The sequence below is a fragment of the Portunus trituberculatus genome, chromosome 44 (assembly GCF_017591435.1).
Source record: "Portunus trituberculatus isolate SZX2019 chromosome 44, ASM1759143v1, whole genome shotgun sequence".
Lineage (NCBI taxonomy): Eukaryota > Metazoa > Arthropoda > Malacostraca > Decapoda > Portunidae > Portunus > Portunus trituberculatus.
The window spans coordinates 24,867,136-24,989,322 of NC_059298.1; the positions used below are offsets into that span (position 1 = coordinate 24,867,136).

Sequence of the window (122,187 nt, forward strand, 5' to 3'; positions counted from 1 at the left end):
TGAGGAAGGACAATAATTACCCTCTACTGATTGAAGCCTTGTATTGCAGGGTGAAAACCTCAACCTAATAAGTGATAGACAGACTTACCATTGTGTGTGAGGGGCCGTAGAGATATGAACCTTTAAGACAGGCAATCAATGCAGTTTGGTGCCCATGGCCACGCTCATGTAAGATTTTCACGGGAACTACGCGCTGAGAGGTGGTATTTTGGGTAGGTTACCTCATATTTGAAAGCCCACCCGTTAGTGAACCTTTACTCCGAGTGTAAGCCCTTCCTACACTCTGACCGTGGTCAGGATTCGAACTCGTGCGCTTGGTGACCCCACAGCCCCCAAAGGGCGCACGCATGATTATAATGTATCACACACACACACACACACACACACACACACACACACACACACACACACACACACACACACACCTGGTTGCAGTCTGCGTGGTGGCTGTGGTGTGTTTGGAAAGCATGTCTTTCCATGATGATTGTGCGGGTCGCTGCTGCCTGCAACACCTTTCTGTTAGCTATGCATGGTGGTGAAGGGTTGATGGTTGTGATTTTTTCTTTGGCCAATTAGGCATATATATATATATATATATATATATATATATATATATATATATATATATATATATATATATATATATATTTCTGATGCAATTTTGCGTTTGGGGGTTTAAATGGTCTTCTTTAATAACTTAGATTAACTCTGTGGGACGTGGGAGTCTCAAGTTCTCCAGTACTATCCGATCATTCTAAATTAAATAATAAATAGTGGGACAACTGGAACCAACTGCCAAGCAAAAATTTTAATTTTATGATAATTTCTTTGATAATAGAGGGTTTATTTTTCTTATGATTTTGTATTATAGACTACATTTTTCTGTATTCTAAGAAAACTGTTGTTGGTTTTAACTCGGCCCATCATTCTACACACCCCATGTGCGGCATTCTGTTACATACCATTCTTACCAGTGGTCCTTAAAATTAAAAGGTTGCACACCCCTGGTTAGATTTTCGGTCCTCGTCGACCGTCAAAGCCTTAAAATATATCATTACCTAGAGCCGTCCGATGCAAACGTTATCGAATATATCCTTGATAAATGGCACGTGGGCGTTCAGAGGCCACGCGGCGTAAGCATAAAAAATTACTTTGTACATTTCCGGCAGCACTCGAACTGGGATCATCGAATTTGAAGTGCTTGGCCACTAACTCGTCATGCTGTTGCTACTGCTGATGCTGCTGCTGCTGCTGCTGCTGCTGCTGCTAATGATGATGATGATGATGATGATGCCTCTCAGTATTCACCTAATGAGCAGTCTGTAATCACCCTGAAGTCCTGCACTTATGTCCCTATCTTTAAGAAGAAAGCTATGTCAGATCACCTCACCGTAGTTAGATTACTCTGAGTGCAGTTTTCTCGTGGTTGTCTCTTAAAAAAGAGAGGAGAAAAACATCTGAGCAGCACGGATTATAGGGAAGCAAGATACTCAGCTGGTGCTAGGCTCACGAATACGCACAAGAGAAACTATGTAATATCAGAATGATTAAATTTATAGACATAGTTATTCGGTAAAATGTCAAGGTGGCCTTTATGTATCAATTTTTATGTTGACTTTTTTTTGTTTCCAATATTCTAGACGGAGGAAATGACATAAAAGATCTTTCTATTTGTAAAACTGCACTAAGATGCTACGAGCATATTTCTTGACTAATGATTTATCTGGCGCGACTTGAGATGAACCTGCAATAATTCAGAGGGAAGACCCACGCAGGCACTTGTTTTACTGAACTTGTTACTCACACGTACTAAAAACTATATCGGCATTGTGATGAGGAATGTTTTCGTGAAAGGACAGAAAGTACGTTAGGGGAAAGCAACGTGACCCAACAGCAATGTCTTGGCCATTATGATTATTAAGAGTACTGGTAGTATGTAGTTCATCCAACTACTGACCTTGAGGTCTATCAGCATATAACAAAGACAGGTGAATATCGTGCTCAGGTAAAATATGATGATCCCCAAGAGACCTATAGACTGCGAGTACACCAATTTCTTGTACAGCTTTCGGACATCCACAAAAATGTTATAGATTTTTAAAAGTTTTTTTTCAGTGACAATTTCTAGACCGGAAATCGTTAGCCTCGAATCATTATCAAGAAGTTTTCGTAGTATGTTATAATTTATTACTAGCTGATAGTGATGGATGAGGCCGAAGGTGAGGTAAGCTACGGAAGGGTAGGCAGTCAAAAGGGCACAGTTGAACAATGCATATTTGAACAGCCACCCCTGCCACCTGGTGGCGTGTTCCTCAGTTATAAAATCTCCATAAGCTGATAATATGCTAGGAAACATTAAAGAGAGGGTAAGTAATGACTGTAGGACGGCAGCGAGTGGCATGATGGGAGAAGGTCTTGGATAAGTGAATGAGGCAAGGCGAGCGGTGCATACGAAAAGAGTTTTCCGTCTAGTCCAGCTGCCCAGTATGATAAGAATCATACTGACAATCGTAACAGTGACGTTGATACTCTCTATACTTCTTATCGGCCAAGACATCTTCATCATGGTGCTGCTTCCAAACACGTACACTGAAACAGAAGGGAACACTGTAACAAGACTACAATGTGTGCCTGCTTTACGAAGCCTTCCAACAGCCAAAAAATAATTATTAGTGAGAAAATATTTAGTAATTTAATTTTTACCATTGAATTATGACATCAAGCGCAAAGAAATGAGTTCAGCTCATGAACTACCTTTTGTTTCTACTTACTACACATAAAGACGAATATGGAGGGAGGGCTAATGGCGCAGATGCAAGCCATGGTGAAAGCGATAAGGTCCCTAGGGGTGTGACATCTACATCTCAGGACGCCAGAATGGGGAAGGAGACCTAACAGGACTCCCATCCATACCACAACCTTCACCAACACTTCCACCTTCTCCTCGTTAGCACTGCCACTTATGCCGCCATCATCCAACCAAGCTTCTTTCATATTCCTTAGAGGTTTGATAATTATTGTAAAATAAAAAAAAGAAAAAAGACAAAGAATTACCGTGAACTGAATAATTATTATTGAAAAATCCTGAGTAAACTCGAGTTAAATACGATAGATAAGATGAATATCAATTGAGAGAAAATAAAACAAGTCTGAATAGATTACCTTCTCAAGGTGATAACAAGCAACGAATCTATTAATTTTTCGATGACTCATTCACGGTAAGAGAACTCTGTCTGCTGCTACCTTGGACGCTTAAATTTTGCTGGTTATACGCACTTCCTTGCCGGTCAATAACTGCCCCACCTTCTGCAAGCTCGACTATCAAACTTCATAGTAGGAAGCGTCATTTAGCTGCCAATAAAGTAATGCACTCGCGAACGCACACAGGTATACACACACACACACACACACACACACACACACACACACACACACACACACACACACACAGCTTTTAGTGGAGAGGTAATGGTATGGCTGTTGGGTAAGTCGAAATATATGACTACGAATATCATATTTCTGTTGGCATCACCATATCCATTGTCCCCCAATCTCTCTCTCTCTCTCTCTCTCTCTCTCTCTCTCTCTCTCTCTCTCTCTCTCTCTCTCTCTCTCTCCCTCTCTTGCGGCGCCTTAAGTAAAATCCATCCATCCTCTCTCTCTCTCTCTCTCTCTCTCTCTCTCTCTCTCTCTCTCTCTCTCTCTCTCTCTCTCTCTCTCTCTCTCTCTCCCTGTTTGTTTGATTGTGTGTGTGTGTGTGTGTGTGTGTTGTCTGAGTGAAGAAAACGGACAAAGAGCACACTTGTTATCCTACTAATCCATGATGAGCTATCTATCAGTGCCGTGGCCTCTGTACAGTGCATGTAGCTTTGCCATTATTCCTCTCATAGATTTTTTTTCTTCCAATTAGAACTAAAAGAGTGTAAACAACAGATGCAATGTAATAGCACAAGAATGAGAGTATGGAGATGAACAAGTACCAAAAGCAACTGAGAAGCGGAGAATAATAATTCTTTATAACGCTTGTCTACCTAGTGTGTAGTTCCCATTCTCCGAGAGCGGTTGCACAGGAAAATGCTATATGTCTCAAGAATTCATTGTGTTTTGTATGCAATCTGATAGCACCATCGTCTGTAGGAAACTTCTTAAGGAATGAAATGGTTTATATCTTCATTGACTAAGCAACATTAGCAAATAAGCAAGTTAGACTCGGCGTGCTTTAAATGACATACATAAATTGCTTGTCATGCTGATATCTCCTGTTATTTTGTTACTTATTGAACATTCGTCAAGTAGCACGAGATGCTTTTGTTTGTATGTGCTTTCTTTTCTTTCCACGTACAGTAGGTGAAACTGTGAGTGTGTAATGTCACATTATTTACTATCATGAAAACACACAAATAAAGATTTTTTTGGGGGGTATATATGGGTATGTAGTATATAAAAAAAATGAACTGAACAAATAATGAGAGGCTCCCTTACAATGTGCAGGATACCACACCTTAATAAAACTTCCAAGACAATACACTAATACATTGAGGCACTTGAAACAATAGTTAAAGTTTGTTGGTAGCTTTGGCACGAGGACTTCCACCCTCTGTTGCGTTCTTGGTTGAACTGCAGCGTTGTTCCCAATAATCATGATGATTTCATAGGGTGATGGAATCATATCCTGTGGCTTCGTTAGTATATTTTGGAATAGAATAAAGTTCGTGCGTAAACTAACAGTCATAGACATATACTACCACCACGTGTATGTATCTCTTGCTTACTGTTTGCTTATTCATGTTACTGTGCTTGTTTTCAGTCTTAATATGTGTAGTGAATGTCAATTATTTCAATTTTCTTTTCTTTTTATTCATTCATCTATCTATGTTATTTACGATTTTTTTAGTATTTATTTATTTATCTATTTGTGTGTGTGTGTGTGTGTGTGTGTGTGTGTGTGTGTGTGTGTGTAGATAACTACAGAACATTTGCTTTTGAAATTCTAAGTAAAACTTTAAGCTCTATGATAAAAATGTTTAATGGGAAGAGGAGTTCAGTAGAGAGAGAGAGAGAGAGAGAGAGAGAGAGAGAGAGAGAGAGAGAGAGAGAGAGAGAGAGAGAGAGAGAGAGAGAGAGAGAGAGAGAGAGAGAGAGAGAGAGAGAGAGAGAGAGAGAGAGAGAGAGAGAGAGAGAGAGAGAGAGAGAGAGAGAGAGAGAGAGAGAGAGAGAGAGAGAGAGAGAGAGAGAGAGAGAGAGAGAGAGAGAGAGAGAGAGAGAGAGAGGGGGGGGGATGATCATAGTGCTGGTAGCGTCTTTCTGCGGCCTGCTTGTTGGTCACTTATGATATGTGGTGCTGATGATGCTTAGAGGACGATGATGTAGGTTGCGGCTGTGCTCATCATCTAAAGACGAGGTCAGCATGGTGTCTCATCGATCACTCTTTGATCAAGTGTGTTCGTGAAATAGTTTTGTGGTTGGCAAATTCCGAAAGTTTCAAAGAAAAAATCGTGCGGAAGAGCGGACTAAGATCAGAAATATTCAATTTTGGTGAAAATTAAGTATGAATTGCGCTGACGATCTAGAAACAACCTGCGTGCAGAGAGTAATCTAAAATAGACGTGTTGAGTTTCCACGAATGCACGATTCACTAATACTCTTCTCATACTGAAAGAGATGACTGGGTTAATTACATTTTTTTGGCATCGTGAAATCTCTTCCTCATAAATTACTTCATAGATTGTTAACGAACGTGGTATACACCGGAAGACTCGATGTACCACTGCCTGAACGAAAGAGTAATACAATTGATATGTTTAGAAATGGTAATTTTATAACGATATTCCAAATGGAAAGGGACGGCGATTCATAGACGATCGACCGCTATGTAACTGACAGATAATCGAATAGGTGTTAATCAGGTAATGTATTCAGAGCGAGGTGTGTTCGGAGCCATACGACTACGCGCATTAATTATTTACTTGAAGGTAAACGTGTGGAATTCCGTTCTGGCCGATGTGAGGTAATGGGTGCAGGGTAGGAGGAGATCAATAAGGGAAGATTATTGATTTGTTGGAAAGGTTTTAAGGTACAGAGATCCCAGAAGCGCGACAGAGAACTGAGCGATCCACGCGAGCCCCAGAGCGGGACGATGAATGTTTGATAGAAGAAAGAGAACAGCAAAGAGGCAAAGAGAGTAGAGAGAAGTACAGGTGACTGGAAAAACCAGACTTGGTATGGACGAAGAATCCGAATATAGTGAAGAGCTGAAAGAATGTAATGGATAATAAAATAAATGGGATACTGACGAGATCCTGTAACGGGTCAGGAGGGTGGAGAGGACAGCGTATCAAACAGTATGACAGAGGGAAAAAGCGGATATGATACCGAGAAGGATCTTGTAATAGACGAAAAGAAAAAGGTGTAGATACAACAGATTAAAGAAATAAGAAAAGGAAAGCGCTACGAAGCTGTAGACCGCGACAGGTCAAGTAAGGAATGGAGACGTGAGGTGGTGGTGGCAACAAGGCACAGACGGCTTAGTCATACATAAGCGGCAGCCTGCTGGCCGTGGTGGTGGTTGCTGTGATCAGGATCATCATTGAACCTAGACGAGAAGTGAGGCGGTGGGGAGGGACGAGTGTGGAGATTCATCCCCTAGGACCGAGGGTGATTCGTCCGCAGGTGAAAGGTCCCTGTTGATTCTTCCCCGGACCATTCGGCGATGGAGGATTCGTCCCCTAGGTTAATTGTCCCCTAGGGTAGTGTTGTCCAAACTGGGGTTGGATTACCATTAGGGGTATACAATAGAGATCATTATTGCACGTGAAAAGTTGAGAAAAAAACACATACACCGACATACACACACACACACACACACACACACACACACACACACACACACACACACACACACACACACACACACACACACACACACACACACACACACACACACACAGCAGCAGCAGCAGCAGCAGCAGCCACAGCCGCAGCAACTTCCTATTTTTTTACGAGGGCAAACAGATGTGGGGACCGAGAGGGACGGGTACCGGCGAAGGACACAGTCTTATTGGTGCAGTTGGTCGTTAACAGTAGCAATGGATATAATCAATCCATCGCTACTGTTAACGACCAATTGTGTCTGTAAGCTTGTATGTTGATCAAAAAAAGAAAAAATGACACGCACTTTAACGCCGGTGGACTGACCAACAGCACCACTGCTCTCGTACATGTACCTACCTGTATATTTTTTTAGATTTCACATTAAGTTACTCTACTGTATCAGACTTATGACGGTACTTCGTAATGAAGAACTTTAGGAACCGTTGCAACGAGTGGCTGCCCTTCCTAGACTGTGACAAGGATTGCAATCAGTGCGCCTTTGGACTCCCTCGGCTTCAAAAGCTAGCGCGGTTTCACTTTTCTACGGAGGACCCTTTATGTAATATTTGAACATTAATACTAGTTTTTCATTTGTCTTTCCTTCAAGCTACTGGAATTGTGTTTCCATTTCTCTGCCTTATCCTTTTTAATATATATATATATATATATATATATATATATATATATATATATATATATATATATATATATATATATATATATATATATATATATATATATATATATATATATATATATATATATATATATATATATATATATATATATATATATATATATATATATATATATATATATATATATATATATATATATATATATATATATATATATATATATATATATATATATATATATATATATATATATATATATATATATATATATATATATATATATATATATATATATATATATATATGTACACACACACACACACACACACACACACACACACACACACACACACACACACACAGAGAGAGAGAGAGAGAGAGAGAGAGAGAGAGAGAGAGAGAGAGAGAGAGAGAGAGAGAGAGAGAGAGAGAGAGAGAGAGAGAACATACGAGACTATAATGTTTTATGCACATTATTAGCAGATGGCATGGAAGAAGCAGCGGCTTGCACATATTGAGAAATGAGGAAACATAGCATAGTAGATGTTAAGGAGGACGGTGGACGTTAAGGAAAGGCGTTAAGAGGAACATGAATGCTGGAAAAATGAGTTGGAAGGCTGGACGTTGAGAGACAAAGTTTGGAAGAAGCAATGAGAAAAGGGAAGGAGAAAGAAAAAAAGAGGGATGTAAACAAGAGATAGCCCACACGCTGGGAGAGGCTTCACGTTGTCTAAGTGAAATGTCACACACGCATCTCATTTCAAGAAGATAAATACGTAGAGAGATCTTTTCTTCTTGTTCATGTTGTTATTCTTCTTACCATTACAATTATAAGTATTATTATTTCATTATTATTATTTTTTTTATTATTACGATTATTAGCATTATCATTGTTATTATCATTGTTATCATTATTTTATTATTATTATTATTATTATTATTATTATTATTATTATTATTATTATTATTATTATTATTATTATTATTATTATTATTATTATTATTATTATTATTATTATTATTATTATTATTATTATTATTACTGTTATTATTATTATTGTTATTATTATTATTATTATCATGTATTATGAAGATGGTGACTTTTCTGTTTGGATAGTAATCACAAGTCATTTTAACGCCTTCTTTCGTCTATGCTTTCGTCTCCACTTCCTCATTGAAGAATATCAATTTAGATACTCACGTCTTGGCTGCCGACTTTTCATTACGCATGGCGTCATAATCTTGATGGGTAAACTTCATGCCTCCCTGGTGACCATTTTGGAGCCACTCATGCTTATTACAAGAGCTGACATGTTGACTGTCGATTCTTGACATTCGTTATTGGATTTGGGTGTCGGAGACTGATCATCAGTCCGGCATAGTCACTACACCTGCCTTGTTCTTGTTCGCATCGGGGAAGCTAGAGAAAAACCAGATACCTTCTGAGATCCTTCAGGAGAGCGGTTGACAGTCGTGTGTGTGGCGCCGCGAAGCGCGATCCTTACTCGGCAAGATGAGTCGCGAAGATAGGAAGTACGCCAGTCGGGATTAGTAGAGAATTCTAGCTTTGTTAAAGCTGCTATGGTGGTACAGGGAAGAATTTAAAAATTGACAGTGACGTATTGTCTGTGTGGCAGTCAGTAAGAATTTTTCGTTTTTTTCAAGTTGAAGTCGCAACATGTTTCCTCGCCACCTTACGGTAGGACTACCTTATCCAGCCGCGGGCAGAACAGGATATTCATGGAGTCCTGTCTTCTTCAGGAGGCTTGGAAGGTCTGCGTGGGGTGATGACCGCCGGCTGCAGTGTGGGACGCATCTGTTGATGGTAGTAATGGAGTGGGTGGCGCTGCTGCTTGGGTTGCTGCCCTTGGGTGGACGTGTGGGATGCTGGTCGCCGAAAAGAACGGTTTTAGCAGTCGTTATTGCTGGACTCACACTTCTTATGAGTGTTACTTTCTTCATAGGTAATGAAACAAAAATTACGCCAGATGTCAGTTTATCTCAAAGTAAACTTATAATTAATCTAATCCAATATTTTACCATGGTATATATCAACTCTAAGCTGAGGGATTAGGTGAATAATCTATGCTGAAACCCTGACTCAATTTACTTTATTATTTGCTATGACTGTACTCATTTTCAGTTTCTACCTTGTGCCTCAGAGAAATTAAGACGCCTCGATTGGACATGATCCTGGGCATTGTCATTGTGGAATATGCCTTGGCAAAGTCCGTGGTAGTGTTGGTAATGCTATGGATCAAGGGCGACGTCCTCAGTTCACTTCTCCTCGAATTAAGAAAAGCCGCACAGTTCCAGACTGGAGATCCAGCACGCACCTTGAAGTTAATATTTTTCTTGTCCTGCAGTTTACTAGAATGTGGTTTATCTGTGATGACACATGTGTTTTGGTTGGTATCATTGTCCATATCTAGTCAACCTTCTGTAATAAAAGTAATCTTCCCTATTGTTAGATCGTTTGCAATGTTTTCATTGCCTTTGATCGACATGTTCCCATTAGTGATGGTGGTGACCGCTGGCCACGTGCTCCATACTATTTTAGCTGATACCAATGTGTCACTCAAACTTGAAATAGAGCGCCAAGACTTCGTGAATCCCAAAGAAAGCTTGAGGCTTCGCACCCTATGTGTTCGTTATATCCACTTGCGTGGCCTCCACCAACAGTTGTCCGATTCTCTTGCTATTCCAATTATGAGCTGGAGCTTGGAAAAGCTGTTATTACTTATCTTCACCACTTATTCGTTCATAAGCTATGGTAAATATGTAGTGGGAACTTTCACATCTTACTTCTACGTGATGATAATCTTAATGGGCTCTGTCTCGCTCTTTGTGCTGTGCCTTGTGGCTGACTCCATAGCTGACGAGGTAAGATTTTGTTGTTTTATATTAAAATAAACATGAAGTGCATATTTCTCAAGATTCTTTGTATCATACGACAATGCATGATTGTAAGGTGTTGATTCACTGGATTTCGGTTTTGCCCTCTACAGGCTGCTGCGCCGCTGAGGATCATCTCCGAGGCGGACCTGAACTTCGCTGGCCAAGTTATTTGTCCTGAGGTGGTGATCGAGGTAAGTACAGTAAGTCAGGTATTGGTAAAGGATTTTTACTGCATTGGGAAGGCTTATGAATTTGGAAAGGAGTGAAAGGGCAGAATGATTACAAAGGAATAATGTGACTGGAAGTAGAGGACGAGAAAGGCATGTGTGTAAAGTGGCGTCTAAGACACAGTTCATACAATCACGATAAGATAGGCAATTACAAACATTCTCATTCGTGTGATTGGTCTGTAATATCCAGAATACGATGTAAATGAGTTTGCTTGAAGTGTATGCAGATACATCAAAGTACGAGCACTATATAATGCAATGTTCGGTCCAACACATTAGAATACGATGTCGTTATTGACACAGTACTCTGGTGGCATGACCTCTATCATATGAACCTGCTGACCGCAAGATAACTGCTGGCTGAATCATGAGTGGAAGGGTTGCTCTGATAAAGAAGAGATACACTAAATCGGAGGCACTTCGAAGGTCAATAGTAAACTACAGTGCACCAACAAAACACTTGTAGGGGAAGGTGGGGTAAAACGGACCACTTTAACAAAATATTGAGTGTAGAAACCAGATTTATATGATTTCTGGGGGGGTTTGTGGGTTTGTGGTGGTGCTTTGGGATGTTATCTTCGAAGTCCACATCCGGGTCACGGTTTTTAAAGGAAGACAATGAAGCACAAGAATTAACAAAACAATAATTTTTACTGGGCTTTAAATATAATGATGGGGTAAGACGGACCCCCAGGGGTCAATCTTATCCCGCAAACTGAATATGAAAAAACAAATCCTTATTGGCATAAAGCACAGATGAAAAACTCTTCCTCGCCATCATCATATCCTTTCACTTTGCTTATGAGCCAAATTTATTGCTAAAAAATCAAACGAAAAAAAGAAAAAAAAAATCTCCCTAATTATCATCTCTCCCTGTACAACTTAATGATATAAATCACACACAATAACCTCTTCCTCAGCATCACCACCATCTATCCCTGCACAATGCTCATGAGCCCAGCTTCATGGGGTCCATCGATCTTACCTCATTAGTAAATATTCAAATATCGAAACGTTTACCAAAGTATCTATGTTTACTATGGCAATTTATGGCATCTATATATCATGTATACACTCATGGGAATGTATAACATAACTACTAAATAATCATAATAACTATTTCAGTATAAAACAAGCAGTGTCTTACCTTGTGTATATAACATTAGCACTGCATAAAATGACAAATTTTTCCCTGTGAAGCGCAAGGGAAACTTAGCGTGCCTATTGGCAGTGATGACGTTATTGTTGGGTGACGTAAAGGACATCTAGGAGTTAAATTTTGAAACTTGCTCTTTATGCTTGGATTTAAAAGGGGAGTTCAGTCCTACCCTGTCTGTCTTTTACCCTTCCTTCCCCTATTATGTTTCCGTGGAGTGCAGTTTTATGTGACTACACTGACACTGCACACTGACTGAATCACATTGATTATATGATAACACTCAGCTTGTTTCTGATCATCACGAACTCATTAATGCAACATTTAATCAAGTTTCATACGATGGTCTCCGCTAGAAGACTTACTATAACTACCTACTTTATAGTGAGTTAAATGGAATTAAAAATAGGAGAGGCGATCAGGGTGTTAATGGATAGATAAGCTATATTGAGGAAGACGAGGACAGTGGGTAAGGCGAGACGTGAAGTGTGACTGCAGGTATGTCCGCAGTTATCGAGACTCCTGAAGGTGTGCGAGAGGCCGTTGGTCATCCGTCCCTGTGGCATGTACACGATCTCCCGCTCCAACATGCTGGCGGTGAGTTAACAGTTCCTCTTATTCAAGACTTAATGCAGTATAGATATTGAACACTAACAATGAAGACTTCTATGCTTCTTTTCATGGAGGCTGTTCATGGTGGAGAAATGGATGTTTCCACGTACTAAGTTACGCATATTATGACATAAGAATTATATTTTCCTTGTTTATGTTAAATTGTGAAATGTGAACTAGAATGGATGGAAGGATGGAGGGCTATTAATTGCTTCAGGTGGATTTATTATAATACTCCTTCCCTTTCTTTCCTTCCCAGATGCTCTCTGCCATATCAACTTACTTAGTGGTGTTGCTGCAGTTTCAGTCTCCGAGGGATATATCTTTCCCGCACCCTCAGCAAGGGAATGATTCCGTGTCACTTTAATCGCACTCCGCATTGCTGTGCCGCACTACGCCACCCACAATTTTTCTTCTTTCCAGTTTCTACCGTCAGCATGATCACAGCAACAGATAGCTGAACGCCACATTTTCCAAATTTCAGAGTTTCCGATGTTCCCTTGAGAGTGCACAAGAGGTCACGTATACCAGAAATACCAGTGACATGGAAAATTAAGCCTAATAACTTTATTTAAAGCAGAGGAGAAAGGCATGAAGGGGAAGGCATTCGTGTGTCCTGTATAACACTCACTCACATACACACACACACACACACACACACACACACACACACACACACACACATAGGTCGTAATACATTATGTATATCATTACACACACAGAACGGACAAAAATCTTCCGTGAAGTTGTGCTTAATTTCGTCCACTACTGCATAGGAAAGAAAAGAAATAAAGGTATCAGAAAACAAAGTACTTTATTTGTGGTCATTGTGCATCAGTTTTGTTAATTCAGATGTTTTTTTGTTTTTTTTGTCTATCAGTATTCGTGAAAATAGGCAGAAAAAAAACAAATCAATAGATAATACTGATTTTTCGGCAAGCAAAGGACGGAAACGTTAATTGCAGTTTCTCACTTATGTAATGCTGGTCGAGTGAATATTACACACACACACACACACACACACACACACACACGCCCGGTAGCTCAGTGGTTAAAGCGCTGGCTTCACAAGCCAAAGGACCGGGGTTCGATTCCCCGGCCGGGTGGAGATATTTGGGTGCGTCTCCTTTCACGTGTAGCCCCTGTTCACCTAGCAGTGAGTAGGTACGGGATGTAAATCGAGGAGTTGTGACCTTGTTGTCCCGGTGTGTGGTGTGTGCCTGGTCTCAGGCCTATCCGAAGATCAGAAATAATGAGCTCTGAGCTCGTTCCGTAGGGTAACGTCTGGCTGTCTCGTCAGAGACTGCAGCAGATCAAACAGGGAAACACACACACACACACTGAGACTAAAGGCTATATGGATCTTCCAACATTGGAGCAGAGAAAGGAGAGAGGGGATCTCATACAAGTTTATAAATTGATAAACGGAATGGACCAAGTGGACAATGAGTATCTGATCCCGAGAGAAGAATATGCCAGTCGAAGCACAAGATCACATAATAAGCTGAGGAAGGGAAGATGTGTAAGAGATATTAAAAAGTATAGTTTCCCGGAAAGATGTGTTGAGACCTGGAACAGTTTGAATGAAGAAGTAGTGTCTGCAACGAGTGTGCAGTTTTAAAGTAAGATTGGATAAGTGTAGATATGGAGAAGGGGCCACACGAGCATAAAGCCCAGGCCCTTATGTAAAACTACAACTAGGTAAAACAAGGTAAATACATACACACCACGTAATGTAGTGGTTAGCACGCTCAACTCACAATCGAGAGGGCCGAGTTCGAGTCCCGGGAGCTGCGAGGCAAATGGGCAAGCCTCTTAATGTGTGATCCCTGTTTACCTAGCAGTAAATAGGTACGGGATGTAACTCGAGGGGTTGTGGCCTCGCTTTCCCGATGTGTGGAGTGTGTTGTGGTCTCAGTCCTACCCGAAGATCGGTCTATGAGCTCTGAGGTGGCTCCGTAATGGGGAAGACTGGCGGGGTGACCAGCAGACGACCGAGGTGAATTACACACACACACACACACACACACACACACACACACACACACACACACACACACACAGAGAGAGAGAGAGAGAGAGAGAGAGAGAGAGAGAGAGAGAGAGAGATGTGTGTGTGTGTGTGTGTGTGTGTGTGTGTAGACAAGATCAATAGTTACTGTGTGCAAGATAAATAACGCAATTATTTATTGATGGGCTTGGTTGTACTTTGGTCTCTCTAAGTGAGGAGTCAGGCAGCAGAATTGGAGGGCAAGACGGGAGAGGAAGGTTTGGTGTTCTCAGCCAGTGACACCAGTGACGGTTGGAAGGTTGAAGTATTGTCATTGTTATTGTTACTATTTTTTTTTTTGTTGTTGTTGTTATTATTATCATTATTATTATTATTATTATTATTATTATTATTATTATTATTATTATTATTATCATTATCATCATCATTATTATTATTATTATTATTATTATTATTGTTGTTGTAGTTATTTCATTTCATTTTTGTTTATTTTTCATGTAAGGGGAAAGCTGGTCAAGGACAACATAAAACAAACAACAACAAAAAAGGCCCACTTAGTTGCCAATTCCCTCGCAGGTCCGAGAGAATTAACCCAAAAAAAAGGATAAATGTCTTGAAACCTCCCTTTTATGTTTTTTTTTTTTTTTTACGTAGGGAAGAGGGCAAAAAAAAAAAAAAAAAAAAAAAAGAAAAAAGAAAGTTAGAAAAAGGCCCACTTGAGCACTGGCTCTCCAAAGACTTCAAAAAGTGCCAAAACCGTCAGCCAGAATTAGGGGAGCAAATGCCTCGATACCTCCCTCTTAAAAGAAGACAAGTTGTAGGAATTCGGAAATACAGATGAAGGGAGGGAGTTCCAGAGTTTACCAGTGAAAGGGATGAATGATTGAGAGTACTGGTTAACTCTTGCATTTGAGAGTTGGACAGAATAGGGATGAGAGGAAGAAGAAAGCCTTGTGCAGCGTGGCCGCAAGAAGAGGGGAGGCATGCAGTTAGCAAGATCAGTAGAACAGTTACCATGAAAATAGCGATAAAATATAGAAAGGGATGCAACATTTCGGCGGTGAGAAAGAGACTGAAGACAGTTAGTCAGAGGAGGGAGTTGATGAGACGAAGAGCTTTCGATTCCACCCTATCAAGCAAAGCTGTGTGACTGGAACCCCCAAACATGCGAAGAGTACTCCATACAGGGACGGATAAGGCCCTTATACAGAGTAAGCAGTTGGAGGGCGAGAAAAACTGTCGGAGACGCCTCAGAACACCTAATTTCATAGAAGCTGTTTTAGCAAGAGATGAGATGTGAAGTTTCCAGTTAAGATTATGAGCAAAGGACAGACCGAGGATATTCATTGTGGAAGAGGGAGACAGTTGAGTGTCATTGAAGAAGAGGGATAGTTGTCTGGAAGGTTGTGTCGAGTTGATAGATGGAGGAATTGAGTTTTGAGGCATTGAAAACTACTAGATTTTCTCTGCCCCAATCGGAAATCTTAGAAAGATCGGAAGTCAGGCGTTCCGTGGCGTCCCCGCGTGATCTGTTGATTTCCTGAAGGGTTGGACGTCTCTGAAAGAACGTGGAAAGATGTAGGGTGGTATCATCAGCGTAGGAGTGGATAGGGCAAGAAGTTTGGTTAAGAAGGTCATTAATGAATAATAGAAAGAGAGTGGGTGACAGGACAGAACCCTGAGGAACACCACTATTAATAGGTTTAGGAGAAGAACAGTAGCCGTCTACCACAGCAGCAATAGAGCGGTCGGAAAGGAAACTTGAGATAAAGTTGCAGAGAGAAGGATAGAAGCCGTAGGAGGGCAGTTTTGAAATCAAAGCTTTATGCCAGACTCTATCAAAAGCTTTTGATATGTCTAACGCAACAGCAAAAGTTTCACCGAAATCTCTAAAAGAGGATGACCAAGACTCAGTAAGGAAAGCCAGAAGATCACCAGTAGAGCGACCTTGACGGAAGCCATACTGGCGATCAGACAGAAGATTGTGAAGTGACAGATGTTTGAGAATCTTCCTATTCAGGATAGATTCAAAAACTTTAGACAAGCAAGAGATTAAAGCTATAGGACGGTAGTTTGAGGGGTTAGAACGGTCACCCTTTTTAGGAACAGGCTGAATGTAGGCGAACTTCCAGCAGGAAGGAAAGGTAGAAGTCGATAGACAAAGTTGGAAGAGTTTGGCCAGGCAAGGTGCAAGCACAGAAGCACAGTTTTTGAGAACAATAGGAGGGACCCCATCAGGTCCATAAGCCTTCCGAGGGTTTAGGCCAGCAAGGGCATGGAAAACATCATTACGAAGAATTTTGATTGTAGACATGAAATAGTCAGAGGGAGGAGGAGAGGGAGGACAAGCCCAGAATCGTCCAAGGTGGAGTTGTGAGCAAAGGTTTGAGAAAAGAGTTCAGCTTTAGAGACAGAAGAGATGGCAGTGGTGCCATCAGGATGAAATAAAGGAGGAAAGATGAAGAAGTGAAGTTATTTGAGATGTTTTTGGCTAGATGCCAGAAGTCACGAGGAGAGTTTGAGTTTGAAAGATTGTGACATTTCCTATTTATGAAAGAGTGTTTGGCAAGTTGAAGAACAGACTTGGCATGATTCCGGGCAGAGATATAAAGTGCATGAGATTCAGGAGATGGAAGGCTCAAGTACCTTTTGTGGGCAACCTCTCTATCATGTATAGCACGAGAACAGGCTGAGTTAAACCAAGGTTTAGAAGGTTTAGGTTAAGAAAAAGAATGAGGAATGTACGCCTCCATGCCAGATACTAACACCTCTGTTATGCGTTCAAGTCATAAGGAGTTGGAAACACAGAAGCAGGTAGAGTTCCAGAGTTTACCAGAGAACACATGAATGATTGAGAGTACTGGTTAAGTCTTGCATTACAGAGTTGGACAGAATAGGGGTGAGAGGAAGAAGAAAGCCTTGTGCAGCGAGGAAGATCAAAAGAGCAGTTAGTGGTAGAGTGGAACCATTCGTGCTTTGGTGTCCGAGGGGTCTCCAAACGCACGGGTTCGAATCCTGTCCACGGTCCGAGTGTAGGTTGGGCTTCCTCACTCGGGACAACGGTTTCATAGCGGGTGGGCTCTTAGATAGGAGGTACCCCAAAAAGTATCCTCTTTAGCCCATAAATTCCCGTGAAAAGCCCGCATGGAATGAAAAAAAAAAAAAAATATATATATATATATATATATATATATATATATATATATATATATATATATATATATATATATATATATATATATATATATATATATATATATATATGTATATTTTTTTTTTTTACATTCCATGTGGGATATATATATATATATATATATATATATATATATATATATATATATATATATATATATATATATATATATATATATATATATATATATATATATATATATATATATTTTTTTTTTTTTTTTTTTTACATTCCATGTGGGATATATATATATATATATATATATATATATATATATATATATATATATATATATATATATATATATATATATATATATATATATATATATATATATATATATATATATATATATATATATATATATATATATATATATATATATATATATACGAGTATATAGCGGTTGAATGTCCTGGTACCGCTGACACCATCAATATGTTCTGGTGTGGTTGGAGAAACACCGGGGCCTTTTCTTGTGTTTATTGTAAGATACAAAGCGTATTGAAGCTTGGTAGACTTGGTAGCGAGTAGCTGTGGAGGCTTGAGAAGTAGCCGGCGGCCAGAGCGAGACTTGTAGTCGGTAGCGGCTAGATGAAGCTTGTAGTAAGCGTGATGATGTAGAATTACAGTCTACACAACTGGAGTGTGACTGTAGACTGTAGACTAGAACTAGACTGGCTGTGCAGGACAGTATAACCAGTCAAAGAAAAGGCAAGCGGATTGCCAGGCGGAGAGTGAGTCTATTCCCAAAGCTGTGTTGGGAGCGACTGAGCAGTGCTGCCAGATCAATTGAGGCGCGTTTTTGATAGTCCACGCTTAAGGCAGCCTTAAGCCTGGCTTAAGGCTGACGTCATTTTGTGTTCTTTCATGTCCCCAAACTTGAGCCAGAGTGTAGCCCGCCTTAAGGAAGGGCCGGCCAAACTCAAGCCAGCTGCAGAGCAGGCTCGACTTTCCGCTAGCCAGTTGTGACGTCACATGTAAATAAACAAATGATAAGACATGACGAATGAATGCTACATTAGCTGCTGTTGATAGTTCTGCACCAAACTGAATGCTGTTTCAGTATCTTCTGGTATCTCTGGCAAGTCTGGAAACATGATGGACTGGACTGTTGATGCAGGGAGGAAAGATAAGTTACAAAGCTGCAGCATATCTTGCACTTCCTGTTCGTCCGCCATCTTTATTGTTGTCATCTGTCAGCTGGTGACTGGTCACGTGATCGAAGGTCTAGCAGGCCCGTTTTCCATTGTCCCAGGTTCTGCTTAAGCCAAGCCTGCCTTAAGGCGAGGTCTAGCCGTAGGGGCATTAAAAAACGCAGCTCAAGTTGTCAAAAGTTCCCTGTATTGCTTAAAAATATTTCCCTATTTAGCGCAGCATTTCCCTGTCGTAATTTTTAAATTCTTACATACGTACATACACACATTCGTGTGTGTGTGTGTATATATATATATATATATATATATATATATATATATATATATATATATATATATATATATATACACACACACACACACACACACACACACACACACACACACACACACACACGAATATATAATGAGTACTATAATGTAAACATAGTTAACCTTCATTGTTACCTACCTAGAATGATTGCTATTCCTGTAGATCTGAAGTTTTGTAGATGTCAGCTGTCATAAGTTCCAAGGTGCCCCGGTGTAACTTTGAAACTGTGAGCTAATGAATTTTCAAAAATTTTCCTTGCATGAAGCATTCCATTTAGCGATTCTGTGTTCAGTGAATTACGAACTTTGGTCTTCATTAAATTCACTTGAGAAAACACCCTTTCAACACTTGCACTAGAGTGAGGAAGACACAACAGTTTTTTCATGAAATTTCCTAGTAGTGGAAATAATGGGGAATCATCACCTTTTTTCAAGTCTCCAACCTTTTGCCAGAACTTGTATACATTAATATCAGGTTCTACATTCAGTTCAGTGTTTTTCAGTAAACGCCATTCACCGTCTATCTCATTTAAGTCATTTTCAGACACCAAGTTAGGAAACTGAGCAGCTAGGGGGGCAACAGAGGGAATTGTCTTCATCAGTACACTTTGTGGATCTAGAGCCTTGAGATTTGTAAATACAGAATCACTGAGATTAAACCTTTGCAAAATTTGAGAGGCTCCTTCTATGTAAAAGTCCAGACATCTCAACTTGAACGTGTCCAGTTGCTGCTTGTCAAGGTTTTGGTATTTCTGAAGGGATGCAGTTACTCGTCCTCCAAGATATAGCTCTTCCAATTTAACGAAATTGTTTGGGTCTTTTACCCTGACAGCTGATAATGGTGTTGATTCTAAGACACTTGGCTTCATGTACAACTCAAGAATGGTATGCAAGACAGCAGAGACTCTAGTGTGCAATGCATAAATCTTTGGATTCTCACTTTGCATCTCTTTGTTTAGGTCATTAAAGAAGGTAAGACAAAATCAAGAAATTCTAAGTAAAGCTTACTGAATGAGTCACGAAGTCTCTGAAGAATGGTGTCAGCTGCTATGACCCGATCTTCCAAGGCTGCTTGTGTGAAAAATAGCTGAAGTGCTGGAAGCTGTTCAAGTAACCGTTTTACAGCGCTATGCAATGATAACCATCTAGTTTGACAGGGATGTAATAGCTTGTGAGGCTTCACATTAGCAAATTCTTGGAAATCCTTAAAGGCTGCTGTCTGCTTTGGTGACAAGAAGTAGTTGTAGACATCACGGATCATATCCTCAAGCCAGCTTGGCAACTTGTTGCAGGCTTTAGATGCACACAAATGAAAGGAGTGGCATACACATTTCATTATAAATAAATTGGGTATATCATCCTTTAGCAATTTTGAGAGTGAATGGCGAGCTCCCATCATCACACTGGCCCCATCCGCAGCAAATCCTATAATGTTTTGTTTGTAAGGGATATTTGCACCATTAAACACACTCTTGACACATTCATAGAGGCTTTCAGCACTGGCACTTTCTAAGGGAACTAAGGCTAAAAATGAATCCTTAATGCTTTCCTGAGTGGCAACTCGTACAACAAGTGCAAGATGTTTTACGCAGCCCGTCTGTTGACTCATCCACCATTAGAGAGAAACAATTTTCTCTAAGATGTACTAATAACTCGTCACATTCCTTTCGACCAAGGACATTTTCACGATGGCTGCACATTTAGTTTTACCGCACTTCAATTTTTGCGACATCTGAGTCTGGACATATCGCTTGGATAGTGGGAACAAGTTTATCTGCAGATGAGAATGGAAGATTTAGCTCGCTCACTACTGCAGCCAACTGTATCTCTGCTTCTTTCACTTGTTTTTCAGCATGCCTTTTTCTACTAACACTAGGCATATCAAGTACACTAACTGTGCGCTTTGCACTTTCAACTATCTTAATATGTTTTGCTCCAGCAGCATGCTTTCCTATTTCTGACTTGCCCGCCTTTCCGTCAGAGTTACACAATTTACAGTGGTAATACAAAGGTCCCTTGTCACTCTTTGTCAGCCAACTTTGAAACAATGGGTCATTTTCCCATTTTTCTGTGTATTTCTGCGAATATGGCTGCCTTTTGCGTTTGGCTGGAGGAGTAGACATGACTGTTGTACGCGTTCCAGTAATAGAATCCTTCGAGACTTCCAGACCTAACTGAACTGAGCGACAGTGTATGAAAGACTGAGGGAGGCAGATTCGTATACTGGACTCGTAGGAAGCGGACAGGGTGAATACGCGTCTCTGTCTCGTAGAAATACACGTTCAGCTATCAAGCAGGGGCGAGGGAAGGAAGGGGAGGGACGATATACGGATCTCATACGTGTCATGACACTGTTTGGGTGAATACGGGTCTCTATCGGTCTCGTAGAATACAGGTTCAGCTAGCTAGCAAGGGTGAGGGAGGAAAGGGATGGGACGGTATACGGGTCTCGTACAAGTCATGACGCTGTTTGGGGATGAAGGAAGGAAGAGTGAACGGTAGAGGAAGGATATAGTGATCGAGAGAGACCTCAGAAGTAGATTGAAATTCAATTGAGAGGGAAAGGAAACAATAAATAATTGATAAAAATCAATACAAATAATTATTGTACGGATGACGGGTGAAGAGGATGGGAGGAGGACAAGGGTGGGGACTGCGGATGAAGGGTGTGAGTCCGTTGGTCAAAATTTCCCTAGATTTTGGAACATTTTGAATTTTCTTCCCTGTTTCCCTGTTGAGACCTAAATTTCCCTAAAACGGAAATTTCCTTACATCTGGCAGCTCTGCGACTGAGTGCGGCGTCCCGTGGGGTGGCTGAGTAATACTCACGGTCGCAGTACATCATACGGTAGAACATTACATTACATTACTCCGCGTTAACAAGGTAGTGCCCATCAAAAGAAGGTAGCAAGGGATGCAACATTCCGGAGGTGAGAAAGAGGCTGAAGACAATCAGTCAGAGGAGAAGAGCTGATAAAACAAAAATGCTGTGTGAGTGGAGCCTCCCTCCCCCCAAACATGCGAAGAGTACTCCATACATGGGCGGATGAGGCTGTTGTTAGAGTTAGCAGTTGGGGGTGAGAAAAAATAGCGGAGACGCCTCAGAACACCTAACTTCATAGGACACACACACACGTTGCTCCCCTCCACGGAAATCCACAACAACAGTCCAACACACTCACCACAGATGCAACCGACAACTCCACGAGACACCATGGCAAGCCCTGCACACCACACTGGGCTTGTTAAATGGTACAACGTGAAGGCAGGTTACGGGTTTATCGAAGACCTCCGTACAGGGAAAGACATCTTTTGCCATGCCTCAGGCCTCACCCGGGCTCTTAAGGATCGGCCGCCCAGGGAAGGAGACGAAGTCCTTCTCGCCATCCACGAAGGGTCAAAGGGACCTGAGGCAAGGGATGTGACACCTGCCGGACCATCCTCTGCCCCAACTACGACCAGCCGGCACACACCACGGATAAAAAGCACAGAGGAGAAGATACAAGAAAAAGTAATGGCCTGTATATTTACGGCCAAGGCATTGGCAGGAAGGAACCATCGTCGCCTGCAGGAACTTGTACCTGCCATCCTGCAGCACAACGGCCTGCCAGCCATCCAAATTCCTCTGTGTGCCCTTGCCAAGGCCAACCCCACCCGCACCCTCAGGAGCCGTTCCCGTCGAGGCAAGTCAGGAGATGCTTCAGTTGATACCGTGGCTGCTCCTAACCACCATCACCAACAAGAGTAAGCAGCGCTAGCGGGAGACGAACCCAAGATCCGGGAAAAGACGGAGTCGGAGACGCAGGACGACGTGGCAGGAGGACAAGAAGTAGAAGAAGTAGACGACGAGGAAGAAGATGATGTTGTTGAGGAGGACGTGGAAGTGGACGTCCTGGGAAGCGGAAGTGAGGGAGAGACACCATCGCCTCCGCCCAGGAAATCAAACTCACCTTCACCTCACCCACCCAACCCACCGCAGCCCACCCCACTGACACGGCAGACCAGAGCAACGACAGCCGCAGTAAAAAGAACAACCCAGCCAATCACTGCAGACCGGGAGAAAGCCGCAAGTGAAGACCAAAAAACGATGCGAGCGGCCATGGCAATGTTGGAACGTCTCAAAACAGCCAATCCAAATATCGTACTTTCCCCCATAAACATCAAAATAACCGAAGACGACACGGCTCTGCCAACACAAGAAGAAGAATGGACGCCAGTCAAAAGACGAAAACACAAAACAAATAAATGACCAGCATGGGGGTCTGCCCCCCACCCTTCTACCTCACTCTGTACTTCATCCTTTCACCCAAACTATCTCTTCCCCAGCAAGCTAGCTAAACTCTTTTTTCACCGATCTTTCTATCCCCCCTGAAAATAAAAAAAAATGAGAAAAAAAAAATAACTTCATAGAAGCTGGTTAAGCAAGAGGTGAGATATGAAGTTTCCAGTTTAGATTATAAGTAAAGGATAGACCAAGGATATTCAGTGTAGAAGAGGGGGACAGTTGAGTGTCACTGAAGAAGAGGGGATAGTTGTCTGGAAGGTTGTGTCGAGTTGATAGAAGGAGGAATTGAGTTTTTGAGGCATTGAACACTACTAAGTTTTCTTTGCCCCAATCAAAAATCACAGACAGATCAGAAGTCAGGAGTTCTGTGATATGCCTGCGTGATCTGTTAACTTCCTGAAGTGTTGGTCGTCTCTAAAAGGACGTGGAAAAGTGTAGGGTGGTATCATCAGAGTAGGAATGGATAGGGCAAGAAGTTTGGTTTAGAAGACCATTAATAAATAATAAGAAGAGAGTGGGTGACAGGACAGAACCCTGAGGAACACTACTGTTAATAAATTTAGGAGAACAGTCTCCGTTTACCACAGAAGCAATATAATGGTCGGAGAGGAAATAAAGTTGCAATAAGGATAGAAGCAGTAGGAGGGTAATTTTGAGATCAAACCTTTGTGCCAGACTCTATCATTATCATTATCATCAATAATGTTATGTATTAATAATGGCAGCAGCAGCAGCAGCAGTAGTAGTAGTAGTAGTAGTAGTAGTAGTAGTAGTACAAGTAGCATTAACATCTATTGGTAATTGTGATGATGATGATAATAATAATAATAACAGTAATGAATAATTATATTGATAATAACAATAATAATAATAATAATAATAATAATAATAATAATAATAATAATAATAATAATAATAATAACAATAATGATAATAATAATGATAATAATGATGACGATGAGCATAATAACAATAATAAGTTGAAATAATAATGATGATAGTAATGATAGAAATAATAATAGTAACAATAACAACAATAACAACAACAACAATAATAATAATTATTATTATTATTATTATTATAATAATAATAATGATAATAATAATAATAATAATAATAATAATAATAATAATAATAATAATAATAATAATAATAATAATAATAATAATAATAATAATAATAATAATAATAATGATAATAATAATGATAATAATAATAATAATAATAATAATAATAATAATAATAAGAAGAAGAAGAAGAAGAAGAAAAGAACAACAACAACAACAACATCAACAACAACAACAATAATAATAGTAATAATAATAATAATAACAACAACAATAACAATAACAATAATAATGATAACAACAACAACAACAACAATAATAATAATAATAATAATAATAATAATAATAATAATAATAATAATAATAATAATAATAATAATAATGATAATAATGATTATTATTATAAAAAATACAACAACAACAACAACAACAACAACAATAATAATAATAATAATAATAATAATAATAATAATGACTCAAACTATCTTTACTAACAAATGTCACTTATGTAATCGCTATAACACCTCCATACCTCTGGAACTTGATCCCCTGAGCGTCATAACATCTCATCTCCACAACATACTCTTCCTTACCAGTTTTATGATTTATATGTATACGATATAATTATCTCGATATATTATGCAGATTCTAAATTTGGTTCTTCGCTTCTTATTAGATACACGTGGATTGCCATAGGAGTACGTTAGTGAGTTGCAGATTATTATCTCTACCTCAGGGACACTCCACATTGCTGCCAAGGACTAAAGATTGTGTAACTTTTTCGTTCAAAGCATCTAAGATTTCCTCCTGTGATGGCAATAATTCCCATTGCTGGCAAGAAGTGAGTATTTTTCGTGTGTGTGTGTGTGTGTGTGTGTGTGTGTGTGTGTGTGTGTGTGTGTGTGCCACTGAGTCACTGATTCAGCAGATAGATTTTGCACGCATGATGCTTCACTATTTCAAAGGCAAAGATTTTCCGTGCCCTCCATTCCATTCTCCGGTATTGTAGCTGATCCTCTTCCTTAGCTATGATCGGGAAGTGGCTTGGGACGGTGAGAAGCATGGGCGGCATCAGGTCAGACACCTGGCAGAGGTTGTATGGGCAGTGGAATGGGCAGCGGTGCTTCTGGGGTTGCTGCCTTTCGGTTGGCTGGGGACCCACTGGTCACACCCCAGGAAGATAGTTGCCCTTATCACCTCGGTCATCGCATTCGTCATCAATCTCGTCTTCATTTCTCTTTATTTAGGCAAGTTTATCTTTGGTCTCTATCTTCACAAGAATGTTTGAATCTAGGTAAAGAATACACACTCACATACGGTATGCCATTTGTGCTAATTAACATCCTCCTCTTTGTTTTCAGGATTATATCTAAAAGCGACTGAGGAAAGTGTGACCCTCATGTTGTACATCCTGTGTATGATTATGTACGGATTGATCTTGTTTATGCCCTTTACCACACTCTTTTGCCTGTGGGTGAAGTGTTCCAGTATCACACAATTCCTCGCTGTTATCAGAGAGGACGTGCTGTCAGAGGCTAGGAAGAAGCGTTCATTGCATCTGATTTTTATAGTTTTATACATTTTTTTTGAGTATTCGATATGTTTTTTCTATCGATATCTATGGCTGGAAAATTCAGGATCTCTATCTGTTGTAAATGAGGTATTATTCTTGTACACAATGTTCTCTCTATCTTTCATCTCCACCTTTCCTTCTTTTTTGGTGACGATCGGCGGCTACTTTCTCCTCACCGGCCTTGCACACACCAACGAAGAGCTGCAGCAACTCATTTCCCAGTCTGATGACCGAGTGAAGCCTCCAGTTGCATCCCTACAACATGCATTTCGAGTTCTCCGTGGTCGCTACGTCTGTCTGCGTTGCTTCCACAAAAAGATGTCAGACATTCTTTCCTTTCCGATAATAATGTGGTCTTTCGAAAAACTTATTGTGATAATGTTCAATGTTTTTTATGTTATCGATTTCCATAAGAAAATGAGTCTTTATATGATCATTGCAATAACCAGCTTGACTCTGGGATATATGGTGTCCTTGTCTTTACACACTTACTTTGCTGATCATATCACTCATCAGGTAATGGATGCCACGTCTTAGAGTTAGTGTGCATGTGCTGTGCATTTATATATGAAATACAGTTAAACATGTCTTTACTTTCTGTCCTTCACGTCGCTTGCGTTGTATTCCAGGCCGCGGCGCCGCAAAACATTCTTCTAAATGTAGACTTGGCCACCGAACCTGAGAAGACTGATCCTGACGTAGAGGTGCAGGTATGGTATGGCTTTTCCTCAAGTCACTAACGTATTGTACATAAATTTAATTTCAATATTCGTTTCCTATAGCTTCTGCTACAGCTGATTTTATAACTAACGCTACTGTTGCTGCTGCTGTTGCTATGTATCGCTGTGTATTCACCACTTTTGTCATACAGTTCAAGAAATTTGATAAAAGATTGAATAACAAACGCGTTATTCGTAAATACACTTCATGGCCATTGTGATAATGGAGCTACATAAGAGAATGAATGAAATGTAAAACTCTTATGTAATTCCTGCTAAGCTTTCTATATATACAAACATTAAGGAATATAAACCTAACGTACGCCTTGCCCAGGCATCCTTATTGGTGAGATAAAACTGTCCTGCACCTCGCCAGGAAAGATGGAAACACGAGAAGGGATGATAACAAATAACAAAAAATAGTGGTAGGACATATGTACCTTTTCTTAAGAAGCTCTTTGAGTCCATGTATCATGCTGATACTTTTTAATGTAGGTTGGTGTGAGCCCCGGAGAATGGTGAAGGCTGATGCAAATCTCGGCATTCTTTGAAGCGTCAGAGTAGACGTCAATGTATGGCAGTGGACGTTGGTAGCGATGGCTGTGTACTATAATGCGAATACTGTCTCTATGAGGACTAATATGATTATACAAATATTCTTACAGTAAGCCACCGCACTTGGCGAATCTCAGCTTGGCGAAATTCAGTTTTGGTGGTAGGGTGGCCACAGACCACCGAGTACACGCTTGGCGATTTGAATTCCAACTTGGCGGTCTCCTAGCGTCCGCACGGCGAACCACGCGGCTCCCCGGTGACGTTAGACCTCTCTCTAAACCTATCAGAACGCAGTGTGAGAGTCCCCTTCAACCATTTTGTTTGTGGTACCTTCTGTTCTGCTAGCGTGGGAATGAATTCTGGCGATTTACCGCCAACGTGGCTTCTACCAGCGCAACAGGGGTACCGGTGGGGGTAAGGATAATGATGGTGGCGGCAAGGATGAAAGTGGGCGAGGGAAACGGGTGGAAAAACGGGAGTTACAGCCTTTATATCATATCTTATTAGTTTTATTTATTGTTTATTGGTCTGTTTTGTACATGTCTTAAAGCAAACGATTCTATTTCGGTTCGAAAGATGGTATTTCAGGGGTCAAAAGAGAGACTTTGGCAATGACCAAAGACTGATTGAGGCATTTTTAGGCAATTTATATGGTATAAAGAACTCGTGCTTGGCGAATTTCGTATTTGACGGTAGTTTTGCCAGACTAATTAATTCGCCAAGTGCAGGGGCTTACTGTATATTAAATTTACAATTCAGATTTGGGCTAAAAAACACTTTTGGGTAAATCAAATACCTATGAAAGGAAAAAAAATATTAAAGTAACTCATTTAGCTTTCAGTGTTGAAAACAACTGAATGACTTGAAGTTCACATAAGAAAATGTTTCCCATGGAAGAAAGTTGGTTGCGGTCATCACACAAACAAACTCGAGTACTCGTTGATGTATGTAGGTATTCCACGATCACTCTGATGCTGACCGTGGTTGTGTCTGCAGGTGGCAAGACTCCTGAAGGTGTGCGAGAGACCGCTGGTCATCCGCCCCTGTGGCCTGTATACTGTCTCCCGCTCCAATCTGCTGGCGGTGAGTGCCGGATGTGATGGTGGAGCTACCTGCCTCCTTCACAGCGTTGGTCGTGTGCACTCTATTGCCGTCTTTCACTTAGCCAAACACTACTTTAACATGTTGCCTGTCAACTATACCGTTTTAATTTGTCATTACTTCATGAGACATCAATGGACTTCTGAAATTGTGGCTTTTCGTTTATGGAGTTGATTAGTGCTACTCAGCATGGAAGAGTTCATTAGATGATGCCGGTTTTTTTTTCATCTTTCCTTCTCAGTGATACTTTCTTCATGTGTATACATCCTTGAATATGATAGCAATAAATATAGGAATAGCTTTACCCTCTATGTTCTACAGACTGTATGAATACTCTTTCTTTGTGATTTGTACAAATCAAGCTACGCTGAAACTAATGACTAATGATTTTTCCTAGTTAATGCTGTGCCTCAGATGGCCTCAGTGAGACATAATTTTTCTTGATATTTCTTATTATTTCATAATATGCACAATTTCATCGAAACTCCATTACCAGGATATGATTTTTTTTTATGGTCGAGTATAAACTTGTCGGCTTGGTCGTCTGGTTACAAGCCTTGTCCTGGCTAATGCTTGACGTCATGTGTTCATGATTCCTCTTCACGCGGCAGATCGTCTTAACAGTCTCCACCTACGCGGTGATACTGCTGCAGTTCAGTGCAGATAACCGTGCCTCTGGAACGCTGGCACCGCCTGGAAATTGCAGCTGCCCTGGTCCTGATGATGCTTCTCTACAAGTACATTGATGGAGCCGTGGCCGCTGCTTTCCTACCATGGTGGTCCTTAACTCATAGTCACTTATAGTTTTAGGTGAATAATGTGAAAATAAGTAGTCTGATCTATAGAATATGAATTAATATACTGATCTGTTAAGTAAAAAAATTGAGTGGAATGTATGATGTTACTGAATTACAATTACAAGTTCTGATCCTTCTGGAGTACACAATTGATACTGATGTTAGCAGAACACATTCAATTTCTAAGTGACTAACGTTTAGTAAGAAAAAATATCTTTAGTGGTACAAGAAAAATGGTTTTAATTTAATTTGCAGCATAAGTAATGTAATTTAATGAATGTAGTGATGTAATCTAACGAAGTTTCTGGAGAAAATGAAGTGTGCATTCTTTGATTATGAAATGAACAATAAGTAACACAGATCATGGAGGTCAGTGGTGAATCCTGCTCACCCAAAATGTCACAACTGACTGCTTTGTTTATATCTTACGTTGTTAAATGTTTGTTGGGAGGTCCACTTCTCTCAACGTTTGCCAGGTCTGTAAGCAATCGGAGATACCACGAACTGTCAAATGTTCAGTGTTCACCGGCTGGTTTAATTCAGAAGTTGGTCAGCATCGCCTCGCGATAGGACCAGTCGTCTCCAAACACTGTATTATGATGTACTGATTGATTTCTCGTGGTTTCATTCCTTTCAATATTTTTCTATTGTTGTTTTACAATGTTCTTTTGTTGATAGTTACTTGAGTTTGTACGGTTAACATAATTCTAAAAAAAGCAAAGTTAAGTCGCCTATATAGAAAGCTCTATAATTCTTAAAAACTTTGATATAGTACAAAACCTTAACACACATATCAGCTCTCTTTTACAGAGGTTAATGTTTCACAATCAAAGTGCAGAACCATTACAGTTGAATTTTCTTTGTTAAAGAAAAAGGAAAATGTTCTGCTGAAACCGAAATAAATTGAGTGTTTCTGTACTTTTATCACTATTTCCCTAAGCTGTGTCTTGCCTTAACCTGATCCATGGTATGCCTTTAGAATTAGACTTAAAAAACCCTCCTCAGGGTAGCCATTGCCCATGTGCTAACATTGACAGGTCTCCATAACTCCGAAAACATGTACGTCAGTCAGCACCGAGGACTGGTTTGTTGTTGTTTAGATGTCAAGAAACAATCTCAGTGTCTGACTTTGATATCTAAGTAATGGATAATAAACTCTTTTTGGGGCATCATGTTTCTATGGTTTCTTGTAGTCTATTAACTGAAACAAAATAATCATTCTGATTTTTTTTTTCAATCACAAAACAGAGTATTCCCCATCCCTGGAACGCAGACGCACAGTCACACACTGCATAACTTTAATAACGCATAGGAGGCTAGTGTACAAATTGAGACTACATGGGATAGGGGTAGGTTAGTTGATTGGATTAGTGAATGGCTTTCTGATAGGAAACAGAGAGTAGTATTAAATGGGGCAATGTCTGAGTGGAAGGAAGTGGTTAGTGGGGTACCCCAAGGATCAGTGCTAGGACCTCTTCTTTTCTTGGTGTACATTAACGATTTAGATATAGGAATTAGTAGCAAAGTATCAAAGTTTGCAGATGATACTAAGATAGCATGTGCAGTACAGGGTGAAAAGGACAATTACAGAATACAACGAGACCTGGACAGGCTGATAGCATGGGCAGACAGGTGGCAGATGGAGTTTAATTCTAAAAGTGTCAGGTTATGCATTTAGGTAAAGACAACACAAACTTTAACTATGAGATGGAGGGATGTTGGCTAGAGGCAGTAGAGGAAGGAAAGGATTTAGGAGTAGTGATAGACAGGACTATGAAATTTTCAAAGCAATGTTTAGAAGCAAGAAATAGGGCAAATAGGATCCTGGGTTTTATAAATAGAAATGTTAGTTATAAAAGTAAGGAAGTGGTGCGTAGCTTATATAATTCCTATGTTAGGCCCCATTTAGAGTATTGCATACAGGCCTGGTCACCCCACTATAGGCAGGATATCAACATGTTAGAAGCAGTTCAGAGAAGAGCAACTAGGATGATACCAGCATTAAAGCGCCTGGAGTATAGAGATAGATTAAAGGAATTAAACATGTTTTCATTTGAGAGGAGATGTATAAGAGGGATATGATAGAGTTATTTAAAATGTTCTCAGATACAAACTACATAGATGTGAGATCTTTCTTTACCTTAGAGGAGGAAGTAGGACTAGAAATCATGGCAGGAAGATTAGAAAGCAAGGCTGCAGGTTAGATATAAGAAAATATTTCTTTAGTCATAGGGTGGTAGACTTCTGGAATGCATTGCCAGAGACGGTTGTAAATAGCACTAGTTTGACAATGTTTAAAAACAGATTAGATAAGCACTTAAATTTATTAGATTTATAATTATGTATAGCACTGCATGATAGTTTTTATAAGAAATTTACTATAGTTAAACAAGACATGATCCCCATGTATGGGGATCACAGATTGTAGAGGAATTCGCTGCAGGACTTAGCCCTGTTAATGGGCCAAATATTTAGAATTAGTATATAATGTATTGTGTACTTGTAAGTGTATCTTTAAGTACTGATGACGAGGTCGCTGTGCGACTGATACAGGATAACCTAGATGGGCCCTGGTGGCCCTTTGTTATCCTATTATTTATGTTATGTTATGTTATGTTATCTGGACTCTGCTTTTTGTGCTAAGGACAAGAAGAGGAGGACGAGGGTGTGTCTACCTGGTGCTGGAATCGAGAAGATAAGTGCTCAGCTAGACATGTGCTTGAAAGTGGACAGGACCAAACCCATTGTTTTCCTCAGCACGGGAGGAAATGACATTTGTAAGGTAAGGAGTGAGGAGCTGCAAGGAGATTTAAGGAGACTTTGGCTAAGTTTAGAAATAAGAGTGCAACACCTGTGGTATGCAGTGTGTTGCCAAGGAGGGGACTAGGAGGTGAATGGCTGTCCAGGACTATTGCAGGGTTGCGGATCACTGTAGGAGCAATGGATGGGCGTTCATCAATAATTGGGACCTCTTGTATGGCAAAGACACCTTGTATGCCAGAGATGATGTGCATTTATCGCGCAAAGGTGTTCGTGTTTTGGCTGAAACACTTGAAAGCGAGTTAAATACACTCCAGCGTTTTTTTCGTTAGTCAGGAGAGAGAAAGGACTTTGGGGATCCATAGGGAGGAAAGAATAGTTAAATCTAGAAAAATAACCAGCTTAGTAAATGCAAAGTTTAAGTGTGTATTACACGAACTGTAGGAGTATTCTAAATAAGATATAGTTGCTTAGAGGAGCAGCTTGTGTTGAAAATTTTTATATAATTGCGTTAACAGAAACCTGGTTAGATATGTCAGGGAAGGTATTTGATCAGGTGAAAATTGATGGTTATACACTTTTTCATATGGATAGGGAAAACAGAAGAGGGGGAGGAGTGGCCTTGTATGTTAAGGACACACTACAATGTTGTATAAACAGCAGAATTAAGACAGATAACAAAACAGTCTCTATGGATAGATATCAAGGATGGGTCACAATCAGTAGTAATGGGTTTAGTGTACAGGCTACCTAATGCTTCAAACCAAGTAAACTTTTCACTATGGGAGGAAATATATGGGGCAGCCAGATACAGTAAGGTATATGTGGTAGGGGATTTCAACTATAGAAATATTGATTGCAGCTTGATGGTGGGTAACAGGAAAGCAGATTTTCTCAGGGTCATTCAGGATCATTTTTTAAAGCAGGTCATTTTAGAATCCACATGGGGAAATGATATTCTAGATTTGATTCTGGCAAACAGGGAGGAGGCATTTATGCAGATGGAGTTTGGTGCCCAGCTAGGTAACAGTGATCACAACGAAATACGGTATATGGTATTGAAATGGAATGAAACTTTTAGAAAAAAGAACAATAGGAAAGTACCTGACTTCAGGAAGGCTAATTTTGAAAGCTTAAGAGGGTACTTACAAGGAGTCGACTGGCCAGGGACAGGTAGCGAAAGTCAGATAGGATAAGGAAGGCATGAACAGGGAGGGGTGGATGAGGTGTGAAGGTGGAGGTAGGGTGAGAGAGAGGAATCGGGTCGTGGGATCTGGATTAGGACAAGGTGAGAGGAATCCAGGGCAGCTGAAGGTTGGTGGGATGTTAACCTTATCACTCTCACAGAGGCCTTCATATAGCTCAAGAGGCGTGTTGTTGCCAATGAACCTCGTCCCCAACTCTTGGGCCTGCTTGAGGGGGATGTGCCCAACAAGGTTCACCTCCTGGGTTTGACGCCTATTTCAGAGCAGGCCCCAGCTCCTGTCCCAGTCCACATGTCCCAGCTGACCCCACATGGGCAACCCCAGCATGTGCCGACAAGCTCTCAGCTCAAGCCAGTGTCTGTCCCAGCACAGCCTTCACTCCAACCAGCTCATGACCCTGCTACTGCCCCAGTCCAGGCCCTGACCCCACCAGCCTTGGCCCAGCCCCTGCCCCTGCTCATGCCTGTGCCAGGCCACTCTCCTCCGCAGTCTGCGTCCCCCTCCGAGGAGGCAGCCCTGGAATTGGTCTCTGAAGCCATGGACACAGATGTGGAGGACAAGTAGGCCGCTGGTGTTGTGTCAGCCCCTGCTGCAGGTGTTGTGGCTTCGCAGGATGAGACACATTGTCTCCCTCCTGCTGTTTCGCTGGCTGCCCAGTTTACAACGCCTGAGGAGATGCAGGCTTGTTTCAACATAGTGCTTAAGAGGATGGAGGACAATGAGTGTCTGCTTGAGAGAATAATAGAGGCACATGGCCTGCTGCTGCCTGGTCCCGGTGGTGAAGGTGGTGGTAAACCATTGAGCTAGGACCACTGGTGCCAGATGTGTGGCAGGCTGCACTCCACCTCCTGGCTGACTGACACCTAACAAGTATTAATTGGTCCCATGCTTAGGGGAAGGCAGGCATGCCCCGACCTCCTCCCTCGCTGTGTAAATTTTACTACAACAATAAAATTATCAATCTCTCTCTCTCTCTCTCTCTCTCTCTCTCTCTCTCTCTCTCTCTCTCTCTCTCTCTCTCTCTCTCTCTCTCTCACTGACGCACCTTTAAAACTATGTACCTTGTATAATTGTATACACATACTGTCTAAAAATGTTATATAAAGGAAACTTTTCAACACACACACAAAAAAGGAAAAAGTAGATACTGATACTACCAGTATTTTAGGAAACACCAGTACATCAGTATTATGCTTTCATATCGAACCGAGCCAAATTGGTATGTTTCAGAACATTGGTAGGGACAGAGAGAAAATAATATTAATTGTGTGCTACATGACTGTTGAAAGCGCAGAAGCGAGAGCTGCTAATGAAAGAAAATATAGGATTGTTGAAAGGCTGGTACAAGAGAATAAGAATGAAAGAGTAATTGTGATGGGGGACATGAATGGTCATATAGGAGTATTTGGTGAGGAAGTAAATGGGAATGGACAATTGCTATTAGAGTTTGTGGAGATGAATGAGCTTGAGATTTTGAATGTGACCATGGCAGAGTGTAGAGTGACATGGTGTGGAAAGGAAAGTGAATCTGTCATTGACTACATGGTGGTTAACGACAAAGCAAGGGAATGAGTGAAAGGCATGTGGGTGGATGAGGAGAGAAAGATTGATGTAGCTAGTGACCATAATGTTATGGTATTGGAGTATGAGTGTGTGAAGGAGAAGGTGAAAGTGACTACACAGGAGAAGGGAAGGTGGAAAGTTATAGAGGCAGACTGGGATGGTTTTAGAGAAGCAATAGAGAAGATGGAATGGAAGACTGGTGAGAATGGGCCACAGACAGAGAGAGGAGTGGTGGAGTGTAATAGGGGTTTAGTTAGGAAACTAACCATAGCTGCAGAGGAGAGTATTGGTAGGACAGAACCAAGAGGTAAAGGGAGGAAAAGGAAAAGGAAGAGGTGGTGGAACAAAGAGACAGACAGGGCGAGGAAGGAAAGAAGGCAACTGAATAGGAGATGTAGGAGCCTTAGAAGGTACAGACAGAACAGTGAGGTAGAGAGAATAGAGTATGATAGAATGTGGGAAGAGTATAGGAGTGTACCGAGTAGCAGTACTGGAGTGGGATTATTATCCACTATTGGGTATGTATTTAGTCCAAATCCTCATCTTCCCTTTCATATGTGTAGCTAGGAATTCTTATATAGGGAGTCCCTGTAGGGGGAGAAGGGAGATGACGTATGGCTGCGTGCGCAGTCATCATGGCTGCCACCTTATAAGGTGAGGAGCGTGGTGGCTTCACCCTCAGAACATCACCCTGCTCTCGTCTCGAGGTACACTCTCCAACATTCTCCAGGAAGAGCTGAAATATGCCACGTGGTCTGATAAGAGCAACTCATGAGATAATCACTATGTTTACAGCACCGTTCCTGTGGAACCTTCTGCCACTTCCAGCCCAACAGGCCCAACCAGGCAGTGAGACAGAGAGAGAGAGAAGCAGGACGCCGCGAGGGACGGGCCGCCATTTTTACCTCTCGGGACGCCACCACACGCACCCTCACGCCCTCTCATCTACAGCTGAGTTACCCACGGTTTCCCCCCCACCATAGGTCTCCCATCTTATAGGTAGGCTAGGTAGGAAGTTACATGACTGTGATGAGTTGTTATTGAATTAAAGGGTCTATTCTGTTAAGCTTGGTGTGTTCATCCTTCCCCCCTTGGATTCGTTACATCTTTCTTTTCTCCCCTTACTCAGCCTAAGCTTCACTTAGGCCCAGTACAAGAGACTGAGCCTCATGAAGGTTCAGTATAGGAGTAAGCAGCAAGAGGTGAAGGCATTAATCAGGAGGGCCAGAGGGAATGAGGAGAGGAAAATTATTGAGGAACTTAGGAGAAAGGGTGAAGAAGGAGGTAGGGAATGGTATAAATTTATTTGAGGAGAGGAAGGTAATAAAGTAGACCATGTAGAAGAGTTAGTAGTGAATGGAAGGAGAATTAGGGAAAGGGAGGAAATGATTAGAGAGATAGAAGAGTACTGGAAAGCTATTGGAGGAGTGAATGAGCCAGCTAGGAACTTAGGAAACATCACCCTAGGTAGGAAAATAGAGGAAGGAATGAATGAAGAGATCAGTATGGATGACACTGAGAGGTATGTAAAGAAACTAAAGAGAGGTAAGGCTCCGGGTATCGATGGGATTCTGAATGAATTTTATAGAGAGGGTGGTCGAGGAGTGATTGAGGGGCTGCATGAGTTGTTTTTGGAAGGATTTGGAGGGATGAAAGAATGCCTGCAACCTGGAATGAAAGTAAAATGACACATATATAAAGGAGGTAGTAAAAGTAGGAAGGAAATTAGGAACTATAGACCAATAGCAGTGTGTGATTCAGTGTGTAAGATATTCTGTGGTGTGTTGAATGAAAGACTGAGTGAAGTGATAGAAAGAAATAGGGTAATGGGTGAGGAACAGAATGGGTTTAGGAAGGATAGAAGAGGTGAGGATAACATGTATGTAGTAAATGAAGTGATAGGGAGAGCGAGAAAGGACGGTAGGAAGAAGTATTTAGCTTTTCTAGACATAGAGAAGGCCTATGATAGAGTAGATAGGAGAATGCTGTGCAAGGTATTAGAAAAGTTGGGGTGAGTGAGAAGATAGTGAGAATCATTAGGAGTATGTATGAGAATACAAGAGCGGTGTTTAGTATGGGGGATCTGGTGACTGGATGGGTGAGTAATGAGAGAGGAGTGAGACAAGGCTGTGTTCTTTCCCCTTTACTATTTGGCCTATATGTGGAGGAGATGGCAGCGAGAGTGAGGCGAACAGGATTAGGAGTGAAAGTGGGGAATGATGTGCTGAGCATTCTCCTGTATGCAGATGATGTGGTGGTCCTTAGTGAGCACCATGCAGAGCTGCAGGAAATGCTGAATGCTGTGAGTGAGTATGGAAGGGATTTTGACGTTAGATTCAGCAGGGAGAAGAGTAAAGTATTAGTAGTAAATGGGGATGCATTAGACAGGAACAGGACATGGATGCTGGGTGGGAGGAAATAGGAAGAACAAAGGAGTACAAGTATCTGGGTATTTGGGTGGATGAAAGAGGGTGTGAAAGGACCAAGCAGGAAAGAATAGCACGGACTAACCAATGGGTGGGGAGGCTAGGTAGTGTAGCACGGTGCAGGGCAAATAAGTATGAGGTAGTTAGAGGACTATGGAAGGGAGTAGCTATCCCCAGCATCATGTATGGTTTAGAAACAACAGTGTGGACTAGGAAAGACCTGAATAGGCTAGAGGTTCTGCAGAACATGACAGGCAGGATAGCGTTAGGTGCCAACAGGTATGTGGCAGTGGAGGCGATCAGAGGAGATATGGGATGGAGTACATTTAGGAAAGGTTAGCTAAGGCAGTGTTGAGGTATAGGGTTAGACTGCAGAGGATGGATGGGAGTAAATGGGCAAAAAAGGTGTACGAATGGAACGTGTATGGACAGTGGGCACAGGAGTCGTTTAATATAGAAATTTGGGTGGGTGAAATAGGAATGCTTGTTAGAAGAGCCATAGGACATGGAAGTGTAGATGCGAGTAAGAGAGAAATCAATAGGCGTGTGGAAGAGAAAGGAAAAGCAGAGTGGAGGAGGGGGATGAGTGAGAAGACAACGCTAGAATGGTATCGGAGAAAGGACCGGCCTAGGTGTGAAAGTTTTTATGATGGGAGCCGGGGGAACTGCTGTTCAGAGCCAGGACCAAGTCCCTGGAGGTGAACAGCAGGGTGTATAGGTGGAAGAATGGAGGAAGCAAGGTGTGTGAGGTATGCGAGAGGGGTGTGGATGAGACAGTAGAACATTTGATGCTGGAGTGTGAGGGGTATGGGTGTGCAAGAGACAGGATGTTAGGTGTAGTGACAGAAGAGATAGGAGTAGAAGCATGTAGTGAGATGAGAGAGAGGAATGCTAGGGAATGGATGGAGTACCTGCTGGGGCTGTGTGTTGAGAGACAGGTAAATGATTGAGGGTGTGAAAGATTTCTTAGAGAGTGCCTGGAGGGAACGTATGAGAGTGATTGAAAGGCAGGGACCCCTCAGGGACAGGGATAGGGATGGGGAACAGGTGTGAATGTGATGAATGATGAGGGAGGGGAGAGAGAGGGAAAGCTTTAATGCTTCAGACTTCCTGCCCCGCTCTTCCATTTCCAGGTGTGTATGGGAGAACGCTGATCCAAAGGCTACACCGACAGCAAGTGCTGGGTGACTCCCAACTCAAGCTCAAGCTCAAGCTCAAGGTAATATCGATACCTAGTTTTTTGTCGATAAAGCACATCCCTATGTACCATCCTACCCTAGTCATAGCAACCGACATCTATCAGTATCAAACCTGTCTGATCCACACAGTTCTAATAAAAATCAATTCTAGTTCCCTAGTCATTCATACAAAGTAAAAACAAAAAGTTTATTTACAAAAGCTAATAGAAACTATAGAAAACAATAAAAAATGTTAGGTATAAGAAATTAAACCAGAAACTAAAAGAAAAAAAGAGGGAAGTGACATAGATATTAAATTATGGAACTACAGTTAAATGAATGAATGTTTCTTGACTATTAGGACTAGGCATAGATATATGAATACAAAGTGATTCAACAAATCTCCATTCAGATAATGTTTTAGCTTCATACAAAATTTTGAAATCCTGTTCCCAATAGGCATGTGCCAATTTGCGACTGATATTTAACATACGTAGAGTTTACAACTCACAATTAGGGCCTAGCAACTGCAGAATGCAGTCACAAAACAAGACCAACATGTTGGTCTTGCTAGTTGATTTGTGAATTTAATTATATTGTGGTCTCCAAGGCGACTCTAGTGGGTGAGACCACGCTAATGAACTGTTGACGTCACGAGCAAGCAGGATTGTAGCAGATTGTGTTCTTAACAATGGGGTTGGCCGAAATATCTGCGCTGTCAGAAATTGCACAGCCCTGAGAGGTGGTACACCTACCCCTGCAGGAGATGAAATTTTATTGTCAAATCAAACCTATTCTTAATATAGGAATTCCTGAATCTCACAGGATTCTGTGGCCTCTCTTTTACTCTCTCCTCCTCTCACCTCCTTAAAGCTTCATTTCTTCTATTATTAATGTCTATAGCATCTATGATACGATCATAAAAAGAACTCCTCTGTAATGCACAGGCCACATCTGACAGTTTTTTCAGGACAGCAGTTTTGACTGGTGCCGCACGCTACTGGCTAGTGACTCTTGCTGTACAAACTTGAGGGTAATTCAGTCCCAGACAGTGAGGGGTAAGAAGGAGACAGACCGGCCACTGAACAGGCCCCAGATATAGGGAAGATGTTAGAGTTGAGGGAAAAAGAACACATCTGGGATCCCAGAAATTAATTATACTGCAAAAAATTTTAAAAAACCTTGCGCAAATTGTCGTTTAATGAAATAGGTGCCACTCTGTAAGAACTGTTTCCCTCAATGCAGGGTGTTGTTGGAGGTGAGGATAGAAGACTTGTCAGGATTTAATTTGATCAAAATTGTGCATAGTCTTCTTAAGATAAACAATTTTCTTATGAGAAATGTAGGCTAATTTAGAGTGTGACAGACACTCCCACAGTCCAGATATACAAGGTCTTCCATCCACGCATCCACAGTCACGTGTCTATAACTCATGTGGGCCCCGGGTTGGTGTGATGCAAGGAATATACAGAGAGGAAGTTGTGGTGTGGGTTAAAGTTTGGAGGACAGCGACTGTACTGCCATCTGTTAGAAGCGAGTACTTTCATAGAAAACGTTTTCAAGAGTAACTTAAGATTTCTCCCATGATTCCTCCCCATCCCCTATTTTTCCCTGCATTTTCTCGTGGTTATGAACTTATAAGGCAAATAAATATATATATATATATATATATATATATATATATATATATATATATATATATATATATATATATATATATATATATATTTAGTGTGCATTTTCTGTCCGCCTCCGCCTGGGCCATACCATACTCCTCAGTTGCACTGCCTACGTCTGTCTCCTGACCCCTTCTGCCCTTAGTGTAGGACTACCCCTGAGGCCATGGAACATTTCCTGCTTCAATGCCCACGCTTCCACTCTCAACATACTGCACTACGCTCCCGCTCCCGGCTCTCCGCCCTGGCCATCACAACACTGGACATGCCCACCCACCCTCCTGGCGGCCTCAGGCGTCCACTCCTCTTGGTAACCTGCTGTCCTTCACCTTACTTGTGCCTTCCTGAGGAAGACTGGCCAGCTACCATGCCTGTGATACCCACACAGGAGTACCCCAAGGCTCATAAGGATCCATAGATCTTCGTGGCCACTTTTGGATCCTTATGAGCCCTGGGGTAGTCCTGTAAAAATATCACAGGCGTGGTAGCTGGCTGGTCTCCATCAAGAAGGCGCAAGTAAGGCGAAGGACAGCAGGTTGCCAGGAGGGGCAGACGCCTGAGGCCGCCAGGAGTGTGGACAGGTCGAGTGTTGTGATGGCCAGGGTGGAGAGCCGAGAGCGTAGTGCAGTATGTTGAGAGTGGAAGCGTAGGCATTGAAGCAGAAAATGTTCTATGGCCTCAGGGGTAGTCCTACACCAAGGGCAGAAGTGGTCACGAGACAGACATAGCCGGTGCAAGTGAGCACTGAGCGTGGTGTGGCCCAGGCAGAGGTGGGCGATGGCTGATGTGCCTTGCGCTCCTTCCCGTGACTGACTGACTGTTTGAATCTTGTAACAGTGCTCATCCTCCCCCGCTGATGGACCCCCAATCCCTCACCCCCTTACAACCTGTGACCCGAATGCCATCTGTTAGAAGCTAAGCTCCCTAATCACTTCCTCCAGCCCGCTCATTGAACCCATATATCCATATAGAATCCTTGGTGTGATGCAGGGGCCCAGCTAGCCAGTCAGACCCTGACCTCTGCCTGTGTCACAGGCACCCAAGCAACCATGTGCCAAGCCATAATCTGACCTTGCCTTCTTGAGACCAATTTTTATTTTCTCTTTATAATGCCCAATACTTGTGCTGTGCATTGCTGCCATAATACAAAAAGAAAGACAAAATGATATCTACTCGTACATTGCACTTTTCCATACACTCATCTAACTCATCCAAAATTAGCTCAAAGTAGATATTTTGGTTCTTAGGAAAAAACACTAATTTTCCAATACCATAGTAAGAAAAACAACCCCACACCATCAAAGAATCTGGGTGTGTGTTGTGTAGCATGGATCATAGCAGTTACTACCGGATCTGTGGCAACTTCTAGATTTGACTTATTCTCCCTCACACAGGCACAAATAACTAAGATTTGGGCCTTATTAATTAGTTTTCTAGGTTCCATAATAGGTAGTAACAGGGCAGAATGGTAAGCTCACGCATCCACAAAAAGTGGCCGTGACAGGGGGGAGTGAAAGAAGATTCAAATTCAAGTACACGAACCACAGGCGAACATTGACTGGGGCTCATGTGGCATATATGCGCGGCTGAGACCAAGATAAGCCAACCGGATGGAAGACCTTGTATATCTGGACTGTGGGCACTCCTTCTACTTAGCCAGGGACGTATCCACAGGCATTAAGTTTCTTTTCTGTTGACTTCTGGTACACCAAAAGAGCAACCACAGCTTCAGCATCGTCAGTGGAGGAAGACATCTTGGCGGGTAGCTACTAGCTGTTTTTTTTACATTCATGTCCCGCCAAGGTGCCAACTAATCGATACTTTCCAGGCGCTATGTCTGACACTTTCTGACTAGAAGGGATGAGTTGGAAACTCTACGTACGTATTATATCAGTCGCAAATTGGTATGTGTGAACCCGCCTTCAAAGCATGATTTAACTCTCTTGAATGGTTTCTTATGACAGAGAAACCTGGATTTGAGATCTGTTTGCCTGACTGTCCTGAAGGAGATAGATACCCTTGTGCTCTCACATCCATAATTTTAAGTTTCTGCTTGTTGAACCGATATACCGTTTTACAACTGGGACAACAAAATTTGTAGACTATGTTTGAGCTCAAAGGATCGAATAGCCTATTCTTCTGTCTAAACAAAGAACCGATAGTATTTGTATTAACAAAAATAAATCTAAAGGTTAAATCTAGAGCATATTTACATAACAAAGTTGTTAATACTTTCCTAACCTGATAGCTGATATGATCTTGGAAAGGTAGTTTAAGATATGTGACAAGCTTACGCTGAGTTCTCTTATCCTTATTGCTAAATTCATTGCATATAAACTGTTTCACATGCTTCTCAAATAATGCTAGTGGATATCCATTTGATGTAAAATATTCTTTTAGTCTATTAATCTCTTTGTCAAAACTGATCTAAGTACTACATATACAAAAGGCCTTATATAAAAAAGTTTTAATAAAGGAACAAAAGATGTAAAATTAAGTCCTAAGCCAGTAAAAGATTTTTCCTGTATACATGTGTGACTGGACTATAGTTACTCTTTTTAACTAACACATCTTAAAAAAGATAAACAATTGCTTTCTTCCAACTCTTAGTGTAAAGTTAATATTCCTATTTTATGAATTAAAAACTGCTGATTTTTTTGTGTGTGATTTATCTTTGAAAATAAAAAAATAAATAAAAAATAAAAAAAAACTCATCTGCATACCTTTTATAAACACTAGATTTAAATACTTTTGGGCAATTATTTAGCCAGATTCATTAACAAATAGAAAGCAATTTGCAAAGGTAGGACTGAGGGGGTACCCCATTGCCACCCCATCAACTTATCATTAAAAATAAATACTGATTCTTTTACAGCAAAGTCCAATAATTATCTGAATTGCAAAACAGTAAGATTATGAAGTAAGGAATTTTTGCATTTCTCTATGCAGATGTTAATGACCTCTGTTAAGGGTATATTAGTAAAAAGTGATTTGATGTCAAAACTGGCCACATAAAAGGTTAGCGGTAATTCAAGTTAATAATTTCTTTAATTCTCTACCTGCTGCTGTAGTGCTGGGGACACTTAGTATTAAGTTATTAATTATTAACTTATATGTAACTACAACGCACATGGGATATTACAGGCATACGTACAGATAGAGACAGAACGGAAGCCTGACAGTCTAATGAGAGAGAGAGAGAGAGAGAGAGAGAGAGAGAGAGAGAGAGAGAGAGAGTTGTCAAGGTGTGAATGAAAAATATTAAATTCAATTGCTACGTAATTAGAAATTTAACACGAATTTCTCACTCCAAGCGGCAGAGGGAGAACTGAGCTGTTCTTTCATCCGAGCAAGTAAAATTAAAGTAGCTTTATATAAAACATAGTGCTTATACACATTTATCATTAAATTACTTATACAGTACCATCTCCATCTTCATCTGAGCAGATAGCGACGACTCTCTCTCTCTCTCTCTCTCTCTCTCTCATATCCTGTGTGTGTGTTTTCTTAGGCAATGTTTTTAGTAGAATTAGGAAAACTGTGATGTTATTGTGTTGGCTGTGGTGTTGAAAGAAAAAAGGGAAGGGGGGAAGTGGCACCACTCGGTACATATCTCCTATAAACTGTGTATTGCTGCCCCAAAGACAAGTTAAGTGAGTTTTCTTGAGAAGACAAGACACTATAAAGAGATTGAGCCATGCGTGTTGGTGCAAGAACCAAGCAGGTGAAAGAGTAAAGTGTAATGAGGTTGTGTGAAGTAGAGGATAATACTATATAATTATTTTCTAGTAGTATTTTCTTTTTCTTTTATGTAAGAAGGAAAACTGCCAAGGGCAAAAACATTATATCAGAAAAAAAAAGTCCACGGGAATTGCATTCTCCCTAAAAGATATGAAAGACTTAGTCAAAAGAGAGGAACAAATGGCTTGACACACCTCTCTTAAAAGAAGTTAAGTTGTAGGAAGATAGAATTACAGAAGCAGGTAGGGAGTTCCAGAGTTTACCACCGTGTTACAGTGGAGCCATGCATGCTTTGGGGTCCGAGGGGTCTCCAAGTGCACGGGTTCAAATCCTGTCTACGGTCCGAGTGTAGGTTGGCCTTCCTCACTCAGGGCAACAGTTTCCTAGTGGGTGGGCTTTGCCAAAAAAGTACCCCCTTTAGCCCATAAATTCCCATGAAAAGCCCACATGATTAAAAAAAAAAAAAAAAAAAAAATATGAATAATTGAGAGTACTGGTTAAGTCTTGTATTAGAGGGTTGGACAGAACAGGGATGAGAGGAAGAAAGCCTTGGCCTGCAAAGCTGCAGAAGGAGGGGAGGCATGCAATTATCAAGATCTGTAGAGCAGTTAGCATGAAAATAGCGATAAAAGATAAAGAGATGCAACCTTTTGGCAGTGAGAAAGAGGCTGAAGACAGTCAGTCAGAGGACAGGAGTTGATGAGATGAAAAGCTTTTGATTCCACCCTATCTAATAAAGCTGTATGAGTGGAATCCCCCCAAACATGCGAAGAGTACTCCATACAAGGACGGATAAGGCCCTTGTACAGTTAGCAGTTGAAGGGGTGACAAAAACTTGCAGAGATGCTGCAGAAGGCCTAACTTCATAGAAGTTGTTTTACCAAAAGATGAGATGTGAAGTTTCCAGTTAAGATTATAAGTAAAGGACAGACCAAGGATATTTAGTATGGGAGAGGGAGAAAACCGAGTGTCATTGAAGACAAGGGGATAGTTGTCTGGAAGGTTGTGTCAAGTTGATAGATGGAGGAATTGAGTTTTTGAGGCATTGTAAACTACTAAGTTTTCTCTACCCCAATCAGAAATCTTAGAGAGTTCAGAAGTCAGGCGTTCTGTGGCGTCTCTGCTTGATCTGTTGACTTCCTGAAGGGTTGGTGGTCTTTGAAAGGATGTGGAAAGATGTAGGGTGGTATCATCAGCGTAGGAGTGGATATGGCAAGAAGTATTGAGAAATAATAGAGAGTGAGTGATAGGACAGAACCCTGAAAAATACGTACCACTTTTAATAGACTTAGAAGAACAGTGGCCGTCTACCACAGCTGCAATAGAACGGTTGGAAAGGAAACTTGAGATAAAGTTGAAGAGAGAAGGATAGAAATCGTAGGAGGGCAGTTTAGAAATCAAAGCTTTGTGCCATATGCTATCAAAAGCTTTTGATATATCTAACATGACAGCAGAAGTACGGGATGCCAGAAGATCACCAGTAGAGCGACCTTGACGGAAGCCATACTGGCAATCAGATAGAAGATTGTGAATTGACAAATGTTTAAGAATCTTCCTATTGAGGATACATTAAAAATTTTTAGACAAGCAAGAGATTAAAGCTATAGGGCGGTAGTTTGAGGGATTAGAACGGTCACCTTTTTTAGGAACAGGATGAATGTAGGCAAACTTCTAGCAGAAAGGAAAGATAGAAGTTGATAGGCATAATTGAAAGAGTTTGGACATGCAAGGTGCAAGCACAGAAGCACAGTTTTTGAGAACAATAGGAGGGACCCCATAAGGATTCTGAGGGTATGGAAAACACCATTATGAAGAATTCTGATTGAACACATGAAATAGTCAGAGGGAGGAGGAGAGAGAGGGACAAGCCCAGAATCATCCAAGGGGTGGAGTTTTTAGCAAAGATTTGAGAGAAGAGTTTAGCTTCAGAGACAGAAGAGATGGCAGTGGTGCCATCAGAATGAAATAAAGGAGAGAAAGATGAAGAAGTAAAGTTACTGGAGATGTTTTTGGCCAGATGATAGAAGGCACAAAGGGAGTTAGAATTTGAAAGATTTTGACATTTTCTATTTATGAAGCAATGTTTGGCAAGTTTAAGAACAGACTTGGCATGATTCCGGGCAGAAATATAAAGTGCGTGAGATTCAGGAGATGGAAGGCTCAAGTACCTTTTGTGGGCAACTTCTCTATCATGTACAGCACGAGAACAGGCTCTGTTAAACCAAGGTTTAGAAGGTTTAGGTTGAGAAAAAGAATGAGCAATATACGCCTCCATGCCAGACACTATCACCTCCATTATGCGTTCAGCACATAGAGATGCATCTGACACGGAAACAGTAATCATTCCAGGGAAAATCAGCATAATACCTCCTCAGATCCCCCCATCTGGCAGAGGTAAAACGCCATAGACACCTCCGCTTTGGGACATCCTGAGGAGGGATTGGAGAGATAGGACAAGATACAGAAATGAGATTGTGATAGGAGGAGCCAAACAGAGAAGGTAGGATGACAGCATAAGCTGAAGGATTAGAGGTGAGAAAAAGATCAAGAATATTGGGTGTATCTCCAAGACAGTCAGGAATACAAGTAGGGTGTTGAACCAGTTGCTGTAGGTCATGGAGGATAGCAAAGTTGAAGGCTAGTTCATCAGGATGGTCAGTGAAAGGAGAGGAAAGCCGCAAAAGGGTACAGGGACAGAATGTGCTCCATTTCGTAAGTTAAATAGTCAAAAAATATGCTAGTCAGAGGAATTGTGGTGAGTGGTATGTCCTCTTCCAGTGGACTGGGCTGTAAGTTGAACAAACGAACATGATTGCGGGGAGGAAAAATTCTCTTGGTCTCATTCAATCAGTTTATTTCCTCTAATTAAATTTTTTGAAAAACATTGTGAACTTGTATCCTTGTGTTAACCATTTAAATTATAACCAGTGCCTTAAGCTCAGCTACTGCAGCCATTTGTCAAAATTAAGTTTCAAAATTTCTTTTAGTGTTTTATTTTCATTTTCTCTAAAAAAATGATGAGATGAGAAGGTAAATGTAAAAGAAGCAGGTAAGTGAAAAATAATTCTAAAGGATAAATATAAAAGAAGTAGGAAAATGAAAAATAATTATATTTCTGTAAATGGTATTTGTTTCACATGCAACCTGCTTCTTATATTAGCAGATTCCCACATCATAGGAGGTGGATTATGCCATAGGAATGGAATACGAGAAGGGTGAATGATCCAAATTATAATTCTATAAAGTCTCACCTAGTGGTAATCCTGAGATGTAAGAGAATACAAGGAGGCTGCAGCATGGCAGAAGGGATGAACTGCCATCTTCTTCCATGATGATTGAGAGGAACCAATGGTAATCTGAGGCACTACTGTCCTTTGGTCACTACTCGGCTCTAACTTAAGGTATGGTAGGTGAAAGGGAAGCAAGAAAGGTACAAGGAAGTGCTCCAAGAACAGCCCTTCATTGTACCATTGTAAAAGGGTAGCATCCTTTGGTAGAGTGCTAAGCCACAGTCCATAACACCAACCAAGTAGACCCTGAGATTTAAGGCAACTGCTGCCCAGAAAGATGGATATATTGCAGAGGGAGATAAGCCACCAAGTCCCCAGCAGTAATCACTGGCCTCAATGTGATGACATCTCCCTCTTTCGTCTAATATCCCATGTAATAATCCAAAACACAGAACGGTTCTTCCAACACGATGCTTCTATATAGAATGGACAGACCTGTTCTTTCAGAAAAGCAAAGATGTGGCAAGGCCCCAAATGTCATAGGCCCAGACTTTAAACAATAGGCAAAAGGCTTCAGGAAAAGACCTGTGTCATCTTAACAGCATCCCAAAGAAAGAAGGAGATTGCTGCTTTAGACATTGCTCACTGGTGATCCCATATCAACCCAAAAAGATTCCTGGAGCAGAGCAATGCAGAGATCATCTGACAATATTTGTTAAATGTCCTTAAGGGATAAGGCAGACATTCTTTGCTTTCCAGTCCCACAAACAAGGAAAGACTGTGCAGCCAAAATTCCCTAAGAAAAAAGGTTAAGGGCTGTTTCTATCTTTGCACTCAGGAAGGTAAGACCAAATAGCATCCTCTCCCTGCATGGCTGTGACCCTTGACTAGGCATGAAAATCACCAATTCTCTTGGCTGTTGCTAGAGATATAAGAAAGTGTTTTCATGTCAAATCATATAAAATTGGCTGGTGTAAAGGATCAATGTGGGGACGAGTTAAAGCCATGAAGAAATCTTGCATGGTGAGCAATGAACTCATGCCAAACAAGCATTCCTGGTCTGCGTCTCAGTAGAGATTGCAGGCCATGTAGGATCGAGATCCCGTTCTAGTGTAGCCAAGAATCTCGTTGCTGCAGACAAAGGTTTTTGGTCTGACAAAGTGACTTTGGTGCTGATGGTAAAAGGCACTGCAGGAGATGGTTGTTTGTCCTCATATTCATGTGTGCTTTATGGACTGAAGGGAGGGGGATTGAGACATAAGTATTTCATCCCCCATCCCCCATGCCCCCTCTCTGCAGCCTGTGTGGGCATGATATTGTAATAGACTACACCTGCAGTTTTTATATATATATATATATATATATATATATATATATATATATATATATATATATATATATATATATATATATATATATATATATGTGTGTGTGTGTGTGTGTGTATTTACCTATTTGTGTATTACAGACAGACTTGGCAAGATTGGGTCTTCCTGTGTTCTGTTTCTAGCAAGTTTCATTCACCTTCATAATGATAGCCACATGTAGCTTTTTTTTGTGTTCCAGTGAAAGAGTCAAGCACTTCAGGCTACATCTTTCTCCATAATATTGACTGTGAGGAAGGAAATTCTTGCCATCAGTTCAGCTGGGCTTCCTGTGTTGGACTTAGGGGTCATCCTCTCCTTTATACTAAAGAAAAATGGAAGGAAAGGTTCCACTACAAAGTGGGAAGAGTAGGGCAGAGCTGTCTCAAGGACATATACACTGAGACAAAATACACACATCTTGTACTTGGTGCAATTTGCTTATACCTATACACAGATCTATGCACTCATATCCTTATAAAAATCTATGATAAATTATTATTTTCTGTTACTTCATCTAAAAAAATGTAAAAAAATTGCACTATTAATTCTAAATTGAGAATTACACAATTTTACTAGCTGAATAATAATAGAGAAGCATGCAGCTCTATTAATATTTTCAGCTCTTATCCCTAGCAAACTTGGGGACCTGGTGAGAAAGTGAGGTTTTGGGTAAGGAGAGCTAAAATAGTCAAATGTCACCTCCTACTACAAAAAATAAGTGGGAGGTACTGCTGCTGCTGCTATGGTATTTGACCATATTCTAGTTTTCCCCCCATCTAAAAACCCCGCTTTCCCACAAGATCCCCAAGTTTGCTAGTGGTAAGAGCCAAAAACATTAGTAATAGAGCTGGATGCATTTTCTTAATATTTATCAAGAGTTATACTTTTAGACAAAGAAAATGTGAATAAAGGCTTGATCCCTTGAAAACTTTGGTGCCACTTATAATAGTACCATTATAAGAATGCGTTGAAGTATCTGAAATTAACAAGTTCTCACTGGCATCAATCAATCACCAGATACAAGTCATTATTATATATGGAGATAGATATCTATTAAGCACAAAATCCTTATTACAGATGGCAAAACTTCTTCCAAAATATATTCTCACATCACTGGCTACAATATAACTTAACCTTCAAACTAATAAAGATTCAAGTTCTGTCCAACACAATCTGTGGTGCATAGAGCAAAGCCTTCATCAATACCTCAAAATGTTTAGCAATCTATGGCATGTTAAAAGTTTTGATAATTTCAACTAAATTTCTATCATATAAAAAAACACTGCAAGACATCACCTCAAGAAAATCTTATGTTGATGAGGCTGCTGATTAAACTCTCCAGATTATCATCACTCTCAATAATCTCCTCCAAAGCCTCTTCTAAAAGTTTTTCCATTACTTCAAGTTGTGTTAGGATTGTTATTCCTTCCAAGAAGTGTTCCTCTTCAGCTCTGACCAGCTGCACATCTCTGATGTAAACAACAGAAAAATACAATGAGGCATAATAGACATAATTATTGAAGAAACTGAAATGTACAAATACTGTTTCATACTAAAAGTATAAGAGTGGCAGTTATCTAAGATACCTAGATATGATGAGTGTGAAGAGGAGATATCCTGTATGAGTAGAATCTAGAACATTATAGAAAGGAGGTAGATTGCAGAATGAAGCATAACTGAAAATGTATGGCTAAACAAAGTTGGTATGTGATACGAGAGACATGAATAGAAAAGGAATTTTCTCCAAAGGGTTGTCAGTGATGCAAAAGTAGATACAATCAAACCTTGCTTAACAAACACTTCACATATGGAGCAAATTAAATTTGATTTGCTTAATGAGTGACGTTTCATGATTTGTATGCCCATCACAAAGGTTCCTTTCGATCTTTAGTAAAGTCATCGGCTGTACCTGTCATACATTTATGTTAAATTTACACTCAACATGCACATGGTGATCTCTCTCTCACTCATACATTCCTCCTTTGCTTTAATTTATCTAAAATTATAATATCTTGTAAATGATTGCATGGTTTAATCAAAATGTTTTCAATTTAGGGAGATAGAAAAATGACACCGCATATCTTCAGTTACCCAACTGTTCTTGGCATGTGTGGTAAAGTATCTAGAGTACTAGAAGATAAGAATATATTTTGGGCACTCATATATTTAAAGAAAGTATAGGACAAGATAGACAGGGAGAGGTTGTGGACTTTTGAAACTGTGGGTAAATGATACATTTCAAGTTGGTGGGGAATGATGTTATCAAAATGACTGTTAGCTTTCCTCTTCAGGTAAGGACATATGAAGGGTGAGTGACATCCCTTTTACACTGTAAAGAAAGAATATACATATAGGACATATCATTATTCAAATGCTTAACTAAAACATAAACTAGTTACCTTATAAGGGTGACTTTCTCCTCAGACAACTGAGTTACATAGGTGTTATTCATGCTTCCCATACGAGACTTTAGGTTCTGACGAGTTTTCTGCAGCACATTCTTGATGGGCATAATATGACCATACTCCTGCAGAGCCTGGCACAGGTCTGTGATGTACCATGAACCTGTGCAAACACATACACAAAATTTTAGTTGCACATCTTTAAAATTTCACCTTGGAGCAGCCATAGAAATAAGCTGTAAATTTATTTCATACAAAATATAAACTTGTGAATTATGTCATGCATTTTAACAACTATTTAATCTTTAGAAATGTAAGACATTGATGACAGCTATTTGAATTGCTCCTCACCTTCAGTCTGACTCCTGACAGCAGTATACCCTTGCACTGTGGCAGCAGAGATGAGGCAGTCACTCTCAGAATGCGTGACTATGGTGTTATCTTGCTGTAGTAAGATTGCTAATGTAAAAAAATATACAAACAAATACATAATTAGACAAAGATGTAAGGATTGTTCTAGGATGGTATCTATTTACTATGTGTATGCATATGGTGCCTTGTCTAAGCTAATCTCTTCATGAAAGTGTGTATATATATATATATATATATATATATATATATATATATATATATATATATATATATATATATATATATATATATATAGATATAGATATATATATATATATATATATATATATATAGATATAGATAGATAGATAGATAGATAGATAGATAGATATAGATATATACAGTAAACACCCAATTATCCGAAAACGGGATTATCCGAAATCAATTTGGATAATAATGCATATTTTTTTCGATACTAAAACGTTCTGAAACATTAAAAACATGAAAATAAATAAAAATAACTACATATGTACTATTAACACATTATTAAAACTATCCCATGAACTTTGTTTTGTTTCTCCATATTTGGCGTTTGTAATTTGGCGAATATGCATTATGACTGATTGTAGTTTAAAATGATACCAAACAGAAGTCAATCAAAGTTTATACTGATTTTGTGAAAATTTTTGAAGAGTAAAAAAAAACACTTTGAGATCTTGGCTCCTGAAGATTTTTCATAATTTCGACCTTGTTTTGCTATTTGCATTGATCTAAATCATATGAAATTTTCACACATGATTGCGTATACAATAGTGACTTCCTGGAGCATGATAGGATGATAACACATTAGATCCCCGCTTCTTTAGATAATATTATTCATTCATAAATCGCAAAAAGTTTAGGGTAATCATTTCTCTAAATAGGCTGCAGTACACATTCATTGGTCACTTCTGCAGCTAGGTTTGAAAAGTGGCCTGTGACTGAGTAGTGGCTGTCAACCCCCACCATAAAGCGAAGGGATTCAAGGGAGGGAAAATGCCACGGAGGGATTAGCACCAGCCCCAATGGCAGACTTACCATTAGGCAACACTAGGTGGTTGTCTAAGGCCCTGAGTTTCTGAGGCTCCCATGAAACACCTCATACACTTATAGTTAGTAGAGGTTTCATTATTTGCAAACATTATTTATGTTTTTTATTAAAATCCATGTTAAGATGCTAGCAGAATGATTATCCTATTAAGTGTGTCTCGGGCCCTCTATAGATGTATAAAGAAAACAGGATCCCTCTTCAGTCCCCACTATACTGGATTAGGTGCATGGGGACCCAATGCCTACCTTTGCCTAGGGCCTCAAAATTCCTAAATCCGTCCCTGACCAGCCCCACGCTAGGAATTTACCCACAACTCTCTCTCTCTCTCTCTCTCTCTCTCTCTCTCTCTCTCTCTCTCTCTCTCTCTCTCTCTCTCTCTCTCTCTCTCTCTCTATTATTATTATTTATTATTATTATTATTATTATTATTATTATTATTATTACTATCTTTATTATTATCAGTAAACACACACACACACACACACACACACACACACACACACACACACAGAGAGAGAGAGAGAGAGAGAGAGAGAGAGAGAGAGAGAGTGTTAATCCCTACTGCCTACTGGGTAGCAGGTCATGGATACAAACAAATTAGGGCTCGTTTTACAGAAGAGGTCGACAGACGTGTCCAACCGTGTAGAAGATGAAACATAAAAAATCGTTAATTCATTTTGGTCGATTCCCTTGAACTTTTTTACTTTTTGCAATGAGGGTTTGGATGGAGCCATCAGCAGCGTCACGGCAATCTCCCGTTTTACAACTGAACTGGACACTCAGAGTCATGTGTTGAAGTGAGACAATGATACTGTGAAGTAATTATTACTCATCTTGTCCAGCTTTATACATTTGTCTTAAAATAATCTTTTGTAATAGTGTTATTGTGAGAGTTATGTGATGTACAGTTGTGATGATGAAGATAGTGAGGAAAAAAAAGTTTGAAAAGATCATAGACAGAGGGTGGAGAAGCATGGCAGTGAGGCATGAGGTGAGGCAAGGGTTTTGGAAGGAGATAAACACACGTGACGGAGGGGAGGCGAGGGTTCAAGGTCAAGCTGTCAGCCACAATCATCCACAATTATACATTTGCTTCTTGTTATCTTCTAATTCTAATTATAATTCTAATTCTAATTCCAATTCTCATCAAATTCATGCCTGCAAGGACGTAATTATTTATGAAAAATTAGAGAGCTAAATGACGCATGACCTCTCTTGACGCCTGGCCACGTACCAAGTCCCTGAGTAAGACACACAAAAGGTTTAAACTCAAGAGAAAAAATATTCATATATATATATATATATATATATATATATATATATATATATATATATATATATATATATATATATATATATTTAGATACAAGCATTAAGTGATACATCACTTTTTAGGGTGTGAGTCATGCTATGACACAACCGCACAATATTTAAAAATGGGAAGGGTATTTCATTATAAAAAAAATAATAATAATAAACTACACCATGTGGTAATTTAGGGTCTGAAGGTTTCAGAGAGACAGTAATCCCAAAATAAATCCTGTACCACCCACCTACAGCCCGAGTTCAACTGCCCGCTGTTTTTTTTTTTTTTTTTTTTTTTTTTTTGGTGAGGGGGAGGGAGGGGGATGAAAATCATATATCTTGGACAATCACATTTGTTGGACTATCCTTTTCCCTCCCTATTGGTCCAAGTTAGCGAGAATCAACAGTAATGAAGGAATAATGAGACCTGTGCCAATCAAGAAAATAGACAAGCCTAAACACAAGGAGTGGTTTAACAGAAGATGTGAGTTAGCAAGGATGGAAAGAGAAAAAGCCTGGAATAGATGGAGGAGAAATAGAAGACCTAATCATTGGTTAGACTACGCCCAGAAAAGAAACGAATACATCAAGATTCGGAGAATGGAACAGAAAAACTACGAGAAGTGGATAACTGTAAGAACCAGCCAAAATTGTTTTACAGATATGCAAACAGCAAGCTGAAAAACAAAGGAGAAATAAGCAAACTAAAATACAATAATGAAAGGTATGAAGACCCAGAAGATATGGCAGGAGTGATGAACAACTGCTTCCAGTCAGTCTTCACCAGGGAAAGTGACTTATAATGGCAAACCACATTGGAATTAATTGATGGTGTTCATGAAATATAAGTGTCAGTAGAAGAAGTAAGGAAAATAATGGAAGAACAAGATGTAAGGAAAGCCTCAGGTCCTAATGGAGTGTCAAACTGGATTGTACAGAAATGCAATCACCAGTTAGATGGCTGACCTTCTTAAAGACAGAAATGAGAACAGTTATAAGAGATAAAAATTAGCCTGGAAGAGAGTCTTAAGAGGAGTTCCGCAAGGATTGGTATTAGCACCAATAATGTTTGCGGTATGTGTGAACAATATACCAGAAAATATAGACAGTTACATAAGTCTGTTTGCAGATGGCGCTAAATTAATGAGGTGGGTGAATAGAAAAGAATATTGTGAGGCACTACATCAAGACTTGGAATGGAATGGAATTTAATTCAAAAAGTACAGTACTGTATATTACAATTTAGAGTGAGCAAAAGAAGGCCAAAGAGAATTTACTCAATGGGGAATGAAGAGATTAAGAAAAAGTCTGAAGAAAAAGACCGAGTAACTATTGTGGATAACTTGTCACCAGAAAAGCACATGAATTATAGGAAATGCCTATGAACTTTTGAGAAATACAGGCAACCCCTGCTTAACGAACGGGTTACGTTTCTAAAAAATCCTTCGTTAAGCAAATTTTTGTTAAGCAAACTGATTATAACAAGTTTAACCCCTGACTTGAGCTTCTATTGAGAGTAAACAAAGCAAGAGTGCATCATAGTACAGTGAAAAGTTTAATGAAAGTAAAAATTATGAAGTTAAACATTTAAGCAGTTTAATTTAAGACTAAGTCATTATAATAGTTTAATTTAAGACTAAGTCATTATAATGTACACTAATGTATGTATGTAAGTAACTTTGTAATGTTGATGATCTTAAATTTATAAAGGGAGGGAGAGTGGAGCAGGAAATACGCTACCTGGCAACCTGTGGAATGTAAACAAAGGGCGCATCATTGTATCACATACAAAACTTATGTACCACATTTCCACATGGCTTTCCATTTTATCCATTGTAGAGTCACGAGTTCAGGTGGTTCATTTAGCTTGCAAGGAAGATATGATCTCACCAGTCTTCTTAATAGAGTCTGCTGACTTGAAAATGCTGGACAGTAGATGGAGTGAAACAATGCTATTAGTTTTCTCGCCTCTCTCGTGTCCATGAATAATATCCAGCTTCACTTCAAGAGTAAGAGACTTCCTGGTCTTTTTAGCAACGCTAGGCGGCATTGCAGGGCGTTTTGGTGGCATGTTGAGCGAGGGAAGATGAGCTGCTGCTGACGCTGTTATTGTTTTGAACTAGGGGGAGTGAGTGGTGCGCGTGTTCTCCACGAGAGGCGCTGGTGTATTCAAAAGCCTGTCAGTTTGCGTGATTCGGCGGGGCTTTCAAACTTGGAAAAAGTTGCCTTAATAAAACTTCGTTAAAGCGAGTTTGGTGTTCGTTAAACGAGCAGATGGTAGTAAAAGGAAACCTTCATTGTAGCGAAATTTCATTGTGTGAACCTTCATTAAGCGGGGGTTGCCTGTATAAAGGTAGCATTCACTTACACAGACGAAAGTATGATAAAAAAAACTGTTAATGACTCTAATGCACCCAAAATTAGAATATGCAGCTACAGTATGGTCACCAAACAAAAAGAAACACTTACGGAAACTAGAAAGAATACAGAGGGTAGCAACAAAGCTTCCCCCAAGTTTAAGTGAATGGTCATATGAAGAAAAACTATGAATACTAGGTCTTATAACCTTTGAACAAAGAAGGGAAAAAGGAGATCTAATAGCAGTATACAGAGCAATGAATGGACTGGAAAATTAGATAGAGAAGACTTACTAATCTGGGACAATAGTAACACAAGAGGACATGGAAAGAAATTAAGGACAACTACAGGAGAGATATCAAGAAGTTCAGCTTTTCGCAAAGATGTGTGGAGCTGTGGAACAGTTTAGATAAGAGAGTTGTTGAAGCAAAAACAATCAATAAGTTAAAAAAATTTTGGATTTGCATAGATATCAAGATGGGACAGCACGAGAATAGTTCTTTTCCTGTATGTTACAACTAGGTAAACACAAGGTAAATACACACAGACACACACACAAAAGTGCTAATACAGAGTCACAGTTTAAGAAAACAATAGGAGAAACACCATCAGGCCCATAAGCCTTATAAAGATTATTAGATTTGAATTGACAGTAATTATACCATTAATGTTTCAATCAGGAATTAATATATGTCTGACAACCAGATGGATAAAATGAAAGCTAAATCTACATTAAATGAATCAGTTATAGAATACACAATAAATACTCTATAAGATGTTAATTACTCACGCCGGAGTCCCTCATTCCCACGGCATGCCTGGATAAAGTACAGGCGTGGCTTGTTGAGCAGTGCCTGACTGAAGCACAGCTTCCTCAGGTCAGTAGTGGAAATGCAGGTGCGATCATGCAGGTAAATATTATCTGAAAAATAAATAAAGGGAAATATTATGTACAATGTTATCTCAGTATATATCCTTAATCCATACCAGATACTTGGACTTATATCATGCAGGAAGAATACTAAACAAATTTTTCCAATAAGAAATAAGGGGAAAATAATAATTTATTCCTATGAAAAAAATCTTGTTATTATTGACATATTATACAATACCTGTAGAAAATTTTTAATTTAGAATTACTTGAACTATCAAATCCTGAAGTATGTAGAGTAATTGGAAAGTATATTTTCGTGTGTTTGAATTAAGGAGTGAATTTATGCTAAATTAAAACACTTGTGCTCGATGCAAAGCAAAGCATCCTGTGCAGATGAATTCATCCTCACCACCACCATCTCTACATTGTTGTTCTACCTCACACCACTCACCCCACTTGTATTGCTGTAATTTATCATCATTAATCCTGCCAAGTCCTCATACAGGCAAACCCCGCTTAACGAAGGTTCACACAATGAAATTTCGCTACAACGAAGGTTTTCTTTTACTACCGTCTGCTCATTTAACGAACACCAAATTCGCTTTAACGAAGTTTTATCCAGGTAATTTTTTCCAAGTTTGAAAGCACCACCGTATCACGCAAGCCGACAGGCTTTTCAATACACAAGCGCCTCTCATGGACAACACGCGCACCACTTACTCCCCATGCTCAAAACAATAACAGCGTCAGCAGCAGCTCGTCTTCCCTCGCTCAACTTACACCAAGATGCCCTGCAATGTCGCCTAGCATTGCTAAGAAGACCAGGAAGTCTCTTACTCTTGAAGTGAAGCTGGATATTATTCACAGATACGAGAGGCGAGAATACTAATAGCATTGCTTGTCACCATCTTGACTCCATCTACTGTCTCTACTATTTTCAAGACAGCAGACTCTATTAAAGTCAGTTTTTCTCGTTTTCCTTTTCTATTCAAATTTTTCAGTCGGTCTTCCTTTACTCTTTAGCTTCTCTCTCTCTCTCTCTCTCTCTCTCTCTCTCTCTCTCTCTCTCTCTCTCTCTAAGAAGGCTGGTGGGACCGTATCTTCTTTGCAAGCTAAAAAAACCACCTGAACTCGTGACTCTACAATGGATAAAATGGAAAGCCTTGTGCAAATGTGGTACATAAGTTTTGTATGTGATACAATGATGCGCCCTTTGTTTACATTCCACAGGTTGCCATAAAGCAAATCCATCCATCCATCCACAGGTTGCCGGTTAGTGTCTTTCCCATTTCACTCTCCCTCCCTTCATAAATTTAAGATCATCAACATTATAAAGTTACGTACATACATACATTAGTGTACATTAAAATGACTTAAATTAAACTGCCAAAATGTTTTAACTTCATAATTTTTACTTTCATTAAACCTTTCACTGTACTATGATGCACTCTCATTTTGTTTACTCTCAATGGAAGTTCAAGTCAGGGGTTAAACTTGTTATAATCGGTTTGCTTAACGAAGTTTCGCTTAACAAAGGTTTTTTAGGAACGTAACCCCTTCGTTACGCAGGGGTTGCCTGTAGTTAATAAGTGCACTGTTTTGTATATATATAAAGCAATACAATTCTACTTTGTCCTTCCTTTGAGGGGCTTTTGATAAATAAACACATCACAGTTAACATATACAGCATTGTCCTCAACTATAACCAACATCACATCTGTCCAATGAGAGCCTGCTGATGAATATTATGTGACACTGACTTCTCCCTTTATTTACGTGATCTGTATGGCAGATTTTTAAGAGAGAGAGAGAGAGAGAGAGAGAGAGAGAGAGAGAGAGAGAGAGAGAGAGAGAGAGAGAGAGAGAGAGAGCATCATCTGACTTATACCACACAGAGAGCAGTCATAGATTACTAAGCAAACAAGATAGCTCCAAAGCACGTTACACACAGATATATTCCTCCTGTCACCATGGCCAAACTTTTCACTCTATGAATTTTAGGTCTATTGCATATTCAAGGAAGGAAGGTGCATGTAGAGTTGAACATTAAATAAAAATTAATAATTTAGGGCAAAAATGAGAGATAGCAACTCATCCACTCTATCCTACTGGCACAGTGATGGAATCATTGTCACTAGTCAGGAATGTTTATGCTATGTCTGACTGCCAAAGCTCCACTCTGAATAAGCCTCTGGGCTCACATCATGAGTTCAGCGAGTCAAAGTCATTAAGTCATTTAGGAATGAGTATGATTCAAACCCTCATCATGCCTAAAGTGATATGGACAGCCACACCAGTGGATTTGTGGAATTACTGTTGTCACACTACACTATATTTGGTATAAATCTACATACAGAAATAGTATATACTCAATTAATTAAATCTTACACAGTTGTACATGCACATAGCAAGAGACAAGCATACTGCTTACAAACAATACTAAAGCAAAAATAATGCAGCATCAAAATGAAGTACAAGATAAGGGAGTCTGGCAGCCAAGCTTGGGAATGCATCATTGTTTACTCCAAAGCCATCCCCCACAGAGGCAAAAATAAGCTAAGATGAGTGTTATTGTACATTTTCCTTTTTAGTTTTAGATAATTTCAGATTGATTTTACAATAAAAAAAAAAATTTAATTGAGGTGCAGGATTGAGATGAAAAAGCTCTAAATAATGTGGAGCTGTACAGGTTAAGTCACAGGGATGGAGGCAGATCTCAGAGTGCAACTATTCTATTCAGAGTCAACTTGATTAAGTAAGACTCAATAAGCTGTAAACTGAATATGTGATCACATGTAATTCCTCACTGACTGGTGTTAATAAACTTTTAAGTAACTCATTAGTAGCTGGTCAAAAATATTGTACACAGTTGAAGTAGTGATAAATGAGTAAGTAAACATTTTTCAACATAAGAAACTTTATGAAAGTCCATTTCAAAACATGAGACTAAATTAAAGTCATTTGCTAATCATCTTAAAAATCAACAAAATCATAGTCATTATCATATTGCTGGTGACTGCCATTCATGTGCTGCCTCTTTCTATTATCAAAATAAATATTGCACTGAACGTCAGTGAAGTTTGATTAGACGATAAGTACTGATGGGTTAACACACCAGAACAACCACAGGACCTTGAATTCAGTATATGTACATACAATCAACCATTGCCTTGTTTCAAGTTTCATGTTCACATCATCACACACTGTATCCTTATCATTAAGGATATTCAAAACAAACCTTCACAAACCATGCCATCCAACAGTACATCAAACAAATTCCATAACTTTACTCACTGATAGACTGAACAAGAATGTACTCCCTCGATGCTGTTGTTCCCTTGAAAGAAACCTTGTGTGGCAAACAGTATCAATTTTGACCACCTTCAATCAGGTCAATCATACGTTACTGGAGTATCTAACAACTTTAGAAACCAACCTTAAACAGCTAGCGTTGGGTTTGGTTTATCCAACATTAAAGATAGTCTTACGTAATATAAGCTTTCACTGATTACCTAATCATCTCTTAATGAGGTGCACCATTACCCCCACAAAGTACACCCAGATGAGTAATTCCGGAATTTCATATCATATATTTCAAAGTTGTAGAAAATACTCATGTAAGATATAAAATATGCATAAGAGTACTCATTACAGACTTTTAACTGCCTCTCATATTATATTTCCTTCCTGCCTCCTTTCTTTTAGCTAAATAATTTAACTCTTACCTCCCAATTCTCACAACATTAAAAGCTCATACCACAAAAAAATTATTTCATACATTGCATATAGATGTCCACTAACCATTCTCATCACCATGAGTCATGACACACACTGCCAGACAAGCCACCACTGCCAGGCGGGGATCCATGCGCAAGCGCCGGAAAAACTGTTGCAGCTGTTGATAGTCTGGATTGTCAAAATGCATGACATGAAATCCAAAGAGTTTGAAGGTTCCTGTGAGCCGCTCTTTGTCAATCTGTGAGCCATGACGCTCCACAAGAGGAAACTGTTCACAAAAATTAAGACAGTACAATTTAGATTCAGCAAAAATATCTCTACTTCTGAAATTACTATTACAGAAATTTAGTTCCTATTTTACACTCCAAAGCTGGAGGGTAAAGTATTGTACCATACAAGCATGGTAAAGCCTCATATATAAAGACTTCACTATTTGGGAATTCACATTTATCAAACTATACCTTCAACTAGACTAAATTAGCCGCGGTCACATGGACGAGTAGCCTATTGCCTATTGAGGAGTTTCAAAAGAAAAAACTATTTCTAAATCAATTTTGCATGCTATGTGGGATGACCATGACTGCTTGTCAACAAAAGAGGTAGTCTAAAGAAAACTTATTAAACTTACTGGTGCATGAGAGGATCAAGTTCATCATGTCTGATCACAGTGGAGTAAAAAGTGTTAATAGTAAGATTTTTTTTTTTTTTTTTTTTTTTTTTTTTACGTTAAGGCCTATAGCGCCTGTAGGCACACGTGAAGAGTGTATGGGAGGCGCTGTTCAGCTTCCACCCATTAGTGGCGCAGGCAATTTTATTTATAGTGGTACTCATATTAGGGCCTATATCACCACCCAAGCTCATCTTGGGTGTAACCACCTAGAACCTGGGTATCATGGTGACATGATACCCAGGTAATTTTAAACCACTTGACAAATGGCAAAGTGTTTAAGGCTGTACGTGGTGGGATTCGAATCTACGCGTGGACGTCTGCCCGATCCCACGCTCACCACCTTATCCACTATACCACCGCCTCTTCGATATAAACTCTACAGAGAACTACACAGGAAAATTAAGCCAGCTATTTCTAATTTATAGACAGCAATGATGATAACAGTGCTTGTAGATGATAACTCACATTATCTTCCACTCCCCTGGGTTTCATGAAGGTCTTGATGTTAATGATAACACAGAGGCCATGTGGGTAACCAGTGGGCAGTGGGTATACATCACGTTCATAAGGTGACAAATCCTCAGAGAATGATCTTGAAGTACGGGGGGGACTGGGAGGACCTATCAGAGGGAGAATGAGAGTAGATTTGTCTTGCAAATCCATTTCCTCACATTTATTGATATTCATGTTATGCACCAACTATGATGCACTGAAAATCAAATATTCAGATTCAGATTACTGTTTTCTCTGATAAGTTCTTTAATAATCTTAATTTTGTTCAAGAGAAGAACAGCAACACATCTTGAAAAAATTCTTTTAAAACCTACTCTGCAAGCTGTCTTCATTTATGTTAGAATCACAATCTCAAAGAAGAGCATTCTTCTGCTATGCATAATTTTGGGAATCCTTGGCAAGGCAATAGTGTCAGCCTCCCATGTCAATAATTTACAAGATCACTGCCTTGCACATTTGACATCAAACTAAAAATTGTGGAGTGTATACATCACAAAAATTAAAGGTAAGAACAGCAAACTTTGAGTGAGACATCTTAAAAGAGCCTGAGCATTGTTAACTGGCAAGCAAATGGAAGGACTGAAAGTAACTTTCATTGTTTGAATGTCTGATTAATGTGAAATATTCCATAAAAAAAGTTAGGAGTGTTTGTTTGAGTCGCTGCAAGACTAGCTGTACTAAGAGGATGATAGCTGCATATACTTCCTGTCAGTACAAGATAATCCATGTGTACACCTGAAAAATAAAGAGAGAAAGAGGGAGTAGATATCAATGCATTCACAGTTTATATATGTGTGGATTACCTTGGTATTCACCATATTCTTCCTCAGTCTCCCAACCACAACTTCATTGTCAACCAGGCTCTTCTCTTCACCACTTTCATTCCTCTTCTCTGTCTACCTGTGGATCACTTTATGATGGAAAAAGGTGTTTATAAGGAGCAACCTTTTTCCATTCATAGATCAACTGGTACTCCCCATTCTCACTAACTCCATCAATTTCTTACTACATTTGATAACTCACTACTCCCAACCCTTCCTTTTATACTTCCAAATAGCAGTACCCTTCTCCCTCTCCTTTTCCCTTAGATATTCATTTGCATAATTCCTAAGTTTCTTTCCCTTACCCTTTCTCAGTTCTCTTTTAGGACACATAATAAATGTACAACCTTCTTTTCCTCTCCTTCCTTCTCTCATACATGCCAAATCAGACAAAGAAAACCAACGAAACCTGGTGGACACTAGAGGAAGATAAGTCAGGAACTTCAAAGACTTCAGTCATGAGCAGCATAATAGCTGTTACATCACTGTGTCAGTCTAAAGAAGAGGAAACAAAGAGAGCCTACAGCTGGCAAAATGTGGTCAATGTGGAGGGATGCTTATGAGTGATTGAGTGAAATGAGAAATTTAAATGCAGATCAGAACTTTTTGAAGACAACTGAAAAAAAAAAAAAAACTGGAGTAAAGAGATACAGGAAGATCTTGAGATCTGAAGCTGTAAAAAAAAAGGTTGCTAGAAATTGCCATAAGCTGAGTAAGGCATGTATAGAGCCTTTCAAAATTATGATAAAAAAGGAAGGGATCTTGGTGATACAAACTCACGCATAATAAAGGGCTGTAGGCAGGAAGCCAGGGAGTTTCGCTGCTCTGCTAAGAGAGCTTGATACAGCTGATTGAGGAGCACATGGTAATTAATTCCAGTGAGGTTCCTCACAAAGGTCTCTTCAAGGGGTCGACCAGGACCTGAACAGCACCAGTCTTCTAGTCTGGTGGAAAAAATAATTAAATGGAATATGTATAATTCTTTCCACAAAAACATCAGGTATATTATACATATACCATCTCTTACAGCCAGAACAATGCATACAATTTGTGTATAAAGTGCTGGGATACTTTTATTGATTGAAAATCTTAGGTGTTAAGTCTAATTTGTCTGTGGCTTTACCAAGTCAATTTCTTTGTTGCACAGTTTATTGCTTTTTTACTAACATATTTTTTATGGTAAAGTACTTAAGAGCTCAGCTCATGTAATCAGGTGTAAAATTGTTATTAATAGCAAGTTAAGCCCTTTCTTTCACAATCCCTGTTCTGCATACTAACTAATCTTTTCTTTGACACTTTTGTAGACATTATAACAAACATGAAATTTGCTTTAACACAAATTAATTGAATTAATTCCTCCTCTACCATAATCATCATTAATGTTCTGAGAGATAGATTTCATGTTACCTGCTAACAAATTGCTAATATTTAAGGTCAAAAACATCAAATTTTTCTCCTGATATCTTTGTTTCCCAAACCTTACTCAAAATTTCATCCCAAGTCTTCTTTGATATATCTACTGATATTTTCCCATATATTTCAAGATTTTTAACACAATTTAAGAATCTCTCTCTCTCTCTCTCTCTCTCTCTCTCTCTCTCTCTCTCTCTCTTGTTGAAAAATTCCTCTAGATGAAATATATAAAGAGAATTAAGGAAACAAAATCATAATTATTTTACATAGAAAAATAACAGATTACTATATTACAATACCATCCTTCAAGTCAATACCATGATACCTTGTTTTTCTTTTTTTATAATGACAGGCTGGAGCATACAAGTGGAATGGAAAAAAAAATATACTATATATATATATATATATATATATATATATATATATATATATATATATATATATATATATATATATATATATATATATATATATATATATATATATATATATATATAAACTGTAGTGGATCACTTACAAAATGTAACAGGGAAGGAACCATCAAGAAAGTAACATGTAATGGTATCTTGACACTTTGCCAGGCATGTTGACAACAGATCAAATCTATTATATTACAATTTCAAGTATAAACAAGATGACAATGACAAGGAAGCAGAGAAGCAGAGGCAGTATTACAATCATAGACATACCGAGTGGCTAAAAGATGATCAGTTTGTTCCTGGGCCATACCAGCACAAACACAGTACATAGCCTTTCTATCAGGCTCTACTCCTCCAATTTCTCTCTTGAAGAACTGAAATATGATCGCATATTTTAATTTGCTGTTGTCCAATAAAACAACCATATCAATGGTAACTAAAATACTAGGGAAAATCTTTAGTCACCTGATGAAGAGTAAAGTTGACTGGCAATCCAAGCTGATCTTCCAGTAAATCATAGCGGCCAATGATATACAGTGCCTCCACCAACACACCTCCACCTCCTCCCTCCTCTGCCAACTCCACCAACTGCTCAAAAGTCTCCTGAATTTAATAAATAATAAGATGAGGTGAAAACTATACAATTAGTTTTAAATTAACAATTTTAAATAAAATTAATTTCAAAACAAAATAATATTTTGACATAGCTGACATAGTAGAAAATTATTTATATATACATTGACTGTTCAGAGGACATGGTCACCTTTGCCTGGCCACGACAGAGATACTGGGAAAGCCTGTAGCCATGACGAGCGAGCAAATTTCCTTGCAGTGCCAGGAACACCACACTCATAGCCTCACAGTCATCCAGCTCCAGCAAAATTGATGTACCTTCACACCTATTGAACATAAATCAGCAAAGTACTTACAGAACATGCAGTAGTGGGTGCATGCATGCCACACTCAAAGCGAGATGGATGAACATGAGAGCATATAGAAAATAAAACTGAGGCAATGCTGAGACACTTAGTTACAAAGAAATGAAGATGGATTTAGTGCATGCAAAAGGACATACAAAAATTTGATTAAATAAAGGCAGGTGCAGAAACAGAATAACATGATCACACACTGTTACTACAAATGAACACAACCACATAAATACATGCACATGAAAAATGCAAGAGAACTCAAAAGAAAGCATAGCATTTCTACATGACAAAAAACTAACAAAATAAAATAAATTTCTTTGATACGATGCATTATCTTCAAATCATTTAGTTACCAAAACTGTTGCAGGGATCATGGTGGTCAACAATCTTACTGGCAAAGTTTATTGAATAGGTAAAGATCTAATCAATGATCCTCACCTGAGCTTAATCTGTGCTTTCATTACATCCCTGGGTGTGCCATCAGGTACCTCAATGGCTGCTGCATCAAGCATCACTGCCATGATGAACCAGAAGCAGAAACTCCAACACACTATATATACTGCAAGTTCAATAAAAATGCATTTATGTATTTCAAGACTATTCTCAAAGAGTTTCAGCTGTCCATAAACAAACAAGTAAAACAAAAGTACAATGTCAGGATACAAAATGGTCAAATGGCTTCCAAAATACATTTAACACATTAAAATGGGTTTGAGAAAAAGTAAGTAGCTAAATCAGGATCACAAAGATGTGAGGTCACAACTGCTTCTCAAAGCTATGGTGTAAAGCTATGCTCTGGAAAGCTCTGCAAGATCACTGATATAAAAACACAATGATGTTAACCAAACATCACTTATACCAATCCCTCTAATGGCTAGACCAACACATCAGTTTGTCAGGCAGCAATGAAGACTCACATGTAATATAAGAATGCCTCTTACTTGGTACTCTAATCTGGTAGACCACTCCTTGTGATTTATAGTAACCATAGATGGAAGAATGGTCTTGCAAAATGTTGGGTAGCCAACTCTGCAGGTATGCCAGTCCCATAATGTTAGGTTGATTTTGATGACACTGCAGTTTTCTAAGGGACTGAGTTGTGTGCCTTATGCAGCAAGTGGCAGTGCAATATCTCATGGGTGCCATTATTCAATAAAATCAAATAACAAAGGACTAAGTGCAGAATACAAAGCCACCCTAAAGGCACCCAGAGTCCAAAACAAACTACACTATCAGATAATGAATTCCACACAAAAACACACCTCAAACTGAAAAAGTGTTTACATCATTCAAGAGAAGAGTATGAGTTAGGCAATATGACCTGTGTCCCTGAGTGTTAACTGCTGGAACCAAAACAGATAAGTCCTCAGGATGAATACAAGAGCATATTGCCCAACATTTAATCGTGTCTGCTTGGAGTAAACAAACCTGAACAGAATACAAGTCCAGAGCGGCCAGTCGTTCACTATAGGGCAACTCAGACATCCCCTCAATCTGCTTTGTCCATTTCCTTTGAACTGACTCTAGAAAACAGAGGTTCAATATGTAACCTGAATTCTAATGGGGAGAGCCAAATTCAAATAAAGATCGAATGTGAGATTTATACAAGATCAACATACTCTAAAAATTAAGGGGATTGACAAAGAGTAGCTTTAAGGATATTTACAGACACTGCAGCTGCCTTACTAACTATAAATCTGATGTACTTATGAAAATGAAGAGAACCATCAGCTATAACACTTAGGTCATTGTGGGCATCAGCAAATTTTAGGTCAGAGAGGTGCATAGTATAGGACTGTAGGGGACCCATGTAATTCCACACTATTGATCCATGCTGAAACTTCAGAACTACATACTTTTCAGGATTCATCGCAAGACCTGCAAAAGCTTGATATAACAATATAGTGACTATGTTTCTCTGACAGCTAGATGCATCCATTGCCATGCTCAAACAGGAATCATGTCAAATATTGAAGTAAAGCTTTAAGTCATCTATGCAAAAAGTTTACATTCACTAATAACAGAAGGAGGCAAGTGATTAACATACACCAGAAATAACAGGGGAGACAGAATGGAACCCTGGAGTACACCACTGAGAACTGGCTTACACTTACTAGATGAACCTACCACTGAAACACTCATTGTTCTATTGCTTAGGAAGTCAGTATTCCAATTTAATAAAGGTCCACTAACAACAAGTAACTTAAACAGTATCAAAAGCTTTAACGAGATTGAATATGATATATTCACTGTTAGTCCAATGTCAAGCCAGCAAGTCACATTATAAGTGAGTAAAACTTGGTAGTCAACTGTCCTGCAAGATCCTAAACCAAATTGGTGAGGAGAGAAGAGTTTATTAACTTCAAAATAGTTGAGATGTTGAGTAATTAATCCTAGAGTCTAGATGTTAAGCTTATAGATCTGTAATCTAGAGCAGTGAAACAAGAACCTTTCTTGAATATTGGGATTATATTAGAATGTTTCAAAGTGGTTAGTAAAATTCCCTGAGAGAGACTTCTGAAAAATAGGGTACAGGGGTAAGGCAAGAGAAGAACAGGAATGGAGGAGCAGAGGAAATATTTCATCAGGTTCCATGGTAGTGTTAACACTGATACTTAGAAGTCACTATAACATCAATGAAGAATTAAACTTGGTATGCTGCAGAACACAACTGATATTTGTGAAAGGAGGAACATTTATTGGCAACAGCTTCAGCCATTTTTACTGTAGTACATGTCCTGCACAGAGAACCATCAGAAAGACGTACTGGGCAGATAGCTGGAGCTCCTTTTTTTAGAATATTGGAATGATGATCCAATAGCTTGAATAATGAGAGGGAACCATTGGGGATTAAAATCCCCAAGCAGAACATCGTCACCATACATATCAATCAAACTATAATTATGATTTGATTTCAAGTGGAGGTTAGTTTAAGTCAACTAATAATGTCTCGTCACTATAAGTACCTTTCTCTACTTGCTTCCTTTACATTCTATTACTAATTCTTGGAATAATGAATGTTATCTTTTAACTAGATTTTACACCACTAAATCTCGTATTCATGTCACCAAACAATGTAACAGGTTAGGAAGGAAGTCAACACCAGGTATTCAATGTGATTTGGCCATGTATTTCACTAACACGTTTCCAGTGTGCGTCCCACCCAAAGACTGACAAGTTGACAACTATACAAACTCTTAATTTTAAAAGGGAAACTGCCCAAAAACTCTGTAGGTAATTTCTTCCCAGTGAGATAATCCAAATGACAATAGCACCCATGATACGAACCGGCAATAACAAACTTTACTCAGTAGTGAGCTCACCGAGGGAGTGAAGGTGAGCTGCGGATGACGAGTAACACTAGCTAGTTAGGTGACACTTCCCCGGGACTGTGTGAGACGTCTGTTTCTGTCACTCTAGGAAATAGTTTGGTAAAACACCTGTTGCTCAAGGTTGTCCACGTCGTTCTCATTGAAATTCCTCTTTGATAGCACTAATGTTGTGTGTGCATAACTTCACTGACCATCATAAACAAGATGATAGCTTGGTGAGAAAATGTGCGTCGAACAAAAAAACATCAATAAATGACGAACGATGTTTATACCAGTACACCGTCATAATTTAGGGGATTTCCCCGCACGCGTTTTCTTTTAGACTGGTGAAAGGGACACTACAAAAGAATGGACATTAATACGTGCTAATATTGTGTGGATCCAGCGACAGGAACCCACACTCAGGGAATTGAGCGATCGTGGTTGGATGTTAAAATGATTATTCTCAAGAAAATGCCAGGTTTTGGTAGTCAGTTGTTCCCGTCACATCTTGATTATTTTTACTGAAATATGATGAGGAAAACTTCCAATGATCTATTCGTGTCATTTCTATAGAAGATATACGAAGAATTTATCGCTAAAATAAATATATGTATTGTATTTGATAGCGTGTTCATTTTTACCTCTGTCTTTAATATAAACATAAATACTATATAAATATATACATGATAATATAAGGTTCAAATAAATAGAATACACATACAATATTATATCATAATTCGATGCTGCGGTAGACCTTACGCTATAGTCGAAACGGGAGGCAGACCCCACACTATATTGAGGTAGACCTCACGCTATGGTAGCACCCTTTAACTGATCGATGTCATAAATCCATTAGAAAGTATTCTTAAATACACGAACCAGTCACCCTGTCAGTGAGATACTGTTGACAAAGGTAGACACTCGATCGAGTGACTCACAGGAGGACTTGCAATCGCACGGACAGGGTACGTACGACTCTTCTGTGGTGACTGCCTGGGAGCTTAAAACTTGTGTGTACGAAGACTGTCTTGGTGTATATTTCAACCAATATAATGCAAGTTTACGTGTGTGTTTATGTTAACGTCCCTGGGAAAACAGTGAGAGAGTGAATGATTAATTGACACTTAATTATGACTCCACGCTACAGATCATCACAAACATTACAGTGACCATTACAATTGCTCCTGAAGGCTGAAGCCTTCTTGCGCGGGATACCGATCACAAGCTTTAAATTTATGTCTAACAGGTACTCGACAATAGCAGATGATATATGCTTTCCAATCCCAGTAATGCAAGTCATTGACATGGTCGGTAATTCAGAGGATCTAGCCTGCCTTTTTCGAAGCTGGGGGAAGACATTAATTTTGCCTTTCTCAAATAACCAGATATCGAGGCGAGGGATAACTGGAATATATTGAGCAACGTTTTACCGATATATTAATTTTTTGTTCAACAATCATACCTAGACATTATACTGGTTAGAGTACACATTGGAACATTTATTAAATCAATTCCTTTTCTTAGGTGAGTTTACACGGGGCTACACCAACTACCCGGAGCAACCAGCAGGTTTCACCCGAAAGTATTCGTTCACATGAGCGAGAGCAGGGTGCTGACTTGCTTGCCGCTGCATGCACCAAAACTTAAACAATGAAGATGGATTCCATAGATACCTCTTCTCCTGCAGTAACTCTAAAAAGTGATATTTCATACGAATGTATTCAAACAATGTGAATGTTGTTTTAGGAATTGGAGATCCTGCAGGCCGTACGTGGTGCTCCCTGATGTCATAATTTCACTGCATGTGACGCGGCAACAGCGCTGCAGCATGCTGGATTCCTCAATGACGATATAAATAAACCAATTCTGCGTATTTATTTATTTATTTATTTTTCTATACATATACCATATGTAAAGATTATCTATTTATTGTATATAATAGTACAGTCAATGTTAATTTATTTATAAAAAGGCTTTCTAACAACATTCCTCCTATTTTTGGTTTAATTGATGACTTTTCTTATTTGACCATAGAAAAATGCGTGTCCTGCCAAATAAGTTGAAATATCTGCCCGGTTCAAATTTCTCCCGGATGACACCACACCAGTGGCAGTTATCTTAGCTAAAACTCGCGTATAGAAGGATCTATTGGGATGATATCCCAATATCAGAGCAAGTAGTATATACTCTCTATCATTCATACCTTTCTCTGGTAAACTCTGCACTTCCTACCTGTGTTTTTATTTCCAACTTCCTATGGCTTGACTTTCTTTAAGAGCGGGGCCTCAAGACATTTATCCCTTTCTTTTGGCTAACTATAATCGAACCTTTATGGGGACTGGCAACGATCGTTTTTTTTTTTTTTTCTTTTTGCCGTTGACCAGTTGTCACCTCTTTCATAAAAAAAAAGTCATTTTAAGTGTATATAACGTATTATCAATAGTCATATAATCTATTATTTATCGAATAGCATTTAAAATCTCAGAGTACCCCTGCCTCGATGCTGCTCGCACACTCGCACACGCACAGCAGTTCTACACGATAAGGACATGGTATATCATCATGCATTCACTTTATATATATATATATATATATATATATATATATATATATATATATATATATATATATATATATATATATGTATTACAAATACCACGTTTCTCTCGGCTGATTAAGGAAAGGTAATATTTCAGCAAAAAATGTTCACTCTTGACTAATTGGACTGTCTGCAGGGCCTTCCAAAATAAGTCGGCCCTTTACCTCCGATGTGACGATGTTCATGTCCACTCTGAAAATCTTAATAAACTACCGTCTTTCTTGAATATTTAATAACACATGGTGATATTGGTAACATATCAATAAAATATTTTCTCCTACTATTTTGGCTGAGCGGAAAATATGCCCAAAATAATCTTTTAATAATGCGAAATATGATAGATGGCGCGTGCAGTTGATCGGAGCAAAGCGGACTAAAGAATTCGTGTCACGAATTCTTTAGTCCGCTTTGCTCCGAATTTCGTGAATCACAACACAGGTCATACTCATAATGACAATTGGTGACTGATATGGTGATCGTGCTTACGCTGGTCAGCATATCAGCCTCACAGATCCTTCCATACAAGAGTTTCAGCAAAGATAGTTGAGGGGTGTAGAGCGCATCTGTTGTGCACATGTGAATGACAACGGAGAAATTTTGACACGGGGGTTATTTGGCACAACAGCGGTTCCACGAGGAAACGATAGAGGGTAGCTGGTGAATACCACATATATTGGGATGGAGTTTTCAAAGTTAAAGGCGACACAGTAGCGACCTGTCATAAAAATGCTAACCGCCGCTCTACTAAACTGGCTGGGGACCCTTAGGCTGGTTCTACTTTTAGTGAATCCTGGCTGAACTGGTTCCCATCCAACTCCATCAAGAAGGAAGCCGACAGACCGACAGAGGATTTCCTGGCTGGTCTAGCCAGAAAATTAAACAAATCCCAGATGTAAGCAGCTGTGTGTTAACTCCCATTGAGAGTGTAAGTAAAACTTTTGCTAGCGAGGGTCTCCACTGATTGGTAGTACTGGTTAACTCCTGTGTTAGAGAGATGGGCAAAATAGGGATGAGAGAATGAAGAAAGTCTTGTGCAGCAAAGCTACAGAAGGAAGAGAGACATGCAGCTATCAAGATCAGAATAGCAGTTGACATGAAAATAACAGTTTAAGATAGCAAGAAATGTAAGAGTGGGGTAGTAAGAAAAAGGCTAAAGACAGAGGAGAGGAGTTGATAAGATGAAAAACTTTTAATACCACCTTATCTAATAAAATTGTGTGGGTGCAACTCCCCATACATACAAAGAATACCTCATACATGGGAAGATAAGGCACCTGTATATATTTAGCAGTTGATGGGGTTTGAGAAAAACAGGCAGAAACGATTCAGAATGCCTAACTTCATAAAAACTGTTTCAGCAAGAGAAGAGATTATAAGTAAAAGACAGACCAAGGATGTTCAGAGTAGAAGAGGGAAACAGTTGAGTATCATTAAAGAGGCAATAGTTGTCTGGAAGGTTGTATCAAATTGATAAATATAGGAATTGAGTTTTGAGGCATTCAACAATACTTAGTTTGCTCTAACCTAATCAGAAATTTTACAGAAATCAGAAGTCAGGGGGTTTCAGGCTTTCTTACATGATTTTTTTACTTTCTGAGGGGTTGGTCATCTCTAAAAAAGAGATGGAAAAGTATAGGATAGTATCACCAAGTGTAAGAGTAGATAAGAAGCTTGGTTTAGAAGATATTGATAATAGAAAGAGTGGGTGACAGGACAGAACCCTGAGCAACACCATTGTAATAGATTTTCGAAAACAGTGACCATTTACCACAGCAGCAATTGAATGGTCAGAAAGGAAACATGAAGTTACAGAAAAGGGTAGTTTGGAGATCAAATGTTTGTGCCATACTCTATCAAGAGCTTTTTAAATGCCTAACAAGTGAAAGTTTCACCAAAATCTCCAAAAGGGAATGACCAAGAGTCAGAGCTAGATCACCTGTAAAGTGGCTTTGACAGAAGCTATAATGGCAACGAGATAGAAGATTGTGAAGTCATAGATATTTAAGAATCTTCCTATTGAGATTAAAAACTTTGGACAAACAAATTAAAGCAATGGGACAGTAGTTTGAGAGATTAGAGCAGTTATCCTTTTTAGGAACTGGCTGAATATAGGTAAACTTCAAGTAAGAAAGCAAGATTTTGACCAGGTAAGATGCAAGCACAGACGCAGATTCTGAGAGCAATAGGAGGGACCCTACCAAATCCATAGGCCTCAGTTTTGAAGATTCATTTACCTGATTCATATTATAGCTATGCTGATGATGATGACATGCTTGATGGTTCTAGTATGTCTGACATTATCAGGAGCTAAATCCCTAAAGGGTTGCTCTAACCTTCCATCCTATGTGATGTTCATTTCCTCTCAAATGCAGTACTATTTACAATACCTTGTTCACCTGTCATATGATTTTTGAAGTTTCTGAATCTTTGAGTCTGACACATCTATGTTCAAACTTGAGGGCTATGATACCAGGAGTTCATAAAAATGTCTTTAACATACACCAAGCTAACAAATTAATCAAGGTTTCTACTTGTTTCTACCACTCACACATGAGTCTTGTACTTTCCTTCTGTTTTACATGAATAATTCAGGAACTTTTCCTGCAGCTGTATGCATATGCACTGCCTCAAGCCTTAAATTTCAAACAAGGAATGTCAATTTAAATATGTATTCTATGAACCTTTTAATTTCTTACAACTCAAAAAAATTCATATACAGAAGCATGAAAATAGCAAACTTCCAATGCTCCTCAGACATCTTTCACACTATATTTGAGAAATGGACCTAGTTATTATTACAGCAACTTTTCTTTAAAATTGATGGTGTTCAAGAAATATTACAATGTTCCTCTTGTGCTTCAATAATAAGTGCAGAATGCAAAACTGCAGAACTTATCTCTTTTTCTCCCTCATTCTCAAATCACTAGAAGGTCTTCATAATTTTTACATTTCTTGATTTTAAGGCTCATACAGGCCAGCCTGTCTGAGCTATTCTCTATTCCACACATCAGGCCAGCCAGCCTGAGTCACATTTCACTCCATCCTACAGGCTAGCCATTCTCAGCCATATTCCACATCCCAAATAAAAGATTCAGTTCAGCAAGCTTCAGCCACACTGCTTTCATATAGCATGCCAATCAACCTGCAGTGTTTTATGCAGGTCTGTCAACCAATTACACTCCATGGTACAGGCTGGCCAAGCACTCTCCACCTCACACCACAGGCCAGCCAACTTGAGTCACATATCACTCTGCTCATTAACACACCATTTCAATAATGACCATCAGGATCACCTATAAATTTACACTTCTGTTTTCCAGTGTAACACAATTGCACCACAAAATTATCCATAATAATAAAAAAAAAAAAGTACTACAAAAATAGCAGTCTAATCCACATTTTCATGACACCACAAAAATGGAATAATGAATATGTAATGAAGCAATCTTCTAATACTGGGAAAAAAAAAAAAAGCAGACAAAACATCATAAATATTATCTTCACCTGGATAAAAAGTTGAAATATAAAAATATAATTAATTCAGTCTTTTTCTGAGGTGATGTTTTTTCCTTGTATGAAAACATGGGATGACTTCCTATCAAGTTGCTGCAAGGAAAAAACTCAGATCCTACTGCACATCCCTACCAGAGCAAATATGTTGAGAATTCGATAAAACTGACAAAATAAATAAACCAATTTTTCTGTAACATCCAAAGAATACTTGACAAACTTTCAATTAGAAAAGATAGCATTACAATTTAATTACCAATGATATAAGCTGATAACATGGGGAGAAAGAGGAAAAAACTTAAATGCTGAATTGTGCTCCAGCCATCACAACCTGCCCAGGAGGAAGGGCAGCAATGGTGTTCAGGAAACTGGCCTGTTCACCTCACTTGTCCTTTTTTCCTGTTTTCTTGTCTTCTGCTTCTTTCTCCTCTCCTTCCTCATCACTGGGATGGTCCTCATACCTGATACACACACAGGTAAATGAAAACAAAATTAATGCCATATTTCAGCATACTCTTGCCCTAAGCTTTAAACGTACCACTTATGCTGTCATGAAAATCAATAAAGAAATGTCAGGCTATTTATCTTTCTCTTACAACAATTAGATACTAGTTAAGGCTAAAAAAAATTATAAAAGCCCACTCAATTACTATCAAGCAATCCAAGCAAAGCACAACACCCTCAAAACTCCATTACTACTCTTAGCCTTGTCTATCCCTCATGAGAAAAGACCAATCTTCATCTCCATGATAAAAAACTTGGTGACCACTTTAGTTCTGGAGGTTTGTAATTCCTCCTCTCTTAGAACTTGAGATGCTGACATAAAATTCTTGGTTCTTTCCTTGGGCAATGAGTTGCCATCTTAAATTCAAGGAATCTACATCTACAAATTTTGCAAATCTATAGATGTTAATTTGTTCTTTCATTATAAACTCAGTTTAAGGTCTGTGCGAATACAGGCTATTTTCAACATTATGTACTGGATAGCCGGTCCTAACAAGACAAAAATCACCACCACTGCCAGTCTTTTCAGGGGTTAATCTGAAATGCTTTTCCATTCAAGAGCTATCACCTATCTGTGTATACAAAAAAATATAAATATCTCTCAGAGAATGCAATTTGAACTCACTGTAAGAGAGCCTTGAAGTCTCCCTTGACTAAGGACAGAAGGACGGGAGCAGAGAGGCAGGCAGGTACCAGGTACAGAAGTGCAGGCTGGGCATGTTTAAACACATGCATCACGAAGATGGTCAACAATAACCCAGCAAAGTAGGCAGCAAAAGTTACATTGAAATAGGTGTTGGACCCACGTTTCAGGCTGTGGATGTAACACAAGTAAAGATTAGGACAAGAGGGCTTAGATTAAGAAATGAGTAGACAAGACTGAACTAAGTCGAACAGTACAGTGTATGATGTAGACTTTTTTTTTAAATACAAAGATTATAAATACTATAACCAAGAACATGGAAATTCTGAAAGATTTTATCTATAGTTACTTGTTTTGAGTTTAAGAGACACTCATCTACATTATCTAAATGACCGTAGTGGCTGACCGTTCAGCGACATGAAGTGGTTTTGATCATGATGAGACTGAGGCACCTGTGTTCTCCTTATGGGAAAGTTGGCATTTGTGTAAAATCATCACTACTCCTGTGATTATGAATGCTCCTATGATCTCATATGTTCCTTCAGTTGTATTCCTATCAGGCCTACAAGCTCATCTAAAAAGCTTGGTGTATATTGCACTTACTCTTATAATGAAATAACAATACATATTAATGCATAATACTGTACCCAAAAAAACATCCCTGAACCTTTTATTATGGTGATATTCTAAATAGTGAATTGGTGAATATGACCCTGCCAACAAATCAATATGTAACAATCAACAAATAGTATTCATTCCAGAATCAACAAGCAATGTCTGTCTCCCTTCAATCAACAAGTTACAAGAGAGAGAGAGAGAGAGAGAGAGAGAGAGAGAGAGAGAGAGAGAGAGAGAGAGAGAGAGAGAGAGAGAGAGAGAGAGAGAGAGAGAGAGAGAGAGAGAGAGAGAGAGAGAGAGAGAGTTTTGCCTGTCATGTGTAACTAAAATACATAGTTTCCAAGAGATCAATAGTTTTCTCTATATGATACACTTGCCTGTGATCAAAACGTAGGAGAAGGGCAATGAAGATGCCAGGAATAACTATATCTCCCAGGCCTAACATGGCAAAGTTGTCAGCCTCCAGGCCTTTTTCCAGCAGATCTTGAGGAAACACCACTGTCACAGAGAAAACAACATCAACAAATCTACTTTGATATTTAAGTTAGATTTTTATTGAGCAGCTGAACTTATTCTACTTGGAAAATTTTATCATTTCCCAGAGACAAAAGAACAAACAAATCAAGTACTAGCATTACTTACATTTGATGGGAGCCTCAAAAGACTTGGCAACAGTAACCATGACATTAGTGCCAAACACCCAGAAGATGTCATAAATGAAGAGACCAACGAGTAGCAGTGCTCCAGTCTGGATGTTGTTTAGGTGTAGCAACTCCACACCATTAACAGCAAAGGCTAGCCCCAGCAGGTTGTTGGCAATCCAGTGCTGAAATATCCTAGCATTAGCTTATTGCAGATAGATCCTCTCTATAATATACACCAGTCCACTATCATCCTCTTGAGCCATTTCTCCTGCAATTCTATATGTTATTCCAGGATAGTTTCTCTAGTGGTTCAAGGCTGATATGAAAATATACTCATTTTCATGGTTATGTATTCATTATTTTCTCCTCATAACAAACTAAGCTCTAAGAGCCTGTCAGGTATGATGGTATGACATAAAATCTACTGTTGTACAATTTCCTCAAATATTATATGGCATTAATTACCCCCAAGCAAGTTTGTAAAGAAAAACATGTGTGCAACATGATTTAGGTTGGAGTGAATCACTATAATGTGATTAGAATATTGAATGCTGTATGAAGACTGATAAAATACATGAGATTTATGGTACTGCAATTCATGGAGTACTGATACAAAGATAGAGGCACATGGACATCAAAACAGACTATGCAAAGAAGAAACCTAAAAGGTTCTTAAGAATGTATAATGAAAGAAGAGTAAAAATGAATGGAATAGAAAAAGGCACTACATGATAATATATAAATATCAATATATATACATATATATATATATATATATATATATATATATATATATATATATATATATATATATATATATATATATATATATATATATAGTGTCGACTGGGGTAATTTGGACCAGGTTTTGACAAACTTTGATACTGTTCCCACATTTATTAAGATAAACTTACAAAAATTTTATGAAAACATACATAAGTTATTGCCTTTAAATCACTAAAAAAAAAAAAAAAAAAACATTCATAGCAGATTCTTCAGCTTTGAAGTGATGTGTTGTTCACAGTTATAAAAAAAAATTGGGGTAATGTGAACCCCCCCGGGGTAAACTGAACCACCCATGGGGTAATTTGAACCACCCTTTATAAATGTAAAAAAAAAAAAAAAATATATATATATATATATATATATATATATATATATATATATATATATATATATATATATATATATATATATATATATATATATATATAAATAATATATATATATATATATATATATATATATATATATATATATATATATATATATATATATATATATATATATATATATATATATATATATATATATATATATATATATATATATATATATATATATATATATATATATATATATATATATATATATATATATATATATATATATATATATATATATATATATATATATATATATATATATATAAATGGATATAATTCCTCAAAAAAAGTTTTATTTCATAAACATTGAGCCTTTCACATTCAAAATAACAAAATCAATGGCAAGAAACAGTGTAGAACAAAAAACTGTTACTCATAGACTACATAGCCTACTCATTTACTTGGCTACTTTAGCCAATGTTTTGGTGTAACACTTGAAGTTATTGTATTCAGTAAGAAGATTATTTATTCTGAATGTGAAAGGTACTTTTATAAGGTCCCTATGAAGTGATACATAAGCATATAATAAGCAGATTATATGCATATATATTACTAATGGGCACTCTAGCAGACGAAAGAGGATCAGCTGAGTAAAAACAGGGTATAGGCTCAGGGTGTCAAAAGACTGGTCACGTTAATTTTCCTTCCCACTCTGCAGGCTAGCGAGCAACAGGGAGCTGATTTTTTGTATAAAAATACTGCTCATTGGTTTCCACATTCATTTTTCTATAGATTATTGAGCTCGCTATCGCTCGCTAGCCTGTAGAGAGAGTGTGAGCGGACAATTCCTAGCTTTTGAAGTCCTTTATAGGCTTATAGTCTTCATTAAAAATTTCCTAAATTACCCTAATTATCCTAATAATCATTATTGGGTATATAATGAGTCTAAGCAATCCCCTTTATAAGCCAAAGATGGCACAGGGCAAAATATTAATGCATATTCTCAAAATATAAACAATTGCACTAAAACTACCGGTTCGATTTCGCCGCATTTTCCTTACCGGGTAAATTGAACCAAAAAGTGAGCGTTAATTGTGAGAAAACGAAGCTAAATAAAGTATTGCTGATGAAATCATGTTAAAGTAGAGGTAAAACACTCTATAATCATCAATTTGGAAGAGGATAGCGTCTGACCGCCAGAACAAAGTTCACCGAAACCGCTGATTTGGTAAACAAACTTTGCCGCACTTTTTTTTTGGCTACTATTCAGTGCTTTCAGTCATATAATTGTAATTTCTTTCCTGTATCAATTTTTTTTATCAGACCTGCACAAGAAATGTGAAAATAGTTACTTTCTATCGTGAAATGCTCAAAACTTCAAAAAGAAATTTATATATGAATTTATTGTAAATAAGAATGAGGCGGTCCGAATTGTACCGGTTCGTTGGACTGTCCGATTTTCCACGGTCGACACTATATATATATATATATATATATATATATATATATATATATATATATATATATATATATATATATATATATATATCAGTGTTGATAGTTGTATGTTATCATATAGTGCCTTTTTCTATTCCCTTCATTTTTACTCTCTCATTACATTATAATACAGTATATATATATATATATATATATATATATATATATATATATATATATATATATATATATATATATATATATATATATATATACACACACACACACACACACACAAGAAAAATGGTTCACAAAATGAAGACCAAAGCAACAGAGAAAGTGCCTGTAGTGCAAAGAGTAGGTGGTGGTGAACATATCAAGTGCTTCAGGAAGGTCCACTAATTGTATGAGGATAAAGGAATGAACAGCAGAATGATGGAAGTGGGAAAGTAAAGTGCCCTGAGGTGGTTTATTCACCTGCTGAATGGATGAGGAAGGCATCCTGGAAAATGTGAATATTGTTAGAATACTTCAAAACAGAAAAGGTGATAATAAAAGGAAGGAAATGTGAATAGTAGAGGAATTTGGGCAAGAGCAGGTGCAATCTCCTTAAAAGAGTTACTATATGTCCAGGTAGAAATAAACACATAGGTGACAAGCATATGCATGTTCATTTGTAGTGGTCATTCCCAAAAAGGAGTTCCAATGAACAGGACTCGTAATGAAAGAATGGAGAGAAAAAGAGGGTGAATGTAACCTACCTTCTTCAAGAGGTACCACACTCCTAATATGGAGCACACCACGAGGCACACCAGGTCATATGAGGTGAAGCCATAATTGATGATGTAGTCCTTCTTCTCCTTATCCCCACGCATGAGATGAAGGTGGTAGGTCTCAAAGGGCACTGAGGCTGGAACCAGACCCGAGATGATTGGCCTGTGGGTAATTACAACTGCTATGAGGATCAATTTTGTACAGCATTAGAACTTGATACAGATCTTTTATTCCCTTTTTCTTTTTCTTTTAGCACAACTATATATCATTTTGACAGAAAGAGTTAATAGAATAGCAATAATACAAACCCAAAGACATGGGAGAGTGCCAACACCCCCAAGATGAAGAAGTATGAGGACAACAGCAAGTTAATGTAGTCCTTGGAAAACACCTGCAATGCACACACAACACATCTTCTTAACCCACAGCTCATCAACTCAAATAATTATTGTAGGTAGTCTGGCTATGAATCATGAGTACCTAAACAAATCTGAACATAGTAGAGCTGTTATACATCAGGATTTATCATATATTTATCACAAGTTGAAATTATAGTTTGTAATATGTAACATGCTGAGAGAGAGAGAGAGAGAGAGAGAGAGAGAGAGAGAGAGAGAGAGAGAGAGAGAGAGAGAAGGGGGCATATATACCGTGAAGATGATATATAGGCTAAAGAGAGCCCCTGATGCTATGATGGGAAACATGGCAGCATCCCTTGAGGTCATGGTGTCCACCTTCTCTCCAGCAGCCTGCAACACATCAACAATGCTTAGTAACTCATTACACACACACACACACACACACACACACACACACACACACACACACACACACACACACACACACACACACACACACACACAGATTGTTCAAAAGTTGTTCTATGGTCCCTATCAAGGCATGGGAATCTGTACACCTGTCTGGGAGTTTGTCCAGATGAAGCCTGGATAACACATACTTGGTTGCAGCATACATTGCTTTATGACAAGAAGAGTGAGGATGTACATGAAACATTGGTTGTGTACTAATTAATGACACATCCCTGAGCACCTTGGAATACACTATGCTGTTAACAGGTGTGGCTTTCCTTCAACATACTGGCACCCATGCAAATGATCCCTAAAATCTCAATTCAACATAGTGCAGTCATCTGAGCCTGTGTAGGAAGACTACAAAACTTTATATGTATATCTTGAGACTGAGTTCTGTAGACATTGTATTAAGTTTTCTCTTGTACTGGTTGTGGCAGGTAAGAATGCATTGAGATCCTTTTTTTAAAGATCCACAATGAAATCCTTATACTCTTCACTCTCATACAATTATGAAACGGAACCTTTAGACCGGGTATCTAACCTGTATTTGTCCTCACTAATGCAGATAGACCAACCCTTGCCTGTCTAAACCCCCTCCATGTGTGTTGCTGAATCTGGAGACCCCAATTAAGAGGAGAGAGAGAGAGATGAGAATGTGTGAGGGAACAAAGGAGGAGAGAGGGACACTCCATGCCCAGATTGCCAGTCGAGTTTCCATTGTCCCTAGTCCCCACGTAGGCCATGTGTCAGATTAGTTAGGTTAGTGGTAGGAAGGGTAGGTGACTGGAGTGTTCATAGCAGTATATTTCCATGTAAGAGGGCATAACCAACAATAGAGAAGAGAAAGTATATTTTTGTTACTTTTATATAATTAAAATCTAATTTATTTTTACCCTTTTGTTTTTCACTTGTCCTAAGGAGGGCAGAGAGAGCAAGAGTTCTATACACATAGTACAGTGGTGGCAACAAACAGTACACTCTGTTAGGAGAGAACCTTTCACGAGTTTATCCAACATTCAGATAAATTTTGGGTACAGCTTTCTATCTAAACTGTATCAAATACGAACACAAACTCATACATCATGTTGAAGGGTCAGTGACCTTGCAGTAAACATAGAGATATTGTGTGGCATGTGTATAATATGGTCATAATAGCATAATAGCACTCAAGTGTGACAAAATTCAAGATTTTCCAAGTCCAGTGAGCTCTGCACTAATCAAGAGTAAACAATGAAATGATTTTCTTTTCTTTATGACTTAGAATTGTGGGTAGCAACACATTAGGATTTATATCATGGTAGTATCTATACAACTGATCTCTCCAATCACACATTGCCACTCGTGAGACCACCAGTGATAGCTTTCCACCATAGTTCAGTTACACTTTTCATTTGTTTTAAGGAGACATGTCAAACATTCTGATAGAGGCCCACTGTCATCTGTTAGTATGGGTTTCCAGTGGAAGGAGGTGAAGCACAGTGGCAGTGTTTGGCAGGAAAAAGTCACTATGTGGAATATTTAGCAATAGCAATATTAAAGATGTAATATACATTCCAGGCGTTTATTAACGAAGCACCAAAACTGCACGTCCATCACCCTGAGAATCTCTTCATCAGTGAGGCATAACAATATAATTTTTGACGGTTTATTAGGTTACATTTACTCTTGGTTAGGTTCATGTTTTAGCATGGGGTAACTTACCGCACACCCACACAGTTGTTGACATATCTAACTGCCAACGTGATATCAACTCTATATATAGAATATCAAACTCCTGGGGGCTTTCTTTAAATATAGATAAGTGTGTCACACTGAGATTCAACAGAGGCACTTTTCCTGAGCAAGACATAGGCCCATATAACACCTACTCACTCAATAGTACAGATATACAAAAGGTTAATGCCCACAAGGATCTTGGTGTACTGGTTGACACTTCTTTACGCTTCCACATGCACATAAAAACTACAGTTAACAAGGCTGCAGGTCTGGCAGCAAATTTACTAAAAGCAACTATTTGTAGATCACAGAATTTTATGCTAAATCTGTTTATTACACATGTAAGACCACTACTAGAATACTGTTCATGCCTATGGAACACATGTTATCTTGGAGACCTAAAGATGCTAGAAAGTGTTCAGAGGTCGTGGACTCGACACATAGACGGAATGACTGGACTGTCCTACAAAGAGCGTTTGTTAGCTCTTGACCTCTACTCTGTACGTGGACGCCTTACTCGTGCTGACATAATAAAGTACTGGAAGATCTTCCACTCTGAGTGTTCTATCTCTCCCAAAGATTATTCATCACAACACCACATGCACATACTCGTGGATACCATTTTAAATTAGCTCACCAGTACAGTTCAGTGAATCTTAGATATCGATTTTTCTCATTCCGGTGTGTCCGTTTATGGAATTCTTTGCCTGACCATGTTGTTGCTCTGAACTCGCTGCCATCCTTCAAATCAGCCCTTCACAGTCATTTAGGTGACATTCTGTACGACTTTGTGGAGTAATATGCATACACACATGTGCTACTGTTTGCTGCACAATAATATATCCTGCATTTCTGAACAGTTTCAATGGGTACACATTCCAGTCCACTTACAGTTTGTTACAATCATCCAGTAATCTACATCTAAAGTTGATTGGCGTACCCTTTTTCCTACTCTTCATTGTATTTTTCTGGTCTGGGAGCTAAGGGTGGCTAACCAGGTGAGTAAACCAGGTGAGAGACACAGGCCTCATCGCAACGATAGATTAGGTTAAGTTGCGTTAAAAAACTGGAATATTAAGATAAATTCCCGTAGATTTTCGACACATTTCACTGAATTCCTGTCACCATCAAAAACTCCCGATTCCTAACAGCCACCCCATCATGCGTGTTTGGGGTTGGTGGGACGGGAGTGTGGAATAATTATACATAAAAACACAACATTATGAAGTGTTCTCATGTAGTGGTTACAAGGAACGTCATTACACTCTCTTGCACAAAGCTCCTCAAACCACAGAGAACTAATTTTTTTAGTCTCTTCAGTCTTTGAAGGAAATGCGAATAGTGCTAATGATGTCCCAGGGTAGCAACTACCCTGCAGGAATACTGCTCTAGAACACCTAAACAAATTATCAAAATAACGCCACGTACCACTTCCGCTGTTCCGCGACTCACACGAGGGCCAAGCCGCGGCTTTGAGCCATGGCACTTAAGCGCCTACTGCTGCGGTCACGGTCTGAATTATAACTACCCTATGACATGCCTAACGTTCCCCTGGGCGGCAGCACCTCAGGACCCGCATTACACACCTCCGGGCGGAGAGTGGTGCCCTGACCAGCGCAGTGCCGGGGCGTGATGGCACTGGGAAATGCAGGGGAGTGTGCAGCATGAATAAAGCACCCCGTGGTATAGCGAGGGCATGGCCTAGGCCAGGGGAGAGGTGGGACGAGTCAGCAGCTGTTACCTTCTGCTGCTGCTGGTGTTTGACGGAGCGGAAGGCGCCACACACGATGGGCACCAGCGCCATCATCACCAGGCTGCCGTAAGCCAGGGCCATCCCTTCGGGTGTGGACGGCACCTTCCCCGTCCCGTTAACGGCTGCCTGGGAATCATTGAAAGATCCTTGGGTCACATTCTCGAGCCCGGGGGCCGTCGCATCCTCCACGTCCGCCATCACTGTCACTCTCTCTTAGGTGATACACTTCCTGAAATGTTTGTTTATATACTATCTCAATATCTTCTATCCTTAATTTTACAATCATAAGAAATAGCATACTAATTCAATCCGGAGCTTTTTGTTTTATGAAAGTATCAATTTAAATAATTTTCATAACTTAATTATGCCTCTTAATAAAAAGAATATAAATTATAATTTCATCAAAAGAGATGAAAATAAAACAAATAGCTTTATTGAGTTACATTCTAATTTTAATACTGATAGAAACTCTTTGAATAGTCAATTTTTAAAAAAGGAAAAATATTAATCAAAAGATGTTACGCCGCCAGCAGACGACGTGTCAACGCGGTAAGATTCAGCACCTAAAGAATTTTCTGATATATGACAGATTATGTATTTACCTAATACAGGTTTCCTTCTCTGTCTATGAAAAGGATATATAGTTAATAAACATCGAATATTTTAATGAATAATAACAGGTTAGGGTGCAAACCTGTTATTTTATTAATATTCCCATGAGAATTTCACCACTTTCCTCCCTTTCCCCGAACAGCAACCCCCCTTCCCCAACACACACACACACACACACACACTCTCTCTCTCTCTCTCTCTCTCTCTCAAAGTTATAAGCAGCAACAGTATTAATAGTAGTAGTAGTAGCAGCAGCAGCAGTAGTAGTAGAAGTAGTAGTAATAGTAGTCATAGTAATCGTAATAGTAGTAGTAGTTATAGTAATCGTAATAGTAGTAGTAGTAGTAGTAGTAGTAGTAGTAGTAGTAGTAGTAGTAGTAGTAGTAGTAGTAGTAGTAGCAGTAGTAGTAGTAGTAGTAGTAGTAGTAGTAGTAGTCATAGTAATCGTAATAGTAGTAGTAGTTATAGTAATCGTAATAGTAGTAGTAGTAGTAGTAGTAGTAGTAGTAGTAGTAGTAGTAGTAGTAGTAGTAGTAGTAGTAGTAGTAGCAGCAGTAGCAGCAGCAGTAGCAGTAGTAGTAGTAGTAGTAGTAGTAGTAGTAGTAGTAGTAGTAGTAGTAGTAGTAGTAGTAGTGGTCGTAGTACTTAGGCAGTAGCACCTAGCAGTAGTGGTGGTGGTAGAAATTCCTATATTATCAATACAGTAGAAAGAAAATTGTTAAACCGATGAAATTTCTTGCTCAAATGAGTCATGACAGTCCTGCGTGTGAGTCTGCCCTTTCCCCGTGTCGTGGCGGTGGTTGTCGGCTGCAAGTAAACATTGAGAGGTATCTGTGAAGCGTGACGAGTGAGTGGAAGACCCCAACAAACCCCCAAGAAGAAGAGTGAGTGGAAGGTATTACTTGGATATGTGTAATGTAGGCCTTGACTCACCGTATTCTCATCCTTCTTTATTATTTCTCCGTTAAATATTTGTATCCATTCTCTCTCTCTCTCTCTCTCTCTCTCGTGACCTTAGTGGTCACGCGGATTAAGGCGCCGCATTCTGCCACGATGGTGGTAGATTGCGGGGCATCGATTCGAACCCCACTAGCAGCTATATGGCCTTTGTTGCCTAGCAGCAGGACAAATTACTTCATTGGAAGACGGCTCCCTTGTGATGACTTAATTTGAGGATGATTTAATCCTTTTTAATCTCTCTCTCTCTCTCTCTCTCTCTCTCTCTCTCTCTCTCTCTCTCTCTCTCTCTGTTAGTGAGTATTTTCTCTTTTTTCCTTCATTGTCTTTATATCTTTCCTTATTTTTTTATTTTCCCAATGCTAGTTTCTTTCAGGACTTTTAGTTTTACCTCACGTTTTGTTCGGGCCCTCACACGGCTCCCTCGTAATCCTGTGAAGTGAGAGTATTTGTTTCCATTTGTCTGCTCCCGGTCTTCATATGAAAGCCGTCATCTTTGTAAAGGTGGATAGTCTAGGCCAGCCAAATTTCAGTGTGACCTCTGTGGTTTTATTGGACTGAACATTCCTCATGGCTTTTTTTCTCTCTTAACCTCTGAGTACTATGACGTGTTTTCATATTCATTCTGCTTACTATTTCGTAATTTTATACAGCTTCAGAAACTTATGTGGGGGATTAAAATAGTGAAGACCGTGGGCAATAATCTTCTGATCTCCATGGATCCTTTCTAATGTCAATAAAATGGTCTAATTGTACACAAATCTTAAGGTAAAAATGTGTCCCAGTAATGGAGGGGTTAGATATTGTTCTGAAAGGGTACAGATATGATGACTTAGCTTCTTGTATGTGTTTTTGTCATTGATATGTGCAACATTTGTTAATTGGTCACTTAAAAAAACCCTATCTCAAAAGGCACTGAAATGTTAAAGAATGCAAGTCTTGATATGATTAGTAACATGTCCATGGGTTTAATTCTTAGCCATTCCTTCTCATGATTACTCTTGATCAATTTCTCATTGTATTTACAATATTCTCAAGATAATTTGCTTTTATCTACGCTCCTTAACTCCCACGTTATCCTCCACCTGTCATCTATGTATCTCACCTTCCTCCCATGTCTATATTCTATATTCTCCACTTCCTTCCATCCATCACACATTTTCTTCCTCCCCAGATACCAGCACCATGGCTACCTTTGATGCTACTGGGATGAGCGAACAGATTCAGGCTGAGATGCAGGTGAAACAGTTCCGGGACTTCCTGGTGCAATACAACAAACTGAGTGAGAGCTGCTTCAATGCTTGTGTGTGGGACTTCACCTCTCGCAGCGTCAGAGCAAATGAGGAGAACTGTACGCAGAACTGTGTCGAGAAGTACACCAAGGTTAGATTACAGCCTCTATTCTGCTGCTTTTGCCAGGTGTATTAAATGGGATGAATATCTCAGGATAATTTTATACAATGATATTATCAGTCTTTCTCGGCAAAAAGTAGTGTTACTTTTAAGAAATTAAAATCACATCAACTTTATTCAGATATTTCACCATTCAAACATGTGCATGGAGGCAATAGAATCACACAAATTTGTAAATTCTTTCTCATTATGATTGAATGCTTCCACTAAAACTGCCTGACAGAAAGGAGCAAAACATGTAGATGAATATGATTTTTTCTAATCCATACTTATAAGGTCATAAATATTGTAGATGGTATTTTCCTTTATGAAAAAAACAGACTTTCAGCATGGCAGGATTCAGCTTAATTTTGTTTTTAGACACAGTGATATCAAAGACACAAGAACACAATCTCTCTTCTACTAAATCTCATCTTTTCCTCACTGAAACACAAGTTTCTGAGGTAACTGACAGAAGTCCCCTTTTCCCTTCCCTCCTGCTTCCTCTATCCCTACTTTCTGTCCAAAACTGGATGTTGCATGTATGTGTGCAATGATTTAACCTGCTCTAGTGTCCATGCTCTTCAATCTTTCAAGTTTTCCACCATTTGACAATGACTAGAGTCACAACTAAATTTATGCTGTATACCTCCTTTTTTTCATGTAAGAGGGGAAAAGCTGGCCAGGGACAACATAAAGAGTTAAATAAAAAGAAAAGGCCCACTTAGTTGCCAATCCTCTAGCAGGTCTGAAAGTTAGCCAAAAGAAAGGAATAAATGTCTTGAAAACCTCCCCCTCTTAAATGAAGTCGTCATAGGAAGTTGGAAGTACAGAAGCAGATAGGGAGTTCCTGAGTTTACCAGCAAAATGTATGAATGATTGAGAGTACTGGTTAACTATTGCATTAGAGAGGTAGAGAGGTAAACAGAGTAAAGATGAGAGGAAGGAGGGAGGGGCAAACCCAGAATCTTATCTAATTTCTCTGACTTTGAGTAATTTCTTAATGTTGTAAGTTGGCCGAATTTATAAAATACTAAACTATGGTAAGCTTTAGAGCCTCTTGTAGGGTAGCAAAAGAACATCTTCATCTGTACCAGAGTGAAGAAATTTGTGGATACAAGAAACACGTTGCCTATATAGCTTGTAAATTGTAAAGCACTATTTGTATCAGCAATTAGTAATTTCTTAATTGAAATGTATTCAGAAGCTAACCTTGCATCCATATAATCACAAAAGATTGGAGTGGTAATAGTGAGAGAACATTTTAAGATGGGTTTCCTGTGTGGTGTACATTCCTTAGTCAGCCTTTTTTTTTCTCTCTCTCTCTCTCTCTCTCTTCTTTTTTTTAATGTTACAACATAAACAGTGACTGTTCTTTCTTCAACAGGTGACACAGCGCATCTCAGAGAGATTCCAGGAACTTCAAATGCTTAGTAATGAAAATGCAGCTTCAGCAGCCCAAAAGTTGGGAAAATTACCTACAACATAATATTTGTATTTTATTTATTAAATGTATTGTACAACAATATGCATTTATAACAAAACTTCTTTACTCTAGTTCGAGAAAGGATGAAATGCCAGGCTAAGGACAAGCTCACCTATCATGTACACTGTGTGTTCATTATAGTGATCATGTGTGCAGAGAAGTGAGACAACATGTAAAAAGTAACATTGAATTCTATCAAGTAACAGTTTAGATGCTTTATGGTGCAAATGGTTTTACTGTAAATATGACATATATTTTTCTGAAGAAATTGAATGACATCGGATTGCTAAGTTAACCTTCAGAATTCACAAGTGTGATGAACTTCATAAATAATGTAGATATTTTCTGTAACATTAATATAATTTTCAATAGAGTAAGCTCATTAATAAAACTGAGTTATGTAATTAGCACTGGCATTGCTTTAATACCCAAACATTATATTTGAAAAAAAAATACAAAATTGTATCCAAGATAGGAATGGTGTCAGAATTCACATTTTCACGGTATATAAACAAAAGCTGGAGATGATGGCATGGACCAACACTACCAGTGATGCAGTCTCCTCAAGAACAGACATGGGTCAGGCCCATCATGGTTTGTCCAGCAACAAATAAAATATATTGTATATATATATATATATATATATATATATATATATATATATATATATATATATATATATATATATATATATATATATATATAAAATAGTAGTCTGAGGTAGCACTTTTAAGAGTTGGTTTTGTAAAGACATTTATATAAAAATTATAATCCTTGCTGCTGTTCCCATGACCTCATGATAGTTAGTCATAGTGATGGGCAAGTTGGCAGTGTTCTGTACCTTTGTGATAAGAATTTCAGTTGCTACATAAATGTATGTTAAAAATCATCTCAACCACAACTCCTTCCTCGTTATTTATTAGGTATACCAACCTTTCTGTATAGGAATACTCATTAATTTTCTCCCACCCACTCTATTCACACCACAGGAAATCATATAATCACATTTCCATTATTTGTATCCTAGACCCTTGTGTTTTCTTTGATACAAATTTGCTGCATCTATGCATGGCTACTGCTCATCATACTTTTGATCCAGATAGCACTGAAGTTGAAAACTTCTAAAAGAAATTAAATCCAAGAAATAACATAGATTATCCAGTGTGTCTCACTGAACACAAACCATTGTTATGAAATGATCCTCTGTAACAAAGAAATATGCTGCTAATTGCACTAAGATGTGGAATTATTTAAAGATAAGGAAACAAAATAATTAGGATATCATCCGATGTTGAGTACATTATTGAACAGTGTTTAGGCAATGTTACTTATTACCCTCACGATAGGAACCCATGAAGGCCTTGGTTTTGTGCTATGGACACCCACAGGAAGAAAACAGTGTGAAGGTGATTAACTAGACATTATATATCTCCATAGTGGATAATTTGCATTGCACTTTTTAACAATTCAGTTTGAACTATAGGCACCTCTAGTTGATTCTTTTACTGCAAGTTTGTATAAAACTACTCACTTTGCATTTCTAATAACATGCTGAAAATTTCTGAACTTCAGAGAAAAATGAAAAACACAAATCAGAGGAGCAAGATTTTCTATAAAAAATTTCCTCTCTCCACTAAGTTTGATGAGGAACATAAAATAGAAATCACATGTAAATGAATAAATAAACAATGAAACTGGCTTGTGAATAGGGACTTGTTAGGGTGCATTTATTTCCTCTATGCAGCATAATGGATGTAAGGAGGGGTTTAAGGAAGAGTATTCTGCCAATATTGATAAATAGTGAGAAGGGAGTATTAATAGGGAGAGATGAAACCTCTGCCATGACCACTTACTTGAGGCATGCTCCCATAGGGAGCAACATATCACACATAAAGAAATAAAGATATTCAACAAAAGATTGTTTAGTTGTTATGTTTTGAAGCAGAAAAAAACAGCAGATCAGGAACATCACATAACTGAGCATAGAAGGAAGCTGTCATCCAGAAACTAAAGCTGACCAAACTATACAATGAACCTATCTTTCAAAATGAGGATAAAAATTATGATAAAACCTCAACTACTAACACATACACAGTGACAGGTATCATTAAATCATGGGCAGACTTCTCATTCTGATAAATAGGATAACATTAAAGAATAAAAAGGGCTTATTAATCAAATCTAAAGGAAAGAAGCTCAATCATTCAAAATAAATAAAAAGAATAATAACAAATACTAACATTCACACATCTTACTGCCTTTTAATGTTAAAAAGTAATGCTATCACATTCACCATCACTTAAGGTGTCTATTTCTGTGTACTGCTTGTGTAGTGAAGGTCATATTCAGCCCAAAGACTGGAAGGTAAGATGGTTTACAAAAAAAAATATGGGAAGAAAAGTGGAAGGCTAGGAACTATTCCCACAAGTTTGCCTTCGTGCAAGACAAAAATCAAGGATCTAATACAGCAATCATAAATAATTTCAAATAAATCTAGACTGACCATTAACCTGCATTAACCTCTAATCATTATCCTCTTATCAAAATATCACAGTATATAATTTACTGTCCTTATCTGAGATTTGAGCAGCTGTCCTGCCAGCACTCATATCTGTTCTTAGGCTCGCTTCAAACAAATGTTTTATTTTTCCCCATGCTGTAATATGACTGCTGGTCAGTGTCTACCATGTCTCTATAAGAGCATTTTCCCCTGTGCTGCCTATCTGCAGCAGTGCACAAAATTCTTGTCAGTTTGCTATAGTTTGTTAGAAATGAAGGACAACTGCTGCTGGGAGAAAGCAATGCAGCCGGTACATCATGGGAGTCAAGTCACATGGTAAGTGTGTGGGTACAAACTCCTCTTGTGCGCAGCATCCTACCATGTGCATCACTGCTTTCCTCACTGTGTCTTAGTCTTCAGATGTGAGCAGGTAGAAGGTAAAGCCAACCAATGCCACCAAAATGGCTGTCCCAAGCAGTAGTCGGCTCTGCTTCTGCCACAGACTAGGCTCCACTTCTGGCTCTATCTGGTGCCTGTTTCGTCGCCGGTGTTTTCTCCCTTCCAACTTCCTCTCAAACTCTTCCACTTCCTTCCGTTGCTTAGCTTGCTCCTCTTCCAATTTCTTTTTCTCTTCTTCCTCCTGTGCCTGAAGCAAATAATTAATTTACAAGGATTTCAATAATCTTCATTTTAATAGTACAAGAAAATATTGAATATAGTAAATGTAACAACACAAAGTATTACACCTCTTTAAACACAAACCATCTATATATCATGGTATTCTTTGTGCAAAAATATAAAAAGCATCCTACTCATTTCAGTGACCACCTTCACTTAACTGAAACAAATATGTTTGTAAATAAAAGAAATGTTGTAGCACATGCAATTTGTTTTTCTTTTCTAACTTGATATGCTATATTAAAAAAAAAAAAAAATTATCTACAAGTAATACTGACATGAGGGCTAGGATTAGTAATCAAAATCTCCAGCTTGTCTCTTTCAATGGTGAAATCTTCATTCATTAAACAGAGAATAGATACAGTAAATAAGCTTTGAAGCTGTCATTTTATAGTACAGATGGAGTGGAAGAATCACACTGTGGATGAGCTCAAACAGGACCAGGTCAATATATACTGTGTGTGTGTAATTCACCTCAGTCGCCTGCTGGTCACCCAGCCAGTCTTCCCCATTACGGAGCGAGCTCAGAGCTCATAGACCGATCTTCAGGTAGGACTGAGACCACAATACACTCCACACACCGGGAAAGCGAGGCCACTACCCCACGAGTTATATCCCGTACCTATTTACTGCTAGGTGAACAGGGGCCACACATTAAGAGGCTTGCCCATTTGCCTCGCCGCACCGGGACTCAAACCCGGCCTTCTCAATTGTGAGTTGAGCGTGCTAACCACTACACTACGCGGTGTGTGTGTGTGTGTGTGTGTATTTACCTATTTGTGATTACAGGGCCCGAGCCATAGCTCTCTATGTCCTGTCTCTTTGTCCACACTTGTCCAATTTTTCCTTCATTTGACTGACACTCGCCGCACACACCACATCCACGCTCAGTTTGTTCCATGCATCAATAATCCGATACGGGAAGCTATACTTCTTGATGTCGCTCGTGCAGGAATCCTTCAGTATTTTCTTTGGGTGTCCTCTTAGGTGGATGCCATCGTGATCAGGTTCTCCCTATCCAATATGTCCACTCCATGTACTATTTTGAACATTGTTATCATATCCCCTCTGACTCTTCTTTCTTCCAACATGCTTAATTCCAGCCTATTTAACCTCTCCTCATACGGTACCTCCTTAAAGTCTGGTATCATTCTTGTTGCTAACCTCTGCACTCTTTCCAGTTTCTTTCCAGTTTCTTCATGTATGGTGACCAAATTACTGATGCATATTCCAACTGTGGCCTAATCAGGGTGGTCAATATTTTCTTTATCATGTTCCCATCCAGGTAATTAAATGCCCATCCTATACTTTGGAGCATGCTGTACGTTTTTCCAAATATTCTATTAATGTGCTTTTCTGGAGACAGATTACTCTGTACAGTCACTCCCAAGTCTTTTTCTTCACTGACTTCAATTACAGTCTTCCCCCAGCTGGTAGTCTTTATATGGTCTATATTTACTTCTACCCATTCTCATTACACAGCTTTTGTTGGTATTGAATTCCATTTGCCACGTCCTGCTCCATTCATATATTTTGTCCAAGTCCTTCTGCAGTATATTACAGTCATGCATATTCCTCACTCTCCTCATAATCTTTGCATCATCTGCAAACATATTCATATAACTTCTCACTCCCTCTGGCATGTCATTTATATAGATCAGGAACATGATGGGACCAAGCACCGAACCTTGGGGAACTCCACTGGTTACCTTCCTCCACTCTGACTTCACTCCCTTCACTACTGTCCTCATTTCTCTACCTGTCAAATAATTTCTCATCCACTCCGTCAGATTTCCCCTTATTCCTCCGATACTACTTAACTTCCACATCAATCTGTTATGTGGTACTTTATCAAATGCTTTTTTTAAGTCTAGGTATACACAATCAACCCATCCATCCCTCTCTTGTAAAATATCGACCACTCTTGAGTAGAAACATAGCAAATTTGATACACACGATTTCCCTTTTCTAAAGCCAAACTGTTTCTCACTTAGTATTTCTTTGTTTTCCAGGAACTCACACCACTTGCTTTTGATCACTTCTTCACATATCTTACACATAATGCTGGTCAAAGAAACAGGTCTATAATTCAATGGTTCCATGCGACATCCACTTTTGTAAATTGGTACTACATTTGCCCTTTTCCATTCTACTGGCACCTGTCCCGTGTTGATAGATGTTCTTGTTAAATCTAAAATTGGATCTAGCAACTGCTCTTGACATTCTTTTAACATTCTTCCAGACACACCATCTGGTCCCATTGCCTTGTTAACATCTAATTGACTCAAAACTTTTGCAATGTCACTCTTTGTTACTATAATTTCTTGCATCCATCTTGTCACAGGTAACATCCGTCGATTGAATTGTGTTTCTTCTGTGAATACTTTGCAGAAATTCTCATTCAATTTTTCAACAATGACACTTGTATCTTCATATATATAATCTCCAACCTTTAATTTATCAACTGTTTCTTTTTTCTGTAATTTACCATTAATGAATTTATAAAACATTTTGGGATCACTTTCACAATTCTCCACTATTCTCTGTTCAAATTCTTGTTGTGCCCTTCTCACTTGAACATATTTATTTCTTGCATTCCTATATGCTTCTCTCTCCACTTCCTCATTATTTCTCTTGTATTTTTCCCATGCCTTTTCCTTCTCCCTTTTTGCCTTGTCACAGGTTTTGTTAAACCATTGATCTCCCTTTAAGATTTTCTTAGTATATTTTGGCACAAAGTTCTCTGCGGCCTCACTATATATTTCCATAAATTTTTCATATTTTAACTGCATGTTTGTTTCCTGGTACATTTTGGACCAATCCACATTTCCAAAGTAATTTCTCAACTCCTTATATCTTCCCTTAGCATAATTTAGGCATTCCTCCTTGTATCCAACTTCATTATCTTTGCTGAACCCCACCTTTACCTCAAATTTCAATAATTCATGATCACTCTTCCCCAAAGGACACTCATGCTCAATCTCATTTTCTAGATTTACTCCTTTGTGAATATCAAGTCCAGTCTCGACGGGGCATCACCCTCCTTCCCTTGTTGGATGCCTCACCCACTGTGTCATCAAATTTCCCACCACATAATTTAATAGCTGCTCACCCCATTCTCCACCATTCCCACTTCAAATTCTTCCCAATTGACGTCTTTACAGTTGAAATCTCCAACTATAACCATTTTGCTTTCTTTGCAGCTTCATTTCTCATTCTTTCCAATGTGCTTTCCACCATACTATTATACTGATCATTTGACCATGCACTTGTTTTTGGTGGTACATACACAGTTACAATATTGATATCTTGCCTTCCATCAGTCACCACCACACCCACCACTTCCTCCTCGTCTCCTCCAAGGCACACATTTTGCACTATTAAGTCTTTTCTTGTTAACACAATTATTCCACCTCCACTTTTATTCACTCTATCTTTTCTCCACATTCTATAATTTCCCCCTCCAAACCAATCTATTTGTATATTCGGTCTCAATTTAGTCCCCACTATAAACATAATATCTGGTTTATCCCTTATCAGATGGTCCATACACTCTAATCTTTTTGATAGGAAGCCGTCTATGTTAGTATATGATACTCTTATGTCTTTCTTCCTTATCTGCTCCTTTGTCTAGTCTTTTACTCCCTCTCTTTTGTCCACCACTTCCACACTTTGTCGTTTCTTATTTTCCAAAAAAACTTCTTCTCTTCTTCTGTTCTTGCCTCATTCCTCTCTCTCACCTCTGTCACCATTCCTCTCATCTTAGTCCTTTCCTTAGTCTTCTTACGTAAATCATGTTTGTCTCTTGAGAATTTTTCAGCTTCCATGCATTTCTCAATACATGCTCAGCAGCTACTTGGGATTTTAATGTTATCTTCATGGCTCTAGACTTTCCTTCTTCATACTTTCCCAATCTCATATATTCCTCAACTTCTCCAAATGCATTTTCTTCTTCCGAGATCTTATTCAACATGGTCTTAATCTTCTCTTCCTCCTTAATTTTTCTCTACTGTCAGTTTCTTATATTATCTTCCTTTAATCCACTCACTACCACACACTTTTTCTTTTCTGCAATGTTTCTCCCCATTGTCTCCTCTTGCTGTAAGACTTTAACAATCTCCCGTTGGGCCAACTCACTCTTTTCTTTTTCTTGTTGTTTAATTATTTCTCTAAAGCTGTTGTGTGCTTCTTCATTGTTTTTTTCACCTCCTCCAGCCTAGTGTCTCTTTGTTTACTTTTCTCCTCTCCTTGTGTGTGTGTGTGTGTGTGTAATTCACCTCGGTCGTCTGCTGGTCACCCAGCCAGTCTTCCCCATTACGGAGCGAGCTCAGAGCTCATAGACCGATCTTCGGGTAGGACTGAGACCACATCAACACACTCCACACACCGAGAAAGCGAGGTCACAACCACTCAAGTTACCTCCCGTACCTATTTACTGCTAGGTGAACAGGGGCCACACATTAAGAGGCTTGCCCATTTGCCTCGCTGCCTCCGGGATTCGAACCCGGACCCTCTCAAGTGTGAGTCGAGCATGCTAACCACTACACTACCTGGTGTGTGTGTGTGTGTGTGTGTGTGTGTGTGTGTGTGTGTGTGTGTGTGTGTGTGTGTGTGTGTGTGTGTGTATTTACCTAGTTGTGCTTAATAGCAGAAGAACTATGCTTGTGTTGTCCTGTCTCCATATCTATAAAATTGTCCAGCTTGGCCTTAAATTCATGAATATTCCTTCCTTGAATCAACATTTCATCCAAATTGTTCCATATTTCTATGATTCTATTTGAGAAGCTATATTTCTTAATGTCTCTTCTAAATGAGGTCTTTTTCAATTTCATGCCATGTCCCCTTGTACGTCTTGAGTCCCACACCAATAAGTCTTCTTTGTCAACTTGGTCCATCCCTCTCAATGGCCTGTATATAGCAATTAGGCCTCCTCTTTCTCTCCTCTGTTGCAATATTGAAAGTTTTCGTGTTTTTAATCTGTCTTCATAGGTTAAATCTCTTCAGCTTGGCAACAATTTGGTTGTAGCTCTTTCAATCTTTTCTATTTTCCTTATATCTTTTTTATTATGTAGTGACCAAATAAGGGCAGCATATTTGAATTATATGTTCTATCAATTTTTCATCAACTCTTCATCTATGTAAGTACATGCCCATTTCATTCTTCTTAGTAACTCATACGTTTCCCCAACTATATTGTTTACACATTTTTTCAGAGATAAACTATCATTAATTGTAATACCCAAGTCTTTTCTTCATTGGTTTTCTGAATTTCTTCTCCTCCCATAGTGTAGGATCTTGTCTGTCTTCTTTTACTTTTCCCTAGTTCCATCACTTTGCATTTTTTGCATTAAATTCCATTTCATAACTCTGGTTCCACTCATATACCTTATTCAAATCTTTCTCATATGAGTAAAGCAAGAGTTGGGAAATGGAATTTAATGGAGAAAAAGAAAAAAAGAAAAAAAAAAAAGAAAAGCAAATTGATGGAATTAGGGAAAAATAAAAGAAGACAGACAAGATGTGTGTGTGTATTTACCTATTTGTGTATTACAGGGCCCGAGCTAAGCTCTCTGTGTCCTGTCTCCTTGTCCATTCCTGTCATATCTCTCTTTCATCTGATTGACACACACCGCATCAACGACATGAGTGCTCAGTTTATTCCACTTATCAATGCTACGATGCAGGAAACTGTATTTTCTCACGTCATTTAGACAGATGTCCTTTATTAGCTTTTTTCCATGTCCTCGGAGATGATTACTTGTGGTCACCTTTATCAACTCTCTATCCAGTATGTCAATCTTGTTTACCAATTTATACATAGTTATCATATCTCCTCTTGTTCTTCTCTCTTCTAATGTGGTCAGCCCCAGCTTCCTCAGTCTTTCCTCATAGTCTAACTCCTGAGTCCTGGTACCATCCTTGTTGCCAGCCTCTGTACCCTTTCTACCTTCTTCACATTTTTCTTCATATGCGGTGACCAGACACATGCTGCATATTCTAACTGGGGTCTTATTAAGGTACATAATATCTTCTTCATCATTCCTTCATCTAGGTAGTGGAATGCAAGGCCAATATTTTGAAGCATGTTGTATGTTTTCCAAAAAATCTTGTTAATGTGTTTCTCCGGTGACAAAGTGTTTTGCACGGTTACTCCTAAGTCTTTCTCCTCATTGGTCTCTTTAATTTTCTCATCACCCAGCCTGTAATCCCAGTTTGGTCTGTATCTACTTCTTCCCATTTTCATAACATGGGTCTTGTCTATATTAAATTCCATCTGCCACTCTTTACTCCACTCATATATTTTATCAAGATCTTCCTGTAACTTGTTACAATCTTCCACATTCTTTACTCTCCTCATAATTTTAGTATCGTCCGCAAACATGTTCATGTAACTGTCAATTCCTACTGGCATATCATTAACATAAATCAAAAACATGATGGGACCCAGCACTGACCCTTGTGGAACTCCACTGGTTACCTTCTTCCACTCGGACTTCCTTCCTCTCACCACTGTTCTCATTTCTCTTCCCATTAAGTAATTTTCCATCCATTTTGCTAGTTTATCATTTACTCCTCCAGTCATCTTTAGTTTCCACATCAGTCTATTGTGTGGTACTTTATCAAAGGCCTTTCTCAAGTCCAGGTAGATAGCATCCACCCATCCCTCTCTATGTTGTAGTATGTCAGTCACTCTTGAATAAAAACATAATAAATTGGATACACACGATCTTCCTTTTCTGAAACCAAACTGCCTTTCACTCAGAATGTTTTCACTTTCTAGATACTCACTCCACTTAGCTTTAATTACTTCTTCACATACCTTGCACAATATACTAGTCAACGATACTGGTCTATAATTTAGCGGTTCCATTCTACTACCATTCTTATATATAGGCACAATGTCAGCTCTTTTCCACTCTTTCGGGACTAATCCTGTTCGTATGGAGGTTTCCACAATATCAAATATGGGGTTCAACAATTGATCCTTACATTCTTTTAGCAACCTCCCAGATATGCCATCAGGCCCCATTGATTTATTAATATCCAGATTGCTTATAATTTTCCTTACATCTTCCTTAGTAACCATGATGTCCTGCATTTGCTTTATTTCCATAGGCCTTCCTCCCATAAAATGCTCCTCCTTTGTAAACACTTTGCAAAAGTTGTCGTTCAAAATTTCAGCTATATCTCCAGCATCTTCATATACTTCTTCCCTGGTTATTACCTTTTCTATTGCCTCCCTCTTATTTAGTTTTCCATTTATGAATTTGTAAAACATTTTGGGTCACTATCACAGTTTTCCACCACCCTCTGTTCATATTCCTTCTGTGCTGTTCTCCTTACTTCAACATATCTATTCCTTACTGTTTTGTAGCCTTCTCTAGATAATACATCACTGTTTTTTTTAAGTTTCTTCCATGCCTTTTCTTTATTCTTTTTTGCTTCTTCACAATTTCTATTGAACCACTGTTTATTATTTAAAGTCCTCTTTCTGTAATATGGCACAAACTTTTTCACAGCAGAGTTATACAAATCCATAAATTTATCGTACTTCAATTGCATATCTCTTTCCTGGTATACCACGGACCAGTCAATTTCATTAAAGAATTCCCTTATATGGTTATAATTTGCCCTAGTATAATTTAATTTTTCCTCCTGCGTTCCACAATCTTATTCGTGCTTAATTCTGTATCCAGCTCAAAGCTTAGGACATCATGATCGCTTTTCCCAAGGGACTTTCATGTTCAATTTCCTCTTTAGAGAGATTCCCTGGTAAATACCAAATCCAACCTTGCTGCAACATCTTGTCCCCTGCACCTTGTTGGTGATCTCACCCACTGTGTCATCAAGTTATTTGTTGCTACCTTTAACAATTCTTCTGCCCACTCACCACCATTCACCACTTCGTAGTCTTCCCACACTATTTCTTTGCAATTAAAGTCTCCAACTATCATCACTCTATCCTTTCTGGTGAGTTCTTGCTTCATTCTGTCTAGAGTATTTCTCATCACCATTTGGTACTGTTCATATTCCCAAGCACTGGTTCTGGGTGGTATGTATACTGTTATAATATTAATGTCCCTCTTGCCATCTGTTATAAGCATACTTATCACTTCCTCATTTCTCTTACTATAATTCACCTCCTTCACTATCAGATCTTCCTTAGTAAGTGTGTGTGGTGTGTGGTGTGTGTGTGTGTGTGTGTGTGTGTGTGTGTGTGTGTGTGTGTGTGTGTGTGTGTGTGTGTTTCACTGTTTGATCTGCTGCAGTCTCTGACGAGACAGCCAGACGTTACCCTACGGAACGAGCTCAGAGCTCATTATTTCCGATCTTCAGATAGGCCTGAGACCAGGCACACACCACACACCGGGACAACAAGGTCACAACTCCTCAATTTACATCCCGTACCTACTCACTGCTAGGTGAACAGGGCTACGTGAAAGGAGACACACCCAAATATCTCCACCCGGCCGGGGAATCGAACCCCAGTCCTCTGGCTTGTGAAGCCAGCGCTCTAACCACTGAGCTACAGGGCGTGTGTGTGCATGTGCGTGTGTGTATTTACCTAGTTGTAGTTTTACAGGGCCTGGGCTTTACACTCATGTGGCCCCATCTCCATATCTATACTTATCCAATTTTTCTTTAAAACTGTGCACACTCTTTGCTGACACCACGTCCTCACTCAAACTGTTCCAAGTCTCAACACATCTTTGCAGGAAACTATATTTTTTAACATCTCTCAGACATCTTCCCTTCCACAGTTTTTTACTATGCGATCTTGTGCTTTGAATGTCATATTCTTCTCTCAGGATCAGTTTCTCATTATCCACCTGATCCATTCCGTTAATCAATTTATAAACTTGTGTGTGTGTGTGTGTCTGCCACTTTATTAGTTTGAGGTTTGTAAGGCAGCACAAGCTGATACTTTCAATGAAAACTTTACAGCATACAATGGCTAATAATGATGAAACACAATGAATGATTTTTTCTAATGGGTCAAGCAGACATGATGATGAGATTATATAAGAGTATTATGATGCTAGGAGTACTGATGACAGTGATGAAGAAACAGATAGAAATACAGAACAGATAAAGAAAAGAACAGCAGTGAAAATGATGAAGTGAAGGTGAGTATACATCACAAATAGCCATGCTGCAGGAGGTATGCGGGTGCCTGGCTCCTCCTACTATTGTTCTCATTAGAATGCCGGTCAAGGTACGAAAAAAGGCTTAAATTGCAATTGCTTTGTCTCACTAGAAAAAAAAAAAAAGAAAAAAAAAGAGGAATATGTATTTTTCAACTAATATACACAACTTTGTTTTCTTGTACATTTAATTTAAATGGGCAAATATTTTCCTATAACATTCTGTAAAGTTTGAAGGTTATATTTCTTTACGTTATATCAATGGAGTACAAGGGTTAATATTCTCTTACAGTACATTCACACACACATACACATGAGAAAAACCTTGCTAGCTTTTCACTCCTGCTAGGGAAGCAAGGACACAACTTTTTAGCCTATGTTCACTACCCATACAGTGAAAGTGATCACAGGCTACAGTAATTAACATGAGAAACCTTACAATAATATAAAATAAATTATAGTTATACAGTATCAGTACTAACCTTTCTCTTTTCTTCCAATTTGATGGCACAAATTCCATCACATTCCAGTTTTACTTTCCCACTTGTCACCATGGGGCAGGGATACTCCTTACGCAGCCTCTTGCAAGCACAGCGAATGGTAACCCGCTTGTGGCAGTCCTTCGCCTCACTGCACGATCCACTGTGACACTCTTTGCTGCACCGGTGCCCACATGATACCTGCATTGCAAATCTTTCTGAAGACCTATTTTCCACAATATCAGAGAAGCCAACAGATGGAAAAAGATAAAAAAGAATTTTATATCAATCAACTTCAGATCTTCTTATTATGTCAAACACATGATTCTTATATATAACTTCATCATAGTGATTATTTAGCAAAACATAATTCTAGCACCAACTTGATTCTTAAATTCTCTTCAGACTCCTGTTCTTAAATTCTGAATTAATTTTTCTAAGTAGCATCCAGACCTTTGTTCTTATATTAGCACTATATATTTTGATTAGTTTGTGCTCTTCATTACAGAGTGAAAAGAAAGGATTGAGACTTGCATCTCACTCTTGTAATTATTCTCCTTGAAATGTGACATCCCACACCAAGCAATATTTCAGAACATTCTATATCATGCATTATTGTAGAGCATAATGTGTGAATCAAATTAATAACGAAGAAACTGGTAGAAATGTCAAAGAAATAATAAAGTCTCTCTTCACTGATCATTTTTCTCTTCTGCATTTTTTTAGTTTCCTTGTATTTCTTTATCATTCATTGTAGAAACTACATTCCCAAAAGCTAATTGTTCTATTATTATTCAATCTGAAAATATATCAAACAAAATGGAGACTAACCAGTTTGTTGCATTGGTTCTTGCAACTCTGCATTGCTTCTTTCTGTTCTGGGGTGCCACTAGTGAAGGAGTGGCATGCCAAGTACAAGAAAGTTAGTGTGCAATGGCATTTACTCTTCACCAACAACTTGCAAGCAGAACACTTCCCTGGGTGGCATGGCTTCCCACACTCATGAGTGCATCCTTCAGGCCTTGGCTAAAAAGTTGAATTATAAAAGGATGAGTCTTTCTTTACTAATTTTCACTTTCCATGTTGCTCTGGGATTGACATCTCAGTGATAAATATTTGACTAAGAACTACACAACACATCCAATAAATTGGCAAAGAATAAAAATACTGATCACTTAAAATACAGTAATTTCATAGAAGATTATCAAGAAAACTATGAAACTTTTAAAGTCATACATGCATCACATAAGAAACTTCTTACATCACCATTATCCTTTAGAAAAGTTTCATATATGTTTATGTTTATGTATTGGCTTTGTTCACCAAAATTTAATGATGGCATCAGCCTCCCTCCACAAGCCCTGATATCTGAAGTCCTCACAGATCCCTTCATTCCCAGTTTTCTCTGATCCATCTCCAAAAATAAAACAAACAAATAAATAAATAAATGCCACTCAGCCATCCACTCCACAAGTCCAAATAACCAAAGTGTAATGTCTCACTAGACTAATACACTCTCATTCTCTCTCTCAGGTTTGGTCCTGAGCATGTGGTGTGTACAGTAATACACAGATTCATGTAATCAATCTCATCTCTGTCAACCTGAATCAGAATTAATGACTCCATGACATCTAAGGTTTCAATAGGATTAGGCATTACACTAACACATACACAGTTGTACTTTGCATTTAAGTATTCTTTGCATTCCAGTAAAAGTAATAGTTTGTGGAGTTTTTACCGATTTCCAATCTGCACTGTAACCTATACAATGCATGTTATTCATCAAGATTTAAAGTGACATAAGGATTCATCCTGACATAAATGTAGTAATTCAAAGAGTCATTATCATTCACATATGACTCATATATATATATATATATATATATATATATATATATATATATATATATATATATATATATATATATATATATATATATTCCAAGCTAACACTGATAAGATGCTCTACATAACTTTTATGGAAAAAGAGAGAGAGAGAGAGAGAGAGAGAGAGAGAGAGAGAGAGAGAGAGAGAGAGAGAGAGAGAGAGAGAGAGAGAGAGAGAGAGAGAGAGAGAGAGAGAGAGAGAGAGAGAGAGAGAGAGAGAGAGAGAGAGAGAGAGAGAGAGAAACAATGGCTACTAACCTTGGAACAGAGTGCCTCACAAGGAGCACAATTGGTGCCAGCCTTTACAGAATCAGGGGCACCCTCCACAGTGTGACATTCCTGCTGGCAGGTGTGGTTGGTGCAGGCCAGTTCCCGGCCACATTTTCTCCCACAGGAATAAGGTCGCAGATCACTGCAGGGCCAATCTGGAGTCTCATGGCGGCCAAAGCATGTTGTGGGCACAGGCACCTGGTAAAATGATGAGATACATTTCCACTTGCACCCTTACATCACAATGAAAGAATAATGTATCTGAAAATATTTGGATGCCAGAAAAACAGCCATGTTTCTCAACCTAAAGAACATGAAGCTCACCTGGCATGGAGGACACGGCTGCTTCTGGATCTCAATATGAGGGGCAACAATGGGCTCCCAAGGACCAGCACGCTTCTTATTGTCTACTACCTGTAAAACCAATGACATTGATAATCTAACCTACAAACATCTGCATTCATAAGACCACAAAGAGTGCAAATTTTTTAGAGAATCAGAACTAAGCATTCAAAACTGATTTCTTGACAAATTCAACAGCTATCATGTTATTTTTATGAGATTACATCAGTGAATGATACAAAATATAATACTGAAGTCACTTACATCCCATAAAGAAATGGAATTTGTGGGGAATGAAAGTGTTTCACTGAAATATACCAGAGAGAGAGAGAGAGAGAGAGAGAGAGAGAGAGAGAGAGAGAGAGAGAGAGAGAGAGAGAGAGAGAGAGAGAGAGAGAGAGAGAGAGAGAGAGAGAGAGAGAGAGAGAGAGAGAGAGAGAGAGAGTGGGGGAAGGGTGATGTGGGAGAGGCATTAGGACCAGATACTTAAAACACCAACACCTCACCTTGACAGGGACTGCATGGTGACAAGAGCGTGGACATTTGTGCCCACAGGAAAGCTCAAGGCCACACACCATAGAACAAGGAGGACACGCCCCTTGGTGACACTTGTGCTTCTTCCGTTCTGGGTGGTGACAATCTGGAGGCCGCCTGTAATGCACCAAAGCCTCAGACCCTTCTTCACCACATACACAATCACATACATACACTCTCACTTCTGAATATCCTAAATGCAGCATGTAATTCTCAAACCATAAAGAATTCCACACATCCACACACAAAATCATACAACCAGTGATTTTTATTCCTGCCTGCTTTAAATCTATAACATTTTGTTAGAAGTCTGAGAAGCAATTTATATAAATCAAGGCAACATTAGGACCATGAAACACACAGTAGACATAAACCCTAAGGATCTACATAGGGAAGCCATATGACGTCATGCTAACACAGAAAAACCAGTCATTTATCTTCATAATGAGCAATAAAGGCAGAAGTTGTGCATGCAATGAATATCTAGGCCAGTGATACTTAAAATATGTGTCACAGTGCAGAAGTGCATCACAACTTTTCCCCAAGTATGTCACATAATTTTTCATGTATCGGTATACACTGCCCTGACTTTAGAGATGGTGTGCTATCAAAGTCTAAGCTATATCATTAAAGTACCACTAAGCAATAAAGCTTGAGGACCTTTGATCTAGGTACTTAATCATAGTCTATACTATAAGCTAACAAGTGTGAAGACAGAATAAAATACTACACTGATTCCAAACACAAGATTTCAAGACTAATAAAATCAAGTCACATCCTGATCCAAAGCCACACACCTGCAGGGCTGAGAGCACCTGGGAGGACGAGCTGTCTTGTGGATGCCACAGGGGACAGTGACAGAGGTCTTGCCACACCTGCAGGTCAGTGTGTGAGTAATGGAGCATGGATAACATGGCCCCTGGTGACAACGGCTCCCGCAGCGGTGGGTGCGGCAGCCAAGTGTTCGACCACACTGCTGTTCACACCGTGGACAATCCCCAACACAGCACTGTTCTTGTCCAATAAAACAGTGTTACTTGTAATCATCCAGCCTGCCTTATCTTCTCATAATTCATATTTTCTCAATATCTGCTACACTCACCAAATTTATTTTCCTTTCTTTATTAGAAGGTTATGGTACAGTAAAATCAGTCACATAGACATTCAGAATGAAAAACAGTTATATAAGCTTGTCCTTCTTGAAAAATACATACATACATAAATAAAAAATGAATCACCATCTTTGTATCTCTCACCTCTATCTTATTTGCATAGATCTTCTCTTCTTGCTTCTTTAAACACTTGGCTTCTACTAATACTTCTTCCAAGCATGTACACTACTCTTTTACTGAATCCCTTTACCCATCCTATCACCTTCTAAGGAGTCTTCTTCCTCTATTAACACCTTCAACTTTGCTCACATAAACTTAACCTACACACTATTTCATTCTCACAATATGATCATCCACCACTCCATTTGTACAAAAAATTATACCATATCTATCCCACTTTAATTTTTCTTTAATGTAGGAGAAAATAACCCAAGGGCAACAATAACAAAAATTGAACAGGCTCAAAAGAATTATCCAAAAGATTGGGATAAATGTCTTGAAATCTCCCACTTAAATAATGAGTTTAGGTCATAGTAAGTAGTACTACTCTACCAATTTTCATTTAGTGTATATATGGACCTATGGATTATAAAGGTTGTTACTAATATTAAAGCTGGGTCATTATAAGCATGCTCTTAATGAAACCTTTAGTGTCAGTCAATTCCTAGGTACTTTAGAGAGGGTCTTCTCCACAAGCAGAAAATGGCACTCAAACTCCTCAAGTCAAAATAAGAACTCTAACAATGGAATTTGTATAATTTTCTTCTTAATTTTTCATGAGCTAGACAGAACTCTTTAAGCTCTTTGCATAATCACCATTTCCTGATAAGATAAGGAAGTAAATAGCTACAAAAGCTCCTAAAGGATTTCAACATAGTACAAACAGCAGCTACTGAGACTAAGACAAATAAATAGAAGGAGGATTACCTTCCTGCTACAGGTGTGGCGGCCACAGTCTCTCAGCTTTTTACACTTGAGTTCACACACCAATTCTTTGCTGCAGGCTGTCTCTTTTTCCCGAGCTCCACAACGGCACTGTTTTACCCGAAACTGTAGGCACTGTTGATCAAAGGAAGAACAGTCACATAAAAACTAATATAAACCTACAGCTTCTTTGACACAAACAAATAGGTACAGAATGCATCTTAATTGTTAGTGTCTTGAGGTTTCTATCTAATATACATGTTAATCTTATTTTTTCTATATCTATACACTCTCAATATCTGATGCCTATTCTTAGCAACTCTTCCAGGCCAGGACAGGAGTCTTCACTTTTTTATGTTCTTGCATTCCTTTCTTGTCTGGTCTAACAGACAGATCAATAGATTATTCAGAAACATATTTCCAGAAATTTGGAAATGCTTCAATATGGATTACATCTGTATACAATCTCAAGTGACACACACACATCATTCTGACCAAGCACTAAAGAAGGTGTACTTCACTAAGTGTGACATGAGCCTATATGTATTGTTAAGATCTCTCCCCAAACAAGATATATGAAATCACAATACCGTAGGGCAAGCTCCTTTGTGGCAACGCTCAGCACACAGATGAACTCCACAGGCTAATTCTTTTCCACATGTATCTCCACAGCTAGGAATTTCTTGAGTGCAAGGGAGAGTGTGGGAAGTTTTGCCACATGGACATGTTCGCAACCCACTGCTTGGACAAGGACCACACTTTCCTTTATGACAGACTTGCTGGCAGCGATGATGACCACAGCTGTGTTGCTTGTTGCACACCTAAACATAGTATTGATGTCAGTGATATAAATGATGAAATGCAATTTTATGTTTTATCAGAAAATGAAACCAAGTCTTTTAAACATCCTTCCCTTGACATGTGAACTAACATAACAGAACAAAATGCACCTTATCACAGTGCCAGACAGGCTGAGCACACTCCCGAAGCTGAGTACTGCCACCACAGGAGCACGGCTGCATGCTTTTCCTTGGGCAGGGCGAACATTCCCCAGGGTGGCATGGCTCCTGGCAGGAGTGTTGACCACAACTTAATGTGTGTCCACATGGCTGGCCACATGACCATGTCTTAGTTGAGCATCGTCTTGTCTTGGGGGGCTGCTGGCCACAGTGGCAGGAATTACTCACATTCTTTGGGCAGGGAGGACAGGGACCTGGAATATGTGCAAAGCTATAATTCTTTTTTCATGTCTATAGTTCCCTAATGACAGTTTAGAAAAGTCTTCCTTCTCACTGCAAATCTCTTATCAAGAAACACCAAGACAGCATTAAAGTATCCAGATGAACTTTTCCTAACTTTTGTCCTACAACCAACTCTTGTATGTAGCACTGCTCTCAGTACTGGCATTTTCTGAACAAAAATGAGAATGATGCCCATGAGTAACTTACCGGGATGGCAGAGAAGGAGACATGAGTGGCCACACAAGGGTTTCAGCTTCCTGCCACAGATCTCTCCACATGAATGTGGAGGCAACCAAGGGTCAAACTTTGGATCAGCTACTTTGCCACAGAAACAAAGATACCTGGTAGGGATGGCTCTCTGGCTGTACTGGCTACGGCACTTAGGACTGCAGACAAAGAATAAGAACAGAATTGCTACTAAATAGTTCAAAAGGCAAGCGATATTTTTCAAGGAATGCTTTAACTTTCAAGATCATCATAAACTAATTTGACACTTAAGACTGATTTTCATATTCAAAATGAGTGATAGGTTCCTGATATGATATTAGCATTAACTCACCAGCACCATGAAAGGTTGGACATGGCCTGAACAGCCCTTGGGTCAGAGACACTGTCAGCCTGGGCTTCAGACATCTGGAAGATACTATCCTTGGCCCACTTCTGGATACACTGAATGTGGAAGCTGCTGTAGCACTCCCCACAATTCCATATCTGTTGGGAAAGAGCCAGTCATTCTTTTAGTTCCAGTGATATGATATTCAGCATGATCTAAAAAATAATGGCATCACAGTTTCTTCCCACATCAATAATTGTGTTAACTTTACATTCTGTAGTGACAGGACAGTCAAAGCTGACAAACATTCATTCAGGTCTCAGTAATCATCATGGCCAGATTAGTGCACCTCACAGACTCATATTTTTCATGAGACCCCTGAAAGAGCTTTGATTCCTAATACCTCTCACAGCTTTCCTTTGATATTTTTAGTGTGCAGATGTGAAGGTAAAAAATGGGGCAAGTGCTATCAAAAGGAAAGACTCTACAGAAAAGACAAAGAGAAAATTAATCTTAGAAAAAGAGACATTAAAAGATATTTCAACAGTGGAATACTGAAAAAAAAAAGCCTCTTGTGGCTATTGCCCTATCTTCAAATATATTTCTCTGTGTTTCCATGATGACCTAACAAAACACATTATGACTTCACACAGACTAATTCTTTCTCATGTATAATCCTAGTCAACACTCAACAGTATGTACATCACACAGCGTTAAAGTATACAGCCTTTCCTACTCACAGGGTCAAGACGCTTTATGCCATCAATGCATATAAGGCAAACAAGGGTACCACTCTTAACAGCCTCTTGTAGATACTGCTGGGTTCGACCATCAGTCCCTTGGCCATAACTCTGGTACACTCGGTCTGCAAGGTTTACAAAAGTTACCACACTGGCCCCGCTACACTTCCAGGTATTAACACCATGTAAATGAACATTGCAAAGTAGTGGTAATACTGACAGATTACGATACTATTATAGCCTGTAATATTGTAAAAGAGATAATTAGTTAATGTGTTATTCTTCATCATGAAAAGATCTTGACACAAGATCAATTGATGAGGATTTAAGTTTGTACTCTCCAAAGGAAAGAACACAACAAAATAAGGGAAGCTACAAGAAAACATTGCAGTTCCAATAAGAAACACACCTCCCTATTTACAGCAATTTTCCTCATCTATAAATCTCATCTTTTAAAGTTCCCTAATGATTCAACACTAACAATCTGATAAACGAGTTCATTTCTTTCATCTACCATTCTATCTGAGAGTTAATTCTTTCCCATCTCTTTTTAAAAAGCTAACTTTCTCAAGCTTGAATCCATAATTTCTTGTTCTCTCCTGATAACTGATCCTGAGAATTTTGTTATGTTACATGTCTCATATATATAACTGACCAATGATTGCTCCCTCCTCCAGGTCATCCTCATCTTCATCTTCATCTGTATCCTGTGCAAGGTCATGCCGCTCTAGGTAACGTTCCACGGACTCCTGGATCTTCTGGCAGGCTTCAGCAAACTTCCTCTCTCCAGGTCTATGTGGTAATGAACATCAGCACAATAATAACATATAATAAAACTAGACCACTTAGGCCAAAAGTCATAATGAAAATAACAAGGAAAAAGGTGTCTGCATAATATTTGCTTTCTCACATGAACTCACTTCCAAAGCAGTTTTAGCGAGGCAATTCCACAGCAGTTTTAGCAAGCATTGCTACATTAATGGTAACTGGAGAGTGATGTTAGATACTTATACTAATAAGATTATTTGACATGGAAGAAATTGATAACCATTTTAAACTGGTACTATCTTTTGAGGTAAATCTTATATAACATCATCATGAACATCACTATTAGAGAGGATATGAAACAGAACCAAGAGCTATAAGCTCTCACCATTGACAAAAGCTGAAAAGGGGTATTTTTTAATTCAACAAATTCCATTTTTTTTTTAAATATAAATATGGTCAACAAGACATTTATTAATAAATAAATAAAATAAATAAATGAATAAATAAATAAATAGTAACAAGAATAACCAAATAACAAGTAAATCAACCAACATGAAAAAAGAAAAAAAAAGTTGTGTTGTTGCATGAGGTGCCATATCTTGCATAATCCCTAATCTCTGCCACAACATCTACATTCTTAAGAAGAGCCAATTAACAGACTAGGCTAACTAGGAAAGGCATTCAGCAAATGTACGAAAACTACTGAAAAAGTCAAGTACTCCAAAAAGAGCAACTTGCTGAGATTCTTTTCAGATAGGAATTTTGATGAAGACCAAGTCAAAAGTCACAACAGCAAATTGTGAATGATCTTCAATCTTGACAATACGGCCAGGGTCAAACACACAAAGTACCTCACCACTACCATGGCCCTCAGTGTTATTTTCACTGTGTGAGACATTGTGCCTCCTCATTTGTGGACTGCATAGTCACAGTTTCACACATTAAGGTGATGAGTGATGTAATAAATTCCTCATCAGTGCTGATGAGATACCTCATATCTCATGAGAGAACTCTGATCCATCTTACCACCAAGGAGAATTTCCCCTACTGCTGGCCTCCAGATGTTTGATTCCCAGCTCAATAGACTTAAATCCTATCATAACTATGATGACATAGTATGACAGTATATATTATGTAAATAGGAAATTATAGTTTATTAGTTGTAAAATTATGCACTCTTGGGGAATTAGCAACCACTGAGATCATGGCACATGTCGCATATAATTTGTTTTGCATGGTATAAAATTAGAAGGACGAGTAAGTCTTGTTCCCTCTCATGCATTTTCAGCAGACTTGCAAGTACCAATCTCACCTACTTACAACAAGTACTTACTCAGACCAGCATCAACCACATGGTACTACCAATACCACGCTCCTACCACCATAACCATCTTAAATGGTTATGGGTCTAGGGAAGGCCCTCGCTAGTTTAGCTTAAACTAAATAGCAGCTGCTGCCACAACTTCCTGTAAGTGCTCAGCTCTAACCCATTTTTATTTCCTTCACTTCTCTTTTTTCTCTTTTGTCTCCACTTATGTGGTGCTGATTCCCACACAAGCTGGGACAAATCCCTTGGGCAACAAAATGAGGTATAAATATACATAAAGTGCTATCACTCACTTGCTTTTTTCTTCTTTCTTTGCAACATGAGATGTGGTGATACTCTCAGCCTCACGCTGTGGATTCCTTCCAGGTCCAGTAGTGTTCCAGGCCCAGAATCCATCACTTGGTGTAGTAACTTTTTGCTCATTCTTAGAACCTCCCCATGCACCTCTCCCTCCTCTTTTTCCTCTCCCTCTTCCTCTACCTGGGCCACGGTCTCCCATCTGAAATAATACAGAAGTCAGTAAGACAAAAATGTTCTGAAAATTCTTTTAGACATGTCTTGGTTCCACTTGTTTCAATCTATAAACTACATAAATTCAAATCTATCCCCAAGTATTATATCACTATGATGAGTATTTCAACTCTAACTTTTAATTAAAAGAATGATAAACAATTCTGAAGATCATCTGTCTTAACTTTGTGCCAGGCAGTGTAGACATCAAACTAAAAATTGGGATATTTTTTCCTCTTTCAGCCTATAGAGTGAAGCTTAAAATGTGATGAGATATCAATACTTTCGTATAATTTTTGCTCTGCTCATCAAAACCTTCACTCTCTGACCATATGCTGAACACTTATTAGTCACATGGGGAAAGGGAAAACAAATAAAAAAAATTATAGTGTGAAGAGGGATGTTGTATATGAGCAAATAAAAATTGAGTACGTAATTTTTAATAGGACAATTGAACAGAAATAATAATAAAAATTCTCATCATAATAAATTGTTCCTGCTACAGAATCATACTTAACATAAAATAGATCCCACACCAACTTAATTCCACTTTTTCTCTTTTCCCTGATAGAATAAATTTCTAGATTTACACCATAACTCTCCTAAAGTAACTGTGGGGCTGTGCCTCCTTGCCCCCTGCAGGATCCTAACCTAACCTAACCTAGACATGCTATTGCATCCCCTGGATCCTCCTCAGTGATACTAATCTAACCTAACTTAGCTGTGACTGTGCATTCCTGGACCACCCTCAAGGATACTAATCTAACCTAACCTACCCTTATATAAGATTGGGTCTACAGAAATTTCTAAAGGGAAGTGTCCATATCTTTTTCAAAAACTTTGGAAATCTCATTGAAACTCAGAAAGACAGTTTCTTAGAATCCTGTAAGGTAAGGGAATACAGGGGGAAAACTGGCACATGGCTCCATAGCTTCCTCAGAGAGCAAACTTAGGTAGTCATGATAAACAGCGTCAAATCCAACAACTTTACCATCCTCAGCGGCATACCACAGGGCTCAGTGCTGGTCCACTTTTGCTCCTAATCATGATAGGGGACATAAACAGGGACATCAACAACTCTAAGAGTGACTTCCTTTACCAAAGACATGAGGATGAGCAGAAAAGTAACCTGCAAGAAAGATGCCCAGTTTCTACAGGGAGATCTCCAAAGCATATGCAACTGGGCAAAACACAACATAGCATTCAGTGAAGACCAGTTTGATGTTATTTGGTATGGAGCCAGAAAAGGAGGAGAGAATACAAGGTTGGTGAATGAACTATCCTAAAAAAAAAAATGCAGTTCATGAGCAATAACTTTACCTTCTTGGGACACATAGACACAATCACCAAGTCAGCCAGATAAATGTCTGGTTAGATACTAATAAATTTTAAATCCAGAACACATGAACATATCCTAACTCTATGAAAAAGACTAGTACTCCCCAAACTTGAATACCTCTGCTAGCTGTGGTCTCCACAAAAAAATTTGGAATATCAGCAAATTGGAGCAACTGCATAGGTTGTTCACTAGAAAACAAGTGCAGGCTCAAGGACTTAATTACTGGGAGAGGCTGAAAGACTCTACTCTCTACAAAGACTCCATGAGTGACACGGTACCATATCATATACATCTGAAAGATACTGGAGGGATTAGTACCAAATCCACTATCAGAGAAGAGAGGGACAATCTTGTTTCACCATCACCCTAGATTTGTCAGGGCACGTTACAGAATATAGAAGAACACTTCACGCTGCATACCACACACACAATTCACTCCTATACAACAGCTTCCTACATAATGGTCCCAAGCTGTTCAACAACCTCCCAAAGAAGCAAAGGATCCCAGAAGAGAAGGCTCCAACTCATTCTCGGACCAGATCCAGTACACCAGTACTGAGGAACGTTGTGGACCTCCAGGTTGGCCAAGGTAATTTACAACGAAAACTCAGCAAGAGCACAAGGTATGGTATGCAATTATCATATTACTAATGTTGTAAAGTACAATAGTGTACATCTAAAATAACATCTTTATTGTAGTAAGTCCTCACTCAACCTCTAGGTCACTAAGCAGGTGGTGGAAGGCACGTTAATAAACTATCACTACTACTAAGAAACATAGAACAGATTTACCTCAAGGCCACTTGAGGTAAATCTGTCATATTTGCTTTACATAAACACGAATTTAATTGTTTCTTTTTTTCACCTCTGCTATATTAATTCAACTGTAGCTCTTCTTCCTCCTCTTATACTCAAGGCAAGCTGGTGTCGAGCGGTAATGCCATGTGGGTCTAAAGTCCTTGCGTGAACCCGTTGAGCCGCATCCACTACCAGCTGATCGCCGCCGCCGCGTCACGACCACAACAACTGCTGCCTTGCTACTCCTGCCCTCCCTCACCCGACATCACTTGGCATTAGAAAATACATTATAAGACAGTTGATGAGGTTTGTGTTGATGATTGTATATATGTATTTAAGTAAATTGAAAAAAAATGTAGTAAAATATTTATAGAAACAAAATTGCAAGAAAAATTGAGAGAGAGAGAGAGAGAGAGAGAGAGAGAGCAGATACCTGCCGAAAAGATCATTTCTCCCAGTGAGGTCTAAATCACTGGTTCAAGGGTTGCTGTGAACTTTTCACTAAAGCCTTTGTGTCTCACAACACAATAACGGGGCAGCTCTAAAGACAACTCCTTTTCCTTTACGGTTCACGGAAAACTACATGCACTACAGCTACACACACAGCCTTCACTCAAAATGTAAAAATGAATATGGCGGCTCATACACCAGCCTCGAAGTCCCTTTCTGGGGAAGGGGCCATAAATATCAACGTGGAACTGCTCCAGCAGTATCAGCACAGGCAGGGCCGTCTCTAGCTATAGGCGGACAAGGCGATTGCCTAGGGCCCCCAAGCCGCCAGGGGGCCCCCTGGGTAGCTTGGAAAATTTAAATTTCCTAAGTTACCCAGGGGCTCCGACGAAAAATTGAAATCTAGGGACCCCCCAAACAGCATCTTGCCTAGGGCCCCCACAAGCTAGAAACGGCCCTGAGCACAGGTGTTTGAGGTAAATGGCAGTATTTATTTTTTTTTCCTCCTAGTTTCTCTATTTTCATTTTCATTACAAATCTGGATGCTGCGTCTAAGTGCGCAACGACTTAATATTTACTCTCATGACCACGCTCTTGAACCTTCCGAGTTATCCGCCATCTAGCTACGACTACAGAGTCACTCTCTATCACCCTCTAACTGAATTTATATGTGCTGTCTCACCTTCTCTGACTGGTCTATATGAAATTCTTTGACTACTCAACTCCCGGAGAAAAATTTGTATGCCTTAAGATCCAACTCACTGAGTAGGAGATGCGGGTCGCAAGACAAGGGCGGGGCCGCGTCCAGGCCCAACAGTATGCCCGCACCCAAGCAGAGTGGGCCGCATGTGGCCGCTCTCAGGCCCGAAGGATCACTAAAACGCGAGGTAGCCCGCCAGGTTTTCTGCCAGGGTAGCGTATACTTGTTAACACTGAGAGGAAGTTCTCGGCGGAAGCAAGAAACCTCAAGAAACCTCCTCACTGCGGAGGTTATGAGTCCCCTCCCGAGGCCAGAAACTGGCATTGCCACGCCCGCTGCGACAGGAGCTCGGCCAAGGAGGTTTAGTTGGAGAGGTCTGCGGTACCCAGCCCATTCACCTTGCGCCTGGTGTAGGGCTTGGCCTGGGCTTCTTTGCTAGTGTGGGTGAGGCTTTCTTTGAAGGCAAGGTGCAGTGCCTCTGCCTCTGTGAGTCCGTTAGGCTGGTTGCCATTGTAGGCCGTGGTTCCTCTGGCCTGACGCTTCACCTGCACTAGTGTCGTCTCAAGGGGCTGGTATGGGTCAGCTTCTATGCTTTAATGTTAGCGAGTGGTTACGCCAGCCTGGAGGGGTATACCTGGAGGGTCACCTCGCCTTCTAGTAGAGTGATCCTTCGGACCTGAGCGCGGCCCCATATGGCCCACTCTTATTTATACCATGTGAGCTTTTCACGGAAATTCATGGACAAAAGGGGATACTTTTTGTGGTACCTCCTATCTCAAAGCCCATCCGCTAGGAAACCGTTGCCCCGAGTGAGGAAGCCCAACCTACACTCGGACCGTGGACAGGATTCGAACCCGTGCGCTTGGAGACCCTTCGGACTCCAAAGCACGCATGGTTCCACTGTACCACGGCGGCACTCTGTCCGGTTGCGGGGATACTGTTGGGCCTGGGCGCGGCCTAGCAAGGCGTACCTCGCCCTTGTCTTGGCGACCCGCTTCTACTGAGTGAGCTGGATCTTGCCGTATACAAATTTTTCTTTGTAAAGAACCATGTTAACGCTGAATATTTTATTATTATATTTCATCGGAGTTGAGAGAGTTTGACTCTCGGAGGCACAGTTTCTGAGATCAATAGGATCATGTCCATAACTCTTTCGAGGGCATGAAAAAACATTATTGCGAAGGAAGTAGTCAGATAGGGAGGAGCAGGATGAAGAAATCCTGAATCATCTAAGGTGGAGTTTTTAGCAAAGGTTTTATAGAAGAGTTCAACGTTAGATAAATACGTCGGTAGTGATACCATCAGGTTGAAGTAAAGGAGGAAAAGATAAAGACACAAAGTTAATGGAGATGTTTTTGGCTGGGTGCCAGGTCTCGAGGGGAGTTGTATCTCGAAAGAATTTGAATTTTTTCTGTTAATAAAGGAGTTTTGTAATACATAGTTGGCATGGACCACTAGAAATATAAGGCACATGAGATTCAAGTGCATGATGGAAGGCTTAAGTACCATTCGTGGACCACCTCTCTATCATGTATATAGTACGAGAATAGCCTGAGTTAAGCCGAGGTTTGGAAGGTATAGACTGAGAGAAAGAGTGAGGAATGTACAGTACTTACCTATCCCTCCATGCCAAACACTATCACCTCTATTATAGTCTCAACAGACAGAGACGGGTCTTTAATTGACACTGAAACAATAAGTCATTCCAAGGAAAACCAACATAATACCTCCTCAGATCCCCCTACTTTCAGAGGCAAAACGCCAAAGGAGACTAAGAGAGCACAAAGTTCTTGCTCGCCAGCAGACGCCAGACGCCGAGAGACGATCACAATGACCACGAGAGATGGCAAGGCATCATTATGACCATAAGCACACCAAGAAGGGCCACAGTGACGCCAAGAAGAGCCATGAAGCCAGGAACGGGCTTGAAGACATCCACACAGAGCCGCCACGGCACAGCATTCTCCTGGCTCAGCAGCTGTGCCGCATCACATATCCTAATACATCGGGTTACTTCAGTGTTTGTCACTCTTCGACAGTGCCCCCTCACCGTCGGATTTCCCCTTCCTTCCCTTTCCCTTCCTCCCCCTACTGTCCCCGACGTGTCCTCCCCATTCGTCTCTTTCTCTTCTATTTCTTCACCCACCCCTTCCTTTCCCTTCAACAGGCCCTCCCTGCCCGTCGGCCCCTCTATTCTTTTCTTTCCTCCTCCCTCTATCCCCGGCGCGCCCTCCCCGCCCGATTTTTTTCTTTTCTAGCTCTTTTTTCTGCCGGGCACCTCCCTTCCACCACCAATCTTTGGCGCCTCACCACTGCACTTCAGTAAAAAGAATCAGTTGTCCCAGAAACAGTCTCCAGTCCAGCACCGCTGGCATGACCCACCAACACCTGTGAACCTCCTGTGCTGCCGGCAGTCCCCGTGAAGGCCTCTCTCTCTCTTACTGCCTGATACACTGTTTCATGAGGCCATCAGGACGCGTTACTCGCTTCAGACACATGCACCTTCATCAGGCTGCTCTGCACACGATGCCTACTCAACCAACTCGGGCTCATTCCATGAGTCTTAACAACGCACTGCCCTGCCTGACCCTACACAGCACACACGCGGCATGCAGCAGTCGTCACCCTCGAAATCGACAAGAAAGCGCCATCGCCACCTCCTGTCATCACGAAGGTGGCGCGCCGCTACTCCACGAAGTCCAAACCAAATCTTCTTTCTCTTCTTGACCTTCTTTCCTCCTTCATTCCTTCCCTTACTTCTTTACTTCCTTCTTCTTGCCTTCCCCGGCACCTCCTTCAAACCGAAGAGCGGCACCTATCTTTTCTTCTGTCTTTCCTATCCATATCCCTCGCTGCAGGGAGTCCCCTTGGCACGGTAGTGGAGCTTGAGGCATGGTGCGGAGAACCTCCTTTTGCTGCTTCTGTCTCTGTAGGGTCGGTGTCCCTCGCCAGTAAAATAAACCAGTCTTTCTTCACCTATGACTAAACGTATCGCAAAAAGTTATGAAACTCGGTGTTCGTACAACTTATCTCTTTATATCTGTCTCAACTTCCTTTGCTTTCTCTACTGAGTGGTCAAATTTGTGCACTTTTCCACAATCCAGCACTGTTCCCTCCACCACAGCCAGGCAAAGTTCCTTTTAGGAGATATTTTCTTGGTATCCATCTCTGTTCGCTTTCTTTCTCTCAACCTAGAGAAAAAAAATAAGCCGATATATATATATATATATATATATATATATATATATATATATATATATATATATATATATATATATATATATATATATATATATGTTTATTTATTCATTTATCTTATTATTTCTTTTTTTCAAACTACTTCTCCTACGACTTTTATCCTTCTCTTTCTGTAACTTCATCTTAAGTTTCCTTTTGACCGTTCTATTGCTGCTTTATTAGACGGTCATACTTCTAAATCTATTAACAAAAGCAGGAGGAGGAGAAGGACGACGACGACGACGACTACAACAACGACGACGATGACGGTACCCATCATGTTAAAATAAAAGACTCATATAATAACAGTAGTTTCTCTCTCTCTCTCTCTCTCTCTCTCTCTCTCTCTCTCTCTCTCTCTCTCTCTCTCTCTCTCTCTCTCTCTCTCTCTCTCTCTCTCTCTCTCTCTCTCTCTCTCTCTCTCAAATATAAATGAGAGAATACCGTGGTGCGTCCAAGCGAGTGTTGGCTGCATTGCTTATGGACTAATTCCCACTGGAGGAGAGGGAAGGGCTGCTGGTGGGAGAAAGTATCGCTGTTGCGGGGCCGAAGTATAATGGTTTATTCATGAGGTTATGGACACACTCCTGTGTTACTTCTGGAAACCTTTGTTCATGATTTCACCCTTTCGCCACACGCTACACAGCACGCGACACCTCCATGTTGACACGGGGTATGGAGGAAGGGAGAGTATTGCAGCGTGTTGCCAGTGTTAATTGTTTTCTTTCTATTGTATTGTTTCTTCTCCTGAAAACATATATATTGCTTATTATGTGGCAGGAAGAGAAGCAGCAACAAGACACTTGGCAGTTGCTCTAGAATATAAATAGATTAATACTGCGTATTAATCTATTAATATGTAAGCTTGGCCCACCATTACATCCATAATTTATCTAATCTTTTAAGAGTTTCATGGTAACTCTGCACCAGCAACCTCATTACTGAGTTTTTTCCTTTATCTACTATATCATATGAAAGTTTATTTCTTCTTAATACTTTTCCTTTAACTTTTCCCTAGTCTTCTCAGCCCATTAGGATTTTGTTTTTACATCCCTCTTGCCCCTTATGCCAATTCACCCCGTCTACGCATATTATCTTTTATTCTACAATCTTCCAAGTTCTAATGAATGTAAATTTAAAAGATCTACTCTCTTCACGCAAAGAATATTTCTCATCATATATCTTTCTTGTCATTCTTTCCTGGAATTCTTAAAACCTATATATGTAGGTTGTAATATGAGAACCAGAACTACACATCACACAGTATACTCTAGGCTCTGATCAATGCCACCTATGATAATAAAAAAAAAAAAACATGGTTTCTAATATTCTTATAAAGACGAATCCTGATTAACTTGTTTTATTTTGGGCCTTTGTGGATTGTTTTCTTTGACGGAGATTTGCCACAACCTAGTACTTTTCATATGCGCTTAATTAGTACCTTGCATATGCTAACAATTACTTCATTATATATCTGTCAATTCATTTCTCTTATCCAACTAAGTCTATACAATGGAATTCAAATTAATTAATATAGGTTATAGGTATCTTAATGTCGCTACTAATTTTATGATCAAATTCACTAGTTTGTATGAAAAATATTAATGATCTTAAAACCAGCCCCTGTGATATCTTACTCTGCTTTAAAGGTACTATAATCAGAATTTGCTGTCAGCACCAATCGTAACCGATCCAGATTTAAAACTTCCCGTGTCTTTTACCCATAGAAATCCAACAAGTTGTAATGACTTCCCCGTTTTGAAGCCATGTTGTGATGATCGACCTATGTTTGTATATAAATGATTCTTAATGTTTAGACTCATTAACTTACCTTCAATTGAACACACGCTGATTGGACGATAGCTTGACAATCTCTCTCTCTCTCTCTCTCTCTCTCTCTCTCTCTCTCTCTCTCTCTCTCTCTCTCTCTCTCAGGATAAATAGACACCACTAATTCGGTTATCAAATATATTATTCCACGTAGTAAAAAATATGTAGTATATGTACAAGGCACTGGACTCGCCTAGCACACTCTGGAAGAACGGACATTTAAAGCTCATTGTCATACACATACTGATTATTTTACTTGTACTGCATCCAATTACTTGTGATTTTTACGATTAATTTATCTAGTTTTTGTATTCCAAACTCATGTTTGTGTTTCGTGAGGCATCGTGTCCTGTCTGGAATCACAACAGCCTAAAATATGAGTGGTGATAGTGTTTAGTGGTCAGAACAGTCGGTTATCACAAGAGTAAACTGTTTCACCTATCGATTCACTCCCCTACTCTCCTCAATCCCCACTCCTCCTCCTCTCTCTGACGTTTATCGTGCCTAATAACGCTTTTTAATTAACGTGTTACACCACATAACATGGACACCTACTACGCTCTATACATATAAATATTCACGTATACATATACATACCAAGAATAGCTACATACACGTACGTACATACACACAAATACACATCTTTAAATATCTACTCTGATATATTATGTTATAGATGCCTTTAAGTTTGGATAATATTCTATGTAAAATAACTATATATGTCTATAGTCTATACGAACACATACAATCATACGTACACGGATATATAGCGTAACAACTAACAATACTTTAATTGCACCTCAGGAGGGCCATAGGGTGACCGCCGAGATAGGAACCACTGAATCAACATCGTGGCAAGTCTTGTGTAGGGGATAACACACACACACACACACACACACACACACACACACACACACACACACTTAAGAAACTAAAATCACCAACATTAGAGGATGGTTAATGAAAATAATAAGTACAATCCAGCTATATAAAGGCGCCGAAGATTAAGAAATGATTGATATTATCTAATCGTACTTTGACTGTCACCATCAAGAGCAAGAAAGCACGAAATGATCTTAGATAAGGCTATACAAAGAAAAAAAGAAAAAGAAATAGAAAAAAGTTGAGATGATTAAACTTTCCAGGTAAGAGAAGAAGAATACGAGTATGTTAGTGGGATGTATGACAGAAAGGAGTCCTCTTTAAAATTTGTAAAGAAAACATATGCAGCTATGGTGGTAAAAAGATAGTTATAGAAGAAGAAGAAGAAGAAGAAGAAGAAGAAGAAGAAGAAGAAGAAGAAGAAGAAGAAGAAGAAAAAGAAAGAAAGAAAGAAAAAAAAAAAAAAACTCGAATGACGGAAAAACAAAACTAACGTAATTCTAAAATAAGACAATAATTCCGAATGAACAATTGAATACGAAAACACCCCCCACACACACACACACGCACACACACACACACACACACACACACACACACACACACACACACACGCACACGGAAACTTTCAGTGGGTGTTGCAGAACAGGGAATCCTTGAGTGTGCACGCCACGCCTTCTTAGCTGTCCTAGCACACAGCTGCTGCAACCAGTCAGTCAGCCAGTCAGTGAGGGTGAGATCGTTGCATGCGCAGTCACGTCAGTTCCGTAAGGCAACAGACAGGTGGTAAAAACATCACGCGCTCAGCAACGAGGACAGACTGGCAGACAGATTAAACCTAACACGCTGTAGCACTCAC

General features: G+C 39.2%; 5 protein-coding genes across 16 annotated transcripts; 2 read left to right on the top strand and 3 right to left on the bottom strand.

Annotated features, from left to right (window-relative positions):
* Positions 1–31,676: 31,676 nt before the first annotated feature.
* Positions 31,677–68,829, bottom strand: LOC123518818 (caspase-8-like). 11 transcript variants are annotated; one of them, XM_045279845.1, is made up of 14 exons: positions 68,528–68,829; positions 66,633–66,727; positions 65,643–65,763; positions 65,039–65,174; positions 64,741–64,878; positions 64,546–64,649; positions 63,224–63,387; positions 61,575–61,729; positions 60,503–60,707; positions 56,618–56,749; positions 51,075–51,182; positions 50,721–50,886; positions 49,618–49,790; positions 31,677–33,807 (listed from the first exon to the last, which is right to left on the bottom strand). In XM_045279845.1, exons 3-13 carry the CDS (start codon positions 65,723–65,725, stop codon positions 49,619–49,621), a joined length of 1,563 nt encoding a protein of 520 aa, XP_045135780.1. In that variant the 5' UTR covers positions 65,726–65,763; positions 66,633–66,727; positions 68,528–68,829; the 3' UTR covers positions 31,677–33,807; position 49,618. The 11 variants fall into 11 exon arrangements, with proteins under 11 accessions (XP_045135780.1, XP_045135779.1, XP_045135774.1 ...); XM_045279844.1 differs by lacking the exon at positions 66,633–66,727; XM_045279839.1 differs by lacking the exon at positions 66,633–66,727 and having other exon boundaries at positions 68,728–68,799.
* Positions 31,889–33,704, top strand: LOC123518759 (diacylglycerol kinase kappa-like). The gene is made up of 2 exons (XM_045279761.1): positions 31,889–31,957; positions 33,297–33,704. Exons 1-2 carry the CDS (start codon positions 31,889–31,891, stop codon positions 33,702–33,704), a joined length of 477 nt encoding a protein of 158 aa, XP_045135696.1.
* Positions 68,830–73,788: 4,959 nt separating the features above from the next.
* On the bottom strand, positions 73,789–84,861 carry LOC123518806 (minor histocompatibility antigen H13-like). Its single transcript, XM_045279819.1, has 8 exons — positions 84,623–84,861; positions 81,004–81,102; positions 80,662–80,744; positions 80,341–80,515; positions 77,035–77,218; positions 76,770–76,890; positions 75,757–75,945; positions 73,789–75,088 (listed from the first exon to the last, which is right to left on the bottom strand). The coding sequence occupies exons 1-8, from the start codon at positions 84,830–84,832 to the stop codon at positions 75,010–75,012; spliced, it is 1,140 nt and encodes a 379-aa protein (XP_045135754.1). The 5' UTR covers positions 84,833–84,861; the 3' UTR covers positions 73,789–75,009.
* Positions 84,862–85,973: 1,112 nt separating this feature from the next.
* On the top strand, positions 85,974–89,121 carry LOC123518863 (mitochondrial import inner membrane translocase subunit Tim9-like). 2 transcript variants are annotated; one of them, XM_045279916.1, is made up of 3 exons: positions 85,974–86,130; positions 87,378–87,586; positions 88,983–89,121. In XM_045279916.1, exons 2-3 carry the CDS (start codon positions 87,389–87,391, stop codon positions 89,082–89,084), a joined length of 300 nt encoding a protein of 99 aa, XP_045135851.1. In that variant the 5' UTR covers positions 85,974–86,130; positions 87,378–87,388; the 3' UTR covers positions 89,085–89,121. The 2 variants fall into 2 exon arrangements, with proteins under 2 accessions (XP_045135851.1, XP_045135852.1); XM_045279917.1 differs by having other exon boundaries at positions 85,990–86,141.
* Positions 89,122–91,731: 2,610 nt separating this feature from the next.
* Positions 91,732–114,461, bottom strand: LOC123518862 (NF-X1-type zinc finger protein NFXL1-like). The gene is made up of 16 exons (XM_045279915.1): positions 114,297–114,461; positions 111,876–112,081; positions 110,143–110,279; positions 109,488–109,612; positions 108,754–108,905; positions 108,402–108,580; positions 107,904–108,166; positions 107,544–107,774; positions 106,957–107,088; positions 105,715–105,926; positions 104,890–105,034; positions 104,366–104,455; positions 104,030–104,239; positions 102,716–102,910; positions 101,888–102,085; positions 91,732–92,227 (listed from the first exon to the last, which is right to left on the bottom strand). Exons 2-16 carry the CDS (start codon positions 112,079–112,081, stop codon positions 91,991–91,993), a joined length of 2,712 nt encoding a protein of 903 aa, XP_045135850.1. The 5' UTR covers positions 114,297–114,461; the 3' UTR covers positions 91,732–91,990.
* Between the last annotated feature and the right edge of the window lie 7,726 nt (positions 114,462–122,187).

Excerpts from the sequence above, each read along its gene's own strand:
- LOC123518759 (XM_045279761.1), top strand. The coding sequence starts at position 31,889 with ATGTGCTTGAAAGTGGACAGGACCAAACCCATTGTTTTCCTCAGCACG. Across the intron at positions 31,958-33,296 it reads GAGGAAATGACATTTGTAAG|CTCAAGAGGCGTGTTGTTGC; the intron begins GTAAGGAGTGAG and ends GCCTTCATATAG.
- LOC123518818 (XM_045279839.1), bottom strand. The coding sequence starts at position 68,782 with ATGTTTTTTTGTTCGACGCACATTTTCTCACCAAGCTATCATCTTGTT. Across the intron at positions 64,650-64,740 it reads TCAACTTTACTCTTCATCAG|TTCTTCAAGAGAGAAATTGG; the intron begins GTGACTAAAGAT and ends ATCATATTTCAG. Across the intron at positions 56,750-60,502 it reads GACTCATGGTGATGAGAATG|ATAATATTTACCTGCATGAT; the intron begins GTTAGTGGACAT and ends TTTATTTTTCAG.
- LOC123518806 (XM_045279819.1), bottom strand. The coding sequence starts at position 84,832 with ATGGCGGACGTGGAGGATGCGACGGCCCCCGGGCTCGAGAATGTGACC. Across the intron at positions 81,103-84,622 it reads AACACCAGCAGCAGCAGAAG|GCTGCTGGAGAGAAGGTGGA; the intron begins GTAACAGCTGCT and ends GATGTGTTGCAG. Across the intron at positions 80,516-80,661 it reads GCACTCTCCCATGTCTTTGG|GCCAATCATCTCGGGTCTGG; the intron begins GTTTGTATTATT and ends AATTACCCACAG.
- LOC123518863 (XM_045279916.1), top strand. The coding sequence starts at position 87,389 with ATGGCTACCTTTGATGCTACTGGGATGAGCGAACAGATTCAGGCTGAG. Across the intron at positions 87,587-88,982 it reads GTGTCGAGAAGTACACCAAG|GTGACACAGCGCATCTCAGA; the intron begins GTTAGATTACAG and ends TTTCTTCAACAG.
- LOC123518862 (XM_045279915.1), bottom strand. The coding sequence starts at position 112,081 with ATGGGAGACCGTGGCCCAGGTAGAGGAAGAGGGAGAGGAAAAAGAGGA. Across the intron at positions 108,581-108,753 it reads TCCAACCTTTCATGGTGCTG|TCCTAAGTGCCGTAGCCAGT; the intron begins GTGAGTTAATGC and ends CTTTGTCTGCAG. Across the intron at positions 102,911-104,029 it reads GTGAGGCACTCTGTTCCAAG|CCAAGGCCTGAAGGATGCAC; the intron begins GTTAGTAGCCAT and ends TCAACTTTTTAG.